Below are 142,908 nucleotides of genomic sequence, written 5' to 3' on the forward strand. Positions count from 1 at the left end.
ACCATGTTGTTTACACTCTGGATTCCTTGGACCAGGTTTTTGGGACTGTGCCCCCCCCCGGCCCCCCACCTCCACAGCCCCCCCCCCCCTCTCCCTTCTTAAAGGGATAGTAGCATATTTTTTTAAAGTGGGGTTGTATGACCTACAAATAGCCCCTAAGTACTTTAATTGCAGTAGAAGACTCTCTGCACTCCTCCCGTTAGCAACGCCAGCCCATAATAGCCCTGCCCAGAGATTTACAACATACAGTGTTGTGAACAGACCCAAAGAAACGGCCTATTTTCGCGGCCTAAAAGAGGTTTTACATGAAAAAAAATACACAGTTCCATTATTCGCTATAATATAATTTTTTCCAGCCCCTCAAAGTGCAGGAAAAACACAGTTTTTATTTGGACCTAACCAACTCACGTATCCCTCCGCCCAGGGTTAGTGCCCACCGATCAGCAGTTGGTTAGGTCCAAATAAAAACTGTGTTTTTCCTGCACTTTGAGGGGCTGGAAAAAATTATATTATAGCGAACAATGGAACTGTGTATTTTTTTTTTTTCAGGTAAAACCTCTTTTAGGCCGCGAAAATAGGCCGTTTCTTTGGGTCCGTTCACAACAATGTATGTTGTAAATCTCTGGGCAGGGCTATTATGGGCTGGCGTTGCTAACGGGAGGAGTGCAGAGAGTCTTCTACTGCAATTAAAGTAATTAGGGGCTATTTGTAGATCATACAACCCCACTTTAAAAAAATGCTACTATCCCTTTAAGGTCCTGCAGTGGAGTCCTTTTGGTGTGTGTGTGTTGTGTGCGTGTGTTGCGTGTGAGTGTGTGTGTGTGTGAAGTGGCTCTCTGTTGCCTGGTGTGTGTGTGTGTGTGTGTGTGTTGGCGTCTCATGGTGCTCGTGATGGAGCTCAAACAGCCAAGGTCTGTGCCACAGGACAACGGAGATGAAGGATTCAGCTCTGAAGACGAAGAACAAGAAGAGGAAGATGAAGATGATGAAGAGTCACCTTGAGCCGTGGGCGGAGTCAGAACAGTGTACAAAGAGAAGGGGGCGGGGTTATGGTCGGGGTGGGCGGAGTCTATTAGCAACTTGTGTTACTCTCTGATGTTGCTGCTAACTGTTTGTGACAACTAGCTCATCTCTAACATGTCAGCACTCATGGATGTTCATTGAGTTCCTAATGTTTTGGTTTGTGTCCCTGATGTGAATGTGTTGGGTCCATAGAGTGAGTAGCTGTTTGAGTTGTTTGGATGTCTGCTACATATAGTGTAAGCATTGTGACTGCAAATAAACCTCATTGATTTTTACCTGCGCCGCCTCCAGCGTCCTCCCTCATCACCGGCTTCACAAGGTTTTAATTAAAATGTTAAAGGTATAATAATGTGTAAAATATAAATAACGTTGCTTCCACCTCTGAGGCGAACTATGGTTGTGTAAATTTAATTAATCCAAGCGTTTGGATATTATTCTTGAAAAAAAGTGTTTCTAATGAAAGAATAAGAAAGATAAGCTGTGATTTATTCGCTGCTACCTCCGAGAAATGTCAGACTATTCCTTTAAATGTGAATTCAAATGGTCAATGTAGTCCTCAAAATTGAATGAACATATTTACATATATTAAAGGTATAATATGTAGGAATTCCCCCCATCTAGCGGTGCAGTTGCATATCTGAACGTATTCTTGATGTTGCATTCAGGTGAAATCAGGCAGACTTCAGACAGACAACAGATGCTGCATGTAACAGGATAAACAAGTGGACGGACCGCCGTGACGATATGTTGTCATGGTGATGTGGTATTGTTTTACCGTCTTTCTCTGGTGGAGTAAAATGACATCCGGTTGGTTTGCCGACGGCCGTCTGCCTGACTGCACCTGAATGCAACACCAGTGCCTCCGTCCTTCCTCACACTACACAGTGGTGACAGTTTTAACAGGCTGAGCCCACAGCTCCGCTCAGTTTCCATGGTTACCTACGGTCACGATGCAACATGGCCGCCTCGGTTCGGTGCGTCGCCCTCTTACGTATTTGTAACGACTTGTAACAACTCATTCTAAGGAACCAGAAAGCTTTCATTTGTATGCAGCTGTGATTCCACTTCAGTGAAATACGGATTTATGAAAGACAGATTTGATTTTTGCTAATAAAAAGCCAAATAAGTTACATACTGGGGCTTTAAAATAATACGTTTTCCAGGTTAATTAATATGAGGAATTAAAAAAACAAGATATGAAAATGTTTCTGTAGAATCTTGATCATAATTATCTGATATTTCAACAACTAATCAGTTAATAATTGATGATCAAACTGGAGCCAAGTCATCAATCAGAAGGAACAGTTGTTTTCTGTCCCTTGAACGTCTTCATGTTTTGACAAAAACTAATCAATCCAACCGATGTTGATAAGCTGTTTTTCATTAGTTTTATACTAAATCTTTTGAATTTAAGGTTTTTACAGTTGAATTTAATCAAGTTTATGTTTAACAAAGCGGAGTTTAATATTTATGATTATTTACATTTTACAATAAGTGAGTAAACTTGCCCTTATTACAGAGGTTTTTGTCCTTCTTGGTACATCAGGACACATTTGACCTGCTTCCTCTAAACAAAAAGGTAAAAACAACAGGACTCTATCATCTAACTGTGTTTTTCAGGTAAAATATATTTCTGTTTGTTTATATTAGTAATATAATAGTATAATTAGTATCATATAAATGATTTTCATTAGAGTTCAGGTCACATTCTTTTTAAAAATCTGGTAAAACTAATTGAAATGTATTGTTTATAATAATTTGTTGATAAGGTGACAGCGGATGGATGCTTTTAGAATGAAAAGGATTCAAGAAAACTTTATGTACACCTGTGTCTGTTCACAAAGGTTCCTGCTGCTATGGAGAAAATCTTAACAACATGAGAAACATTTCTCTGTGATCGACTCTGAGTCACGCCTCAAATGTTTCTGACTCTTTATTTGTCGTTTCCTCGGTTTCAGGCAACAAACACAACAAGTTCAGTGTTTTTAGAAAATAAACAGCTCTGATGAAGAATTGGCACAAAAAAAAAACTTTACAGTAAAAACAGAAGAAGAAAAAAAACATGACGTTTTTTTTTTTTCTTTCTTTCATCAAACTTGAACTCGATGTGTTAAATTAAAAATAATAAACGACGAGTCGACTCATCAGGACACAAAGAGTTTTAACAGTTCATCAGTGTCCTGGACTCGTCAGGTGGTGGTTTATGGGACTGGATCGGTTCTGGTTCTGGTACTGGTTCTGGTTCTGGTTCCTGATTGGTTCCTGTGGACGTTAGCTCCGCCCACTCTTGGCCTTGAACACGGCGTCGTTGAGACCTTCTCTGTTTCGAGCGATCTCCACGGCGAAGAACTGAACTCTGGTGGCTGCAGCCGGGACACAAACACAGCGATCAGCTTCGTCTCACATTTATACATTAATAATATTATTATTAAAAGAATAGTTCACCCAAAATTCAAATTTCACTCATGATCTCCTCCCCCTCATGTGGACTAAGGGCTGGGAGAAGTTTCAGAGTCCTCCGTGGCTTCTCTGAGTTACAGGGGGTCTCGGCGTAGCAGTGCATGTCCATATAACGGTTGCAAATGGATACCAACTGTCTTCGTAACAAAAAGACACACCAAAAAACATCCAAATACCTCCGTATGTAATGTCCAAATCTTGTGCGATTTGCACCGGCGTCAGTAATCGCACTGACGCCGGTGCAAATCTTGCGAGATTTGGACGGACCAGGAAGAGGAGCTTCGAGAAGCTTCCGCTACAAACAAGCTTGAAATATAGACTTATTTAATTTTTTTCGGAACAATTTCTCATGTTGGGGCTTCAATACAAGACGGACATTACATACGAGCAGCATGGAGGTATTTGGATGTTTTTTGGTGTGTCTTTTTGTTACGAAGACAGTTGGTATCCATTTGCAACCGTTATATGGACATGCACTGCTACACTAAGACCCCCTGTAACTCAGAGAAGCCACGGAGGACTCTGAAACTTCTCCCAGCCCTTAGTCCACATGAGGGGGAGGAGATCATGAGTGAAATTTCAATTCTGAGTGAACTATTGTCAAATGGTGTGACGATAACCACCTCATTTTAAACTTAAACAAGAAAAAAGAACTTGTAATTGATTTTAGAAGGAAAAAGACACCAATTACTCCGGTAATTATCAAGGATGTGGCTATTGAGGTTGTCCCCCACTACAAGTACCTTGGCATCCATGTGGATAATAGGCTGGACTGGAAAGAGAACACCTGTGCTTTTTTCACAAAGGCCCAGTCCAGGCTGTTTTTTCTCAGGAAGCTATGATCATTTGATGTTAGCAGGCCACTCTTGAATGTGTTTTTTCATAGTATTTTAGCTAGTGTGCTTTTTTATGCTGTTGTCTGCTGGGGGTGGGGGTTGAAGTCTGAGGACAGACACAGGATTAACAAAGTGATTAAAAAAGCAGGTTCTATCATTGGTTTGCCTCCTGACTCCTTAGAGGTGGTCATGGAGAAGAGGGTGGGGAGGAAACTCTGGTGCATTCTGCACAATAAGGACCACCCACTCTATGTTTTCTTCCATGAACTGAAGAGTTCTTTTAGCAACAGACTGGTGATGCCGAGATGTTCCTCAGAAAGATTCAGGAGGTCTTTTGTACCTGGTGCAGTGAAGTTTTTTAATGAACATTGTTGTTAATTATTGTCGTTTTCTGTTGTGTGCTATGCTGAGTAATGCATTGCATTGCACTTATTGTACTGCCTGAGTTGTCAATGCTTGTCATGTTGTAGTATTGTGTGTTGGATGTTGTGCGTACAGAGTGACAATCAATTTCCCTTCAGAGGGATTAATAAAGTAAACCAACCAACCAACTATCCCTTTAATAATAATCAGGTGTGTGTGTGTGTGTGTGTGTGTGTGTGTGTGTGTGTGTGTGTGACCGACCGAATATCGTGTTCTCCTCGGTGTAATCCTTCTCACAGTCCAGACGCAGCAGAGTGCCGTAGTTAAAATCCTCCACCTGTCCTTCGAACTCGTTACAGAACGGACGCCACGTCTGCACGGAGACAAGGAGACAGTGAACTCACCACCTTCATCATCATCATCATCATCATCATCATCATCATCATCATCATCATCAGAAACACTGAGCTGGAGGAGAAGGAGGAGGAGGAGCAACATCTGGAGGTGAACATCTGTAACCCTCTGTGTATGGGCAAGCGGATTTAACATTTAAAAGCTAAGTTTGACTCTCCGGAATTAACATTGTAGATATCAACAACGTCTTTCTGACTAGTCGTAATTACATTTTGAATAGTTGGATTTTTCATTCACGATCTCTCTAATTCGGTTTTGCCTCGTCAGAAAGAACATTTCAGATATCCGCAACTACATTCTTCCTATGGGACAAATGACGTCACTTTTGCCGTTCATGTGTATGAGGTTTGTCATTACAGATATCTACAGTTCAGTTACAGATATCCGCTATGTGAATTACGGATATCTGTAACTGAATTACGACTAGTACTAATACCAGTTTGAGATATCTACAATGTGATTCTGACTAGTCATAATTCCAGTTACAGATATCTACAACGTAATTTCCCCTAGTCAAAACTTAATTTAAAATATCTGAAAAGGGACATGTAGATATCTTTAATTGAGGTGAATTAAAGATATCTTGAACTGGAATTATGACTAGTCAGAATCAAATTGTAGATATCTCCAACTGGAATTAGTACTAGTCAGTACAGTAATTCAGTTACAGATATCTGTTATTCACATAGTGGATATCTGCAACTGAACTGTAGATATCTGTAATGACAAACCCCATACACATGAATGGCAAAAGTGACGTCATTTGTCCTAGGAAGAAGATATCTGAAATGTTCTTTTCGACTCGGCAAAACTGAATTACAGATATCTGCAACATATACCCACTCTGGCTTTTAAATGTTAAAATGGCTTGTTGTCATATCTGTGTCTCTGACCTCTTTGGCCTGATCAGACTTGAGGTCGTCGGCCTTCAGCACTTTGATGTCGAGCTCCTTGAACGTTTCTCTGAAGCTCGAGTAGATGCTGTCGTCCAGTTTCGTCAGTTTCAGGAACTTTGGATCCACGGACGAGATCAGCTGACGACACGGAGAGACACAGGTTATTTATACTATTATTATTACTTTTATAAGCTGTGGAAAAACTGTCACATGAGACTTTTATTGTGAAGTCATGATTATTTGTGTAGTTTAGAAACAAACTGTGATAAAAAAAACATCAAAATAGTTTAACAGTAGTTGCGTTTCCATCCACCTTTTTTTATTCGCATTTTCAAAAATTGCGAATAAATACTTGGATGGAAACGCCAGAAATTCGGAAAAAGGCAGTAAATGCACATAAAAGTTTTTACGCTTTGGGGGGGGGGTTTATGAAAATGCAACTTTTTGTTATGGAAACAGATTAGGTGAATTGAGCCAGAGTTTGTGGGTGAAGCTGCTGGACTTCACCCAGCGACGTTCAAACAAATGGAGAACGACGCCCCGGTCTCCCAGCTCTCGTCTCTGCACCGCAACACAAACACGCTCCGTAACCCATAATCTTTTGTTTATGACGGTTAAGACTACACAAACACACGCCGTAACATCGTTATGTAACGTTATCCACCGCTCCATTTATTGATTTTTCGCCGGCTTTGTTGTCAACAGATGCACATGGAGGAGAGGAGCGTCACCAGAACAGACTGTCACAGTTCCCTACTGTCTTTCTGTGTAAATATCTCATGTTACAACATGAAAACCTGAGGCTTATATTCAAGTGCGGCCCATATGTACAGTATTTTCTTTTAAAATGTAGCTGGTGCGGATTATACAGGTGCGTCTATAGTCCGGAAAGTAGTAAATTGTCCATGATGTTGAGTGTCAGCTGAGTGTCAACTGTTGGATACATTCACGCTCTCTTATGACGTAATCTCACGGCGCACCACTCCTCCTAATCGCAAAACACTAATGAATGGAAACGGTCATAAATTCGCATTTGCTTTTTTGAGCATTTTCACAAAATCCGCTCTTAAATTCGATACATTTGGATGGAAACCCAGCTACTGAAGTTTAGTTTAGTTTATCTACATAAATAAAGAGTGTGAGTCTCACGTTGAAGTAAACCTCAGCGTGGTTGTACGCCTTCATGGCCCACATCGCCTCCAGCCGCGGCTGAAAGAACAAACGTACAGAAAGAGTAAAGAGAAATAAAAACATGTTATTAGTTACATTTATACAAAATATGAATAAGAACTTCTAAACTGCATTTTGTGTGTATGAGGAAATCAGTGTTTCTAATGTCACATTTAAAATGACATGATCAATGAAAGATCGATTCTCTTCTATTGATTGTTTATTAATATTTTGTATCTTTTGTGGTGTTGGGATGTGAATCAGTTGCTCAATAATAAAACTTCTTCTACATGATGAAACGTCACTCACGTCGTTTCCATAGGCGTCAGCCGGAAGTGACAGCGCGTGAGCGGCCGCCGAGGCCCCCTCCACCCCCTGAAACACACACACACACACACAGTTATCACAACAACAGCTACACACCTGCACGTTGTGTGTCCACACCTGACGTCAGGCTGTAACACACACACACAATAAATATGACGTGACACATGTTCACCTGTGTGACTTGATGACGTCAGTGAAAACACGTGTCACGTCAGTTAAACCTACACGTTAGTTTCACACGTGTTTCTCTCTCTCGGCTAGCGTTAGCATTAGCATTAGCTCACACAGCGTTATAATAATGAACTCCTGCTCCGTTACAGTTTCACTTTATCCCACTTCCGGTCCTCCGGTGTCCTCGCGGACTCTCCGGTGAAGCGGTGAACACGTCACAGACCGGACAGCGGCCGTTAAACGGGAGCAGTTTAGTGTTTTCAGTCTCACCAGAGAAGCTAGTCCGTTATCCGACGCCATTTCTCTCAACCAAAGATCGTCTACGTCAAGATGACTCACTGCTGGTGTTTTGGGCTGTGGGTCTGCGCATGCGCCACAAACGTCCTGTAAGATGAAAGCATAGACACAGGTATGATATAAAAGATTTAAAAAAAATAAAAAAAAAAACCTTTACAAATATCATAAGTGCTGAGATGACATTAGAAAGGGAAATCACACAAATTAACAAAAAGTAGGCTAATAATGATAGGCTAATGATTTTATTGTAGACAAAATACAAATGTATTGAGAATGGCGCAAAACATAAATATAGCCTATATATTAAGTTATAAAGGTTATGAAAATACTTTATATTTGGAGCACATATTTAACGTTTTCACAGCTTCTCTGTTGCAAGAGGTAGATAGTGTTTAAATGTAGGACTCCATCTCCGTTTTAAAGATACAAAAAGAGGGTCTAATTTTTAACACATTATGGATATAAAACTTGGCCAACAATATGATGATGATGTTGTCTAATTTTCTGTCATTGTTTGTAAAACCAAATAATACCTAGGCTACATTGTCCAAACAAAATACAAAAGCATCATAATGTAATAGGATTACAATATAAAACGGCAGATGCTTTGTACATAAACCCCAACATATGTCATTGTGTTTCTGTCATAGTTAACGGGTGGCTAACATTAGCACAGTTAGCCTAGCCTTCAAAACAATTAGCATGAAAAATGTCACATGCATTTGAAAAATAGGCTCTACAAACGAAAAAAAAAGAAAATAAATTTTAGCTAATATAGCCTATCCAAAGATATGTGAGTGTTTTATCACATAAAAATGTCAAAATATGAGCTGATACCCTATTCTTAAAGGTGTACAGAAAAGAAAATTGAATTTGAGCCCACTCTGGGTCATAAAATTAATGTAATAACTCATCTATCAGACGATGTAGCCCAAACTTTTTGCAAAATTCTATTTTTGAGTAAATCCGGGATGAAAATGTGTTGTTTTTTTTCGCATTGGATAATGCAGGCGCACGGATTATACGTCAGCCTGCACACGATTCATCAGCCACTGATATTGGATCCGTCATCCGTCAATCAAACGTCTGAGACACACACACACACACACTCGCCCCAAACATTGAATATCCCGCCCGCTCGATAACGACCAATCAAATTCGTTTTCCTTACTCGGGTAAACTCGTGTGGCAACTCGTGACAACTCGGCGCGACAAACAGGACAAACGGCCATTTCTGTACACCTTTAATGATACAAAAAGAGGGTCTAACACATCATGGATATAAAACTTGGCCAACAATATGATGATGAGATTAGAAAGAAACAAAAATGTTGTCTAATTTTATGTCATAGTTTGTAAAACCAAATAATACATTGTCCAAACAAAGTACAAAAGCATCATAAATATAGACAAATATGAAACAGCGGATGCTTTGTAGGCCTAGCTACATAAACTCCAGGTTTTATAGCCAAATATTTGAAATTTTACACCAACATAGGCTACATCATTGTGTCTCCGTCGTAGTTAACGGGCGGCTAACATTAGCACAGTTAGCCTAGCCTTCAAAACAATTAGCATGAAAAATGTCACAAAATAGGCTCTAAAAACGAAAATAAATTTTAGCTAATATAGCCTATCCAAAGATATGTGAGTATTTTATCACATAAAAATGTCAAAATGTGAGCTGATAGCCTATTATTTAAAAAAAAAACAACCAAAAAACTGATATTAGCGGGTGTTGAGTCATGCTAAGTGCTAAGCTAACACCGCTCTTTAGTTTAGGTGTTTAATTAACGACATTTCTCACTTGTTGTGGTTAATTTTCTCCATAGAAACGTTTCTAACTGTATAAGGCACGGCAGTCTACGGACGACAGACACAGGGAACCATCTTGTTCTTTCTTACTCTCTGTACTCTCCCTTTTTTTGACACCTTGGTGACGTCACGTATTTAAAGGGCCAGTGCCAGATTTAAAACTGGATGTTACAGTAATATCTCTGGTTCTCAGTAGTTGTTGTTTAGTTTGAGTTGATTGAATAATTACTAAGTACAACGAGTGTTATTACTGTTTTATTACCTACATTTCATTTTTATGCCTTTTAATTTAATGACAAAACTGTTTTGTTTTTGTTTTGTGTTGTTTCTTCCTTTGTTCATATTTGTATCATCATCAAACAGTGTTTTCCTCCTTAATTAGTGTTGTTTACTTTTGTTTCCATTCATGTGTTTGTATAGAATAAAAACATTGAGTAATTAGCCTAACTGCACGTCCACGTTTTATAAACATATGAATGCTGCATTTTTCATGTATAAAATCAAATTTAGTTCAAAGTTACATATAGATCGATCAGTTTTATTATGGATTACAGATGTGTCGTGTCAAACAGTGAATATACTAACATTTAGGCTAATATTGGAACCAGTTGCTTGTGGAAACGTCATTTATTTTTCATATCATTAACTGGACACCGTGACGTCACAACGCTGTATTTTTGGTGCAGGAGGAATGTGAGGATTTTGTTTTTTTTTCTTGGTGATTGTTGGAGCAACAGGAAACCAGACCAGACCCCCCCTTCCTCCTCCTCCTCCTCCTCCTCCTCCACCTTCATGAACCTCCTGTCCCAACAGCAGCAGCAGCAGCAGCAGCAGCCCCATCTCATAACACCTCCTCCTCCTCCTCCTCCTCCTCCTCCTCCTCCTCTACCCTTCCTCCTCCTCCTCCTCCCTCCCTCCCTCCCTCCCTCCTCTCCACCGAGGAGCGTCACCGTCTCTCCTGGATGCGTCCGGCCGGACCTCCTCAGCCTTCACAGCCTCACTGATTTCTCCTCACCGCGTCGCCGTTTGGAGGTAAGAAAGAGCCGATTCTTCTTTTTCTTCATCTTCTTCCTCTTCGCTTCTCCTCTTCTTCACATCGGAATCGAACCGGCCGCTGTTTTATTATCCCCCCTCCTCCCCTCCCCTCCCTCCTCTCCCTCCACCTCCTCCTCTGAGCCGCGCGGTGTTTCCAGACGCAGACGCACTTGTCTCCGTCCGCTCCCTCTCCTTCGCTACCCCGAGGCGGAGGACAGTGAAGGCCACACGGTGCGTTAACGAAACGACGACGAAAACCTTCCTCTTCATCTTCATCATCATCATTATCGTCTTCATTTTCATCTCTGATAAAAACACCAACACCACCATCATCATCATCATTCATCATCATGTTTATCTGAGGCCTGAGCTCCCGGGATTTCGTGCGCGCAGCCTTATTATAATTAGATAGAGCGCACATGCAGGTCTCCACTGATCCGAGAGCAGATTAAATATTACCATTGTTGTTATTATTATAACCACCAATCTTATATATTATATAGCCTATATATATATATATAAAATGGTTCTGTTAATTACCCAGAATCCACAGCGAGCTTCTGGTCAACCAGGAGTATCTTTATTTTAATTTTTTTCACCTCACTGTGACAGGAAACAGAAGCAAAATAAAACTATAAATGATCAGAGGAGAGAAAGAAGCAGGAACCAGCTGCTGTTCAACATCTGGAGACGTTTAATGTTATTATAAGAGAGCAGAAGGAAGGCTCATGTGCGTCTGGACAATAGGCCAGAACGAGACATGATATGATATGATATGATATGATATGATATGATATGATGTGATATGTGATACTATATTAGAGGATAAAACACTAAGAAAAACAGAAAATCTTCACATGTTTGAGGCTGAAATTCAAAACCAGTTAATCAATGATCAGAAATAGCATGCAGATTAATTTCCAATCAATAAATCCACGTCCTGTTCCTTTAAGACAGAAGCAAAAAATCTTTTTGTTAGGCTACACAGTATAATGATGAATATTGTGATCATGCGCTGCTTCCTCATCCTGCTGCTCAATAATGTGATGATGATGAGGATCTAAAACTTATAACTAATAATAATAATTGATCAGTTATTGAGGATGTTGATATTTCCAGATTCCTCTGAATGTTTCACAATAAACCAAAAAAAACTAAACAGGGATGTTTAAAGACGTTGAACAAACTGAACTGAACAAATAATCACCAATAATAATTGACTAGAGGCAATAATGAAGATGATTATTGATGATCAGCTGCAGCTTTAAGAAGAAAAACAAATTCTCTGTGACGCTGCAGAGGAAGAAAAATGAGAGTGAGCTGTGTTTAAATCATCTTTGTGTGAGTGTGTGTGTGTGTGTGTGTGTGTGTGTGTGTGTGTGTGTGTGTGTGTGTGTGTGTGTGTGTGTGTGTGTGAGCTAATGGACGACACACACACACACAGGGCTCAGCTCCATTGACAGAGTGGCAGTTAAAAGCTCTGGGTGATAAGACTATCAGACGTGCAGCACTCAGGCAGCTGCCGGTCACATGATCCTCAGAGACTCGGATCATTAACTCGGCTGCTGCTTCACTTTATTCTGCTGCTGCTGCTTCTGGTTTTATCATATAAAATATATATATAAACATATATCATCATCATCATCATCATCATCAATCCTCCTGTGATTGGCAGGTCTGATGATCACTTTAGTGCATTAATATTTCACTGTGATGCATCAAGTAAAAAAAATAATAAAAGGTCTGATGACCTAAAGGGGTCAGTGAATGCAACACACAGGAAGTGAAGTGAGGATAAAAACAATATGGAGGACGTTTGGTTCCAAAAATGTCCACGTTAAAACATCAAATATCGTCTCTGCTCGTTAATCAAACGTTAATTAAACGTTGATCAGGCATCGTGTGCTCCTCGTACCTGTAACGGTTCATGTGAAGAGAAAATACAGATGTTCATACAGATGTTAAAGCCCCAGTATGTAACTTATTTGGCTTTTTATTAGCAAAAATCAAATATTGCTTCAAATCACACCTGCATCCAAAGTAAAGCTTTCTGGTTCCTTAGAATGAGTTGTTACAAGTCGTTACAAATACATAAGTGGCCGACGCACCGAACCGAGGCGGCCATGTTGCATCGTGACCGTAGGTATTTAGGTAACCACGGAAACTGAGCGGAGCTGTGGGCTCGGCCTGTTAAAACTGTCACCACTGTGTAGTGTGAGGAAGGACGGAGGCACTGGTGTTGCATTCAGGCGCAGTCAGGCAGACGGCCGTCGGCAAAACCAACCGGATGTCATTTTACTCCACCAGAGAAAGACGGTAAAACAATACCACATCACCATGACAACATATTGTCACGCCTGTATTGTTTTGCCTCGTGCTGGCGGACCACTTGTTTACATAGACGCTTGTTTATCCTGTTACATGCAGCGTCTGTTGTCTGTCTGACCTCTGCCCCATTTCACGTGAATGCAACATCAAGAATACGTTCAGATATGCAACCGCACCGCTAGATGGGGGGAATTAATCCTACACATTATACCTTTAATGATGTGGCCTTAAATCAATAATGTTCCCTCAGCACAGTTCACACACACACTGACTGCACCTGAGGGTCAGAGGTCAAGAGGTCAGATGGCGACTGACTGGAGAACTGCAACAGCAACAGCTAATGGTTCTGAGTGGTTCACACTTCCTGTTTCCTGAGTGGGCGTGGTCAGTCGATACATGGAAACTGGTTTCAATGAATCAGCATAAGTCTTTTTTATCGTTTTGCCGTTTCGTCCAGACAGAAACAACGTTTTGGTGGAGGCGTGAAAACTGTATTTTTTTGGAAACGGGTCCCAGAGTGGAGAAATCTGAAAACGCCGCCCCAGCGTTTTCATTTAGACGCCCAAAACTGATCTTTTGTGAAACAATGACATCATACGCCCATTGCTCTCACCTGTCATCTCTAGACGTTGTATAGTACATAGTCTATGGACGTAACAACAACAATATTATACACTGCTCGAAAAAAAAAATAAAGGGAACACTTAAACAACACATCTTAGATCTCAATTAATGAAATATTGCAGTTTAAAATCGTTATTCAATATATAGTAGAGTGTGTTGAGAACAAAATAACATAAAAATGATCATCCCAGGTTGATTTCACATGGGTGTGATATACTTGGAGTTACAATGTGTTGTTTAAGTGTTCCCTTTATTTTTTTGAGCAGTGTATATTCCTGGAAACAATGTGAAGTTTATAGAAAACCTATTCAAAAGAAGCCTCTTGGATGAGAGGTGAAATGTCTTCCTAGACAAATAACCAAGTCCAGTTGCTTTCGATTGAAAACTCCTTTGAGATACTATGACCTGGACAAATGAGAATATGCACAGGCTTATTCAAAAGGAAAAGGTTGTTTTAGGAGAAGCTCTTGTTTCCATGTGGACGAGGACTAAATCTGCAGCTTGTTTTTATCCAGTAGCTCGACCCGACACAAGATCATCTCAGTCTAATAATATCCAAAAACTATGGTGGCCCTGAGGGATCAACTGTTGCTCTGTAGCCTGACGCTCTGTAAAAGCCCCCACACACACACGAGCCGGCGGCCAACTGCCTTTATTATTCATTTATTTTAACACAACTTAACACAACTTGTCACTAGTGTGTAGCGGTTTCTCACCAGGCAGATCAACTAATGACAATGTGTGATTCAGGCAGCTACTGTATGAACATAACAACACACCTTGTTATTAATACAATGTAAAGACCAAATCTGATTCAGAGAGAAAAGCCGATCAGTTCTCAGTTCAGATCATTTCTGTGGCCTCCTCTCTGTAGCTTTACCTCCAGCTACTAACAAACTATCAGCCAGGAAACTCAAGAGGACGAATGATAAAGAATGATACACACTAAAAACTCCTGGGCCAAAAATAACCCATAATAGGGTATTTTTAACCCAACACTTGGGTTAAAAAGGGACCAACTACTTTCTGGGTTATTTCAACCGAGACCCAACATGGGTTATTTTTTAATTAAAGATTTGGATGCGATCGGTTTCGCTTTTTACCGCGCACTGCTATCATGCGTGCACGCTTCTCTGTGTGTGTGTGTGTGTGTGTGTGTGTGAGAGAGAGAGAATGCCAATATGGAGCTGCGCTATGTGGAGATGAATGAACGAGATTGCGCTGCCGAAAAAAAAGAAAAATCTATTCGTGGCGGACGTAATTCTTTTGTGGTGGGCCGCCACGAATAAATGAATGTGTGGGAAACACCGTGTATTGAGCAGAGCAGGGTTCGATGCTGACCTCAGGTTACTATTCAGTTTGCCTTATTTCAGTCAATAAATCTTTCATCATACGTATTTATCATCAGATACTGGTGCTGCTCTGTGTCTCCATGGTCTGGACTGATCAGACTCTAGAGGCAAAAGTCCTCCTGTAACACTTTTGAATGAACCTCAGATTCACGAGCAGATGAATGAACCAACAGTTAGCAAAGATAACTCCTTTACTACTGCAGACAAAGTCGTACACAGGTAGGCGGCCAAATCCAGTTAGGGGAAAAACACAAAAAACAACGTCCAAGAATACAGGCAAAGGCAGGCAAACACCAGACATGTCATTGTTTATATTATAAATGTGTTTATAACCCAGAAAATGGGTTACGCTCTGAAAAATAACCCATAATTTTAACCCAACACAAGCAACCCAGAAATTGGGTTAAAGAAATAACCCAGGAGTTTTTAGTGTCTAACCCAGAAAATGGGTTACCCAGGAAATGTATATAACTCAAACAACCCAAGAATTAGGTTAAAATATGAGCTCTATAACCCAGAAAATATGTTACGCTCTGAGAAAATAACCCATAATTTTTAACCCAACACAAAGCAACCCAGAAATTGGGTTAAAGAAATAACCCAGGAGTTTTTAGTGTGTAACCCAGTAAATGGGTTACCCAGGAATTGTATATAACCCAAACAACCCAAGAATTAGGTTAATATATGAGTTTTAGTTTTTATTATGGATCCCCATTAGTCCTCACCTTGGTAAGGACTATTCTTCCTGGGTTCCACAGTATAACCCAGAACATATGTTATGCTCTGAAAAATAACCCATAATTTAACATAACACAACACAACGCAACCTAGAAATTGGGGTAAAGAAATAACCTAGGAGTTATGTCTAACCCAGAAAATGGGTTACCTAGGAATTGTATATAACCCAAACAACCCAAGAATTGGGTTAAAATATCAGCTCTATAACCCAGAAAATATGTTACGCTTCTTGAACCCAGAAATTGGGTTAAAGAAATGACCCAGGAGTTTTTTTGTGTGTTTTTCTCCCTTTATATGTTGAACCAACTATATAAAAACGGGCTTGACCAGTTCACACGATCATGTTTTATTGGCTGGATTTGATTCTTACACCTTTGTTTAGCTGTAGGTCTGTAGCTCTGCTCTATTACCTAACTCTCTTGAGGGGGGGGTGTAACCACAGGAGTCGCTGAGGAGCTGCAGGGCGTTGGTCCGACTGGGTGAGCTGATAAACAGGAGGGGAGGAGGAGGGGGAGGGAGGAAGACTATGGTGATGGAGGAGGAAGAGGGGGAGGGGAGGGGGGTGATGAAAGAGAAGTCACCACATGGGGGGGGGAGAAGGAGGAAGTGTAGCTCTTACATCCTCAGCTCTCATGTTGTTTAGGTACAAGGTGTGTTTCCTGTGCTTCACACACACACACACAGTCTGGTCTGTGTCTTGTTTCTTGTTGTGTCTCCTTGTCCTCATCCAACCCACCCCCCCCCCCCCACACACACACACACACACACACACACACACCCACACACACACACACACACACACACACACACACACACACACACACACACTCCTCCCCCCTCCCCCTCCGGAGTCTGATTCAGGATCATTTGATCTGAGCAAAGATTTTTTTCTCTCTTTGCGACTGAACTGTGTCCGAACTCGACGTCAGCAGTTTGTGTCTCTTTGTGTCTTTGTTGTTGTTTGTGTGTCTGTGTGTGTATATGTGTGTGTGTGTGTGTGTGTGTGTGTGTGTGTGTGTGTGTGTGTGTGTGTGTGTGTGTGTGTGTGTGTGTGTGTGTGTGTGTGTGTGTAACGACCAGACCTTGTAACTCTGATCTCAATGAGTCATTCTCGTTGTCTCGTTCATGAAAAAAATCCTGCTGAAGCTCAGATCAGATCAGATCCCGGGGTTTAATGGCTATTGCATCATCATCTTCATCATCCTCTTCATCTTCATCATCATCCTCTTCATCTTCATCATCATCATCATCATCTTCATCCTCTTCCTTCCTTGTTTCACAATTTATTTTCCACAAACAAACAATTTTATAATTTTTCAACCCGTAAAGCAGTAGCTATCAGCTACAATCGAGAACGGATTTCCTACAGAGGTTCCTTCCAAGATATGGAATTCACTTCCTCCTCACTTTCTTTAAACTCAAACTCAAACTCGAATCAGCTTTTTAAAGGGATAGTTCACCCAAAATTCAAATTTCACCCATTATCTACTCACCCTCATGTGGACTAAGGGCTGGGAGAAGTTTCAGAGTCCTCCGTGGCTTCTCTGAGTTACAGGGGGTCTCCGTGCAGCAGTGCATGTCCATATGACGGTTGCAAATGGATACCAACTGTCTTCGTAACAAACAGACACACCAAAAAACATCCAAATACCTCCATAGTGATCATCTGTAATGTCCCTCTGGTATTGAAGCCCCGACATGAGAAATTGTTCCGAAAAAAATTAAATAAGTCTATATTTTAAGCTTGTTTGTAGCGGAAGCTCCCAGTGTTGTTTTTTTGTGTTTTTCTGACTATTTTTTGTCCCTGTTTTTTTGAGTAATTTTTGCTGTTTTTCGTCTGTTCCTCATTTATATACAGTCTATGGTCTACTCCTTCCCTGCTACATTGAGCAACAGGCTTACAATAGAAGGATAAAGTCTAAAACATAACAGGAGTATCATACCCTGGCTGTGTGTAACTAATCACATGCCTTAATTGACCCGGTACGGTATAGAAAGTTGAAGACGGGGCGTATGTGCGGAGCAGGAGTCACCATAGATGGGAGTCTTGCAGGTTGGATGTTCTCGTGAGATTTCGAAATATCTCAAAGAAAAAAATTTGCATGAAAAACAGAAAAAATTACTCAAAAAAAAACAGGGAAAAAAATAGCCAGAAAAACAGAAAAAAATTACCTCGAAAAACAGAGCAGAAGATAAATTACTCTTTTCAAGTGATTGCAATACGCTTCCGTACTTTTCTTGTTTGTTTTACTTTATTTTATGGATGTTGTAATTGACTATGTGCTAAATAAATCAAATCAAATCTTCATCTTCATCGTCATCATCGTCTGTCTGTTGTTTCTGCAGCAGGTCACAGACAGACAGAGGGAGGAAGGTTTCTCTCCAGCCATGCAGAAGGTGAGCAATCACACACACACATAGAGATGTCACGATTACTTGTTTTCACAATTAATCGTTGTATTAAACGCCACAATTAATTAATCGTAAAGTTTCCCAAATACCGTTACTTCCAAAAAAAACATTATGTCGGAACCATATTGGCAGATATATACAGTATATATTATATAGAATAAAGGTAAATGTTTAGATACTGGTCCATTTAACTAATGTAACATTGAATTGGAAGGAATTTAAATGTTAGTGTGTCATTTGTATTTAAAAAAAAAAAAAAAAAAGATACGTAAACATTTGGTATATGACAATTTATAACCTGAATATTTCAAACACTTCCCCTGGGGATTAATAATTGGTAATATATTAATAGATACTTTAAATATTTTGTGTTAATAAAGTAATGTAATTATTTTTTGACTATATTTGATTTTATACGTTCATAGTGTTGTGCAATTAATTAATGCAGAATAATTGTGATAATCATAACACCGTGATTATTACTCTGACAATAATCGTACCAAGAAAATTTATAATCGTGACATCCTTACTACACACATGCACGCACACACTCATTCATAACTTATATTACAACTCAATAATAATTGTGTGTGTGTGTGTGTGTGTGTGTCAGGTGGAGGGACGGGTCACTCCAGTCAACCTCCCTCCTTCCTCCAGGAACCCCAGCGCTCCGGGGTCTCCGGCTACAGGCATCATGGTACGACTACTACTACACACACAACACACATACACTGACACACACACTGACCTGTCATCTGTCTGTGTGTGTGTGTGTGTGTGTGTGTGTGTGTGTGTGCGTCAGGCCCGGGTCAACGACCAGGTGGTGGGCTACAGGGACTTGGCTGCGCTGCCCAGAGACAAAGCCATCCTGCAGGTGGAGAGACCGGACCTGATGACCTACCAGCCTCACCTCACCTTCTCCCCCCTGGACCCGCCCCGCAGAGAGGTACACACACACACACACACACACACACACACACACACACACACACACACACACGTCACACACACTGATCAATTTTGGGCTATTTAGCTTCCTTAAAGGGATAGTTCAACGTTTTGTCAAATTGGCCCATTGCCATAATCCCTATAGTCATAGCAGTAGGTTCGTTACCTTTAATTGTCGGTGCAAGCTATTTTTAGAACGGCGGAGCAGAGCCGTGAGCTGCTCAGAGCTACGCTTCGGAGGCTCATGGGATTTCTTGGTTTCCCTCATCAAACTCATCAAATACACAATCCAACAACTCCACAACGCTCTGGTGGACAAGTTGTGACCTGCACATTCACCACACTATGAGATAATAACACAACGTTACCACACAGAGTTGTTTTAGAGGTAAATACAGAGACTGCTTGATGAAAAACTGTCCCTGAAGGCAACGCGCATCAGCAGTTTTGCATGAATTTCCCTCTAAAACAACTCTGTCTGGTAACGTTGTGTTATTATCTCATAGCGTGGTGAATGTGCAGGTCACAACTTGTCCACCAGAGCGTTGTGGAGTAGTTGGATTGTGTATTTGATGAGTTTGATGATGAGGGAAACCAAGAAATCCCATAATGAGCCTCCGTAGCGTAGCTCTGAGCAGCTCACGGCTCTGCTCCGCCGTTCTAAAAATAGCTTGCACCGACAATTAAAGGTAACGAACCTACTGCTATGACTATAGGGATTATGGCAATGGGCCGATTTGACAAAATGTTCAACTATCCCTTTAAGATTTGACAAAACTTGTAATACAAAAGATAATTGTCATAATGTAAGTGATAAACTTGGGTAGTTTCATGGTGATACCTATTTTTTACCCTTTTCACCTGTCGTGTCTCACCTTAAAAAAAAAAAAAGAATATTTGATCAACAAACTGAACCTGACGACCATCAACTCTTTCTCTCTGCAGCGCTCTCTCTCTCCCCCCTCCACCTCCCCCACCAGGTCTCCTGAGGTAAGACTCACCTGCTTCACCTCAAATTCACTGTTTAACTTTATGAAACAAAAAAACATGAGAGCAGAGAGTCAGATATAATATAAATATAATAAATAATATTAACTTTATAACATGAATCAGCTCCAGGTCGTCCAAATATTTACTCTACAGCGTTTTTACGTCTCAAACTTTGATTATAGGGATAGTTCACCCAAAATTGAAATTTCACTCATTATCTCCTCCCCCTCATGTGGACTAAGGGCTGGGAGAAGTTTCAGATTCCTCCGTGGCTTCTCTGAGTTACAGGGGGTCTCGGCGTAGCAGTGCATGTTCATATAACGGTTGCAAATGGATACCAACTGTCTCCGTAACAAAGAGACACACCAAAAAACATCCAAATACCTCCATGCTGCTCGTATGTAATGTCCGTCCTGTATTGAAGCCCCGAAATACGAAATTGTCCCGGTTCGTCATAGACTTAGACTATAGACTTATTTAATGTTTTTCGGGACAATTTCGCATTTCGGGGCTTCAATACAAGAGGGACATTACATACGAACAGCATGGGGGATTTGGATGTTTTTTGGTGTGTCTTTTTGTTACGAAGACAGTTGGTATCCATTTGCAACCGTTATATGGACATGCACTGCTACGCCGAGACCCGAGAGAGAAATTTCAATTCTGGGTGAACTATCCCTTTAAATTTTGTGACAAAAAACTAAAACAAACCAAAAAAAAAAAGAGAAAATTCAACCTGATCAACATGAAGACCAGGTTGAGTTTATTTATTACGACTCAACTGTTTCTCCAACCTGAGTGTGAAGGTTCTTGAACGCGTCCTTTCAGCCACAGCTCATGGTCAGCAGAGCCACTCCAGATGTTCGCTGATGTTTGTCACAACTGTCTCCATGACGACAGCTGATGGAGACCAGGAGATGAGCACAGTGTCGTGATCATAATGGAAATATAATAGAAAACAATAGAGCGGGATCTTAGCGTCCGTCCAGCTCCGTGACCTCTGTGACCTCCGTGACCTCTGTGACCTCTGTGTGGGGTCAGGCTGAAGTCAACGCTTTGTCCGTGTGACATTTACTGACCGTGGTATTCTGCGGCGCCGAGGACAGACAGACAGACAGACAGACGGTGTCTCTGTGAGAGGACGACGTGACATCATCGTCTCCGCCGCTCATGAACGAGTCAGAGAGGAAATATGAGACGGTTTTATTTTCCACAGAAAAAGAAGAAGAGGAAGAGGAGGAGGAGGAAGAAAAAGAAAAGTGCTGAGACACAGTTCAGTTCAGTTTCAGTTTCATTCTGAGTCACAGTCACAGCTCCACCTGCTGGACACGAGGAGAACTACACTAACACAGCTGCTTCTCAATAAACTACTGTAGAATATCAATGAAAAGTCCATTTAAACAGCCCCACTAAGTATTGAGTGCATATAGATGGGCAAACTTTTCAGAAAGCCAACATTTAGATATGTAAAATTCAATTTTTTGAGATACTGAATTAATTAAATGTAAGACATAATCACTACAATTAAAAGACATGAAATGTTTCATTCTGTGTAGGGTTAGAGAACTACAACACACACAGCTGCTTCTCAATAAACTAGATAGAATATCAATGAAAAGTCAATTTTTCTTTTATAATATTCCATTTTTTTGAGATACATTTGAAGTCTTCATTAAATTTAAGACAAACTCATTACAATTAAAATAAATTAAATATATAAAGACATGAAATGTTTCATTCTGTGTGTAATGGATCTCTATAGTGTATTAGTTTCACCTTTTGAACTGAATTACATAATGATATAAATAAACTTTTCCATGATATTCTAATTTATTGAGATGCACCTGTATATCTGTTACAAAATAATTGTAACCCGTTACATTACTGGGGGAAAATGTGTAATTAAATTACAGCTGCTTTTGGACATTTCCATAAATACAATTTTAGTTATATTTGAAAAATCGCTGCAAAATCAAAAAAAAAAAGTTCATGTCAACATCCTCCTTCCAAAACTGCGAGCTGGGTACCGACGCTTGTGATTGGCTCAAAGGTCGAAACATCAAAGTGCAGTGCAAAGAAGGGTTCACACACTATCAAGTCTTAAAATGTGAAAAGTAATGAAAATGTAATGTGATGTGTTGATGAGAAGAAGTGATCACCTCTGACACGTCTCTTCTTGTAGTGAAAAAAGAGTTTATTATAAAAAAAAAGAACAATGGGCCTCATTCACCAATATCTTCTTAAGAACCTTCTTAGATTCTTTCTTAAGTTGTTCTTAAGAGGTTCCTTAAGAAAACCCTACGTCAGATTCATCAACGCGTTCGTAAGCCTCAGAATTGTTCGCAGCTGTGTTCCTACTTGATGAATGCCATCTCCTCGTAAATTGAGGGCGTGTGCCAGGTGAGTCTAATTAACATAGGATTAGCATAGGTAACGGCCCCATCAATGCCCGTAAAAGGGCATGAGACTGCAGAGCCGTGTGCAAACAGCACCCACAGGCACTGAGCAGAGAAGGTGAAGTGAGAAAGAAAGTTGAAATGCTCAAATGAAAATCTGGGAGGGAGCACCAGACTCCAAACGTAAAAAGAACTTAAGTAGTGAAGTGGCGCTACTGTGGCAGGAATGAAACTAAGAAACAAACAAAGGCTTATATTTAGTTTATATTTTTATATTTAGGCTATATTTAGTAGCGTCAGCAGTGGATGCAGCTCTTCGGTTGTTATCAGAGAGACCACACTCTCACGTGTGCCATCATAAATATCATCATATTATCACATATGAAAAAAAAAACAGTTGTGTGTAGTGTGAACACTTACAGTAAGTGCACTGTTGCAGCCCGCAATTAGGAAAAAAAAAAATCATATCGGCAGCTGTATGCCCCCCCCCCCCAAAAAAAAAAAAGATATGATATGAATTAAGTGTCTATAAGAGACTGCAATGATTTGTCAATTAATATTATATATGATTATTAAAAACATCATAAAAGATAAGAAAATAATTCTTATTCAAATCATATAATGTCATACAACTGCAGAACAGAAGAAAACGCTATAATCGGTTATTTTTGCAGAAGTCTCAGCACCTAAAAGTGCGTAAGTATACTCCTGACTGTTCTTAGATTTTGTTCTTAGTTAAGAACAAATTCTGGATAAGAAAACATTCATGAATGCCACAATCTTCGTAAAAACTTCGTAAGTAGGACTTAAGAACAAATTTGTTCTTAAGAACGGTTCGTGAATGAGGCCCATTGTCACAAAAATGTCGAATCTTGGAGCATCTCTGGTGCCAATGTGAGATCTCTCTCTTTGGCTCAAAGCCCTAACCTTATACTATATGCTTTCTAACTCCCAAAACTCCACCTTCTCCCAACAGAAAGATGACCAGAATAGTCATGGACAAAAAAAAACAGGAACTAAAGACCGGATCTAACCTATAGAATTTACAATCCTGCATTCAACCACTTGACAAGGCTAACATAAACATACATAAAGTATCCTCAAAAATAGTGCCTCACAGGAAAAGGGTGAATAACAAATAACACTTTTTCCCAGGGTACATTTCACAAGAGTCTCTCATTATCTCATCTATTAGATTACTAAACACCTAATCCAACATCTTTATATATGCTGTAAATACGTATATATGCATCTTTTTCTCTTATAACATCTGCACTCATTTATATTGATTCTATTTGAATATAAACTGTCACTCATCAGTAAATGAAGTTCCTATATCGTCCTTCAGATTTAAATTGGCCTGAACTAACCTAAGTTGAGGATAATATACCACAGTAATCAAATACAATTTAGTTACATTACTGTGTGTGTGTGTGTGTGTGTCAGGTGAAGGCTCGTCGAGCGGAGAGTGAGCGAGCGGAGAGTGAGAGCGGTTCACCTGGAGGATCGACGCTGCAGCTCAACGCAGGACGGAAGATCAGTGCCAGCATGCAGCACTTCCACAGACCAGGTCACACACACACACACACACACATCAACTGTCAAACTCAGCTTCATGTCCGTACTGACCCTCCTGAGCCTCCGTACTCTCATTCCCAGATAATGGAACCAACATCTACAGGAAACCTCCCATCTACCAACAGGGTGAGCTCACACTCCTCCACCTCTCACACTTTCCCAACTCCCCACGGTCAAATGAAAGGTCACTGGGGCCTCATTTTTGGCAAGGAGGTTTATCTTTGGGTAAACTCTGGATGTCCCGAGTTTCAGAATGAAAGTCCATATTTTGGACCCGTAATGAATTTTTACAACATCCATGACCCTTCGTCCACCTCCGCCTATGGGTTTTTCAATGTATTTCAAGGTAAAAAAAATTTTAACTAACAGATATCACCATGAAACTTCCCAAGTTTATCACTCACATTAAGACAAATATTTTTTGTATTACAAGTTTTGTCCAATTTTATGTTTAAATATGTAAATGAGGCAATATCTAATGAAATATGCGCTAATTTGCATACATTTCCAGAACAGAAATCTGAACAATAATAAATAAAGCCCCTTTCAAAATTCTTGTTTTATTTTGTTGACATATTAGAGTCAGAAGTTTTTCCAGAGAAGGATTTTGGATATCTCTTTTTATCACTCTGTAAATGAGAAAATACTGTCACCAGCCCTAAAAAATAAAAATCAAATTTAGCTTTTTTTGTTTTTGTTTTTTTGGAATAAAATGTTGTATGAATGATATATCAACAATCCCCTCTGTGAAAAACCTTCAGAATATAGACAGGAATAAAAAAAAAATTTAAAAAAAGGAGTGATTTTCATGTTTAGTCAAGACCCAGCCTTATTATGTATCACAAATAGTTTGGGGGTAACTGATGTTAAATGTCTCTCAGGGCCGTTGTATAGGGGAGAAAGGTGATGATAATTCTAGGGGCCCAGCGCCCAGTGGGGCCCATAAAAAACCCCAGTAGTCTAATCTTTGTATGACTGATTTATTCTGTGTAAGACCCTGACTAATACTCATAGTACACTGTAAAAACTCAACATCTTTCCAAGAATATTTGTCTTATTTCTTGTCCAAATGTCTCATTTCTAGTCAAAACTAATCTCTTTCCACTTAAAATAAGACTCATTACCTAAAAATTAACTTGTCTTTAGATCATTTTCACTTGTTTCAAACTAATTTTCACTTGAAATAAGTAGAAAAATCTGCCAGTGAAAGTAAGTTTTTTGTGCTTGTAATAAGGAAGAAAAACTTGCTCCACTGTCAGATTTTTTCTACTTATTTCAAGTGAAAATCTGCTTGAAAGAAGTAAAAAGTGTCTAAAAACAAGCTACTTTTAATATGATGTGTCTTATTTTAAGTATAATGATATTTGTTTTGACTAGAAATGACATTTTGACTAGAAATAAGACAAATATTCTTGGTAAGATACTTGGGTTTTTGCAGTGTACTGCTGCATTAGCATCAAAACAAAGAAGGCTAAATAAAAAATGATAATACATACGTAGTCTAAGAAAAAAAAAGGAAAAGTTAGGGGGAGGGGCCCACTTTAGTATTCTTTAAGGGGGCCCAGAATTTCTAGCAACGGCCCTGACTGTAGGTGGACATTTTTGTCCATGGTGGTAAACATTGAGGGGTCATCTGAGGGTTGTTTGTCTGTGTGTTTGTTTGTTTGTTTGTTTGTTTTGTTTGTTTACCTGCCGCGTCACTTCCTGTCCTCTGCGTCTCTGCAGATGTGAAACACCTGGACGGCAGCAGCGCCATCAAGACGGCCAAGTTCCCCGCAGCTCAGCCTCCAGATCCAAACCAGCCGTCCAAGATCGAGACCGAGTACTGGCCCTGCCCCCCCTCGCTGGCCTCCATGGGTAACACACACACACACACACACACACACACACACACACACACACTCACACACACACAGGGTGAGGTTGTGTGTCTGTGGGCGGAGCTAACGCTGCACCTCGACCTCCTGCAGAGATCGAGTGGAACAAGAAGAAGCTGGAGGAGGAAGACGAGTTCGAGGACCTGACGGAAGAAGCCAAGACGCTGCAGGAGCAGGAGCTGGAGAAGGTGAGAGAGACCCCGCCACCTCCGCCTTAAAGGGACAGTTCAACATTTTAGTCAAATTCTCCTCTCACCATAACCCCTATAGTCATAGCAGTAGGTTCATCACCTTTTATTATATTATTATGACCCCTGTCCCTCATCAAACTCATCAAATACACAATCCAACAACTCCACAACGCTCTGGTGGACAAGTTGTGACCTGCACATTCACCACACTATGAGATAATCATATAACATTATGTAACATTACGACTAGGACTGTCACGATTACTTGTTTTCACAATTAATCGCGTTATTAAACGTGACAATTATTTAATCGTAAAGGTTCCTTGATAGCGTCGCTTTGCAAAAAAGATGATGTCGGAACCACGTCGGCAGATCAGCGCAACACACACGGAACAAAAACAAAGTTACACAACAACCGTATGTGTAACTTGGTCCTATATTAACAGCTACTTAGAATATTTAGTGTATATAATAAGTAGTGTAATTATATTTTGACTATATTTGATTTTATACATTCATAGTGTTGTGAAATGATTTAATGCGTAATAATCGTAATACTATGAATAATCGCACCAAGAAAAATCCCTAATTATGACACATGAAACAAATACTCGGAATTACTTGCGCTTTTGAAATCCCTCCGCCCAGCAGCAGCCGTGTCTGGAATGTAGTTCCGGCTGCATTTCCCTCTAAAACAACTCTGTCTCGTAATTTTACATGTTTATTTCATAGTGTGGTGAATGTGCAGGTCACAACCGATAATTAAAGGTATAATAAACCTACTGCTATGACTATAGGGATTATGGAGGATTTGCCAAAATGTCGAACTATCCCTTTAAGTAATGAGGTCATGTGGGTAAAAGTCGTCATGACATCATCACATGTATGTGTGTCTCCTCCAGATCAAGTCCAACCTGGGCCGTCTGATCCTGAAGGAGGAGAAAGAGAAGGAGGAGAAGGCCGTTCAGTACCGGAGGAAGACGCAGTCGCTGCCCGACAGAACACACATGCACACGAGTGAGACACACACACACACACACACACACACACACACACACAGGGCCGTTGCTAGGAATTCTGGACCCCCTTAAAGAATACTAAAGTGGGCCCCTCCCCCTAACTTTTCCTTTTTTTTTTCTTAGACTACGTATGTATTATCGTTTTTTATTTAGCCTTCTTTGTTTTGATGCTAATGCAGCATTACACTGCAAAAACTCAAGTATCTTAGCAAAAATATTTGTCTTATTTCTAGTGAAAATGTCATTTCTAGTCAAAACAAATCTCATTCTACTTAAAATAAGACACATCATATTAAAAGTAGCTTGTTTTTAGACACTTTTTACTTCTTTCAAGCAGATTTTCACTTGGAATAAGTAGAAAAAATCTGATAGTGGAGCAAGTTTTTCTTCCTTATTACAAGCACAAAAAACTTACTTTCACTGGCAGATTTTTCTATTTATTGTGAATTTAAGTGAAAATTATCTAAAAACAAGTAAATTTTTAGGTGATGAGTCTTATTTTAAGTGGAAAGAGATTAGTTTTGACTAGAAATGAGACATTTGGACAAGAAATAAGACAAATATTCTTGGAAAGATGTTGAGTTTTTACAGTGTACTATGAGTATTAGTCAGGGTCTTACGCAGAATAAATCAGTCATACAAAGATTAGGCTACTGGGGTTTTTTATGGGCCCCACTGGGCGCTGGGCCCCTAGAATTATCACCACCTTTCTCCCCTATACAACGGCCCTGCACACACACATGCAAACACACACACACATAAACACAAACTCACACACACACTAACTGCTACCTGTGTGTTTCTACCTGCAGGTTTGTCGGCGAATGCTTCAAAGTCTCCGTCACGTTCAGGTTTGACCAGAGTGAGTCAGGACTAATAATAGTTAAAGGACAATTCCGGGTAAATTCAACTCGGGGCTGCATTTTCCTATAATATTTTAGGTCTAAAAGAAGGAATCTGAAGATTTTCAGTTTAATTGCTCCTTTTTTGCGGTAGTTGTGTCTGTCCCCGCATCGCCACGGCAACAATGAATGGGAGCGGATTGAAGTTCCTCTGCTGCTTAGGCTGTTTCCATCCCTCAAAGCCACAGACAGCGTCAGATGGCGACTCAAACATGCACCAAGAAGTTTTTTTTACATCAAGCAAGCCGACATGTTTGTAAAACTAGATCTAATTCAAAGTCTGGCGGAGTCGAGACCCAAGTTGACGCTCGGTGTGTTCAGGTGCAGTCGGAAGCTCCCGTTTGTGTCATAAACACAGGAATATCAACTCTGGGCTTGCTTGAAGTAAACAAACTTTTGGGTGCATGTTTGAGTCGCCATCTGACGCTGTCTGTGGCTTTGAGGGATGGAAACAGCTCTTGTGAATATGTATGACACTTACAGTGGTCACCAGAGCTCTTCAAACTTTTAATCACACACATTTTTGCACTATTTCCGCCAAAATCATGTACTTTCGTTTGGTCCTGTGACATCAAGGAATGTCAGAGACACAAAACACCAGCACTAGAATACTCACAGGACTCCATGGATTCAGAAAATGTACAATATATTAATATTGCTTCATTTTGAGGGGTGGTTTTTCAGCCTTATATTAAAAGTGTCGTTTTGCTCTGACAGTTAGACCAATTGAATTTGCCCGGAATTGTCCTTTAAATATGAAAAATCAATTGATCGATGATAAATATATGTCTTACACACATACGTATTTACGTTGTGCTGAACCTGTGGTGACGTGTTGTTGTGTCTCCTGTGTAGATGCAGTCAGCTGAATTCTCCACAGAAGCAGATAAAGGACCTTCAGGTAGGAGCGTAGCTTAGCTTAGCGTAGCTTAGCTTAGCGTAGCTTAGCATCAGTCAGGGACTATTTTCTCTTGTGGAGGAACTCACTCTTACTGTTGTGTTTTTCATTTCCTGACGTTTCTACTTCCTGTCGACGTGTCTTCACAGCTGCTCAGGTGAGTGTGTGTGTGTGTGTGTGTTTTAATGTGATGCATTTGTGTTCACCAGGTTTTTAGACACTTTGTTAACACAGTTTGTGTTTGTGTTTGTGTAGAACGGCGAAGCTCGGAGGGAGAGGATGGACAGAGGAAACTCTCTGCCCAGTATCCTGGAGCAGAAGGTGAAGAAGCCTCACTGTGACATCACAAAGTCACACTAGACATGGTGTAATAGAAACATCTACCTTTATTTTGAAGGAGCTTTAATACAAACATCTACCTTTATTCTGAAGGAGCTTTAATACAAACATCTACCTTTATTCTGAAGGAGTTTTATTAGAAATATCCACCTTTATTCTGAAGGAGTTTTATTAGAAATATCCACCTTTATTCTGAAGGAGCTTTAACACAAACATCTACCTTTATTCTGAAGGAGCTTTAATACAAACATCTACCTTTATTCTGAAGGAGCTTTAATAGAAATATCTACCTTTATTTTGAAGGAGCTTTAATACAAACATCTACCTTTATTCTGAAGGAGCTTTAATACAAACATCTACCTTTATTCTGAAGGAGCTTTAATCCAAACATCTACCTTTATTCTGAAGGAGCTTCAATACAAACATCTACCTTTATTCTGAAGGAGCTTTAATAGAAACGTCTACCTTTATTCTGAAGGAGCTTTAATACTAACATCTACCTTTATTCTGAAGCATTAGTACAAACATCTACCTTTATTCTGAAGGAGCTTTAACACAAACATATACCTTTATTCTGAAGGAGCTTTAACACAAACATCTACCTTTATTCTGAAGGAGCTTTAATACAAACATCTACCTTTATTCTGAAGGAGCTTTAACACAAACATCTACCTTTATTCTGAAGGAGCTTTAACACAAACATCTACCTTTATTCTGAAGGAGCTTTAATACAAATATCCACCTTTATTCTGAAGGAGCTTTAACACAAACATCTACCTTTATTCTGAAGGAGCTTTAATAGAAACATCTGCTTTTATTCTGAAGGAGCTTTAATAGAAACATCCACCTTTATTCTGAAGGAGCTATAATACAAACATCTACCTTTATTCTGAAGGAGCTTTAATACAAATATCCACCTTTATTCTGAAGGAGCTTTAACACAAACATCTACCTTTATTCTGAAGGAGCTTTAATAGAAATATCTGCTTTTATTCTGAAGGAGCTTTAATAGAAACATCCACCTTTATTCTGAAGGAGCTATAATACAAACATCTACCTTTATTCTGAAGGAGCTATAATACGAACATCTGCCTTTATTCTGAAGGAGCTTTAATACAAACATCTACCTTTATTCTGAAGGAGCTTTTACACAAACATCTACCTTTATTCTGAAGGAGCTTTAATAGAAACATCTACCTTTATTCTGAAGTAGCTATAATACAAACATCTACCTTTATTCTGAAGGAGCTTTTACACAAACATCTACCTTTATTATGAAGGAGCTTTAATAGAAACATCTACCTTTATTCTGAAGGAGCTTTAATAGAAATATCTACCTTTATTCTGAAGGAGCTTTACTACAAACATCTACCTTCATTCTGAAGGAGCTTTACTACAAACATCTACCTTTATTCTGAAGGAGTTATAATACAAACATCTACCTTTATTCTGAAGGAGCTTTAATACAAACATCTGCCTTTATTCTGAAGGAGCTTTAATAGAAATATCTACCTTTATTCTGAAGGAGCTTTACTACAAACATCTACCTTTATTCTGAAGGAGCTTTAACACAAACATCTACCTTTATTCTGAAGGAGCTTTAATACAAACATCTGCCTTTATTCTGAAGGAGCTTTAATAGAAATATCTACCTTTATTCTGAAGGAGCTTTAATACAAACATCTACCTTTATTCTGAAGGAGCTGTAATGATGTAACTCTGCTGTTCTTCTCTTCAGGTTCATCCCTATGAAGCTCTGGTTGTGACCCACAGAGGGCGCTGTAAGCTGCCGCCGGGAGTCGACCGCACTCGACTGGAGGTGTGTGTGTGTGTGTGTGTGTGTGTGTGTGTGTGTGTGTGTCTGTGTGTGTGTCTGTGTGTGTGTGTGTGTGTGTGTGTGTGTGTGTGTGTGTCTGTGTGTGTGTGTGTGTGTGTGTGTGTGTGTGTGTGTGTGTGTGTGTGTGTGTGTGTGTGTGTGTGTGTTTAATGCTGCTGCTGTCAGAGAGAGTGAAGAGAAGCAGCTCGTCTCACTACTGATTGTAGTTGACACTGATCAAAATGACCTGACTCTTCTCCTCCATCTTTACCTCGCCTTCCTCCTTTGTTCTCTTCTCCTCCTTCTCTCCTCCTCCTCTTTCTTATTCTCTTCCATCTCCTGTCTCCCCCCCTTTCTTCCTCCCCTCCCCCTCCTTTTCCCTTTTCTCCTCCTCTTCCTTCTCCCCTCTCTCCTCCCTCCTCCTGTTTCTTTTCTTACCTTTATTCCTCTCCTCTTCCCCTCCTCCTCCTATTTCTTCCTTTCTACCTCCTCCTCCCTTCCTTATCCCCTCTCCGCTTCCCTCCTCCTCTCTCTCCTCCTCCTCCTCTTTCTTATTCTCTTCCATCTCCTGTCTCCCCTTCTTTTTTTCCTCCTCTCCCCCTTTTCTCCTTCTCTTCCTTCTCCCCTCCCTGCTCCCTCCTCCTGTTTCTTCTCTTACCTCTCGTCCTCTCCTCTTCCACTCCCTATTTCTTCCTCCTTCTCTCCTCCTCTTTCTTCTTCTCTTCCTTCCTCCTCTTCCTTCCTTCTCCTCCTCCTGTTTCTTCTCTTCCTCGTCCCCTGATCCCACCTTTTTCTCTCTCTCCTATCTCCCCTCCTCCTCCTCTTCCCCCCACCATCCTCTCCTCACCTCCTCCTCTCCACTTTTCTTTTTCTCTCCTCCTCCTCCTCCTCCTCTTTCCCCCCACCATCCTCTCATCCTCCTCCTCCTCCTGTTTCTTCTCTTACCTCTTTTCCTCTGCTCTTCCTCTCCTCCTCGTATTTCTTCCTTTCTATCTCCTCCTCCTCTTTCTCCTTCCTCTCCCCTCCTCCTCTTTCTCCTTCTCTTCCTTCCCCCTCCCACCCCTCCCTTCCTCCTCTCCTCCTTTTTTCCTGCTCTCTCTCTCTGCTCCTCCTCCCGTTTCTTCTCATCTCCCTTCTTCCTCTCTTCTTCACCTCCTCCTCCTCTTTTTCTTCTCTTCCTCCTCCTCTCCTCCCGCCTTCTCCCTCTCTCTTCCTTCTTCTCCTTCTCTTTTTCCACTTTTCTCTTCTTCTTCTCCATCTTTCCCTCATCTTCCTCTTTCTTCTTCTCTTCCTTCTCCTCTTTCTTCCTTTCTACCTCCTCCATCTCCTGTCTCCCCCTCTTTCTTCCTCCCCTCCTCCTCCCTTTCTCCTCCTCTTCCTTCTCCCCTCTCTCCTCCCTCCTCCTGTTTCTTCTCTTACCTCTCTTCCTCTGCTCTTCCCCTCCTCCTCCTATTTCTTCCTTTCTATCTCCTGTCTCCTCCTCTGTCTCCTTCCTCTCCCCCTCCTTCTCTCCTCATCTTTCTTCTTCTCTTCCTTCCCCCTCCTACCTCCCCCCTTCCTCCTCTCCTCCTTTCTCCTGCTCTTTCTCTGCTCCTCCTCCTCCCGTTTCTTCTCATCTCCCCTCTTCCACTCTTCTTTACCTCCTCCTCTTCCTCTTTTCTTATCTTCCTCTCCTCCTGCCTTCTCCCTCTCTCTTCCTCCTCCTCTTTCTTCTTCTTTCTCCTCCTCCTCTCCCCCATCCTCTCCTCATCTCCTCCTTTCTTATTCTCTTCCATCTCCTGTCTCCCCCCTTTCTTCCACTCCCTATTTCTTCCTCCTTCTCTCCTCCTCTTTCTTCCCCCTCCTACCCCTTCCTTCCTCCTCATCCCACTTCATCCTCCTCCTCCCCTCTCCTCCTCTCTCCTCCCCTCCCCCTTCTCCTCATCCTCTTCCTTCTTCTCTTCATTTCCCCTCCTATTCCTCCCTTCCTCCTCTTCCTTCCTTCTCCTGTTTCTTCTCTTCCTCCTCCTCTCCTCCCACCTTCTCTCTCTCTCTTCCTCCATCCCCTCCTCCTCTCCTCTCCTCCTCCCCTCCCCCTCTCAGAGACACCTGTCCACGGAGCAGTTCCAGGAGATCTTCAAGATGCCGATCGCCGAGTTCGACCGCCTCTCCCTGTGGAGACGGAACGAGATGAAGAAGAAAGCTTCACTTTTCTAACAGGAAGTGACCTCATCTCTCGTCCCTCGTTCCCTTGACGACGCACCTGGAGGAGGAAGAGGAGGAGGAGGAGGAGGAGGAGGAGGAGGGAGTCAGATATCCAGGCCTTCATCACGTCCGTCCACGCCCTAGCTATGTCCACGTCCACGTCCTCCATCTTAACTAACCAATCACGTCGCAGGATGTGATCCGGCCCCCCGAGGCCCAGACTGGGGGCGGGGCCTGATTAACCCTTTACCGGCTGAACTGACCCGATGCACTGACACTCAGACATGTTACCTGTGCTGCACTTAATAGCTACTCACCACTGCTTGCTAATCTAATCATCCTCCTTTTACCTGTCCCCATCACCTTAACCATCATCTTCATCACTACCACTACCACCGCCACCGCCACCGCCATCATCATCATCATCATCGTCATGGCTACATGTGTCTTGTCTCTCTGAGCTGTGGACCGCGAGGTGACGTTTACCTGGGTTAGCATCTTAGCACGTTAGCAGCAGCTCCCTTTGGGTTTATAACTCAGGTGTTCTGGATTCATGAAGCTGGTTCGCTCTATTCAACGACTACTACTGACCAATCATATTGCAGGAAAAATGCAGGAATCCTGAATTTATTATCGGCTAAAGTCGCATCATGTGACATTTTTAGGAAGCCGCTAACAACTGACTTTTTGTGTAGCCACAGTAAAAACAAGATGCTAATGCTAAAGTAGCATCCATCTGATTGTCCACATCATAGACTCTGACCTCTCTCTGACCTGACAGCTGATATTTACTGGACCAAAACATGTTTTCATGTCGACTCACAGCAAAAAAAAAATAAAAACAGCTGTTTTTAACTGTTAATAGCCTATAGTGGAATCAGAAAACCAATCCTGATCAATCATCAATCCTATCAACAGCTGTTTGTGTTGTATCCTATGTTTTGGTTTTTCCCTGCCACTGGTTAGCTAGTTAGGATGCTAACCTCAGAAAAGACGTGAGTGGTGTGTGTTTGTTTCCACCTCTGGAGACAGATGTTGGTGAATGAAGATATGCTACTGCAAATGCTAACATTAGCGATGTAGAAATAGCAAAAACTTACACATAGCGCCTTTAATAACAAACTAGGCCATAAGTTCTTGGTGCTGATTGGAGGATGTAGTGAGTGAGTGAGTGCTAAGTTAGCATGCTAACTTCACTAAGAATTTGTTTTTGTTTTATCAGGAAACAGATGTTGATGAAGTTTGATGCTAAACTCTCTAACGCTAATGCTAGGCCTACTGTTGCTGGCTATGTAGCGATAGTAAAACTTCCAACAAAATGTAGCTAAAAGCGCAACATTTGAGTGACTTAAACAGCTTCAAAAGAATGTAAAGAAACATAAAACGTAAAAAATTAAAGTGCATTAATAGCTACATGAGTTGTCGTCATTAGGTGATATGTAGAGGCTAGTTGGTTAGCACGCTATCAATAACTTTGATAGAAGGAGTTAGCATTGGTGTTAGTGAGCTAATGCTAACACTGGCAATAACAAAACTTGAAAACAGCTCCTTTAATATCTGAACAAAGGAAACAACAGGTGGCCATGATGTGTTGAGGAACCAAAAGCTAAAAATCTGAATTTATTGGTGGCCTTTCCTGACCTTGTTGTACGGAGGATCAACAGCGTCAGAAAGAATGTAAAAAAAAAAATCTAAATTGAGCTTTAATGTTTGTATATTTATTCCAGGTGTTTCTTACTCTGTGATTATGTTGTTTATATATCTCCAGGCTGTAAATCTGTTTTTTACCAGCTATCTAACCCAGTTTTAAACACCGTACCGGTTCGAACCAGCTTCATGAGACCAGTTCTCAGGGTGAAAAACCAGAAACCCAAACAGAAGCCGACCCAGTTAGCGTCGCCTCGCGGCTCCGCCATCTTGACGTTTTCTGACTTGAACGACAGCTGTCGCATATTAAACATGTAACAGATATTAAATCTATTTATTCTGTGGAGCTTTGTATTTATTTGATGATTGTAAAAATTTTTACTTCCACCACGTGTGACCTGTCGATTCATTTCTGCTGTACAGTTGATTTTCTTTTTTTTTTTTAATTTAACGAGCACCTGCTGACGACTTCAGTCCTTTAACTTTAACTTAACTCACCTCCGCCGCCATCTTCCTGCTAACTTCATCATGCAGACGTTTTAAAGGAGTAGTTCGCACTAACCAACCGACATGGTATAGCGTCTTTACTGGATCGTGTCCTGATGTAGAAAATGTCTCCGTCCGTCGCCGTCGTCTCTGTGCTCGAAGTCTTCATTCATGCTTTTCTCTCTCTGGTCTCACCCTCACATCCAGTCTCTGTTTCTGTTGTACGACGACATGACGGAGTCAAATAAAACTGACAAATATGTTCAAGACCTTCTGCTTGTATTGTCTCTTTGTTTTTAATGTCTATAATATTTATTCTCCTGTAGTTTAAGCCTAAAACAAGCGTCTGGAACTAGTTTGAACTAAAGAAATTGTGTGATCTGGATCATCCTTCAAAACATCATTAATTAACACATTCTTTAATATATATTCATAATAGGTAAACACATTCACAATATATCAGCTTCTATGTGGCAAAAATCATGTTAATTAGTGTATCTTTAAATTTAAAACTTCTTCAGCTTCCTTTAATTCTTTGAGTGATAGGCTAATACTTAATTTTATTATTCATCTTAATTGATTTTTTTAATGTGAAGCCTAAAAATTATTGGTTTATCCAACAGTTATTTGAAAATTATATAAATCAACAAATGTATGTCTTAAATTTGCTTGTATTTTGTATTTGCTTATTTAGATGGGACAGTGCACATTGATGAACATACAGTTAAGTATGTAAATATGCCAGGTTGTAGCAGAAATTTCCATCCGTAGTCCCATTTACATAATATATAATAAAATATTTTGTATAGTCTGACTGATACTGATTTTTTTTAGTCTGGTGTCTTAAGTATTTTTTTATTATTGAGAAACTGGCCCTAAAAACCAGCTGTACGGACTTCCTGTGACTTTGTGATGTCACAACAAAGCAGTCACCCAAAGCCCCGCCCCCTCACCACCTGGACCCACCATCCATCCAACATATTGCAGGATTTGGTTTCTCAGAGTGTTTTATTCTGAAATCTGCTCTATTTTTATTGGATTTAGAAAGCAGTCAGCCAATCAGAAGAGAGGCTCAGAGCCCCCTTCCTCTCTTCTGATTGGCCGACACCGACCTGTTGTTACTAGAGCTCCAGAGAGAAGCTGAGAGAGGAGATGGAAAACTACACCGAGATGGTTTTTAGATTGAAGCTGTTCTGATCAGTTTTTTCTTTTGATATTTATATTTAGAGATTGATTAGGTTCTGATTTGAAACATAAAAAGGAGAATTTGAGTTTTTTGTTAAACGTCGTGATGCAGAGATTCAAAAAACTCAACGACGCTGTTACAAAACCGACACTTTTGTGTTCAGTTCAGTGTCATCGACCCTGAGCTGTGGACACTCGAGCTGCAGGTGGGTGGGTGGGTGGGGGAGGGGGAGGGGTTGCTAAGCGACATGCGGGGGCTGCACAGACAAAAGCCAGGAGCTCATCGCCGCCAACGCAACAAAAGAAACACCACATCCCACGCCGGCGGCCTCTGATTGGCTGCTGCTGCTGCTGCTGCTGCTCGGTGTCCTTGAGCGGCGCCGAGAGTGGCATTCAACACACACACACACTTAAACACTTAAACACACACTTACACAAACACGGGCACAGTTACTTTTCTGTTTTTTATTGAATGGAGTGAAACATCTAGAGAAATGAGGCCTCGCGATACATGAACTCGACAAAAAAGTTTCTCTTCTCAGACTCTGTAAAAGAAAACAAACGTCCAGATTTGACCTGGTCATTCTGTCAGATATGTTCTGAGACCTGACTAGACTGCGCCCACCCACCCACCCACCGCCCCCACACGTTAACATACGACAGATTATCAATTAGCCCCGCCCACATCCTCATCATCATCATCAACATCATCATCATCGCTGAGATACACACCTGAAACACACCTCAACGTCACCACCGCCTACGTTTCCCATGATTCTCTGTGTCTTTTTGTGTCTTTTTTTTAAAGGATTGTTCCGCTTTGGTGCAACTGAGACCTGATCCAGATTATTTAAAAACCTGAGACCTGGTTTGGATTATCTAAACCCGAGATCCGATCCAGATTATTTAAACCTGAGACCTGGTCATGATTATATAAACCTACAACCTGATCCAGATTATCTAAACCCAAGATCTAATCGAGTTTATCTATACCAGACACCTGGTCCAGATTATCTAAACCCGAGATCTGATCCAGATTAATTAAACCTGGGATCTAATCTAGATTATCTAAACCCAAGACCTGTTCCAGATGATCTAAACTCGAGATCTAATCCAGATTATCTATACCAGAAACCTGGTCCAGATTATCTAAACCCAAGATTTGATCCAGATTATTTAAACCTGAGACCTGGTTTGGATTATCTAAACCCGGGATCTAATCCAGATAATCTAAACCAGAGATCTAATCCAGATTATCTATACCGGACACCTGGTCCAGATTATCTAAACCCGAGATCTATTCCAGATTATTTTAACATGAGACCTGGTCCAGATTATCTAAACCCGAGGTCTGATCCAGATTATTTAAACCTGGGACATAATTTAGATTATCTAAACCCAATACCTGATCCAGATTATCTAAACCCGAGATCTAATCCAGATTATCTAAACCCAATACCTGATCCAGATTATCTAAACCCGAGATCTAATCCAGATTATTTAAATTTCCAGGTTTTAACAGAGAAAAAGTAGTAATGAGTGTAAATGATTCAAATTTGAGCTGCAGTGATTGGTCGACCGATCAATTAGCTGATCATCGGAAGATGAATCAGCAGCTTTATTGATAATCATCAAATCCTTTAATAATCATAATTAAATATCAATAGGTGCAGATATTTGTCGCTTTGATGATGTCATGTTTTTCTTTATGAAGTTGAAAATCTCAATTTATCCATTGATCAAACAAAAACTAAAATCATCAGAAGCTGCTACACCACGTCACCATGACGACTGTTCGAACTTCCTGCAGCTCAGACGCCGGCGTCACGTTTATTTGAACCTGGATTTTTTTTACATTTATTTATTTTTTTAAGTCTCAGCTGCTTCTACAAAAAAACACCTCAGCTCCATCATCATCATCATCGGCTGTTCGTCGCTGTGTTACCACAGCAACAGCTCGATAACCGTGCAGACAGGAGCTGGACGGGGGCGGAGCTACAGTTTTTTTATATATATATATATATTTATATTTTTTTTTTTTAGGTGTAAAAGAAGTGGAACAACCCTTTAACTCCTCCCTCTTTATCGTCCCTTTTCCCCCGCTCTGGATAATTAAGCCTAAATCTATGTGTTTGTAAAAAAAAAAAAAAAAAAAAGAAAACAAAAAAAAGAGAAAAAGAAAAAAACGAACAAAAAAAAAACATCACATTGAAAAGAGGGAACAATTAAAATATACATATATAATATAAATGTCAATACTCGCTCCTCAGAGCTCAGTCACACTATCATTGGCATAAGAAAGGATGGATTTATGCAACTGCTTCTGTAGCTTCTGTGTGTGTATATATATAATGTGTGTGTATGTGTGTGTGTGTGTGTGTGTGTGTGTGTGTGTGTGTGGGCACGAACACAGCGTTTTGAATGAGCGTCGTCACTTCCTCCCTCTAAAAGGTAAAAGAAGGGGGCGTGGCCTGAGCACCAGCCTCCTCGATGAGGTCACGGACCCGTTCAGTCTCAAACTATGATATTATTTTTTAATAGATGATGAAATAAATTAAGCGCGGTGCGTCGCCCGGACTGAACGGCCCCGCCTCCTGCTCTGAGAGGGGAGGGGGGAGGAAAGGAGGAGGGGAGGGGGGAGAGAGGGGAGGAAGAGGAGGGGAGATAAAGGTGGGGAAGGAGAGGAAAAGGAGGAAGAGGAGGAGGAAGGAGGAAGAGGAGGAGCTAGGCCTGTGCGTTGGTGCCGTTCTTGTCCGGCGGCGGCGGTTGTGGCGCGGCGGCGGCGGCCGGCAGGTTGTTGAGGGAGGGGCCGGCCTCCTGCTGCTTGCTGTCGCGGCGGGGGGGCATCCTCTCGTTGATGCGGTCCAGACCTCGCGCCTCCTCGAAGCTCTGGATCTTGTGCTGAGGGTTGAAGCCTTGGATGGCTGGAAAAGAAACAGAGAGAGAGAGAGAGAGAGAGAGGGAAGAAGATGAGAGGCCGGTCGCCGATGACAACGAAGAGACAGGACAAAAAGGTGAGACAGCAGGGTCAGCGGACGACTAAAACTGACAAACATCAAAAAAATATAACTTTATCATTAAAAACTAAAACCTGAAATATAAGAATTAAGTTTGAACTTTACAAGGAAAGTTATTTTACAGCTAAAAGTTGGAATTTCAAAATAAAAGCCTTCTTTTCCACCCTGCTTTTTTAAAATTAAACTTTCACAGGTGGAACAATGCAGGTTCATAGTAGGGATGTCACGATTATTATATTCAATAATTTTACAACACTATGAACGAATATAGTCAAAATATAGTCAAAATATAATGGCATTACTAATTATATAAACAAATTATTATAAGTATCTATTAATATATGACCAATTATTAATCCTTCAGAGGAAATATTTCAAGTATTCAAATGTTTTAAATTTTTTTGTTTAATACAAATGAGGCGCTAACATTTAAATTCCTGCCAGTTCAGTGTTACATTAGGTAAATTGACCCTAACCCTATTAACGTAATTTAACCAAGTTATTGTGTATTTATCTTAACTCTAGCGTACAAAGCCAAAACTTTGTTTTCGTTACGTGCGTGTTGCGCTAATCTGCCGACGTGGTTCCGACATAATCTTTTTTGGAAAGTGACGGTATTTAGGAACCTTTACGATTAAATAATTGTGTTTAATACCGCTATTAATTGTGAAAACAAGTAATTGTGATGTCCCTAGTTGCTTATGCTTTTAGTGGTCAGATTTTTTTTTTAGAAATAATACAAATAAAAATAAATAAATAAATACAATTTGCAACTTGAGATATTTCCCTCTCACTGTGTCTGTGGAGGTTGTTTCTATTCATATGACTGAGATCAAACTAAACAACAGACACACCTGTATGATGAAGATCAGCCTAATAAACTACTTGTGCTCAAATTATTTAGTATTTATTTTATCTGTGTCTATTTTTTATTTTTACACTACACTCTGAAGCCTCAGGGCTACTTCCTGTTGACCCGTGACCCTGCTGCTCTCACACACACAGACACACACACACACACACACTGGTTCATGCAGAGCACTGGGAGACAGTGAACTTACTTGAGACCAGCAGAGGGCAGCGTGGAGACAGAGATACACACTGTGGTTAAAGTAGCTCAGAGCTAAACTAGACACACACACACAAATACACACACACACTACTGTACAGTAACACAGGAAGTCACAGGATGTCAAAATAAGAGACGCTGGACGTCACACAACAACGTGTCCTGGTTAACACCATGAATGTGTTTTTAACAGTGTTTGTTCATGGTCACAGGAGGATCGTTACTTCCTGTCCGTGTCCAACGAGTGAATGTGTGTGTGTGTGTGTGTGTGTATGTATGTATGTGTGTGTTGTTGTGTGTCTGTGTGTTGTTGTGTGAGGTCCAGTTCCACAGGCTGTGACCTTAAACCTTTTCTCTACATTAACACAGATAAAGTTTCCTCCTTAAACATCAAATAAAACAGAGACAAACAGACAAATATGGGCGGGGTCATAGACAAACAAATATGGGCGGGGTCAGGACAGACCGACACATGTGGGCGGGGTCCAAGACAGACAAACAAATGTGGGCGGGGTCAAAGACAAAGAAACAAATATGGGCGGGGTCAAGACAAACTGACAAATATGGGCGGGGTCAAAGACAAAGAGACAAATATGGGCGGGGTCAAAGACAAAGAGACAAATATGGGCGGGGTCAAGACAGACAAATATGGGCGGGGTCAAAGACAAACTGACAAATATGGGCGGGGTCAAGACAGAGACAAATATGGGCGGGGTCAAAGACAAACAAATATGGGCGGAGTCAGGACAAATAGATGTGGGCGGGGTCAAGACAGACAAATATGGGTGGGGTCAAGACAGACAGACAGAAGTGGGCGGGGTCAAGACAGAGACAAATATGGGCGGGGTCAAGACAAACAGAAACAGACAAATATGGGCGGGGTCAAGACAAACAAATATGGGCGGGGTCAGGACGAACAAATATGGGCGGAGTAAGGACAGACAAACAGACAAATATGGGCGGGGTCAAGACAAATAGACAGATGTGGGTGGGGTCAGGACAGACAAACAGACAAATATGGGTGGGGTCAGGAAAGACAAACAGAAGTGGGCGGGGTCAAAGACTAAACAAATATGGGTGGGGTCAGGACAGACAAATATGGGCGGGGTCAAGACAAACAGACAGATATGGGCGGGGTCAAGACAAAACAAATATGGGCGGGGTCAGGACAGACAGATGTGGTTGGGGTCAAGACAAACTGAAAAATATGGGCGGGGTCAAGACGAACAAAGAAACAAATATGGGCGGGGTCAAGACGAACAGATGTGGTTGGGGTCAAGACAAACAAACGAATATGGGTGGGGTCAGGACAGACAGATGTGGGCGGGGTCAAAGACAGACAAACAAACAGAAGTGGGCGGGGTCAGGAAAGACAGACAAATATGGGCGGGGTCAAAGACAAACAAATATGGGCGGAGTCAAGACGAACAGAGACAGACATGGATGGGTCAAAGACAGACAAACAGACAGAAGTGGGCGGGGTCAAAGACAGACAAATATGGGCGGGGTCAAGACGAACAAAAGTGGGCGGGGTCAAAGTCAAACAAATATGGGCGGGGTCATAGACAGACAAAGAGACGGACGGTTGGTTGGTTGCGTACCTCGTGCCTCTTCTGCCTCTACGGTGGCTGTGTAAGCGTGAGTAGAAGTGCCATGCCCAAAACCAATGGAGAGAGAGTGCATTCAGTCAGTCCTGTTAACATGTCAATCATCATACAGCCCCGCCCCCCTGCCCCCCCCCAAACCCCAACCCCCCCTCCACCCACCACCCACCAGGTAGTGACCGACCGAACAGACAGGTTAGAGCACAACCACATGATTCAAATCAATCAATCAATCATTATTATTATTCATCATCATAGACATCATCATCATTATCATCAACATCATCATCATCGTTATCATTATCAGGGTGTTAGAGGAAGTGATGACATCATGCTGCCGTACAAAGATCAAACTCATCTGGTTATTGATTTTTTTTACTCATTGGGGAGGTGTCAGGTGATCAATTCAGGACATTTTTTACATTCTTATCATAGAAATTTCAAATTAAAGTTCATGCTAAATTAACTTAAGACATTTGTGATTAGTTGAAGAATTGTCCAATCAACCAATAAGAATAAAACAAAAGTTATTGGTCAGTAGAGGGAAACGGAAGCTGCTGGGAAGTGACTGTGTCTCCTGTACTTTCTTTTATTCTTTTTTGCTTTAAATTGTATGTTTAATGTTTTTTTTTTAAGTGCGTTTTGTCAATTTCCAATTCTTACTGTTAAATGTTTTGTTTTTATATAAAGCACATTGAGTTGCCCCTTATCGAGGACTGAAAGTGCTAAAATTAAATAAATAAATAAATAAATAAATAAATAAATAAATACACCATTAAATAATAATCACTTAAATGTGTCATTAATTGGAATTAAATACATAAATGTACTCCTCCACAGCCCTTTGGTATAAAATGCGCTATATAAATAAAGCTGTACCTTGCCTCTATTATAAATATATTTGTATATACAGTATGTCACAGTATTGGGGAGGCGGGGTCGTCCATGCACTGACTTTTTAAAAAATGTTTTAATCTGATTTTATTTAATTTATTCTATTTGTTCCATTATTTAGTTTCTATCCTGACAGTTTCATCTCACTCTGTAAAGCAAATCAGGTGTTCTATGTTTTTTAATGTTTTGGATGAGTGTTATTTTCTACTTGTTATGTAAATCACTTTGTAAGTGTGTTTCTAAAGCAGCTATACAAATAAAGTTCATTATTTTTTATTATTATTACCCCCTCTCCCCTCTCTGATGGTCTTTATAGGGCAGCATGGTGATTGAACAGAATGGTCCTTTAAAGAAGAAGAGGACACCACTTGACATTAGCATCTCAAATTAGTGTGTATATGTGTGTGTATATACTATATATGTGGGTGTGTGTGTGTTGGGTTGGGGGGGGGCTCGGTTAGTCTCTCGGTGTGAGTGCAGGCACAGGGATGTTAGCGTTAGCTTGGACCACAGTTAGCTAGCTGCTGCTGCTGCTGCTGCTGGTGATTGGTCGATGGGTCGATGGGTCGATGCTCGGCTGCGTTCACACTCACCGCTCTCCAGAGATGGACGACCGCCGGACAAAACTCCCAGAGGCAGCGTCCCTGTCGGGGTCAGGCCCTTCAGCTGCAACACACTCTCATTCTCCTCTCTACACACACACACACACACACACAAATACAGCCTTTGTTAAGAGTAAAGAACAGAAGTGAAAGACATACAGAAGACACATCTCTGTTTTATTTGTTAATACTGACGCATCTATGGGAATTAATGTGGACTTTTATTTTGAAATTGTGATATTTATCAATGAAATCCACATCCTGCACCAGTTTCCTGTGTTGGTCACATGACAGAAACAACACGGCAGGTCTGAGGACGAGATGTTTCCAAACTGATGCTGATGTCCAGATTAGAAATTCAAATTTAACTTTATTTGTTTGTCTCCAAATCAAATCGCAATACATCACACCTAAATATATATATTATTATTAAACATATTTTTAAAGGCTTTAAAATGAAATGATTAGTCATTTTCTTTTTTTCTTTTTTAACAGAATAGAAATGCTTTATTTTCTACCTTTGCATACAAAAACAGAAATTTGTCTTTGTCTTGCATAAAAAGGAAACATTTCATAACATCAGCAGCAACCCATTAAATCATTTATATAAAAAAACTTTACATAATCAGTCACAATAGCAGCCACATGAAAAGGAATCAAGTCAAGTATAAAATCCATTATAAAACGGAAAGGTGAAATCTGGCGATCTGATTGGTTGTTAACCGTGGTATAATGAGCATATACCACGGCTACTATTCTAAAACCTTATCACAGCGTAAGCTATCACTCCGCGTCAGGCACGTATGAACGGAAGTTGTTACAAGACTATTGCAGTCCGTAGCAAAAGACAGTCGGTATTTTTACAATGTTAAAAAATGGACTAAAGTAGTTGAATTCACATGTTTAAGGTGAACTTTCACCTCCAGAGGGTTAACAATGGTAGAGGGGACTGAGCAGTGACTTTCACCTGGAAAAAAAGCGGAGGAAAAGACGAGATGCAGAGCTACTAGGAGCTAACGTCTGGAGAGGTGGGACTATTTTTTTCACAGTGAGGCTATTTTATTGGATAATATGTATTTCTGGTTGAATAAAACTACATAAAAATGATTGCGTATCCCTCTTTCATATTGCCTTTATTGGTAACCGTTTTTATAAAAGCAATATATAACTCCAGTCCGTGGTATAGGCTCATTATACCACGGCCTGTCGTGATATATTGCTTAAGAATAAATATAAAGTGTTGGTTTGATTTAGTTGAATTAGTTAGTTTCTCAAAACCGATGCTGCGTTCATGTGCGCCTCGTGAGGGTGGGACTTTTTCTAGGCCTCTGGATAAGTGGCGAGACGTTGGAGTGAAAGAGAAGATTCATCATCATCATCATCATCATCATCATCATCATCACAGGACGAATGATTGTGACACACTTGAGCGCGTTAAAGGAGGACACGAGTAAATCAAGTAAAGAAGTCATTAACCTCGAATTAAAGTGGAGCAGACTGAAGAATGTTGAGGTCGACATGATGACAACACTGCAGCTTCTGTCTGACGACCTCATTCACCAGGTTACACACACACACACACACACACACAGACACACACACACACACTCTAAGGGCGCATTCACACTGTCCTCCTTTGGTCCGCTTTAAACGGACCAGAGTTCGTTTGCTCGGATAGTCCGGTTCGTTTGGGCAGGTGTGAAAGCTCATACGAACTCTGGTGTGGATCAAACAAAAGAACTCTGGTCCGCTTGAAAACGGGGGTCTCGGTCCGTTTGCAAGTGAACCCTGGTTCGGTTCGTATGCAGTGTGAAAGCTCAGCGGACTAAACACATACGTAATGCATGACGTAGTGACGCAAAACCAAAACAGAAAGAGGAGAAGAAGAAGAAGAAACAAATAAGGTGGCGGTTGTTATTGTCAAAGTTAGAAATTTAACAGCTTCAATCCCCGATTAACTACGTTAGCATTAGTGATGTGTAACAATGTAACGAAGCACAATACAAGTCCTGTTTATATTATTGAGTAGAGAGTAGAGATATACTTTATTTTATTAGGTTATTTTATTGTTACCGTAAAACTTCAAATAATGGCCGAGTCCCAAATTGCCGCCGGTCCCAATTAACCGCCGGGTGTAGCAAAATATTTTTTATATTAAACGCCCATCCCAAATAAACGCCGGGTCAAACATTGTTCTATGCAAATATAGCGGGTGTCTCGAGACATTAAAGTCGGCCGAGGACCGACGAGACGCCTCTGGGCTGGTTGCTCCTGCCCGGTCTGTCCACTCCTCTCATCCGCACTTCAGCACCTGTCCTGGGCTGCACAGTGTCGGCTCGGCTCGGCTCGCTCCTCGTTTTAAATGACTTTACTCCTTTTAAAAGTAGCGTAAACAGCCTACTGTTCTCTGATTACTCATACGCGTATTTAGTTAGGCTATACGTTGCATTATTATTAGTTATAGGCCTACTTCACTCATTCAATCAAAAAAAAAAAAAAAAAAAAAAAGGACGGTGGTGCGAGCCAACAGGTGCTGAAGTGAGGGAGAGGAGTGGAGAGACTGGGCGTCCGCAGGGCTTTTGCAACTTACGGCGGATCAGTAAGGGCGGAGGACCGACATGACTGGGGGTCTCAGTCTCCTGGTACCTGTGCGGTCCAGGACGGCGGAGGTCCATGAGACCGAGAACAAGTCCGCCCTGGCCGTATTTACAGTAATGCCTCGAGAAACGCACGTATCATTCCACCGCCGCCGCCTGCCGCCACAGAGTGAAGCCTCTTTCCCCAGAAGGAGGTCCAGGTTGAACACTATTAATAAACGCAGGTCCCTAATAAACGCCTGTTGATTTGAGCGATTTAAGCAAATAAACGCCCGGGCCCTTATTTGGTGTTTTACGGTAGGTTACATAGGCTACCTTGTCCGCCGTCTGTGTAGCAACAACGCCAACAACTCGACATCTCTCATCAGTCTCCGTCTTTTCCTCTGGTACCGTTTCTCCGTCCTCAGTGCAGTAGTAAGAGCGAAATGCGCTCTGCTTCGCTGCCTTACATGGTGGTCGTACAGCACGGCTTGCTGAGCCAAGTGCAATTGGTACATAAAAAAAAGAAACAACATCCCCCAAACAGCCAACTTCACATGCTGCTCCATGTTTACTGTTACCCAGCAGGTCTGTCAGTCGCGAGCGGAGTGACGTCGACTTTTGACGCTCAGAAAGTTTGGTGCGCTTGGAGCGCAAGTTTGGTGCAGTTCAGAAGTTGCAGTGTGAACGCGGAACCGAACCAAGTGATAATGCAACAATGTTGCAACTTTCAGCCCCCCAAGCGAACTCGAGTCCACTTGGTTAGGTGTGAAAGCAACCTTAAACTTGTTCCGGGTGGAACTGCAGCCGGACTCACCTGAGCACGGAGAAGACACGAGCCATCTTCCCGATCGCCCGGATCTTATTCCTGATCACCTCCTTCCTGACGGCCGGAGTTCCTCCTGGAAAACACAGAGAGGAGAGAAACGTCATGAGGAGGAGAAGAGGAGGAGGAGGAGGAGGAGGAAGGAGGTGGAAGAGGAGGAGGTGAAAGAGAAGGAGGGGAAGAAGTAGAATAAGAAGAAGATGGAGGAGGAAGAGGAAGTACGTAAGTAAGAAGAAGTTGAAGAGAAAGAAGTAGAAAGGGGAAGAAGGAGGAAGAAAGAAGAAAGTGGAGGAAGAGGAAAGAAGAAAGTGGAGGAAGAGGAAGAAATTGGAGGAAGAAGAAAGAAGAAAGTGGAGGAAGAGGAAAGAAGAAAGTGGAGGAAGAGGAAGAAATTGGAGGAAGAAGAAAGAAGAAAGTGGAGGAAGAGGAAAGAAGAAAGTGGAGGAAGAAGAAAGAAGAAAGTGGAGGAAGAAGAGGAAGAAGAAAGTGGAGGAAGAAGAAAGTGGAGGAAGAGGAAGAAATTGGAGGAAGAAGAAAGAAGAAAGTGGAGGAAGAGGAAGAAAGTGGAGGAAGAAGAAAAAAGAAAGTGGAGGAAGAGGAAAGAAGAAAGTGGAGGAAGAAGAAAGAAGAAAGTGGAGGAAGGAGGAAGAAAGTGGAGGAAGAAGAGGAAGAAGAAAGTGGAGGAAGAAGAAAGTGGAGGAAGAGGAAGAAATTGGAGGAAGAAGAAAGAAGAAAGTGGAGGAAGAGGAAAGAAGAAAGTGGAGGAAGAAGAAAGAAGAAAGTGGAGGAAGAAGAAAGCGGAGGAAGAAGAAGGAAGGGGAGGAAGAGGAAGAAAGTGGAGGAAGAAAGAAGAAAGTGGAGGAAGAAGAAAGTGGAGGAAGAAGAGGAAGAAAGTGGAGGAAGAAGAAAGAAGAAAGTGGAGGAAAAGGAAGAAGAAAATGGAGGAAGAAGAAAGAAGAAAGTGGAGGAAGAAGGAGAAGAAAGTGGAGGAAGAGGAAGAAGAAAGTGGAGGAAGAGGAAGAAAGTGGAGGAAGAAGAGGAAGAAAGTGGAAGAAAGTGGAGGGAGATTAAAAAGAAAGTGGAGGAAGAAGAAAGAAGAAAGTGGAGGAAGAGGAAGAAAGTGGAGGAAGAAGAAAGAAGAAAGTGGAGGAAGAAGAAAAAGAAGTTCAACAAAATGAGCTGAATTAAAAAAAAATGGAAAACTTGTAACCCGAGTGACTAAGCCCCTCCCCCTCCCACACCTCTGCTGTGACATCACAGGGGGCGTGGCCTGAGCCCGTCTGTAACCAAACTCACAGCCTCGTAAATTATTCACATTATCTTCAACCTGCTGCTGCACACACACACACGAACAAGGTGTGTGAGTGTGTGTTGTTTTATTATTATTTTACTGTTTTTAAAATGTTGTTTATTTATTATTCCTGTCATTTTAATTTGATGTTTTTATGTCTTTTTGTGCTTCTTGTCTTGTATAAAGCTGCTGTTTTAATAAAGTTTATTCTAATCACAGTGTTGACAATTATCTAACTTTATTTACTGTATTTAAACTGTTTATTTACTGTTGTTGCTTTACTTTCTTCTATAATGATCAGTTGCTGTTACGATGATAATTATTATAATAATAATATAATTATCAGATTTTGTTGCTTCATGGACACAAACTGTTAATTTGTGAGTGTGAATGAGCTCATTTGCATATTCGTCTCATTAATGAGGACGAGGAGCTGATTAACATATTCTACTGTATAAACCACTTCTAACTGTAAAACACACACACACACAGTGACCGATGAGTGTGTGTGTGTGTGTGTGTTTCACCGTCTGCTGCTTCCTCCACACTTTCACTTCCTCCTCGGCCTCATTAATGACATTCAGTGTCGCCGCAGGTCGCCATGGCAACAGGCCAATTTTCACACCAACCTTTTTTTTTTGTCAAGGTTCCTGCGACTCACTCACACACACACTCACTACTATCTGACTGACAAAGAGACACACACACACACACACGGTGCAGATTAATACGCCGCTGAAAATAGTCCCCGATTTAAACACACACACAGAGTCGCCTCTGTTTGTGATCAGCTGATTGATTATGAGATGATAAAAACCAGCAAGAAACAGAACAAAACTCACACACACAGATATTAATTCATCATAAAGTGGAATTAAAGGAATTAAATGAACTAATTTAGGAAATTTAAAACAAGACAAGACGAGACAGAGGAGCTTTTATTTTGAAAAACTTCCTCAAAACATTCAAATGTTCAGATTGTATCGCTCCGTGTGTGTGTGTGTGTGTGTGTGTGTGTTTACAGTGAGTCCATCAGTGTCTAACTTTAACTCACGGCTGAACCAGGTTGTGCCGTCGTCGTTGCCGTGGAAACTAACGAAGCTCACAGAGAGACAGAGAGAGAGCGAATCTGTTTGATGTGTCTGTACTGTACATGTAGTTACAGTGTAAACACTCTGATCTGGTTCATACAGACGATGCAGAGGAGGAAAGACCTGTTTTTATCTGTTAGATTAGTGATATTTATATTATTTTGTAGTTTAATTTGTTGTTTTTGTTGTGGATATTAGTTGTGTCCTGATGTGACGCTGACGACCTCATTAACCAGAGTCTATAAGTCTATAATTAAACATGTAGATGCTCAGACCCGTCCTGCACTTCTATACACATGAACGATATAAATAGATACGTATGAACATGTGCATGTAGCAGGGTTATTATAGTCAACTACAACTAAAACTAAAACTAAGACTAGTAGTGAACAGGTTGTATATACGCACATGTGTATGGATGTTTGTTTTGTTATGTAAATTGACAATTTTTTAAAATCTTTTTATTGTTCTTACTCACCGGCCCAGAGAAAGTAGCTAGTGAGCTAAATCTGGTACAAAGCCTCTTCTCTCATTTTGAGACTAATGTTATTTTGTTACATTGTCCCTGATATAAATAAACTAAAAAATAATAATATAGTAAACTGAAATAAAATAAAAACCTAACTAAATAAAAACTACAATGAATATGAATGTGTAAAACCAACTCAAACTGAAGTTCAGTCAGAAAACATCAGCTTAGTTGTAGTTTTCTTAGAGATAAGAGTGAATGGAACCTGATGGGATCATTATGGGATGCAAACTAAAAGGGAAAAATCCCACAAATGTGGAAGTTCATCTTCTTACAGAGGCTTTCTGCTAAAACCTGAAAAACTATAACTAAATAAAAACTAGTCAATTCTTCAACAATAAAAACTAAACTAAAACTGATTTATCACTTGTTGAACTCACTAACACTGAACTGAAATAAAAAATCAAACTGAAAAACTAAATACAAATAAAAACTAATGAAAAATGTAAAACTATAAAAACCTCGGTGTGGACAGATGTTAATGTTAGAGAAGAAAAGAGAGAATAATGAGGATTTTTTATATTTTTGTTTTTGTCTTCTCTATCGTCTTGTTAGTTCAGATTTTAAAATAAATATTGTAACTTATTTTACTTATTTATTCTTATTTTTTTATGTAGTTACTGTGTGTGCGTGCGTCTGGGTGTGTGTGTGTTGTCACTTCCTGTTCTGATGCAACATGTGACTGATGGACAGATACTAGAGGCTCTGATGTGGTTTCACGTCTCACTGACTTCTTCTTCTTCTGAAACAGAGTCAGAACTGAACCAGAAGAAGAAGAAGAAGAAGAAGAGACCACCAGTCACACTAGTTACCGTTGTCACCGTAGTAACAGTAGCTGTGGTCACAGTTCACACTCGTACGACCTCGAGGTGTCAAACTGACTCTGACTGAACCTGAGAACCAACCGTCTGTATGTAGACAGTGTTACTAATAAAGTTTTATACAAACAGTGGGCGGGGCCAGATGTTCTCACCCTCACACGTGTCGTCTCCCTCCGACATCAGCTCGTCGTCTGAACAGATGTTCAACACGTTCACCAGCATCTCTGTCACTGGAACACACACACACACACACACACACACACAGTTAACATCATTGATCCGTCACTGAAACATTGATTAATTATGTATCAACATGAAACTAACGATCAGTTCCATTATTGATTAACTTCATTTATAAAACAACTGTCTCATTGAACCAACCGAGCTGATCGAGTCTAATACGATCTGTTATATCTTTATATCTATTGATCGACTTATTGATCGGGCTGTCAGATCGAACTTTGTTATTCAAACAGAATTAAAATTATTTTCAAAATAAAAATTAGAAGGTGGAAACTGACATCCAACCTTCTGCAACAACGCAAATTAACACTATGTGTCGTGACGTTCTGGGAGTAAACATGTTGATAAAACAAACTTTTTATTCTTTTATTTTAATGTTTATTTAAAGGGACAACGAGGAGTTTCTATTTGGTTATAAAAAAAGTCTCATATTAATGTGGATGAATCTACGTTACCACTTGTTAATGGGCCCATTTTCGATAAATCTATGGTTTTGTCTCTATGGTTATTTTGTTATTATTAGTGGTGGCGGAAATGCTGGGCGAGCCGACCAGAGTTTCTTTACTTTCGGTTTCGTGGCGAGTCATGAGAATAACGCCGCCGAATCTCCGTTTATGGTCGGGACTACGACGGTATGTGATCGTCTTCCAACCTCTGACTTTAATTCTTGATGAATGAAAACATGAGTCTGTCTTGCACCGGTCAAAGAATTTCACGGTGCGGAGGCTCATAAATGTAGTGTGAAAACACTTCGCTTTTCCAAAACTCCTCGTTGTCCCTTTAACAGGGACGATACATACAACACTGCCACAGAAAATGGGAAAAGTGATGCATATAAGACGTCTAGCTTCAGCTAAATTGCAGTCTTTGTCCCTGGTCAGGCTTTAGAATAGAATAAACTATACTGAATACAACAGAGAGAGAAAAAAGTTTAAAAATGCAATGATACAAATACAGTGGATAATACAATGAATAGGAACCATGAATAAAGTTGTTGTTGTGCAACGTAGAGCTGCTGCGTCAGAGTTTTTTTAACTGCCTGTTTATTCAGCTGCAGCGGTGTGTCTACGTGTTCCCACACTACACACACCTTCTGTTTTTCTTTTTATCGATCGATCTGCAGATCAGCTGTGATCCGTTGCACCACTACTTATAATATTCAGATTTCCCTTCTTGAAGTTTTATATTGAGTTGGTAAAACTTAAAAAGGGACAACGAGGAGTTTTGGAAAGCAAAGTGTTTTCACACTACATTTCCCACGAGCCTCCACGCGCACGGTGAAATTCTTGGACCGACGCACGACGGACGAAATTTGCCAAGAATGTTATCATTGATCAAGAATGGAAGTCGGAGGTTGGAAGACGATCAGATACCGTCGTAGTTCCGACCATAAACGATGCCAGCTAGCGATCCGGCGGCATTATTCCCATGACTCACCGGGCAGCGTCCAAGAAACCAAAACCAGGAAATGCTGGGCGAGCCGACCACTAATTAATAATATCAAAACATCTATAAAGACAAAACAATATATTTATTGAAAATGGACCCATTAACAAGTGGTAACGTAGATTCATCCATATTAATATGAGACTATTTCATAACCAAAAGCAAACTCCTCGGGGTCCGTTTAAGTGTGTTGCAAATGTTACATAACAGATTTTGTTGGAATGCCCTTTAGTGGACGCAGGACGTAATCATAAGCTGGTATACACATTAAAAACACATTAAATATCCAAATATAATTTGAATATTTAAAGCAGAAGTAAGTGATATATTTGTGTTAATATAAGTCTTAAATAGTTCTATCTTCCGACAGCAATCACTTACATAGAGTGTTTGGTCTGAAACACGGGTCTGTCAGTCACTCTGCTCTGCTCTGAGCCGAAGAGAAAACATTTATCGTATCCTACAGTTTTTATCCAATGAGGAGAGAGAACGGCATGCAGGGCTGTGTGTGCAGCCAAGGGACGCCGTGAATGTGGTGACGTAGGGACGAGGACTGTTATGGTGCGTTCAAGGCAACCCGCAACTCGTGTTTTTCCGACCTGTGAAGTCGTACCAGTTCGATCTGGTACGAGTTCACCGGTCAGAAGTTACGAGTGGCCGTTATAGTGACTTTCACCGGTAAAACAGGTCGGAAAAACACGAGTGGGTTGCCTGAAACGCTACAAAGTCGTAAGTTGTGACTTGAAGCTATAATTTACGGTTTCAAAAGCCTGCCTGGAACGCAGCATTAGCCAAAACGACCGGATCGCTTACTTCTGCTTTAAAATAAGAAGCATTAGAAATTTGAATCTGCTTTGGGTGCAGATCGACAGCTCTACTCTACAGGTTACTGATGATGAGCTGATGTTTGATCGTGTGGAGTTTTACCAGACGCCTACACATGTTAACACACACCCACAGCGTTACAAGTGTGTGTGTGTGTGTGTTAGTGTGTGTGTGTGGTCACCTTTCTCTCCGACGAAGGGCAGCGACCAGGTGAAGACGTCCATGAAGTTGGGCAGCCAGTACGGGTGGGGGGAGCAGTTGAACTGCCGGATGTTCATCACATTATTCTCATATTTCAGCACCGCAGCTGAGGACACACACACACACACACACACACACACACACACACACACACACACACACACACACACACAGTCAGTCAGCGTTTCCTCTCCTCTCTCCTCTCCTCTGTTGCCAGGGCTTCAAGGTTTCCCACCTGTTGCCATGGTTACCGCCCCTCATCCCCCGTTACCTTACCTTTGTTGTTGTAGACGTCCAGGTAGTTCGGAGCAGAGAAGATTGTGATTAAAGAAGGGAAACCTGTCGTCTGACTTTTCCTGTACATTCGATACCTGACGACGCAAAACACAACAAAAACAGTGATGAAGAGGAGGAGGAGGAAGATCAATGTTATTGATCAATGTTATTGATCCCTGAAAATAAATATGGAGAATTATAAACTGAAATATTTTTAATGTTATGTTTAAAAATCTGTTTCAGATTCACATCAAACATCAGATCAAACCTGTAACTAATGCAGTTAATGAACACTGGTATGAATAATTATGTCATATATGTGCAGTAAATTACTACATATTATATAAACTATATTGTTTAGTTTTTGTTCAAACATGAAACATTTTGCTTCTTTTCTTTTTTTCCTGACTGAATATTTAAGGAAAAATATGAAACTTTGAGAATAAAGTTGTGCATTTTATGAGAAAAAAGTCAGAATATTGTAAAAAATAAAGTTGTAATCTTAGTTTCTGTGTCGTTTTAGAGCATAAATATAAAAATAAAGGTGTAAAATGTAACATTGTACTTTTATCGTCTGGCTCATCAGACGATGTTTGATGTTTGTTTCTTTAGATCTTTATCCTTCACACACTTTAGATTTATTTTTATATGTATACATTTCTGTGTTTAGTTTTATATTTAACACATCTGTAGCTTTGTCTTGTTCCTGCTGTTTTGTTGCTGTCAAAAACGATCTCTCTGATCTGATCTGTACGACGGAGTATTAGGGCCACAATGAGCAAAACAAAACAAAACACAGACTTCAAGAATAAAGTCATAAATTTACGAGAATAAAGTCGTAAATTTATGAGAATAAAGTTGTACATTTCCTACGAGAAAAAAGTCATAACATTACGAGAATAAAGTCGTAAACTTAAGAGAATAAAGTCGTACATTTCCTACGAGAAAAAAGTCATAACATTACGAGAATAAAGTCATAAATTTACGACTTTATTTTCGAAGTTTGCAATTTTTGGATTTGTCAATGTGGCCCTAATACTCCGTCGTAGATCTGATTATTTCAACTTCATTATTCAAATATCAGGACTTTTATTTTGTAATATTTCACACTTCCTTCCTGTGAAACTCTCTCACAACTTATGAGTTTCTTCTTAACTCATTGAGTGCCGCGCTCCTTTCCAAAGTTTTAGTCAAGTGTACCGGCAAATTAGACCATATTTGACTTTTTATTTTAGAGCCATAGTGTATTCTATATTATTGCCACCAACACATACTGTAGCTCATTTGAAAGGTTTAACTTTATCCTTCAAATGGCCACAAACCGTTTGTTTCTACGTGCCTCCGTTCCTGAGAAAAGTCAAGCTAAACATGGCTGGGTTTCACCAAAATCCCTCCTTTTTTTCTAGAAAAGGAGATAGAGCGTCTTTTATGAAAGGTGCGCTGTTTGTGTCTGTCGCTCTTCAGACACTCGCATTTCTGGATCAAAGGGCTCGTATAAGATAAATATACACAACAATTGTTGTTCTATTCACAAAACCACCATCGGGGGCGGGGGGGGCGCCACTAAACAACAATAACACAGACGCACCGTGCCGTGTCACAGCCTCTCGCCGCGGAACGTGAGGCTCTGCCGGCCACAGCGGCTCGCGAACACCGGCCCCACCGGTGGTCGCGGTCCGTCTGTGGTACGGGTCGGTGGTGCCGGTCTGCTTTGGTCCAGAGACCATCAGATTTTACCGCGGGAGGACTTTGGGGAGGACACGGTGTTGCTCCAGATGAAGACCGGGCGGGACAGTGGGCTGAGAGCTTCCTGGTTCAGCTCCCAGCTGCTGCAGCCTCGCGGGTGAGAGCGGAGCAGCAGCGGAGCAGCTGCACTGCATCTGCATGCAGAACTCCGTTTGCAGAAGCTGAGTTATGATAAAAACTTCCAGATCATGAGCTGTCATGTGACTTTGATCGTCATCTATTTCAGTTCTCCTCGTCGTAGAGTCCCCAAATTTACATATAATGTGTATTAAAGTGTCTATTTTCATAATTTAAAAAAAAAGCAAAAAACGAAAAATTTCGTTTTTGGCACTCAACGCATGGGAACGAAAAACGAGAAATTACGTGGTTGGCACTCAATGAGTTAATCAATAAAACAAATGAATATTTCTGCTCCTGCTGTTGTTTTCTTTCATTTTTGTTCTAAAAGCTCAAAATAAAAATAAATAAAAGCAAAAAATGACTGATTGATTGGTGTTGTGTTGTGTTGTGTGCGACTCACCCTGCGTCCTGGGCTTCATGTGCTCGTATTACAGACAACAGGTTATTGTTCATCAAGAAGTCACATACTGCCGGGTAACTGCACACACACACAGACAAACACACACACACACACACACACACACACACACACACACACACACACACACAGGTGAGTCAGTACAGTACATGATCAGACATGATGACCCCTCCCTCCCATCCCATCTCTGTTGCCGTGACGATTAAGAGGCTGCTTAAACTGGAACATAACAAGAAGCTAAAAGCTGAACTTAGCGATGAATGAAGCACCTGGTCGTCATGACGCTCAGGTGAGAGGAGGAGGAGGGGGCGGAGCTATAAAAACTGACTCAGCCGCTGCTCCCTGAACTCATCATCACTGATCTTTAACCTTCAACCATAAGAAAAAATAAGTGGAACTTTATTTTGAAAATGTTTCCACTTTATCTGCTGGGAAAACAGACTTTTATTTTGGAATTTCTGTCTGTGAGCTACCGTATCCCTCCACACGAGCTGAAAAATATAGTTCCACAGTTAAAGTTTATTCTATTCTGTTTTTAATAAAGTAAAGAAAAGTTGTTATTAGTTATTTTTAAGTGTTTTTAAAAAAAAAACAAGTGTTTCTTCTGACTCCGCCCACTTTAGCTCCTCCCCCTCCTCCTCCTCCTCTAACCTCTTGGTTCAGACTGTTGTTGTCATAGCAACATCACAGGTCTGAGCTCACTCTTATCAATACTTTAAACAAACATCAACCAATCAGGAGCATCGTTACAACCATGGTCTGACATGCTGCGTGCTGATTGGCTCCCTTTACATCCTCATTAAAATCAACAGTCAGAGTCACAGAAACCATGTTTCCATCCACTTGCTGATCGAATTATCTGAAGATCCATTAAAATATTAATGCGAATACGTTTGTTTCTATCTAAGACCTTTAAATCCAATAAAAAGCCATGATCGCAACTCACATTTATCAGTTTAAGAACCGTTTCCATCAGAATTTGTCGCATAAACCTCCGATGAAATCGACCGTCTTAACTTTTTATCAATATTTATGACATTTAATCGAATTTGACTGTTTCCATGAAGCATTTTAATGTGATGTTGCTTAATAATGTGAATAAAAACGTCACAGAGCTGAGAGCTGAGAGCGGCTGGAAATGTGTGACCCGTCGTCAGAGGAACAAAACAAAACAAAACAGACATTCAGGCTAATTTCTTAACGAGCGCTTTGAGCCGAAACAAACTAATGCAGGATAAAGAGGCTTAAAGCTGCAGAGTGTCGACCAGCAGACGGATCAACCTCTGTTGTTTACAGATGTTTAATCAGCTCAGATTAACATCAGGAGCCGCTGCACTTCCTCTCTCTCGCTGCTGAGTCATGATAAAAAAAAATGTCACAGCGAGCGGCTGAATAAAAATCTAATTTTGAAGATTATGAATCGATCCAGAATCGTAGAGGATAAGAATTGTGATTCTTACATGAATCAAATTTTTTTTTTCCCGCCCCTAGTTTACATGCAGTCATTAACCCTTTCATAACCGGAGTATTAGCAATAACCCGGCTGCACACGGCCATATACTGTATGTTAACACCAATAACACTTTTGAAAAACCCGAAAATGAGCCCTGGGTTCCTCCTTTTCTAACCCAAATATTTGGTCATGTTTATGCCTGTTGGGATTTCCCCATCGAAAGGAAGATTCATTTGTGTTCTGTGCATGTAATCTCGGTCTTTTGAGTCCAGGAACTACTTGTTGTAAATGTGGAGAAACACAAGATAACACCAGACTGTTGGAGCGAGGAGGAAACACATCACTTCATAAGAGGTGAAAGACATGAACACATCACGTCTTTGGTAGATGGTAGAAAGTAGCGGGATAGAGAGATCTACAAGAAGGTGAGCAGAAAAGTTACGTTGTTGTTGTTGGATACAGGAAGAGGAAGCAGAAATGAAGCGCACTGCGTCATGACGTTCTCTGTGCATGGAGTCGTTGTCCGTGCGTCGTCGTTTTGATCAGATATCCCAATAGATTACAATGAGCATGTAAACAGGAATAACCCTGTTTGCTCACGCATGTAAACGGGTTATTCCCAATGTTTCAGAAACCGGAATATTGACCTTAATTAAAGGGACAACGAGAAGTTTTGGAAAAGCGAAGTGTTTTCACACTACATTTATGAGCCTCCGCACCGTGAAATTCTTTGACCGGCGCAAGACAGACTCATGTTTTCATTCATCAAGAATTAAAGTCAGAGGTTGGAAGACGATCACATACCGTCGTAGTTCCCACCATAAACGGAGATTCGGCGGCGTTATTCTCATGACTCGCCACGAAACCGAAAGTAAAGAAACGCTGGTCGGCTCGCCCAGCATTTCCACCATTAATTAAAATAACAAAATAACGATAGAGACAAAACCATAGATTTATCGAAAATGGGCCCATTAACAAGTGGTAACGTAGATTCATCCACATTAACGTGAGACTTTTTTATAACCAAATAGAAACTCCTCGTTGTCCCTTTAACCAGAATATTGACTGCATGTAAACGTAGCCACTGGGCCGTTGCCGGGCCGACCTACCTGTAGAAATAAGAGCAGCCTCTGACACTGTTGTGGCAGAAGTGTTCCTGGGTCTTTTCTGAGCCGTAGTCTTCCCCCGGGTCGGACCACAGCAGGTCGCACATCGGCCCGAACGCAGGAGGCTCCTTAAACCGGTCCAGCTGCACACACACACACACACACACACACACACACACACACAAAGAGAGGAAGGAGAACCAATCAGAACCAGGCAGGTGAGATGATCTGATACAGATACAGGTCGGTTTGTTTTGGATTTTAAGGGGGACCTTAAGGGGGACCAGACCAGTAAAATCAATCAATTAAATTTAATCAACTATTTTGATAATCGAATAATCAGTTTGAGTAGTTTTTTATTAAAGAAAAAATGTCCAAATTCTCTGATTTCAGCTTCTTAAATGTGAATATTTCTGGTTTCTTTGTTCCTTTATGACAATAAACTGAGTCTCTCTTTGGTTTGTGGACAAAACAAGACATTTGAGGACGACGTCTGGTGGTTTGGGAAACACTGATTGATATTTTTTAATATTTTATTGACCAAACAACTAATCGTTTAATCGTTTAAATAATCGACAGATTAATGGATAATGAAAATAATCGTTAGTTACAGCTTTTTTCAAAGGAGGTTAAATCGAAAGCAACTGGACTTAGTTATTTGTCTTGTCTCCTAGACAAATAACTGTGTTTGTCTTGTCTCCTAGACAAATAACTAAGTCCAGTTGCTTTCGATTTAACCTCCTTTGAAATACCATGACCTGGGCAAATGAGAATATGCATCGGCGTTAGTTACAGTCCTAATAATAAGAGCACCTATAGAACCTATAAATAAAATACATTATTTAGATGTTTACAGTTAAAAAGAACTTTCCTTCTTTACAAAACATTTTGAACAACCTGACATTTCTTTGATTACATTGATTACAAACATTAAGTTTCTTTCTCTTTCTGTAACAGGAGCAGCAGCTGCTTTCATGTTCAGATCTGGACTCAGTGAATAAAAACCAAAAACCTCCTCATGTTAAAAGTTTATGAATCATAAGAAAAAGTCTGTTTTAATGGAGGATAAAGACGTCTTCTGTTCTTATTTAGCTCCTCCTCCCCCTCCCTCTGTACGAACACATGATTAGCCGACACATCTGGCTGCAGCAGCTGGAGTGATGTGTGGATCAATACTTTCAATACCAAACGTGTCCGTTTTAGTATCGATACTTTCACCAGTCTGCTCTAATCTGGGGTTAACAACTATTTTTATCACAGTACACCGTTACTTAACTATTTACAGGACCTGTTCCCCGCCGGTGGGAAGGAACGACATCTGCTTCCACCTCTGAGGCGAACTATGGTTGTGTAAATTTAATTAATCCACACGTCTCAACTCATCGACCTCATGAGAGCAGGAGGATTAAAGTTCGGATGTTATTCTTGAAAAAAAGTGTCTCTAATGAAAGAATAAGAAAGATAAGCTGTGATTTATTCACTGCTACCTCAGAGAAATTTCAGACTATTCCTTTAAAGCCCCAGTATGTAACTTATTTGGCTTTTTATTAACAAAAATCAAATATGTCTTTCATAAATACGTATTTCACTGAAGGTGAATCACACCTGCATACAAATGAAAGCTTTCTGGTACCTTAGAATGAGTTGTTACAAGTCGTTACAAATACATAAGTGGGCGACGCACCGAACCGAGGCGGCCATGTTGCATCGTGACCAGGGTTCAAAATTAGCGGTCGCCAGTCGCCAGTGGCGACTAACTTTGATGCTTTGGCGAGTAAAGGAAGCCGGCTGACTGGCCACTCTGGCGAGTGAAAAAAAATCCAACTACTTCGTTGTTGTTACTGTTCCTCCCGACCCGGCTGTGACGCTTGGGTTGTGAGCCGGTGTCGTGCAGATCAGCTCATAACATGACAACATGGCCTATAGCAATGATTTGTGACCGATTATAACGCTGGCGGCGCACATGTGTATTTAACATGGATCAATTATAGATGTGCATCACCTGTAATAACGGCGCTGCAATAAAAAAATAAAAAGAGGTGGCAGCTCTCCTGCAGCTCCACAGAGGAGCTGTCAGAGGAGCTGCTGCTCCTCTCTCTTCAGTCTGGTGTTTGGCTGCACTTTCAATAAGAACATGTCCATATGAGCGCGATCAGCTGAGACAGAGCACAATGGATGTGGCATTGATCAGATATCGCAGCGCACATGTTTATTTAACGGCAAAAAAACATCGCTCCGATTTTTTATTTTTTATTTTTTTGCCGTTAAATACACATGTGCGCTGCGATATCTGATCAATGCCACATCCATTGTGCTCTGTCTCAGCTGATCGCGCTCATATGGACATGTTCTTATTGAAAGTGCAGCCAAACACCAGACTGAAGAGAGAGGAACAGCAGCTCCTCTGAAAGCTCCTCTGTGGAGCTGCAGGAGAGCTGCCACCTCTTTTTTTATTGCAGCGCCGTTGTTACAGGTGATGCACATCTATGTCCGTGTAGCTACATTTATTGTCTGATCTTCCTTCATGGTGCACAGTGTCAGTCCTCCTGTGAAACTTTTAGCTACTAAATATGACTGAAGGCAGTGGAAGTTTGCATGTGTCGACACGCCCCCATGAGTTGACGACATAAGGAGCTAATAAAAAAAAATATAAATAACTGATAGTATTATTCGGTCAGGTTCTTGTTATAGGTTAATGGTTCAGAGCTGTTCACTCTAACTTCGCTCAATAAGCCTTAGAAACGACCATGTGCATCCCTAAAATAAAAAAAAAAAAAAAAAGGCAAACTTGACTCCTTTATTCCAAACAAAAATATGCTAATAGCTATGATATGTGTTAAAATGCTTATGAGTGTATTATAACAGTTCAACACAATGAAAAATATACAAAACAGCTATACATCATTTTTGGCCAGTAAAAAATCTTTCTGGCCAGTAGATTTTTAAAGCTCACTAGCCAGTTGGCCAGTGAGCAAAAAAGTTAAGTGTGAACCCTGATCGTGACCGTAGGTAACCATGGAAACTCAGTGGAGCTGTGGGCTCGGCCTGTTAAAACTGTCACCACTGTGTAGTGTGAGGAAGGACGGAGGCACTGGTGTTGCATTCAGGTGCAGTCAGGCAGACGGCCGTCGGCAAACCAACCGGACGTCATTTTACTCCACCAGAGAAAGACGGTAAAACAATACCACATCACCATGACAACATATTGTCACGCCTGTATTGTTTTGCCTCGTGCTGGCGGACCACTTGTTTACATAGACGCTTGTTTATCCTGTTACATGCAGCGTCTGTTGTCTGTCTGACGTCTGCCCGATTTCACGTGAATGCAACATCAAGAATACGTTCAGATATGCAACCGCACCGCTAGATGGGGGGAATTCCTACATGTTATACCTTTAATGTCTATGTTTCTGTGTTTTATTGCCACTGACAATTAAAACTAAACCAAAGCGAGGTAGTCTGAGTTTTAGTGTCACTGCAAAACGATCTGTTTCTTTCATACATGAAGCTTTTGTTAAATGTATCAGTATCGATATCAGTAAAACCACCTTTGGTTTTATTTGGTATCGGATTGGAATGAAAATCAGTGGTATTGCACATCACTAGCAGCTGGACCGGACCGTGCCGTGCCGATCCGTGCCGTGGCGTGGCGCTCCGTGTCTCTCACCTTGCGTATGTCGTCCAGACAGGTGATCTCGGGGCTCAGGCCTCCGTGCACACACAGGAACTGCTGGTTGAGGAGCGCGGCCAGAGGGAGGCAGTCGAAGGCCTCCATGCAGGCGTCATACACACGCTCAGAGTACTTGATTTTACCTGAAGAGGGGACACACACACACACACACACACAGTTTGTCTACAGCAAACACACACACACACACACACACACTAATACAGCAGAGGAATCCGGGGGTGTGTGTGTGTGAGACTCACACTCCTGTTTGAAGGTGAAGTACTCTGTGAGATGTCGGCACTCGTGGTTTCCTCTGAGCAGGAACAGCGTGTTGGGATGGTTGATCTTCAGAGCCCAGAGGAACAGGACGCACTGAGGACACACACACACAAACAGACACACACACAAGTTCAGCTGCTTTTAAATAACTAATAATCTGTTTAATGTCGAAAGAAACGGTAGAAAATCCACATTAAGGTTTTTATTTTACTTCATTTTGCCTCTTTGGTCTGTAGATTTCCCCTAAATTCACCAAAAGTTAGTCTGACTCATTCATGTCAGGTGTCATTGTAAAGCTCTCTCTCTCCTGAACAATTATGTAGGCTCCAAAAATGGTCATTTCCTTTGTATCAGCAACCAATCGTAAAAGTACGATTGACATTAACAATCTATGGAATTTTACAGTACAAGTTTTTAAAGGCCGTTTTCTCAAAATGAGTTTTTCAGACTCAGACTCTGAGCTAGAAATCTCCACTTCAGCAGCACTTACAGACACCAAACCTTCCAGTTTGAACCCTTTCTATATTCTGAAGGTTTTTACAGAGGGGTTTGTTGATATATCATTCACAGTCTGATTAATACAACATTTTATTCCTAAAAACATGGAGAAATGTGAATTATTTTCAGGCTGGTGACAGTATTTTCTCATTTACAGAGTGATAAAAAGAGATATCCAAAATCTCCTCTGTAAAAACTTCTGACTCTAATATGTCAACAAAATAAAACAAGAATTTTGAAAGTAACTTTATGAAAATTAGGTCATATTTAATTAGACACTGCCTCATTTACATATTTAAACATAAAATTTGATAAAACTTGTAATACAAGAAACAATTGTCAGTTATCTGTTAGTTTAATTTTTACCCTATTCACCCGTAGTGTCCCTGAACGCATCATGTGTCCAACAACCACAGAACCAAAATTATTATTATTTTTTCAGCAGGTGCAGCAGCAAACTGGTTGACTATGTATATGATAAATATGTATATGAATTTATACCTAAATTAGAAATATAATTAATATATTTAGTTATTGCATAGTAAAAACACATAATTATATAGAAACCAGAAATTGTAATTGGGGGGTGGGATTAAATAAGTTCATACTTCTTCCCACTCCTTTAGAATATGAAATATATTATATTATTATATTTTGGTTGTTTTTTTTTTGTCATATATTCAAATAAAGAAGAAGAAATGAGGGGCCACAGTCTGAAATTTTACATTAAAATCATAATTTTTCAAGAATAAAATCTTAATTTGAGGGTTAGGGTTACATTTTTAATTTCATATTTCTCTCTCTGAGACTTTTATTTTGGTGAGTTGAGCTCCCAGTGACAGGAAGCAGGTGTGAGGGGCTGAAACACACAGAGAGAGCGACTTTAACTTCCAAACAAACCCACTGTGCTCAGCTGCCACTCGTGTTGTCAGTGTCTGTGTGCCGCATCACACACCACCTGTTTCATTTGAATTTTTATTTTTATTTTCTGGAGGCGTCAACAATGAGGCAGAGCTGACCAGCTGTTCATCCTGACTGAGAGAAGAGGAGAACAACAACTAGAATACGACCGTCCTTCACCACAGAGTCTCTGATATCTCAACTTTACATCTCAATATAGAAACATCTATTATAAATAATAATAATAATATCATTATTATCATAATATTAAATATTAATCATGTGGCTGTCGAGGATAAAGACATAATAAACAGCTGGAACTAACATAAACCATATTTCACACTGTGTTCAGCTGCTTTACTAAAGACAGGACAGCTGCCTCTCTACAACCCTTCACAATAAAAGCACGTGAACAATATAAACGAACTAAACCATAAATTATAAATTAGAAAAAAATTAATGTGACTTTCTGCATCTGTATAACAACTTATTTAAAGATTATTACTTATTTAAAAAAGATAAATAGACATCATGTTACTGTTTACTCAGTCGAAAAACGTCTGAATCGGCTAAGTCACACAAGAGTACCCGTATGCAGGGACATGGGCGCCGCCATTAGCCCAGATCCATACCGGAAGTCACGACCGGAAGTTGCTCTTCTTCATATGTATCATTTCTATGTAGATAAAAAAAATAACTCAGTAACTCAATGGTCCATAATAAAATATTGTTTTCCAGCGGATATATTAGTTACAACATGATTGAGCTATAAAATATTTTTTTGCATGGATCGTTTATTAAGTTATTGAGTTATTTAAAAAACGCTGCTAACGGCTAACGGCTAGCGCCGAACGGCTAGCGGCTAACGGCTAACGGCTAGCGCCGCTCCTGCTGACAGCAGACCAGGAGAGAGAGAGAGAGAGAAAATAAATGAAATGTCGTTGGTGGGTGCTTTGGTTAGGGTTAGGCAATGAAGAAAGGAGTTGGTTAAGTTTAGTAAAAAGAGCAGGTAGAGGCTAGACCATAGAGAGACGAAGAAGAGCAACTTCCGGTCGTGACTTCCGGTATGGATCAGCTGGGCTAATGGCGGCGCCCATGTCCCTGCACACAGGTCCCTCTCAAGTCACATGGACACTGTGTCCCGTTACCGTGGCAACCGCAGACAAGACAGACGGAAAAAACAGCCGAAGCCTGAAAATTGTTATTTAAAAAAGCATTAATTTTTTTTTTTTTTTTAACGTGTGACGACAGTGAAAGCAAAGACAAAGTTCAAATCGATAAAATAAAATGACTAAAATGTGACTGAGACTGAGAAACCACAGAGAGCAGCAGACCGAGGCTCCGCCCCCCCAAGAACCAGGACATCGACCAATCAGCACCAACCAGGAAGTGAGTGAGTGTGTGACAGCAGCCAATGAGAAGGCAGTAACTCACTCGGAGCTTCTCCCAGGGTTTGGAAATGACACATGGAGCCTGAAGGCAACACGCAGGGTGTGTGTGTGTGTGTGTGGGTGTGGCACAGACAAACAGACAGGCGGCCTTTCATTTCCCTCCACTATTTAAAGATGCCCCCCCCCCCTCCTCCTCCTCCCTCTTCCGACTTTTCCTCCTCTCTTTCATCCTCATCCATTTCTTCCTCCTCCTTCCTCCCCTCCTCTCATTCTTCCTCCTTCTCCCCACTTTCCTCTTCTACTCTTTTTCCCTCTCGTCCTTCCTCTTCTTCCACCTCTTTGTCCTTCTCTTCTTCTTCCTCCTCCTCCTTCTCCCCCCCCTTTCCTCTCCCCCCTTCCTCCTCCTCTCATTCCTCATCTTCCTCCTCTGCCCCCTTTCCTCTCCTCCTATCATTCCTCTTCTTCCTCCCTTTCCTTCCTTCCTCTCCTTCCTCCCTCCCTCCCTCTCCTCCTCCATTCATTCCTCCTCTTCCTCTCATTCCCCTTCTTCCTCTCTTCTCATCCTCCTCCTCTCATCTTCTTCCTCCTCTCATTCCTCATCCTCCCTCCTCTTCTCTCTCCACTTCCTCCCTCTCCCCCTTCCTCCTCCTCTCATTCCTCTTCTTCCTCCCTCCTCCTCCTCTCATTCCTCCCTTTCCTCCTTCCTCCGCCCCCTTTCCTCTCCTCCTATCATTCATCTTCCTCCCCTTCCTTCCTCTCTCTCTTCCTCCTCCTCTCATTCCTCTTCTTCTTCCCTCCCTTCCTCTCCTTCCTCCCTCCTCCTCCCATTCCTCTTCTTCCCCACTCTCCTCCGCCTCCTCCTCTTCCTCCCTTTCCTTCCTTCCTCTCCTCTCCCTCCCTCCTTCTCCTCCTTCCTCACCTCGATGCTGAAGTATCCTCGGTCCACGTAGTCTCCCAGGAACAGGTATCGGGTGCTGCTGGGAGACCCTCCGACCTCGAACAGCTTCATCAGGTCGAAGAACTGTCCATGGACGTCTCCGCACACTGGACACACACACACACACACACACACACACACACACATTAGCTCATATGAACTTTATAGAAACAGGCTATATACAGGAATCTTGAAGTTAAAGGGATAGTTCACCCTAGAATGATATTTCGCTCATTATCTACTCACCCTCATGTTGACTAAGGGCTGGAAGAAGTTTCAGAGTCCTCCGTGGCTTCTCTGAGTTACAGGGGGTCTTGACGTAGCAGTGCATGTCCATATAATGGTTGCAAAGGGACACCGGAGCTCTTCGTAAAAAAAACACACAAAAAAACATCCAAATACCTCCATGCTGCTCGTATGTAATGTCCGTCTTGTGCTGAAGCCCCAAATTGCGTAATTGTCCAGAAAAAAATTAAATAAGTCTATATTTTAAGCTTGTTTGTAGCGGAAGCTTCTCGAAGCTCCTCTTCCTGGTCCGTCCAAATCTCGCGTGATTTGCGCCGGCGTCAGCATGCGCCAGGGCGGTTACTGCGAATCACGCGAGATTAGGACGGACCAGGAAGAGGAGCTTCGAGAAGCTTCCGCTACAAACAAGCTTAAAATATAGACTTATTTAATTTTTTTCTGGACAATTACGCAATTTGGGGCTTCAGCACAAGACGGACATTACATACGAGCATCATGGAGGTATTTGGATGTTTTTTTGTGTGTGTTTTTTTTACGAAGAGCTCCGGTGTCCCTTTGCAACCGTTATATGGACATGCACTGCTACGACAAGACCCCCTGTAACTCAGAGAAGGGACGGAGGAATCTGAAACTTCTTCCAGCCCTTAGTCCACATGAGGGTGAGTAGATAATGAGCAAAATATCATTCTAGGGTGAACTATCCCTTTAATTCTAATACCTTTTTAAGACCGTCTCAATATTTTTCAATACCTCATCACCGCCACTTCAAGCTGTAGCCTACCCATTCACATCAGTGACACTTTTAACTTAACAGTTTTAATTTGTGATAAAGACTAGAATAGGTTAGGATAATAAATCAAAGGCAAAGTTTATCCAAAAAAAAAAAAAAAACATTGCTCCACTCTCAAAAAACCAAAACAACAATCTTCTTTTCACATACCAGTTCATCTTTGTTTTTTAATAAAACAAATAAATTCACACACTTCCGCAATGTTTTTTACAACTCAAACTCTTGGACAGTTAATTCAGAAAAAAAACCTTCAAAATTTAAGACTTTATAAAGTCGTGAAAAGACTTTTAAATACTTTTTAAGGGTCTTCATTTTCCCAAAATTGATTTATCACCTTTTAATACTTTTCAAGACCCCGCGGATACCCTGTTATAGAAAATTGTTTTTAAAAAAGCATAAATTTTTTGTTTTTAAACGTGTGACGACAGTGAAAGCAAAGACAAAGTTCAAATCAATAAAATAAAATGACTAAAATGTGACCGAGACTGAGAAACCACAGAGAGCAGACTGAGGCTCCGCCCCCAAGAACCAGGACATCGACCAATCAGCACCAACCAGGAAGTGAGTGTGTGTGTGTGTGTGTGTGACAGCAGCCAATGAGAACGCAGCAACTCACTCGTTATAGAAACTTTGCACTAACAGTTCATTTATTGATTTCTCTCTGTTGTTTTCATCTATTTAATGTCGTTTCATGTTTTATTGTAATTTGTTAAAATCTTTTTAATCGGGTTAATTTTACATTTCCACTTCGTTGTCGTTGTCGTTAATCAGCTGGTCAATCGGTGACGTTCAGACACTTTGAACGCCACTAATCTGCGCTAATGTACCGATGAAGCTGATTGATTGATGAGCCGATCGACCGGCAGCAGAGAGCTGTTTATTGATTTTATCTCCCGTCGTTTTCACACTGGAAGCTCGTTAACCAAGAAACCACTTCCTGTCCAGAGCCAACAGGGTTAATGGACGTTTGATCAGCTGATCGCTGCTGATCGGAGCTGCAGATCAATAACAGACAAACAAGACCGAGAGAGAAAACTCAGAAGAGCAGGAGATCTAGGTTTTTTTTTGTTTTTTTTTACATTTTTGCTTGAAAATTTATTTTATCTCTGATCGGAACAGAAATCAGTTTGTTGATTGATCAACTGATTGATTTTCTCTGCTCTTCATCAGTTTATGGCCTAAACACAGAGACTTAACACACGACTACATGTGAACAGAGAAGAAATGTTAATGATGTGGGGAGGAGGAAGAGGTGAAAGAGGAGGAAGAAGAGGAGGAGAAGAGAAGGAGAAGGAGGGAGAGGAGGAGGATAAAAAGGAGGATGAAGGAGAGGATGGAGAGGAGAAGGAGGAGAGAAAGGAGGATGAAGGAGAGGAGGAGGAAGAGGAGGAGGAGGATAAAAATGAGGATGAAGGAGAGGAGGAGGAGAAGAAGAAAAAGGAGGAGAAAGAAGGGGAGAAGGAAGAGGACGAGGATAAAAAGGAGGATGAGGGAGAGGAGGAAGAAGAGGAGGGGGAAGGAGGAGAAAGAGGAGGAGGAGAAGAGAAGGAGGAGAAAAAAGGAGGAGAAGGAGGAAGAGGACGAGGATAAAGAGGAGGATGAAGGAGAGGAGGAGAAGGTAAGGAGGAGGAAGAGGGGAAGGAGGAGGAAGAGGAGAGAAGGAGGAGAAAGAAGGGGAGAAGGAAGAGGAGGAAGAAGAGGAGGAGGAGGAGGAGGAGAAAGAAGGGGAGAGAGGAGGAGAAAGAGGAAGAGGGGAAGGAGGAGAAGAAGAGGAAAAAGGAGGAGAAAGAAGGGGAGAAGGGGGAGGAGGAGGAGAAGGAAGAGGAGGAGGAGAAGAGAAGGAGGAGGAAGAGGAGGAGGAGGAGGAGGAGAAGAAGAAAGAGGAGGAGAAAGAAGGGGAGAAGGAAGAGGAGGAAGAAGAAGAAGGGGAGAAGAGAAGGAGAGGGGGAGAAGGAGGAGGAAGAGGAGGAGGATAAAAAGGAGGATGAAGGAGAGGAGGAGAAAGAGGAAGACGGGGAGGAGGAGGAAGAGGAGAGAAGGAAGAGAAGAAGAAAAAGGAGGAGAAAGAAGGGGAGAAGGAGGATGATGAAGGGAGAGGAAGAAGAGGAGGATGAAGGAGAAACAGACGATAACATGGAAACAATAAGTCAGAGAGGTCGGAGCAGGAGGAGATAAAAATAGTGAGGAGGTACAAGGAGGAAGAGGAGGAGGAGGAGGAGGTGAAGGGTGGAGCCCTGAGCTGAGCCACATGTAGGGTGTGTGTGTGTGTGTGTGTGTGTGTGTGTGTGTGTGTGTGTGTGTGTGTGTGTGTGTGTCTGTGCCCAGTTTCCACAAACACACACAGGACGCTTTGTCTGAACTCAGAGGGAGAAAAAACCAAAAACCTCTTCTGATTGGACGAGAGCTGAGGAGCATCACAGGGAGGGAGGAGTCAGAGGTGTGTGTGTTGTTGTTGTTGTTGTTGTTGTTGTTGTTAGGTGTGTGTGTGTGTGTGTGTGTGTGTGTGTGTGTGTGTGTGTGTGTGTGTGTGTGTGTGTAGAAAGAAGAGAGAAGGAGGAGGAAGAAAGAGAAAGGAGGATGGAGGAGGAAGAACAGGAGGAAGAGGGAAGAGGAGGAGAAGGAGGAGAGAGAAGGAGGAAGAAGAGGAGAAAGAGGAGGAGAAGAGAGGGAGAGAGGGAGGAGAAGAAGGAAGAGGAGGAGGAAGGAGACGAGGCGGAGGAGATAGGGAGGAGAAAGAGGAAGAGGGGAAGGAGGAGGAGGAAGAAGGAAAAGAAGGAGAAAGAAGGAGAGAAGGGGGAGGAGGAAGGAGAGGAGGAAGAGGAGGGGAGGAGGAGGAGAAGGAAGAAGAGGAGGAGAAGAAGGAGAGAAGGAGGAGGAGGAAGAAGAGGAGGAAGGAGGAGGAGGAAGAGGAGAGAAGGAGGAGAAGAAGGAAAAGGAGGAGAAAGAAGGTGAGAAGGGGGAGGAGGAGGAGAAGGAAGAAGAGGAGGAGAGAAGGAGGAGAAGAAGAAAAAGGGGAGAGGAGGAAGAGAAGGAGAAGGGGGAGAAGAAGGAGAGAAGGAGGAGAAGAGAAGGGGGAGAAGAAGGAGAGGAGGAAGAGGGAAGAGGAGGAGGAGAGAAGAAGGAAAAGGAGGAGAAAGAAGGGAAGAAGGGGGAGGAGGAGAAGGAAGAAGAGGAAGGAGAAGAGGAGAGAAGGAGGAGAAGAAGAAAAAGGGGAGAGGAGGAAGAGAAGAGAAGGAGAAGGGGGAGAAGGAGGAGAGAAGGAGGAGGAGAGAGGAGAGGAGGATGAGGAGGAAGGAGAGGAGAAGAGAAGGAGGAAGAGGAGGAGGAAGAGAAGGAGGAGGAGAGAGGAGAGGAGGATGAGGAGGAAGAAGAGGAGGAGTGTGTGTGTACCTGTGATGGGCGCCTCCACCTCCAACATGCACTTCTCCTGCCTCAGTATGGCCGCTCCCTCGTTGATGATGCGCAGCGCCGCCTCCTCCTCCAGACGGCCCTCCTTCACCAGGTGAGCCTTCAGCAGCTCCACGCTGGGCCGCACGTCCACGTACAGGTCCTTCACCGTCAGCCGCGTGCCGGGGGGGTACGGCACCGCTACGGGGGAGAGAGGGAGGGGGGGGAGAGAGAGGAGAGGAGGGGGGTTAAATACAATACAACTGTTTAAGACCAAAGATACTCAGCTGTATTGATTAGTCGATCGATTGATGGATTTAAATCAACTGGAAACGACAAGCATCTACCTTTATTCTGAAGGAGCTTTAATAGAAACATCTACTTTTATTCTGAAGGAGCTTTAAAGCTATAGACCAGAGCGGCTTTTTTATGCAAATGAGAATGACTGATGCATCCTGGGTAATTTAGGGGCAGCACCCGGCATTTTTAAATTGCATTCAGTGGATTTTTGTGTTTTGATCATAGACTGTACAAAGAATGGACGTAGCATCCGTGACGTCACCCATTGGTTTTGGGGAGTCGTTTTTGTGACTCCAATATGGCGGCCTGAACAGCGCCATGTTGGATTGGCCGGCCGAGAACCCTCCCACTGGCCTCGAAGCAGCTGTCCACGGAGCTGCTCGGACCTGTCACTCAACGTTTCCGCGCCCTAATTGGCCAGAGTTTTAACCTAATAACAGTAAAACTGTAGAGTTAAAAAAAAATTCACCCCCCTCAGAGTGTGTGCGGGGGTAGAAACTATCGATTGAGACAAAAAAACGTTCTGACACCAGGCTTTTAACATGTTTACTGAGGATGTAAAGTCGGCGATTTTAACATGGGGGTCTATGGAGAATGCTCCCTTCTGACACCAGCCCCCAGAGGAAGAAGAGGGGATTGCAGTTTTTTGAACGCGGAAGTGAGCTTCACTTCTCAGACCGACAACTGCCCCCTTGGTTTTGATGGAGCGTAGACTGACTAACAATCAATCTGAATGTTTTATTTTTTGTTTCTTTTGTAGCACTTTTGCATTTACTGTCTTGGAGCGACTTTCCCGCGCTGGCGGACAGGAAACGACCGAAACGACGTGTTTTACTCGGTTTTACCTGACAACGAGAAGGGAGGAGGGAGGAGAGCGCTCCGCTGCTGCTAGAAGCAACAGCTGTTAGCAGCCTGGTGTTAGCCACATCGCTAGCAGTAAGTTACAAGGTGTGTAGCCCGTGTTGCTGTGTGTAAAGTGTGCGGCGAGTCGTGAGTGTTATAGTCCGTGAACCGTGGTCTGTGACCAGCAGCATGTGGTGTGTTGCGAGTGTTACTGTTGTGTGATGTATCATGCAGCTACAGGCAGAGTGCGAATTATACAATGACAATTGGGGGGGTCAACATTTTACACAGCGCACAGTACAGCGCAGGCGTGTGCTTGAGTTAACAGAAGTCTTACAGTATCTTGCTTGTTCAATGAAATGTCTACAGTCTGTAGATGATGATAAACCAAATTTTACACAATTTTACAGTTCATGCGGCACATAATGTACCACACAAACAATTTTTGTAGTCACCAACAAAATATTCTAGATCTAAACTGCCGAAATTCAGACCCATGCACACACACCCTAGCAAAGACAATGAAATGGTTTAGTCCACTAGGGGTGTCTGAAATTTTACTACAAGCATCTTCCTGGCATGACTATGGAAATACTGTATATTGTAGTATTTATGATTACTAATAAGAAAGATACATGTTTCAACCCCCCCCATCTGTTATTTGTACATCTTTTAGGGGGGTTGAAGTCGTAATTAGGGGGGTCAAACCCCCCCAAACCCCCCTGTAATTCGCACTATGGCTACAGGGGTAGCGGTGGGGAGAGGAGGGGAGGGGAGGGTTACACCGGGCCATAGGTGCCGGCCGTATCGTTGTAGTAACGCAGAAATCCTTTAGGGGGCGACAGAAGTTACGCACTATAGCTTTAATACAAACATCTACCTTTATTCTCAGAGTCAGAGTCAGTTTATTTGCCATTTGTGGAAGAAGACCACATTGGAAAAGGGTTTGCGAGAGCTCAAAAAACAACACTTAAGACAATAGAACAATAGACAACCAATAAGCAGATAAATATATAGATAAATAGATACAATAAAAATGGACAATTTGCCCCCATGGATAGGCTGACGGTCACATAGGAAAAGTGCAGTACATATTAAAAAAATGCATACTTTGTAAAGTGCAAAGTGCCTGCCACTGGCGCCTGCAGGAGCATAATACATTTTTTTTAAAAATGTTAAAAAAATTGTGCAACTTGTTTATTCAGGCTGCGCACAGCACTAGGGAAAAAAACTGTTTGCATGCCTAGAGGAAGAGCATTTTATTGCACGATACCGCCTACCCAACGGGCAGGAGCTTTAATACAAACGTCTACCTTTATTCTGAAGGAGCTTTTTTAACACAAACATCTACCTTTATTCTGAAGGAGCTTTTTTAACACAAACATCTACCTTTATTCTGAAGGAGCTTTTTTAACACAAACATCTACCTTTATTCTGAAGGAGCTTTTTTAACACAAACATCTACCTTTATTCTGAAGGAGCTTTTTTAACACAAACATCTACCTTTATTCTGAATGGAGAAACTGAGTGTGTGTTTTTTTTAATTGTGCGATCAGGTAACAACATGAATTCCTGTGCAGACTCAGTAACGTGTCGGGACTGGAGCCCCTCGAGGTGAAATACCACACACACACACACACACAGACACCTTCATCCCTGGAAAACACCTTGATCTAACCCTGAACCAACGGCGTCTTAAAGGGATAGTTCACCCAAATTGGACGAACTATGGAAGAGGAGCTTCGAGAAGCTTCTGCTACAAAACAAGCTTGAAATATAGACTTATTTAATTTTTTTCGGGACAATTTCGCATTCCAGGGCGTCACTACAAGACGGACATTACATACGAGCAGCATGGAGGTATTTGGATGTTTTTTGGTGTGTCTTTTTGTTACGAAGACAGTTGGTATCCATTTGCAACCGTTATATATGGACATGCACTGCTACACCGAGACCCCCTGTAACTCAGAGAAGCCACTGAGGACTCTGAAACTTCTCACAGCCCTTAGTCCACATGAGGGTGAACTATCCCTTTAACAAGCTCCAGCTTCGTCTGCAGAGATACAGTAGTTTATCTCCACGCTGTGCGACGACCTGCTCTTCTACACGAGTATTTCAGTCTCTCTCTTTCTCTCTCTGGCCCACTGGTCTAGTTTAATGAGCAACTCTGAAACCAAACCAGGTCGCCACACATTCAGCCAATCACGTCGCAGCTCCTGAACTGGTTCATCACCACCAGCAGCAGCAGCAGCAGCAGCAGCAACAGCAGCAGCAGCAGCAGCGACGTCCACAACCAACCAGACAGATGTGATGTGAGTGAGTGAGATCAGACCAACGCCACCGCCCAACACCCACCCGGCAGTGACAGGGGAGGCCGAGCGTGTGTGTGTGTGAGTGTGCGTGGGTGTGAGAGAGTGTGTGTGTGTGTGTGAGAGTGTGTGAGTGTTGGGGGGGGTGTCGAGTTTCTGAAGAGAGGAAAAACAAAACCACAGTTGTGAGATGGAGGCGTCACAGACCACTACAGGAAGTGGTATTCAAATAATCAACGACTCACTCAGGCGCTGGTGAACTGCCGGCGGCTGGAGCGACGGACGACGACGACACGACGACGACACGAACACGCAACAACGTTCGACTTCACTTCACCTGCTCAACGTCAAAGAACAGCTAACCCTAGCCCTATAATTATCCTTTTGGTTATGCATCTGGATACATGTATTTTTATTTTTTATTCAGTTATCTATTTATTTATTTATTTATTTTTTAATTCTTTTTTTTCTTTCATTTACTTATTTTTATCAAGCTCTGCTATATGTATTATGCACTCTCTGTACTTCAGTGTTGTTTCATGTTTGTATAATGTCATGTTTGTATATTTCAATTGTGATAATAAAGTTTGTTTAAAAAAACAAAACGTCAAAGAACACCGCAAAAAAAAAACAAAAAAAACAAAAAAAATCCAGACAATTCATTCACAGTTCATTTTATCTGCCCTGTTTTGCTTTTTGTCCCTCCCCAGCCTCCGTATACAGCCTGCGGCCAGCAGCCAGTCAAATATAAGCAAAACATTAAGAGGGGAATCAAACAGGCGCCTGCTTTGTTTCTTTTTCTGCTGCCGTGCACACAAACCGCTGGCGTCCTTTAGATATTCTCTCTCTCTGACTGACACAACGTCAACGATATGAAACAGAAAACCTGTGTTGTGTCATCCAGCTGCTTTCATTAAAATAATATGAAAATGAGTTCTTCACCTGAATTTTAGTTTAGAAAAAAAAACACTGCATGTGTTTCTGTCAGCTCTGTAAAAAAAAACTACAATACCCATGAGCCTCGGCTGCTGTTGCCATGGAGAAAAAAGTCCAAAAGAGACGATAAAGAAATGAAAAATAAATAAAAAACTGCAGGAAACTCAATTTAACTCAGAATTGATTGGATGTTAAAGCTGCAGGTGGCTGCTCTGTGATGATTGGACGTTGTTTGCCAAAATGCATCATGGGAGATGTAGTTGACTTCAGGTGTCGAGAGAAGACGGCGTTGCCTCGTTAGAAAGCTTCTACAATTAAATCTTTAAGTTTTGTGTTTTTTTAATTAGCAGTTGACGACCTGCTGCACACAGAGGGACAGGAAGTGGGAGGAGCCAACGCCCAAACTTTCAAATTAAAACTCGTCCATACAGAATCTCATTAATAAGCGATCAGTTAATATAAACCATATAAACTACATGAAGTAAAGAATAAGTCTGATTGGCTGAAACACAGTTCGTATCAGATCATAACTTCCTGTCAGGATTTTCAGAATAAACCTCAACATGTTCAATTTAGCATCAAATAGACCGAATCGCCTTGTTGTTTACATTCTACTTCCGGGTAGAAAACCAGCACGTAATTTGAATGAGATCAATAGTAACGAACGAGAGTTTAGCTAGCCTATATATCATATTTTTCACGCCCTATGACCGTTTAGACAAATCTGAAATGATTGAAGAAACATTACTATTTCTGTGTGTGTGTTTTGTGTTGCTATGTGTTGTATTTATTCAGTTTGGGGGGAACACGGTGTCTACAAAGCATCAGTGGCTGCAGCTGACAGGGACAGCTAACGGTAGCTAAGCTAACAGCAGTATCTAAGCTAACGGCGGTAGCTAGGCTAACAGCAGCTAAGCTAACTTCAGGACGTCAGCTGTTAAAACCCTCCCGTTGTGGGACACGACATGAAACTACTCCAGTTAGCTCAGTCATGTTGTAACTCAGATATCCGCTGGAGAAAATATTTTTTCATGGACCGTTTGAGTCACTGAGTTACTAAAGTTAAACAGGTAGCTAACCGTTAGCCCAGCTAATCTATGATAACCATGACTAATTACAAAAACGTGCACACGTAAATAATAATGTTTGTCCAATCATTGGTTTTATAGACTTTACAAACATCAGATTAGTCTAAACGGTGATATAGTGACATGAAAAAGTAGATATATATAGCGAAACTCTCGTCCGTCACTATTGTTCGAATGCTGGTTTTCTACCCGGAAGTAGTTGTAAACAACAAGGCAATTCGTCCTATATAAGAAGTAAAAAAAACAAATTAAAAAAAAACAGAAATATCTTGTGTTTTCCATCTCGACTCGACTGAGCTGAACAGCTGCTGATAAACTGATATCAAATCAGTTTATAGATCCACTTCCTGTTGATCAACTCATTGATTGGTTCTCGATTCTCGACTGAGAAAGCAGCAGAACATACTGTATGTAGTATTTAAGAAACAGCTAAAAACATGCTTCAGTTTGTTGTTTCTTTCTTTCTTAATTATTTATTTAACAGTAGGAAATATAATGAAATGAATGAAAATAGCACTTTATGACAGTTAGTGCTGCACTTTAGTGAATCTCAAACAGCACTTTACCACATTTACTGTCGGATAAATGCACTTTAACATCTCACCACTTTTAGTTCCCTCCGACGGATGCAACCATTGTGTGATTCATTGTATTTGTACTTTGCTTATAATTTGGTTTGTTTTTATCTCAATGTAATTTTATCTGTGGGCCATGGGACTGCAGACGGAAATAAGCTCTTGAGCTAAAAATCTGGCGTATTTACAACAAATCATTTTTTGTATGTTCATGAATATGCCTATAGTCTCATTACAAATAAATTAGGGGATGCAAACAACGGTTATTTTCATTATCGATTAACCTGCCAATTATTTAAACGATTAGTTGTTTGGTCAATTTAATGTTAAAAAATGTTGAAAAATATCAATCGTTGTCATAAAGGAACAAAGAAACCAGAAATATTCACATTTAAGAAGCTGAAATAAGAGAATTTTGACTTTTTTTTCTTAAAAAACTACTCAAACTGATTATTAGATTATGAAAATAGTTGAAAATTAATTTAATAATCGATTATTGTTCGAAAAAATGAAGAAAAAAAACATGAAAATGCGAGCAGCAGCAGCTCTGGTGTTGAACTGACTCAGGATCAGTGAAGCAGCAGAGACAGAGAGGAGCTTCGTTAGCGACGACTCTTCACGTCTTTATTATCGACGGGACTCGATCGGAGGAGACGGACAGGGACCTGGGGCCCACGGTGCAGCTGAGCGGTGGGGCCCACGGTGGAGCTGCGCGGTGGGGCCCGTCGGCGCAGGACACTGGACCTGCTCCGTCCTCGGCTCCATCAATCATGCATGAGGACAGAATCATTACACAGGACGGGCGATGCAAACGGAGCAGCTGATTCGATTACCATCAGTAACTAAGCCAAAAGGCCAGCGCGCGCACACACACACACAACTACACACACACTACTACACACACACACACACTACACACAGCCCATTGAGCAGGTTGAACAGGATGCTGCTGCAGTGTCACAGAGCTGCAGCCTCCAGACTCTGTTTACCATCCAATAATTAGCCAATTGATTAAATCAATCAATTATGATCGGCCTGCAGCTCTCACACACACACACAAAAAAACACACACACACACACACACACACAGACACACACTCTCTCATCACAGATTAATCAGCTGATTCATCGTCTGCTTCATAAAGAGCAGGGGAAAAAAATAAAACTTCAAAGTAAAACGTCAGTTCCTCGCCGGGCGTGAAAAGAAGCGAAATAATCAATGATCAAACTCGTTATTGATCGCTCAGCTAACGGTTTAATTAAAAGTTTTCTATTTTAATGTTTCTGTTTGAGGCCGAGAGCGAGAGAGAGAGAGAGACCTTCAAAATAAAAGACCTTACATAAGAGCACGTGCAGACACGAGGCCGAGACTCGCTAACGAATCACTAATTATGACTAATTACTTCAGCTCGCAGTCAAATCACGTTGTGTGTTCTGAAATAACACAACAACACAACACAACGGTTTCTACAGCTGGTGTCAGAAAAAGTCCTAAAAAAAGGGATTCTTAAAGGGATAGTTCAACATTTTGGCAAATTGGCGCATTGCCATAACCCCCTATAGTCATAGCAGTAGGTTCGTTACCTTTAATTGTCGGTGCAAGCTATTTTTAGAATGGCGGAGCAGAGCCGTGAGCTGCTCAGAGCTACACTACGGAGGCTCATTATGGGATTTCTTGGTTTCCCTCATCAAACTGATCAGATACACAATCCAACAACTCCACAACGCTCTGGTGGACAAGTTGTGACCTGCACATTCACCACACTATGAGATAATAACACAACGTTACCACACAGAGTTGTTTTAGAGGCAAAATACAGATGAAAAACTGTCCCTGAAGGCAAAGTGCATCAGCGGTTTTGCATGAATTTCCCTCTAAAACAACTCTGTCTGGTAACATTGTGTTATTATCTCATAGCGTGGTGAATGTGCAGCTCACAACTCCGTAGCGTAGCTCTGAGCAGCTCACGGCTCTGCTCCGCCGTTCTAAAAATAGCTTGCAGCGACAATTAAAGGTAACAAACCTACTGCTAAGACTATAGGGATTATGTGCCAATTTGCCAAAATGTTGACCTATCCCTTTACTAAATTAGTCGATCAGAATATTGATAATCAGTTTCATTATTGATAATTATCTGTTTGCTGCTTCCAGATCCAAACACAAAGATCTGATGTTTGGATTTGGACCAAAAAACAAGACGATTCAGAGGCGTCGGCTTCAACCGAGGAGAATTACAACCAATTAAACACTGAGCTGCGTGTGTGTGTGTCTGTGTGTGTGTGTGTCTGTCTGACTGTCCAGCAGCTTTAAGAACCTGGCAGGTTTAATGATGCGAGCTTTACACTCTCCAGACCACTGAGCCAATCAAACCTGCCTCACTCACACACACACACACACACACACACAGACACACACCTCTCCACCCCGCCCCGAGGCGTCCATCTTTAACTAACCTGCTGGTTAACAGGTGAATTAATCTATAAAACAGTTTTTCTGCTGTAGAAACTGAAAACCTATTGATCAGTTTCAATATCATCTATAAATTCTCATTAATTAACTTTATCATTATTCAACTGCTCTTTTTTTTCTTTTTTTTTTTGTTCACTTTTATTTCTTAACTTCTTGAATCTTGAGATTGAACCTTTACGCACCTCAACTTCTGCTAAATGAAACGTCAGGAAAGTTTTAAAAAAATCCAGATCTCTGATTCCCGGGCGTCTTTAAACGCCTCGACGGAGCAGCAGGTCTGGGACCGGGGGGGAGGGGGAAGTGATTTTCAGCCTCTGAATAATGTGACCGGTTAATTGATAGTGAAAAATACTCAGAGTGTGAGTGTGATTGCAGGGAGAGTAAGACCAAGTGAAGGCATCACACATCTGGCTCTGTGGCCTCATTAACATCATCATCATCATCATTATCTTCTATTTCAGTGCAGCTCATTTCTGATTCCTCCAAACATCCAGATCCAGAATAAACCCGGGGCCTGTGGGGCCTGGGGGGTGGGGGGGGGGGCAGGGGGGGCTGAGGGGCTCCGCGTGGCCCCAGGGCCGTCACCCACTTTCCCTGGTCGGTGACTCAAAGACACAAACAGAAGAGTTGGATAAAGACGACTGAGAATCTAACGTTTGTTTTTATCACTGATCAAATTGATCGTCGATCAATAAGCTGATCTGAACAGACCGGGAGACGTTCAGTTTTGTGTATTTAAAAAAAACAGACTCGTTGGATTCATCAATTACCATGGAAACGCTTTTTTTTTGGTTTGTGATCATTAGGGGCTGGGATGATACGCTTTTCTCCCGATTCGATTCTTCTACAATTTTTTGGATGCCAATTCGATTTAAACGACTACGATATTGCCGATTTTCTCGATTTTTAGTCTGCATTTTTAACACCTTTTCAAAACCTGGACTCACTGTATGTAGAAAAGGCAAACAAATGCACATTGCACAATATTTAAAAACTAAATAAATAAATAAATCTAATTAATCAATTTTTGAAAATTTTGAAAATAAAAATCGATTTAAAAATCGTCAAAAAATGTCGCGATACTTATGTGAATCGATTTTTTCTCCCACCCCTAGTGATCATGTGATGTAAACGTGAACGTTAAAGTTAAAATAACTCCAGAGACTCACTGATCACAGCCGCAAAGATCCTGAAGAACTGATTACCTACCAATCAATAATCAGCAGCTAGTTTGATAATCAATCAATTATTTTGATAAGATTTCAAATATTTTAAACAGTGAATCAATCAGAGACAAATGTTTTATGATTCAAGACTCTGAAATGTAGGATGTCTTTGAACACATCGCCTTAAATCAGGCTCAGTAACAATTATCATCACCAATCAATCTGCATATTACCAATCGATCAATTGTGGATCACAGATTCCACTGTGATGTGTTCACTGACCCCAAACTGTTAACGATACACTAACCCGAGTGTTGGTTTATCAATATTTAATGAATGTTAAAAAAAAAAAAAAAACTTACTGGACCCACTCAGAATTGATTAGGTATCAGTTATAGAGGTTGAACAAGCTGCTGATCGATCGCCAGCTGATTAATCGATTGAATGATGGTTTTCAGCTGTGTTTTTTGGGGAGGGGGAATCTGTTTGGATGTTTCACAGACCAGACGGATCAATAACCCTAAAGACACGGAGAAGATGAGCAGAGACAGCGACATCGTTAACGAAGGAGAGAGAGAGAGAGGAATCTGACCGAATCACGAGGAACCTGAACGCCTCATAAAGAATCACTTGTCTTTAAATGTTATTTTCCAAAAACCAGCTGAAGGAAAAGGAAAAGGGAGGTTGTGTCTCATATCCAAGCCAACACACACACACACACACACACACACACACACACACACACACACACACACACACACACACACACACACACACACCTCCTGCAGTCTGTCACCAACACTGCAGCGCTGCTTTTACATCTTCAACTCGCAAACATTTGATTATTTTCACTCACTTTTGTAGAGAAACGTGAGATGGGATGATTTTTTTTACTGTGCATCAAACATCTGTGTGTGTGTGTGGGTGAATAAAACAAACGCAGCCTGGTCACGCTGCATTCTGGGAAAATATATTAAATGTGCATTTGTTTCAGGTGTTTAAAAGTCTGTTTCCCTCCATCCAGAGAAGCGACACTGCAGCGTTGCCTTGCGTTGCGTTCACTTCACCCGGACATTTGGCGATCCCTTCTCGGCCCTCTTATTTTAAAAAAATCCCACATTATTTAAAAGGGATAGTTCAACATTTAGTCAGATTCTCCTCTCACCATAATCCCTATAGTCATATAGCAGTAGGTTCATTAGCTTTAATTATCGGTGCATGTTGTTTTGAGATCAGTGGGGCAGAGACGTGAGCTGCTCAGTGAACACAATGGAGGTGAACGGTACAGGTCCCCTATCCCTCATCATCAAACTCATCAAATACACAATCCAACAACTCCACAACGCTCTGGTGGACAAGTTGTGACCTGCACATTCACCACGATATAAAATAATCATGTATCGTTACGAGACAGAGTTGTTTTAGAGGTAAATGCAGCCGGAACTACATCTCAGACGCGGCTGCTGCTGGGCGGAGTGATTTCAAAAGCGCAAATAGTTCAGACTATTTGCTTTATGTGTCACAATGTTACCTGATTATTTGATAGCGTGGTGAATGTGCAGGTCACAACTTGTCCACCAGAGCGTCTTGGAGTTGTTGGATTGTGTATTTGATGAGTTTGATGAGGGACGGACAGGGGACCTGTACCATTCACCTCCATTGTGTTCACTGCAGCAGCTCACGTCTCTGCCCCGCCGATCTCAAAACAACATGCACCGATAATTAAAGCTAATGAACCTACTGCTATGATGACTATAATAGGGGTTATAGTGATAGGAGAATTTTGCCAAAAATGTTTAACTATCCGTTTAAACCGATGGATCTTTGGAGACTGACTGTTTGATAATGAATAAATCTTTACTAGCCGCGGTGTGTGTGGAGGTTAGAACAGTGTGTGACTGTTTGGTGTCTAAATGGAGAGTTTCAGGTGTGTTAAAAGCCGGTTTCCTCCTCTATAACAGCTGTCGGTACCGGGGGGCAAACACACACACACCGCAGCGCTGCGTTACCCGGACATTTGATAGATGTTCCCCCTCTCTGGTTAAAAAAATAAAATAAAATAAATAAAAACACATTATTGACACACAGAACTCGGGTTTTATCCGCCTGCAGAAGCGTCGCACTGACCCGGAACCTGAGCTGCATGTGTCGGCTGGTGCAGTTGGATGTCAGCCGCTGACATCTGGCAGCTCCGTCCGGACAGCTAACAGCTACCAGGCAGCTAACTCATTAGCTGCTACTGCTGCTGGTGCCGCCGGATTGATTAACTTGCATAACCCGGCTTCCCCCCACCCCCACCTCCAGCCCTAGCCTCGGTAACAAGCACCGGTGCTCCGCTCACACATCACCCCGAGAAAATGAACTGTTTCTCGGGGCTGAGGAGCTGCGATGTGACGTCAGGCGGCGAGTGAAGCTGCTGCTGCTCACGTTCAGTTTTAGCCGTTAGCCGTTTGTAGCCGTTAGCTAGCCGACTTAGCTCAACGGCTGCTCCGTTAACTTCCTGCCCCCGCCGAGACTGGCCAAGAAACACCAAATTAAATACAAAAAAATAAATAAATAAATGAATAAATAAATAAATGTCACGTACCTTTGATGGGCCGATCGACGGTGGAGAGTTTGTTTTGGTCTTTCGCCGACATCCTCCTCACAAAAAATTCACACACACACACAAGATCCCCGAACTAAAACTTGATAAATTCCTGACTAGCTGCTTTGCTAGCTAGCTAGCTGCTAGCCGCTAGCTGTGGAGCGAGCAGCAGCAGCAGCAGACAGGAGGAGGAGGAGGTGGTGGTGGTGGTGGTGGTGGAGGACAACCGAGCCGAGCCGAGCCGAGCCGGGCTGGACTTGAACCTGGCGTAGGGGGTGGGGGAAGGAGGGAGAAGGAGGGAGAGGAAGGGAAGGAGGGTGGAGGGTGGAGGTGGTGGTGGTGGTGGTGGAGGAGGAGGAGGAGGTGGGGGGGCTGGGTCTGTTCTGTTGGTTTAACCGGCCGGACGGAGTTAAAGCCTTCGCTCGCTGGCTCGCTGTCCCCTCGGCTCTGCTCTGCTCTGCTCCGCGGTGCGCTGGTGAAGCCAAGCCGCCGTCAGAGCGCGTCAAGGCGGACGGATGGGTCCAGGAAGCACCGCTGATGATCACTGGCTGCGGGAGCTCCGAGCGGCAGCAGCAGCAGCAGCAGGGCGGCGGCGGCGGCGGATCATAGCCCAACTTTATAAACCCTTTATTCTCGGACGAGCTGCATCTGTTCCAGGCCGCTGGGCTTTGAGTTGAATTTTTTTTTTTTTTTTTTTTTTTTCTCTCTTCTCTTCTCCCGTCGTGATCCGATGTGTCGTCCAGACCAGACCCGACCCTCTGTCGGATTACAATAATCCGCCGCAAGCGGATTTCCTACAACATGGCTCGCTCGGCTCGACGCGGGGGGGTGTGGGTAGTGTAGTATTAATGTGACGGTAATGCGATGACGCGTTCACGGCACGCCACGAGCACGCAAGACACGACACGACGGCCCCCGGCGCGTTCACGGTCCTCAGCTCCACGCGTTCACGCCGCTTCGCTGAGCCCCGGAAAAACCAGTTTCACTGCAGCGCTGCAACCAAGTAGCCTTACTATGTTTCTTTGTTATTATTGGACTTGGAGTCTGTAAAATAAAGCTATATACCTGATATAGATACAGTATCTCAGTGAAGTACTTCCTACGACAGACTGTAGCTATACTGTGCCACATCAATAGTACTTAATGTATTTACAGTATCTCAATAGTAGAATATACTTCATATAATAGTGAAAATACTTCATATAATCATATTATCACAATAAAGTTACCTCTTGTAGTGACAGTATCACAGTAACAATTCAATTCAATTTTATTTATTAAGCGCATTTCATGCACAGGGCAAAACTCAATGTGCTTTACTATAGTTAAACAATTATAATGCAATACTTCCTGTATTTACAATATCAAAGTAGGATGGTACTTTTACAGTATCAAACTAACAATACTTCCTGTATTTACAGTATTAATAGTTACAGTACAATACCAATAGTTCATTACAATATTAACAGTATCACAGTAGGAATAATTCCTGTAGTTACAGTATTAATAGTTACAGTAACAGTAGCTGCTTCCTGTAGTTACAGTATCACAGCTACAGTATTTTTTTTTTTCAATAAATCTTTATTGACAGAAATATAATCAATACAAAGACAGTTATTATTAATGTATCTTCAAACAAACAATTGAACAACAGCCAGGGGGTAGGCTATAGGCTATTAAGTAAATACAGAGAATAAAGAGCACAAATCATATGTTTTCATAGCTTTCTTATTATTCTTGTCACAGATACTTTGCATGTACTGTTCCGTTTCCCTTTGGGATGCCACAAAACAGGGTTTAGAGTGACTAAATTTAGCTTTGTGTATGTGATATTTCCCTAATATTATTATCAAGTTTATGACACCTACAGTTCTTTCTGTTTCTTACTTTTATCATCACAGCTACAGTAGCCTACTTCCTAGTTACAGTAGTAACAGTAGTAGTCTACTTCCTGTATTTACAGTAGGCTATTTATAGTTACAGTAGCCTACCAAAGTAGCCTAACAGTAGCTACTTCCTGTAGTTACAGTATCAGAGTATCATAGTAACAGTACTTCCTGTAGTTACAGTATCAGAGTATCATAGTAACAGTAGGCTGCTTCCTGTGACAGTAACTGTATTGTGTAGTAACTGTAATCCCTCTCTAACCTCTGTCTAAATCAACTTCCTGTGTTTGAGTCCAGTTTCGTTTCCTGGTTCGGACACATCATCATCATCATCATCATCATCACCACGGTTCACCTCCACTCTGCTGCAGAGTCACGTGAACGCAGCACGAGGAGCTAAACAGAGTGAGTGTGGCGCCGCCGCGTGGCCACACAACAGTAACACACACACACACACACACACACACACACACACACACACACACACACACACACACACACACTGGTTTCATACTGAGGAGTTCAGTTTATTAACATTAAAGCAGAACTGAGAGTGTGAGATGGACTGAAACTGCTTCTGTGACATTTACTGTCCTCAAACGCACCACAAGGCCACTGACTGATGCATCATGGGCAGGGCCGGCCCTGTACATCTGGGGGCCCTAAGCAGGATAAAATTGGGGGCCCTGCCTCACAGTGTATCATCACATATTCATAAAACCAGCTACCGTATGCAACCCTTGCATATTTTATTGTACCTCTATCAACATGATGGCGAGCAGATATTTCATTACTAATTAGAGTCTAAACACTTAAAGCTGTCTAATTGCACTTGTCATTTTTTCTTCTACTTTGTTTTTGTCTGAATGTTAATGTTAATATTGTGAATGGCAATAGGTGGCTCCAAACCGGCAGTACTTTTGATGTAGCAGAAAGATAAAAGATTCTACAAAAGATTACAGTTTGAACAGATTTATTTTCTTTAAATTATCTGTACAGCTAAATTCTAGAACCCTTAAAACAAAACTTCAGTTGAGAAGAAGATAGAGGATGTTGGTTGGTCAGCAGCATCATCAGCAGTAACCATTGGAGCTGTGGAGAAGATTAGTAGAATTTTTTAGCCACTTTACACACAATTTAATTTTCCAACAGAGATAAACATATTGTGGCAACAAACAAGAAACTTACCAACTGTATGACTGGAACCAGCCACAGGGGATGAGGATGTGGCAACATGACAGCCATTAATAAATGGGTGATTGATCCTTTATCCCCTCACAGGAAAACAGCTGTTATCTTTTCACTGTAAACAGACCTTAAAATCAGCCAGGACATGTTAACTGCAGCAGGCTGGTATGTAGCAGCTAGCCAGCTAAGTGAGCTAACACAAGCACCGACATGTTTTTCGGCTAAACGTACATCTAGTAAACATAACATTAATTAGCCTTACCTTGTCCTTGTTTTTTTTTTCATCCTTGACCTTCTTTTTCCTATTTTCCGCACCTGACGGATATATCCTTTTGGACATCGTCGCTGTCCAAAAGCTAATCACCTCCTCGCAAATCGCGATCTCAGTGAGTGAGGGAGGGAGGGGGCCAGGGGGGAGAGAAGGGGAAGGGGTGGTGTGCGCTCGTTACCGGACAACGGCCACCGTCTGCGTTACGTTTACGTATGCGTGTCACGGTCATTGTTGCCAGTTGGGTCAAGGGTTACACTTTGTCAGAGACGGTTAGACAAATGATTGAGCAAAGTTTGGGGGCCCCCTAGTGGCTGCGGGGCCCTAAGCAGCTGCTTAGTTCGCTTATAGGGAGGGCCGGCTCTGATCATGGGAAGTGGGTTTTCTTCTTCACATGCAGGCTGATGCTTTTTCTTCATGGTTTATTTATTTATTTATTATTAAGAAGCGACAAAACAGATGAGGAACAAAGAAACAAAGATTGTTGTCACACTAAAAAAAAATCATGGGGAAAACCTCAGCAGGTTGGTCACTGATAAGATTTTTATTTTACTCTGGGAGAATGTCTCTGGTTTCCATAATTATTATAAGAAATGTTTAAAAAAAGACTTACTTTTTGATGAATTTGTTTTTATTTTTTGGCAAAACTCTTTATTTATAAGAATAATATTGTTTTGCAAAAAGTAATGGAACTTTGACTCAACAAATCAAAAGGCTGTATATTAAAACATTAAATTTCTGTACCATTTACTTCCTTTTTGTTTAATGTAGATTTCCCCTGGCTCATCTGTTATTTTCTGTACTTTCTGTACTGTTTGTATTTCTGCTTTTTTCAATAAAAGAAAAACAGAAGAACGAAGACACCATGATGGTCCTAAACCACCAAACCAGAGATTAAACAAACATGAAGAAACTAACGATCAACAAAAAAGAGTGTTATAAAAAATTATATATATATAACAAACAAATAAATAAATGATTAAAGTAACACAAACTAATAACTAGATTATGAAGAAAACAACAAACTCACTGGTAAACAGCTAGTTTAGCTTCTTTAGTAAACTTGTTAACTTGCCATTGTGAGTCGAGACAAAATCAGTAATTTAAAAACATTAGTTTGTTCAATTTGCAACTTTAAGTTCAAAAGCTGCCTCAAAAACAAGAGTTAAAGTCACTTAAAATGCAATATAGTAAGTAGTTTGAACTAAAATCATCAAGTTTAAATAGTACAAAATCATGAGTTAAATAACTAGTATAACTGAACTTTATGAGTTGAAACAACATATAATCATGAGTTCAGTTAACAAGAGAAAGTAAGTTTTATTCAATATACAATGTAACATTGTAAGTAATTTCAACTCAGAGTATCAAGTTCAAACAATAAATGGTCATTAATTAAGCGATTTATATAACTTACCTTCCTTAGTTGAAATAAAGCTTTTGTCAAAGTTGAGTTAGCTCATGTTTTTGAGGCAGCTTTTGAACTTAAATATAAGTTAAACCACCCTGAAATGTATTACAGTGTACATTCACATGCACATTGTGTTTGTTTTTGTCACTTTTTTAGATGAAGATCAGTTCATATTTACGAGGTGTTCTTGAACGTCACATTTGTATAGAGCAAAATAAAATAGAAAATGAAACTGTGGACTGATCATGATTAAAATATAAAATAAGAGGAATGTAACATCAGAGTCTCTAATGTCTCTAATGAGTCTGTAATGTGTCTAATGTCTCTAATGTCTCTACTGTCTCCACTGTGTCTCTGTAAATAGAAACTCTTTAAAAGGTTGTGTTCAGGAGCAGCAGTTGTTGTTCGGCCTCCGGAGAACCAGAGTTTTACCAAACAGCTTCACCATGTAAGGAGCTGGAGGGGGGGTCCCTGAAGGCATCATCACCATAATCATCATCATCCAGACCATTAACACACACACACACACACACACACACACACACACACACACACACACAGCTGCTGTATTTAAACCCCGAGCTGCCAGACGACCAGGCGGCGGCTGCAGCAGCATCAGTGAGGAGGACGACGATGGTTCGTATCACAGCTTCTTATTATTTATCACATTATTGATCAGTTATTTTATATTTACATAAAAAATCTGAAACTTTATAACTAACAACATGTTTAAGATTTAAACTGTTTGAAACTTAAAGGGATAGTTCACCCAAAATTGAAATTTCACTCATTATCTCCTCCCCCTCATGTGGACTAAGAGCTGGGAGAAGTTTCAGAGTTTCCGAAAAAAATTAAATAAGTCTATGTTTTAAGCTTGTTTGTAGCAGAAGCTCCCAGTGTCTCAGTTCACTGCTCTTCCTGTGTCAGTGCAAATCTCGCGTGATTTGCACTGACCGGCGGAACAATTTCTCATGTCGGGGCTTCAATACAAGAGGGACATTACAGACGAGCAGCATGGAGGTATTTTGATGTTTTTTGGTGTGTCTTTTTGGACAAAGAAAAGTGAGCACCATTCACAACCATTATATGGACATGCACTGCTACGCCGAGACCCCCTGTAGCTCAGAGAAGCCAAGGAGGACTCTGAAACTTCTCCCAGCCCTTATAGTCGACATGAGGGGGAGGAGATAATGAGTGAAATTTCAATTTTGGGTGAACTATCCCTTTAAAACTCATTATTTGATCAGAACATGTTGAAAATGTCTCAATTAGACATGATGTCATCAGGTTATGACTGACAAACATGTGATATATAGGTCTTTATTTGTTAAAAACTGCTGCAGACATAAACAGAGCACAGTAAAAACACATAAATAAATTAACATATAAACATGTTTGTTGTTTTGCAGGCGAGCAGGAAGACGAAGAAGAAGGAGGGTGGAGCTAAACGAGCTCAGAGAGCGTCGTCCAACGTCTTCTCCATGTTTGAACAAACTCAGATCCAAGAGTTCAAAGAGGTAAACTCACCTGTCACCTGTCAGGAGGCTGTAGCTACTGCAATTATATATCTCTGTTTCATCAGGAGACCATAGTGCGTTAAACAGCCTTTTTTCCTGTCTTACAAATATTAACACTATGAGATAATAACACAACGTTACCAGACAGAGTTGTTTTAGAGGGAAATACAGAGACTGTTGATGAAAAACTGTCCCTGAAGGCAACGCGCATCAGCGGTTTTGCATGAATTTCCCTCTAAAACAACTCTGTGTGGTAACGTTGTGTTATTATCTCATAGCGTGGTGAATGTGCAGGTCACAACTTGTCCACCAGAGCGTTGTGGAGTTGTTGGATTGTGTACTTGATGAGTTTGATGAGGGAAACCAAGAAATCCCATAATGAGCCTCCGTAGCGTAGCTCTGAGCAGCTCGCGGCTCTGCTCTGCCGTTCTAAAAACAGCTTGCACCGACAATTAAAGGTAACGAACCTACTGCTATGACTATAGGGATTATGGCAATGGGCCAATTTGCCAAAATGTTGAACTATCCCTTTAAGTCAGGATGACGCTGAAACACTTGTACATGCTTTTATCATTAGTCGTTTAATTCTCTTTTTACTGGTCTCCCTAAAGTCACTAAAGAAACTACAAGTTATTCAGAACGCTGCAGCCAGGGATTTCAACTAATACAAAAAAAACAAGAGATCACATTAGTCTTCATCTTGCATCTTTGCAGTCGTTACCTCTTTCTTTTAGGATCGATTTGAAAGCTCTTTTACTCACTTATAAAGCCTTAAATAACTTAACACCTGACATGTCTCACAACAACAGAACACATAGTGACACAATAAAAACATTTCAAGGATAGAAAAATATATAAAATAGCCTATAGACCAGAGCAGCATCTGAGAATGACTGATGCATCCTGGGTAATTTAGGGGCAGCGCCCGGCATCCCTCCATTGAAAAGTTCAGCCTAACTGGCTTGACAAACTAACTAACAAAGAGTTGTCTATTAACAGGCTATTTACAGACAACACTTAGCCAAAACCTCCCCGGTGATTCCACCAAATACGTGTAGATGTCTGGGTCAGACATTTCTGGCCACTGTGTGGAGTCATTGATCACTGTGGGAGGCTAAAGGAGCATACCGGTAGATTAATTAATTGTAATTTTTCATGATAGCGTGAACGGTGGGTTTCAAAGAGGCTGTCAAAATAATAATGAGACATAGTGCTACAAAAGAAACAAAAAATAAAACATTCAAATTGATTGTTAGTTAGTCTACGCTCCATCAAAACACAAAAAGCTACTGAGTGCAATTTAAAAATGCCGGGCGCTGCCCCTAAATTACCCAGGATGCATCAGTCATTCTCAGATGCCGCTCTGGTCTATGACAGTAACTGTACTTCACTGCTTGTTTTAAATTGATGTGTTGTTTTTAACAGTTTGGGCTTTGGGCTACATTTGTTCATGAAAGGTGCTCTATAAATAAAGTTTATTATTATTATTATAATTATTATTATTACTCACCCCCTCCTCTCTGTGACGAAGGCCTTCACACTGATCGATCAGAACCGGGACGGATTCATCGATAAGGAGGACCTAAAGGACACGTACGCCTCCTTAGGGAAACTGAATGTGAAGGACGTGGAGCTGGACCAGATGCTGAAGGAGGCGACGGGGCCGATAAACTTCACCATGTTCCTCAACCTGTTTGGAGCGAAGCTGCACGGTCAGTTACTGATGATTACCAGAGGTCAGAGGTCAGAGGTCAAAGGTCAGAGAGGTGACGATACTAACGAAGCTCTGGTTTCCCATTCTAGGCACAGACCCTGAAGACACCATCTTAAACGCCTTCAAACTGTTCGACCCCGACGCCAAAGGATTCGTCCAGAAAGACGAGTGAGTTTCACCGAGGAGAGGACGGTTCTGTTAAAAGTTCTGTTTAAAGGGATAGTTCAACATTTTTTGTCAAATCCTCCTCTCACCATAATCCCTATTAGTCATAGCAGTAGGTTCATCACCTTTAATTGTCGGTGCATGTTGTTTTGAGATCGGCGGGGCAGAGACGTGAGTTGCAGAATGAATGAATGAATTTATTTATTTAAAACAGGGACAATGCACAAAAAAACATTAATCTTGTAAAACAAGAAGAGATGCTTTGACCCAGGTTATAGCAACAATTGCTATATTCCACCTGTAGTCCCTGGGCAGGTAAAGTGGGAGCAGATACAGTATTAAAATAATTGAAATAGGACTCAAGTTACATAATGACCATAATATTTAAAAAAAAATTGACAGAATGCACTAATAAAAGCAGGGAACAGCTTTGCTCAGTGACCTAAACTCCACAACGCTCTGGTGGAAAAGTTGTGACCTGCACATTCACCACGCTATGAGATAATCATGTATAATTATGTAACATTACGACACATGAAGCAAATACTCTGAACTACTTGCGCTTTTGAAATCCCTCCGCCCAGCAGCCGTGTCTGGAAAGTAGTTCCGGCTGAATTTGCCTCTAAAACAACTCTAATGTCTCTAATGTTACATGATTATCTCATAGCGTGGTGGATGTACAGGTCACAACTTGTCCACCAGAGCGTTTTGGAGTTGTTGGCTTGTGTATTTGATGAGTTTGACCTGTACCGTTCACCTCCATTGTGTTCACTGAGCAGCTCACGTCTCTGCCCCGCCGATCTCAAAACAACATGCACCGATAATTAAAGGTGATGAACCTACTGCTATGACTCGGGATTATGGTGAGAGGAGAATTTGCTAAAAAAATGTTGAACTATACCTTTAAAGTTCTGTCCAAACGTCACCTGCTGTGTTTCATGTCCACAGGTTACAGAAGTTACTGATGACTCAGGCTGATAAGTTCTCTTCAGAGGAGGTAAAAACAGCTTCACATCTTATTTCCTCCTCCTCCTCTTCCTCCTCTCTGACCTTTGACCTCTGACCTTTGACCTCTGACCTCTGTTTCCAGGTGAAACAGATGTTCCAGTCATCCAACATCGACGCTGCAGGAAACCTGGACTACAAGTCTCTGTGTTACATCATCACACACGGAGAAGAGAAGGAGGAGTGAACCAGTTTCTGCTGCAGGTTGTTGTTGTCGTGATGCGTTCAAGTACCGAATAAAAAAAATGTTTTTAAAGAAAGTAAAAACTGATTTATTTATTGATTCTGGTCACATACACATGCCTTTGTGATCAACATCTCCTGAACCGGAAAGTCAAAGGTGGTTTTTCAAAGTAAAAGCCCCTTTTATTTTCCCCCATAGCATCTTGATGTTGCTCCACATTTCGTGTTGGTGTCTAAAAGCAGAAAAAAAAACACTAAAATCATCCTTACTTTATCAAATATCAAGTTTTCTGGTAAAAAAAAAAAAAAAAGTCAAAACTACAGAGGCCCCTGAGGGTCAAATGAAGATCTGAGCTCCTTTTCCTTCCTCATCTGACCCTTGTGGGCCTCCGTAGGACAGGTTCAACACACCTGCAGATATAAAAACCTGGGGGGGAGAGGTTGCCTACATTTCCCATGGTGCATTTCAGCTTCAAATCACACGAGTCCGAGTCCGTGAACAGGCGTAGAAAAACTTTATTAGAAACCAAACGGTTGACAAAACTCTCTGTACATGAGGAACCGGCAGCAGCAGCAGCAGCAGCGTCGTCAGTGTTTCTGATCCAGTGATGAACAGCTTCCCTCCTCCACCTCCACCTCCACCTCCACCAGCTCGTCATCGCAGGTCTCCATGGCGACAGCAGGCTGCGGCCCGGGCGTCCGGGAACACGAAGAAGGCGAGAGAGAGGCCGGGGAGCTGCAGGTGCTCGGCCGGGGGCAGCGGAGCGCCGGACAGGTCGGGGAGGGTGTGGTCGTCGAGCATCGCCAGCAGACGGCCGTTCAGCCTCACTGACCTGAGACACAGACAGACAGACAGACAGACAGACAGAGCGACAGACAGACAGACAGACAGAGAGAGATAGACAAAGTTACAGCAGAAGTATCTGGAAATACCTGCAGCCTCAAGACGATTTGTGTTGAGATGGTGCGTTCACTGTCACGTTTATGTTTACGTTCATGTTCACTATCCATAACCTGATTGGTTCAGTTCAGCTTCACAGGAAATAAGAACGTGTTCATTTATTATTCTTTAACTTCTTTCTTCTGCAAATGGTAGATGAGCTGACAAATTCATTTTCCTTTGGGGTTTAATAAAGTCACTACCTTATCTTGTCTTATCTTATCTGATAATCAATCTATCAATCAATCGATCCCTGGACAGTTTCCACTTTATAATTCACAAACTGTGAAAGCTGTAAATTGCAGGTGAATATCATCTACATATACACAACTCAAATGTTTCTTAAAAAGCATCTCTACATGTACGACACTCATTTTAAATACCAACACAAACACAACTCATTCTACTGAATGAGACACTGATGAGGTGATCGATACCTGAACCTGAATAGGAAGATTATAAAAACCACTGCTGGGATTAAACATTGACATTATCCCACAAAAACTGATTTATAAACTTTTCCTAAGTTAAAGCAGTAGTAAGGTGAATATTTGTGTTAATATAAGTCTTAAATAGTTCTATCTTCTGACAGCAATCACTTCTATAGAGTGTTTGGTCTGAAACACGGGTCTGTCAGTCACTCTGCTCTGCTCTGAGCCCAGGAGAAAACTTTCCTTGTATCCTACAACCTTTATCCAATGAGAAGAGAGAACGGCATAAAGGGGCGGTCCTCTCTGTGTGTGCAGCCAAGGGATGCGCGTGAATGTGGTGACGTAGGGACGAGGGCGGGGACTGCTAACTCCATCGGCTGACAAGAAGTTAGCCAAAACCACCGGATCGCTTACTTCTGCTTTAAATATTCCTGTTGTGTTGTTCAGGAATAAATACAATATGAACATGTTTTCTTTGCATTATTATTATTCAAGGTCTGTAAAGACTTAATAATATTTTTTTGTTATTTTGACCCATTTTCTGCTAATAAAAGCTCTAAATGACAATATTTTTATTTCAGTTTTAGGAGAAATGTTGTCAGTAGTTTACAGATTAAAACAAACACCTATAAATAGTAAAACCAGAGAAACTCAGAATTTTGAAGTGGTCTCCATTTTTCCGAGGTATCAGGTTTGTGTGTATATTTACGTTTTTTCTCTGTTCAATTATTTTTTTTAAATGTATATTTTGATCATGGGGGGGTTATTATTGTCATATATCTAGAGCTGCAACAAATGATTACTTTCATTATCGATTAATCTGTCGATTATTTAAACGATTAATCGATTAGTTGTTTGGTCAATAAAATGTTAAAAAACGTTGAAAAACATCAATCAGTGTTTCTCAAACCACCAGACATCGTCCTCAAATGTCTTGTTTTGTCCACAAACCAAAGAGAGACTCAGTTTATTGTCATAAAGGAACAAAGAAACCAGAAATATTCACATTTAAGAAGCTGAAATCAGAGAATGTTGACTTTTTTTTGTTAAAAAACGACTCAAACTGATTATTAGATTATCAAAATAGTTGACGATTAATTTAATAATCGATTCATTGTTGCAGCTCTACATACTGTATATCTATGTGAAATACAGAGTTGTTCCCATGCAGGATCAATAAAGTATTTATGATTCTGATCCATTTAATGATCAGAAATCCAGTCGAACTGAACAGACTGAACTTGATGGTTCTCTACTTCCTGTGAATCTGATCCTGAGTCAGTGATTCAGTTAGTGAGTGAGAGCGCGTGACGTTCGTGTGACCGGGAGAGAATCGGTTCATTGAGACGCTGTGGACACCTGGAGTACAGCCCCTCGTCCCCCGGCGTCTCGGCCTGCAGGACAAAGGCCTCCACTGTGCTGCTGGACGACACCAGGGAGGGGGACGAGACCCTGGACGTCCTCCGGCCCAGGTTCATGGTCACCAGGGTGACGGCGCCCGGTCGGTAGCTGCACACACAGAGAAAGAGACAGGGACAGAGTCAGGTTTAGAGTCAGAGACAGAGACAGAGATAGAGTTAAAGAGACAGAGACAAAAACACAGTGTCAGAGACAAAGAGCCTGAGGGACTCACTTTAACATCTTAACTTGCACCATTATTTATACCTGATTGTATTAAATTCTATTGTAATGTACTTCATATGTAATTATTTGTTAGATTGAAATATGTAATATTGTATATATATATTTCTAATATTTCTAATATTGAAATGACTAATATTGTATATATGTGTATATGTTGAAATGTTTCATATTGTATATTTGTTATATAGAAATATCTTTGTGAATAGTTTGTAAAATGCTTTGGCAACAGCAAATTTCTGTTCATGCCAATAAAGCTGTTTGAATTGAATTGACAAAGAGACAGAGTCAAAGAGTCAGAGACAAAGAGACAGAGAGTCAGAGACAAAGAGACTGAGTCAAAGAGACAGAGACAAAGAGTCAAAGAGTCAGAGACAAAGAGACAGAGTCAAAGAGACAGAGAGTCAAAGACAAAAGGACAAAGTTAAAGAGACAGAGACAAAGAGTCAAAGACAAAAAGACAGAGTCAAAGAGACAGAGAGTCAAAGACAAAAGAGACAGAGTCAAAGAGACAGAGAGACCGAGACAAAAAGACTGAGTCAAAGAGACATTGACAAAAAGACAGAGTCAAAGAGAAAGAGAGTCAAAGACAAAAGAGACAGAGTCAAAGAGACAGAGAGACCGAGACAAAAAGACTGAGTCAAAGAGACATTGACAAAAAGACAGAGTCAAAGAGAAAGAGAGTCAAAGACAAAAAGACAGAGTCAAAGAGACCGAGACAAAAAGACAGAGTCAAAGAGAAAGAGAGTCAAAGACAAAAAGACAGAGTCAAAGAGAAAGAGAGTCAAAGACAAAAAGACAGAGTCAAAGAGACCGAGACAAAAAGACAGAGTCAAAGAGACCGAGACAAAAAGACAGAGTCAAAGAGACCGAGACAAAAAGACAGAGTCAAAGAGACAAAGAGTCAGAAGTCAAAGAGTCAGAGACAAAGAGACAGACAGGAGGACAGGACCGTGTGGACAACATCAGAACCTGTTGCTGTTGCTGCAGTGCAGATAAACTCTGACTCGTTTGCTGCTGCGTTCACTGTCCCTGGAAACTTTCAGCACCTCGGGTCCAACCAGACGCTTGTAGAGGACGGACAGCCAGAAGTCCTAAACACACACACACACACACACACACACACACACACACACGTCACTGTCTGAGCCTGTGTGTGTGTGTGTGTGTGTGTGTGTGTGTGTGTGTCTCACAGGCAGAGGGTTCAGGTCGTCGTCCACCAGGTGATAGAAACCAGAACCAACCAGCACCTGACGCATCACCACGTCCAGACGCAGCCGAGCCGCCAGACCCAGTTTATCCAGCCACCTGCACACACACACACACACACACACACACACACACACACACACACACACACACACACAGAGAAACACACACACACACACACACATACAGAGAAACACACATACAGCGTATAAGTGGTTGAGGTCTGTCATGGGACCGGGGGCTGATGGGTAATGGGTTAACCAGATCATGTTAATTAGATCTTCACCTCGTTCTCACAGTGAAACTAAAACCTCCTCCGGTCGCCCTGGTGATACGTCCTCTCATCATGAAAATAAAAACTAAAATAAAAACTACAAAAAATAAAATAAAATAAATAAATAAAATAAAAACTAAACTAAAATGAGTGAGTGAATGAATCAGTCAGATGAGTCGGTCCGTCACCACTTCCTGTTTCCAGTGTCGTGTGAATTTAAAAACAGGAAGTGTGAACATGTTTGATCATCATCAATAATAAAACCCTCCGACCTTTGACCCCACATGACCTCTGTTCTGACACGAGAATCAAACCCGTTCATTTTAAAAACACACCGGCGACCACTGATCTGAGCTGAGACTGTTGTCGTTCTTTCATGTGAGTTAAAGGGACAATGAGGAGTTTCTATTCGGTTATAAAAAAGTCTCACGTTAATGTGGATGAATCTCCGCTACCCACACTTGTTAATGGGTCCATTTTCGATAAATATATCGTTTTGTCTCTATGGTTATTTGTTATTATTAGTGGTGGCGGAAATGCTGGTCGAGCCAACCAGCGTTTCCTTAATGAGAATAACGCAGCTGAATGGCCGTTTATGGTCGGAACTACGACGGTAACTGAACGTCTTTGAACCTCTGACTTTAATTATTGATTAATGAAAACATGAGTCCGTCTTGCGCCGGTCAAAGAATTTTACGGTGCGTGGAGGCTCATAAATGTAGTGTGAAAACGCTCCGCTTTTCCAAAACTCCTCGTTGTCCCTTTAAAGGAATGGTTCACCAAAAAATGAAATTCATTGGTCAGTCATTATTGACTCACCCTCATGCTGATGAATACTCCAGAGTAGTTATTTATTCCTCAAAGTGCATCTGGAGACCCGGGAGGCCTCCGGAGTATTCTTCAGCATGATGAGGGTGAGTCAATATTGAATTTCATTTTTTGGGGAACTATACCTTTAACAACAGTTTGAGAAACAAAGTTAAAGCAGAAGTAAGCGATATTTTTGTGTTAATATAAGTCTTAAATAGTTCTATCTTCCGACAGCAATCACTTACATAGAGTGTTTGGTCTGAAACACGGGTCTGTCAGTCCCTCTGCTCTGCTCTGAGCCGAAGAGAAAACATTTCTCGTATCCTACAAGTTTTATCCAATGAGGAGAGAGAACGGCATACAGGGCTGTGTGTGCAGCCAAGGAATGCGCCTGAATGTGGTGACGTAGGGACGAGGACCAATAGATCCATGACGAGAGTGGGGGCTGCTAACTCCATCGGCTGACAAGAAGTTATGGTGCGTTCAAGGCAACTTGTAACTCGTGTTTTTCCGACATGTGAAGTCGTACCAGTTCGATCTGGTACGAGTTCACGGGTCGGAAGTTACGAGTGGCCGTTATAGTGACTTTCACAGGTAAAACAGGTCGGAAAAACACGAGTGGGTTGCCTGGAACGCTACAAAGTCGTAAGTTGTGACTTGAAGCTGTAATTTACGGTTTCAAAAGCCTGCCTGGAACGCAGCATTAGCCAAAACGACCGGATCACTTACTTCTGCTTTAAGTCACAAAGAAATAGGGGCCGGGGATCGTCAAACCACTGAGACTATTAATTAATTTAATAATTAAAATCATTTACTATAACTAGGCGAGAACAGCCGTGGGTTATTCTGACTAAAATAAACTAAAATGCAACAAATGAGTTTTAGTCGACTGAAACTTGACCAGACAGAAAAAAAGAACAAGAATGTGACTAAAACTAATAAAAACTTAAATGACAGTTCGACACAAAGACCAGACTAAACCTAAAATTAAAACAAGTGTTTTGATTTTGACAAGTGTTTTGATTAGGACACGATAAAGTGACTTGTTTTATTGTGGTTCTGGACTCTGGTGGACTCACATGAACCCGGCGGCGAACGTGTCCGACAGACCTGGAGCTCCTCCTCCGTACGCCGAGCTGGTCTCACCGAGCCAGACGGCCTTCCCCGGAGAGACCTGGTCCACCCTCTGGACCGGGACAGACACACACAGAGACACACCTCAACATCTGGACACACACACACTCCTCAACATCTGGACAGACACACACACACCTCAACATCTGGACACAGTGGTGTAGTCTATGTGATACTCAGCTATACTCAGTAGACCCACTTTAAAGGCATAAATATTTCTGTAAACCCATAAATATTTCAGTAAACCCAGTACAACAAAACTATCTAACTAAGGGCGTATTCACACCAGGCTCGTTTGGTCCGCTTGAAACGGACTTTTCCTCTGGTGTGGACCTTTTGGGGAGGTGTGAATACAAACCAGCGGACTCTGGTGCGGATCAAACCAGTGAACCGAGACCACCTCTGCAGCTGGGACTCGGTTCACTTGTTTGGTCGAATCGCACCAGAGTCCCAAACGAACCCTGGTGCGTTTCGTGTACGGTGTGAATGCCAAACCGAACCTTTCCCAAACCAAATGCAAAATCCAAGCGCCTTTTTGGATTCAACAGGCTTCCGTTGTTGTCAGAAAATGTGGAAATTATCAACAATGAGCCGTGGGTCAACATGGAGCACAGATAGACACGCTGCCTCCTTGATATCTGGTCAGTGGAAAACATTTATCAGATGCTGGAGAGGAGTCGGACGCACCCGTCGCCGTTAAGGATGCACATTCTTAATATTTTTTTTAACTGATAACAGAAAGTCGTTATCCGATTAATAACCGTTAACAGAAATAAATGTGACTAGGCTTTAATGCCGATCGGCAACGCGGCATCCTGAGAGAATGATTATTGTTTTTTTGTTTTGTTTTTTGCTGTGCCGTCCTTTTTTTCTTTTCTTTTTTTCTTAGCGCACCATCCTTCAGACGCACATGCAGACGTCTGTGTGTTTGTTGTCTGACCATCCTTCACGGGGGCTGCTACCACAAAGCCTCCAAGTGATGAATAAGCACAGGACAGGTGCAACTGGAAATACTAGGCTACCAAATTGAAAGGGCAAGAAACGCATTCATGACCTCTTTTCGTGGAAGATCCCGCTGATAATTTTTATCCAATGACTGAGCGACTGTGGGACACACGTGCTGTTGTTTACAAAGTTGATCCGCTTGTGAAAAAATGCAATGTGAATACAAGCTGCACCAAGTAAAAAAAAATTTAGTCTGCACCAAAGCAAGTGAACTATCGGACTTGGACCTGGTGTGAATACGCCCTTAGTGTCAATGGTTCTCAAAGTGGGAGGGTTGACAGGGTTCAAGGGGGTCCCCAACTTTATCTTGAAATTTTACCACTTTTTCCTAGAATTTTTTTTTTTTTACTTTTTTCGGCTAATTATTGTTTTAATTTTTTTTATTTCATTTAGAATTTTTACCACTTTTCCTAGAATTTCTTTGTGAAATTTTACTAGTTTCTTCTAAAAATTTTTAAGAAATGTTACCACTTTTTCTGAGAAATTTTACCAGATTTTTCTAAAAAGAAAAAATTTAAACTTTTTTGTTTATTTTTTTGTGAGAATTTTTACCACTTTTTTCTAGAAATGTTTCAACTTTTTTGGAGGAATTGTACCACTTTTTTTCCAGAAATTTCTCTATAATCTTTCAAAAATGTTCGTCTAATTCAAACGTACATTGATTGTTTGTGTATTTCTGGTGTGTGTGTGTGTGTGTGTGTGTGTGTGTGTGTGTGGTTACCTCCAGGACTTCGTTGGTCTTCAGGATCAGCGTGTCCAGAACCTCCGGGTCCAGGAAGTCCTCCAGAGACGTGTCCCTGCCGTTCACATAGTAACTATGGAGACGAGACGGAGGAGAGGGAGAGGGGGCGGGGCTTAGGGGTCACGACCTCAGGTCAACACACACACACACACACACACACACACACACACACAGTGAACTCACTGGTGCCAGGTGACGGCGTCGACGGCCTCAGCTCCGGTCTGAAGGAACCTGCAGGAGACAGACAGAGAGTCAACTGTCTCTTATGTGTCTCTATTGTCTCTAATGTGTCTACTGTTTCTATTGTGTCTCTACTTTATCTCAACTGTGTTTCTACTGTCTCGATTGTGTCTCTTTTGTGTCTATTATGTCTCTACTGTGTCTCTACTATCTCTATTACATCTTTACTGTGTCTTTACTGTCTCTTTTATGTCTCTACTCTGCCGCTGTCTCTACTCCAGTGTTGCTTCTGTCTCTACAGTTTCTACTGTGTCTCTACTGTCTCTATTACATCTTAACTGTGTCTGAACTGTCTCTTTTGTGTCTCTTTTATGTCTCTACTCTGCTTCGCTAAACTGTAAACTGTTTTCTTGTCTGTAACAACATCTATGTCACGTCTGTCCGTCCTGGGTGAGGGATCCCTCCTCTGTTGCTCACCCTGAGGTTTCTCCTGGTTTTCCCTCTTAAAAGGGTTTTCCATGGAGTTTTTCCTCAGTGGATGTGAGGGTCTAAGGACAGAGGATGTTGTTATGATGCCATGTAAAGCCCTTTGAGACAAACTGTAAAAACGGGCTATACAAATAAAATTGCCTTGCCTTGCCTTCTGTCTCTACTCCACTGTGTTGCTTCTGTCTCTATTATGTCTCTAATGTGTCTCAACTGTCTCAATTGTGTATCTATTACATCTTTGCTGTGTCTCTACTGTCTCTCTACTGTGTCTCTACTGTCTCTATTGTGTCTCTATTGTCTCTACTGTCTCTCTACTGTGTCTATTGTGTCTCTACTGTCTCTATTACATCTTTGCTGTGTCTCTACTGTGTCTCTACTGTGTCTCTACTGTGTCTCAACTGTCTCTACTGTCTCTCTCAGGTTGGACACTTGGAGTTAATGAAGTTGTGCGTCACTTGTCTCAGTGATTTTACTTCAGTTTCTACTTGACTCTTATGATCCAAGCAGCTCCACAGGTTTGAGTGTGTGTGACCTCTGACCCCGGTGACCTCTGACCTCTGCCCCCCTGCCCCCCCTGTGACCCCTCACCCCTCCAGGATGTCCACGCGGTGGTCTCTGGGTTGTCCCACGTCCGGTCCAAACAGCCCGGCGCCGCGGTACAGCGCCGACTGTGACATCATCTCTCTGAGACGAGCGAAGTCCAGACCGAGCTGGACGCCGTCCACGCGCACGCCGGCCTTCTTCTCAAAGCTGTTCGGCTCTGACCACACACACACACACACACACACACACACACACACACACACACACACACACACACACACACACACACACACACACACACACACACACACACACACACACACACACACACACACACACACACACACACACACACACACACACACACACACACACACACACACACACACACACACATATGAGTCAGCCGCCCGTCGCCTAGCAACAGAAACATCAAACAACTTCCTGTGTGGCATTTTTATGAGACGACGGACGCCTCAGGACGGAAGTGAAACAACAACACACAGAATCTGTCACGTTACAAGAGTTTATGAAGAAGAGGAAGCAGAAGAAAGACGAAGAAAAAGAAGAAACGGGTTTATTATTATTATTATTATATTATTAACAGGAGATTTAAACTGATTCTGTCACTTTGACCCAGTTTGGTTCTCGTTTGTCATGTGAGTCACTGATTAACATTAAAACCAGTTAATCAATGACTCAATAAGTGCTGACAGATTCATTATTGTTGTTGCTGAGAACAATCGTGTGGTTTCATTTTCAATCTGATGAACTGAAGAGACGTCGACTTCTGTTTCTGAGACGCTGAACTGAACTAACCAATAAAACCAGAGCTGCAGGTATTGATTATTGATCATCTTTATGTGTCTTTAAGTATCTTTATGTAAATGTGATGCTGTTATGTGTTGGGGCGTTCTGTATCTGTGGACAAACGTGTGGAAGTGAATTTCCCGAGAGGGGACGGAGTAAACCGACTTATCAGTTAAGTCAATATTTATATTTAAGGCCAAATCAAACAGGAACTTGAAATGTCAGTGGTTCTCAAAGTGGGAGGGTTGAGGGTTGAGGGTTCAAGGGGGTCCCCAACTTTATCTTGAAATTTTACCACTTTTTCCTAGAATTTTTTTTACTTTTTTTGGCTAATTATTGTTTTAATTTTTTTTATTTGATTTTGAAATTTTACCACTTTTCCTAGAATTTCTTTGTGAAATTTTACTAGTTTGTTCTAAAATTTTTAGAAATTTCAGCACTTTTTCTGAGAAATTTTACCGGATTTTTCTAAAAAGAAAAAATTGCAAAATTTTACCACTTTTTTCTAAAAAAAAATTGAAACTTTTTTGTTTATTTTTTGGTGAGAATTTTTACCACTTTTTTCGAGATGTTTCAACTTTTTTGGAGAAATTGTACCACTTTTTTTCTTCAGAAATGTCTCTATAATCTTTCAAAAATGTTCGTCTAATTCAAACGTACATTGATTGATTGTGTATTTCTGGTGTTTGCTTCAATGGGGGTCCGTGGTCTAATTTGTGTCAATTTTTTGGGGAAAAAAGAATCACAACAAATCGAGGCAAGGTTAGAAAAACAAAACAATAAATGGGAAAAATTAAAGTTTGATGAAGTAGTACCCTAACTGTTAATTTAATGTTTGTATGTTTACATCCTCATTTTGTTTTAAACCTTTTTCTGTTTTGTTTAGTTTATTTGTTCTTGTCGGTGGCGTCACATTGTTATTACATTTATATGTTCATGTCTGTTTCATAAAATAAAATTTAAAAACAACTTATCAATTGCAACTGATTGTTTGCTTCATAAAATATGAGGAAGTTGTTCTCTACTGGTTCTACTGGCTCTTTCAACTATCTATACTGTCTCTTCTATGTCTCTATTGTCTCTACTCTGTCTTTACTGTCTCTACTCTGTCTTTACTGTCTCTACTCTGTCTCTTCTGTCTCTACTCTGTCTCTTCTGTGTCTCTATTGTCTCTACTCTGTCTTTACTGTCTCTTCTATGTCTCTATTGTCTCTACTCTGTCTTTACTGTCTCTTCTATGTCTCTATTGTCTCTACTCTGTCTTTACTGTCTCTACTCTGTCTCTTCTATGTCTCTATTGTCTCTACTCTGTCTTTACTGTCTCTATTCTGTCTCTTCTATGTCTCTATTGTCTCTACTCTGTCTTTACTGTCTCTACTCTGTCTCTTCTATGTCTCTATTGTCTCTACTCTGTCTTTACTGTCTCTATTCTGTCTCTTCTATGTCTCTATTGTCTCTACTCTGTCTTTACTGTCTCTACTCTGTCTCTTCTATGTCTCTATTGTCTCTACTCTGTCTCTTCTATGTCTCTATTGTCTCTACTCTGTCTTTACTGTCTCTACTCTGTCTCTTCTATGTCTCTATTGTCTCTACTCTGTCTTTACTGTCTCTACTCTGTCTCTTCTATGTCTCTATTGTCTCTACTCTGTCTTTACTGTCTCTACTCTGTCTCTTCTATGTCTCTATTGTCTCTACTCTGTCTCTTCTATGTCTCTATTGTCTCTACTCTGTCTCTTCTGTGTCTCTATTGTCTCTACTCTGTCTTTACTGTCTCTACTCTGTCTCTTCTATGTCTCTATTGTCTCTACTCTGTCTTTACTGTCTCTATTCTGTCTCTTCTATGTCTCTATTGTCTCTACTCTGTCTTTACTGTCTCTACTCTGTCTCTTCTATGTCTCTATTGTCTCTACTCTGTCTCTTCTATGTCTCTATTGTCTCTACTCTGTCTTTACTGTCTCTACTCTGTCTCTTCTGTGTCTCTATTGTCTCTACTCTGTCTTTACTGTCTCTACTCTGTCTCTTCTGTGTCTCTATTGTCTCTACTCTGTCTTTACTGTCTCTTCTGTGTCTCTACTGTCTCTACTGTGTCTCTATTGTCTCTACTCTGTCTTTACTGTCTCTTCTGTGTCTCTATTGTCTCTACTCTGTCTTTACTGTCTCTACTCTGTCTCTTCTATGTCTCTATTGTCTCTACTCTGTCTTTACTGTCTCTACTCTGTCTCTTCTGTGTCTCTATTGTCTCTACTCTGTCTTTACTGTCTCTACTCTGTCTCTTCTATGTCTCTATTGTCTCTACTCTGTCCCTTCTCTCTCTACTCTGTCTCTCTATTGTCTCTACTCTGTCTTTACTGTCTCTACTCTGTCTCTTCTATGTCTCTATTGTCTCTACTCTGTCCCTTCTCTCTCTACTCTCTCTCCTCTGTGTCTCTACACTGTCTATTGTGTCTCTACTGTCTCTATTATGTCTCTTCTGTATCTCTACAAATTTCTTACAAAAAAAAAGAAAGAATCACACAAATCGAGAAGGTAGAAAAACAAAACAATAAATGGAAGAAATTAAAGTTCGATGAAGCAGTGTCCTAACTGTCAATTTAATGTGTGTACGTTTACATCCTTCTTGTTTCCTGTCCTGTTTTGTTTTCATCAATTAACTGATTATTTGTTCATAAAACATGAGGAAGTTGTTCTCAGACTCTGTATTAACCTCCTGATCAGTGACGTCAGGGCAGCGTGTGTGTGTGTGTGTGTGTGTGTGTGTGTGTGTGTGTGTGTGTGTGTGTGTTGCCTCCGTACCGTTGCCTAGCTCCCAGTGCATCCTGTATCCTCTGGACTCGGCGTACTGCAGCAGCGTCCGGGCGTTGGAGCCGTTCCACACGTTGGCCGGCGTCCGCAGCAGCGCGTTGAGGCCGAAGATCAGCTGCAGCCCCGAGCAGTTGGCGAAGTCGTGCAGCAGGTCCACCGTGGTCTCTGGGGGGGAAACAACGGAGAGGCTGCTGCTGTTACCGCGGCAACAGAGGAGGAGGAGGAGACAGGTGACAGGTGTGTGTGTGTGTGTGGACTCGTACCTGTGAACTTGACCCTCCTGTATTTCCTCTGCAGCTCCTCCTTCAGCAGCGCCTCCTGCTGCTGAGTCCACGCCTCCGTCAGACGCCGCTCCAGCCAATGGGGAAGCAGCAGCTGGTCGCAGGTGGGCGGAGCCAAGGGGGCTGGGGGAAGAAGAAAGGAAAGGGGGCGGGGCCTTTTGTACTATATCACTTTAAATTAATGTTTGTTTTTTTTTAATTTATATCTAGGTTGCTCCTTTGTCGTGTATATTTGTTGTCTAGACCAGGGGTTCTCAGCTGGTCTCATTCTGGGCTCCACATTTTCCCACTTTTATAGAATTCAAACCAAGAATTTTTTTTTAAAGCCTTTAAAAACTCATTTTGCTCTTTATTGAGCAAAGTGCATTTCAGAGCACATGAATGAAACTGAGGAGTTACCATGACGACTGCATGTATGGAAGTGAATGAAAAAATATCAAACTGCACAAAATGGAGACCAACAAAACGATATATTTGACTTCTAATGCATCTCTGCATTCAGAGCATATTCACAAAAGTGAATAAATATCAAATTGCACAAAATAAAGACCCACAAAACAAAACAAGATTCACTGCATTCAGGCCACATTAATAAGAAACTGATATCTTTGCATTCAGAGCAAATAATAAGAAAGTGAGGAGGAGCATTACAACTGCATGTGTTCACGTGTCTCGTGCCTTTCAACATAAGTTATTTTTCAAAATAAAAGACATGTCCAACATCAGATGTGCATTAAAGCAGAAGTAAGCGGAATGTTTGTGTTAATATAAGTCTTAAATAGTTATATCTTCCGACAGCAATCACTTACATAGAGTGTTTGGTCTGAAACACGGGTCTGTCAGTCACTCTGCTCTGCTCTGAGCCGAGGAGAAAACTTCTTGTATCCTACAACCTTTATCCAATGAGGAGAGAGAACGGCATAAAGGGGCGGTCCTCTCTGTGTGTGCAGCCAAGGGATGCGCGTGAATGTGGTGACGTAGGGACGAGGGCGGGGGCTGCTAACTCCATCGGCTGACAGAAAGTTAGCCAAAACGACCGGATCGCTTACTTCTGCTTTAAATATTATTTACTTTTTTGACCAGCTGTCCGCGACCCATCCAGAACGGGTCCGCGACCCACTTTTGGGTCCCGACCCACCAGTTGAGAACCACTGATCTAGACATTGCAGGATATATTTTATCATATATTTTCCTCTTTGTATTCTATTTTATTTTCCTTAACTAATTATCTTCCTCTGGAGCGGCCTGGCCGAATAACTTCCTTCGGGATGAATAAAGTTCTATCTATCTATCTATCTATCTATCTATCTATCTATCTATCTATCTATCTATCTATCTATCTATCTATCTATCTATCTATCTATCTATCTATCTATCTATCTAGCTATCTATCTATCTAGTCACAACACCTGAGCCCCATAAACACGAGTCAAATACATAAAAGTTGTGTTTGGAGGAGCTTTCTTTTAAAAATCTGATCACACAATAACAATAACTTTTCAATATTATTGATCGTGACGATCGATGGGCTGCTGGTTACCTGAGTGAACACCTGAGCTGCGTCTCTGGGGGCTGAACACCATGAAGTCCTGTCTGGTTCCTCCGAACCGGACGAAACCTGGAGCCAGAGCTCGAGCCATCGTCCTCAACTTAGGAGACCTGGAGACCACGAAACCATGACGACGATGATGAGTTAAAGAACAAACTTAAAAAGTGGGATTTATCATCATCATCATTATTATTATTATCAATATGAGATGACGACCTTTGTTTTGTTTTTTAAAGACAAAGACTTTCACTCTGAATGTTTTCACTCTGACTGGACATGTGACTTTAAATGTGACTTCATTTCCACATTAAGGGAGAATCAAATCACTGTGACGTTAAATTTAGATTTTTAAAACTCAATAAAGTGGAAAAACATCAAATGCATCACAGTCTCTTTGGTTTAAAGTTGTTGTTTTTTTCTTTCTAACCTTTGTTTCACTTCACATCTGACTCATCAAACATGAAACTATGACAGAAAATCAATAATCTGTGTAATGATGAGTTCAATTATTGATTAAAAAAGGAGCTAAAACAGTTTTTTGGTTGTTGTTTTTTTGTCATTTGAACGCATCACTTCTGATCCAGCTGATGAGAACAAACACCAACCCACAGACTGATCGATACATGAATGAACTGAGCTCCACTGGTTGGTTGATCGATCGATCGGTGTCATCATCATCATCCCGGTTGTCCCCATTATGTCTCTACTCGTGTCTACTGTTTCTATTGTGTCTCTACTCCCTCTGTTGTGTCTCTACAGTATCTCAACTGTGTTTCTACTGTCTCTTTTGTGTCTATTATGTCTCTACTGTCTCTATTAAATCTTTACTGTGTCTCAACTGTCTTTTATGTCTCTACTCTAGTGTTGCTTCTGCCTCTACTCTGTCTCTACTGTTTCTATTGTGTCTCAACCCCCTCTACTGTGTCTCTACTGTCTCTATTACATCTTAACTGTGTCTCAATTGTCTCTTTTATGTCTCTACTCTGCCGCTGTCTCTACTACTGTCTCTACTTTACTCTGTCTCTACTCTACTGTTTCTATTATGTTTCTACTGTCTCTATTACATCTTTACCGTGTCTCTACTGTCTCTTTTATGTCTCTACTCTGCCGCTGTCTCTACTCTAGTGTTGCTTCCGTCTCTACTGTCTCTACTCTACTCCGTCTCTACTGTTTCTATTGTCTCTACCCCCTCTACTGTGTACTGTCTCTTAACTGTGTCTCAATTGTCTCTTTTATGTCTCTACTCTGCCTCTGTCTCTACTCTACTGTTTCTATTATGTCTCTATTACATCTTAACTGTGTCTCAACTGTCTTTTATGTCTCTACTCTAGTGTTGCTTCTGTCTCTACCCCCTCTACTGTGTCTCAACTGTCTCTTTTGTGTCTGTGTATCATCATCATCCCGGTTCCCGGAGCGGAGCCCCGGGGATGAGTCGGACCAGTGGCCGCGCCCTGAGCGTTGATCTGCGGACAGAGTCGCTGGATTTAAGTCGCTTTGACCCGGAGGATCAACGGAGCTCCGGTTACAGGATAAAAGCTGCTTCATTAACACACACACACACACACACACACACACACACACACACACACACACACACACACACACACACACACACACACACACACACACACACACACACACACACACACACACACACACACACACACACACCGACCCCAGCAGGTACATGAACTTCTCCTCCGTGGCCAGACTCGCATCGATGGTGACGGACAGAAAGCGCGGATCCACGCGGTGCGTCACGGAGGACAGGTCCACGGTCACGGTCACGGTCACGGTGCTGTTATAGTCCAGTGGTTCTGGTCCTCCACCGGTCCCGGTCCGGGTCCGAATCCCGTGGGTCCGGACCGTCACGAGCCAGACCAGAAGAAGAAGCAGCTGCAGCGGCGCGAGGGGAATCATGTCTGACTGCTGCTGCTGCTCCAGCTGCACGTGAGCAACTTCCTGTAACGTTACTAGGTCTGTTTACCGTCGGGCACGCGCTTCTCCTTTTGGGATCACACAGGAGCGGCATCACATGCACACGCATAGACATACACACAAAGACACAAAGACACAATGGAGCGGAATGTTTCTGTTTTTGTAACTTTAACCCTCTTGTTGTCAGACTGACCCGATCTGTTTTACTGGTTCTTCTTTCCTCTCTCTCTCTCTCCTTTCCTCCCTTCCTTCTGTTCCTCCACCCCTTCTTCCTTCCTCTTCTCTCTCTCCTTTAATCCCTTTCTTCCTCCATCCTTCCTTTCTCCCTTCTTTCTGTCCCTCCACCCTTCCTTCCTCCCTCCTTCCCCTGTCTCTCTCCTTTCCCTTCCTTCTGTTCCTCCTCCACCCCTTCTTCCTTCCTCCCTCCTCTCTCTCCCTTCCTTCTGTCTCTTCATCCCTCCCCTCTCTCTCCTTTCCTCCCTTCCTTCTGTTCCTCCACCCCTTCTTCCTTCCTTCCCCTCTCTCTCCCTTCCTTCTGTCTCTCCATCCCTCCTTCCTTCCTCTCTCTCTTATCTCTCTCCTTTAATCCCTTTCTTCCTCCATCCTTCCTTCTTTCTGTCCCTCCATCCCTCCTCCTTCCCCTCTCTCCTTTCCTCCCTTCCTTCTGTTCCTCCACCCCTTCTTCCTTCCTCCTCTCTCTCCCTTCCTTCTGTGCCTCCACCCTTCCCCTGTCTCTCTCCTTTCCTCCCTTCCTTCTGTTCCTCCACCCCTTCTTCCTCCCTCCCTTCCTCCACCCCTTCTTCCTCCCTCCCTTCCGTTCCTCCACCCCTTCTTCCTTCCCTTTTCCCTACTCTCTCTCTCCTTTCCTCCCTTTCTTCCCCCATCCTTCCTTCCTCCCTCTCCTTTCCTTTCCCCTCTTCTCACCTTTCCCCACTCCTTCCTTTCTCCATCTCTTTTCCCTTCTTCCTTTCTTCTTCCTTCCTTGACCCAATCTGCTCCCTTCCTCCTCCTCCCTCCCTTCTTTCCCTCCATCCTTCCTTGACAACAGTAGGGTTAAAGCGAGACACAACATTGTTTATTTGTTTCTTCATGCACTGATCAGTTTTGAGATTTTGTGCTATTTTGTTTCCTTAACATGTTTTCTTTCAGAATAGTGAAAAGAAACGGTAGAAAATGTTTGTTTTTGTTTTTTTTACTTCATTTTGTCTCTTTCATATGTAAATTTCTCCTAAATTCACCAAAAGTTAGTCTGACACATGTCCTGTCTGGTGTCATTGTAAAGTTCTCTAAAATTGTCATCAGCAACAAATTATAAAACTAGGATTGACAATAACAATCTATGGAAGTTGTTTTCTCAGAAAGAGTTTTTCAGACTCAGTCTCTGAGCTAGAAATCTCCACTTCAGCAGCACTTACAGACACCAAACCTTCCAGTTTAGTACAACATTTTATTCCTAAAAACAATCCTCCTCTGTAAAAACTTCTGACTCTAATGTGTCAACAAAATAAAACAAGAATTTTGAAAGTGGCTTGATCCATTGTTCAGATTTCTGTTCTGGAAATGGAAACTAGGTCATATTTCATTAGACATTGCCTCATTTAACATAAAATTTGACAAAACTTGTAATAGCCTACAAAAAACAATTCTCTTAATGTGCAATAATTCTTACAGTGCTCTTACTATGGTGAATTTATGAGGTGTATATGTGTTATGTTATGGGATATGTGTGTGCAATGCTGTTATGTCTTGTGTTTGCTGGGTTGGTACGGCGGAGGTGTGTTGTTTTTTGTCATTGTGGCCATCAAGGCATTTATGGCTCAGCTACAGAGTCCAAGACAAATTTCCCTGAACGGGACAATAAAGTTTATCGTATCGTATCGTATAATGTAAGAGATAAACTTGGGAAGTGTCACAGTGATATCTGTTAGTTTAAATAAACTTTGACCCTATTCACCTGTGGTGTCTCACTTTAAAAAAAAGCAGCTGATTTAAGGAACCAGGTGGAGAAAACCTGAAATATATTTATTGATCTTGAAGCAGATGGATTATATCTCTATAAAACATGAGTTGAATTAATTTTTCATCAGATCTTTATTACATCATTTTATAAAACTGCTCTGATCACCTGTTCATGTGAGAAGTTCAAGTACTGGACAAAATGTTGGGAAGATTAAACTGTAAAACTGTGACACTAATGAGGATTAATGTGTTTATATAAAGTAAATGTTCTGGTTTAATCACATCAGTCACTGTAATACACTGCTTTTTCTGATGATTGATCCATCTGCCCTTATGTTTGTATCGTTATAAAACTCAACATAATTCAAATTATATTAATATTTTAAATACATCCGAGTCTGAACAGTTTTTTTTCACAATTTCATTGATCAGTTTGTGTTTTAAGATTTCATTTGTCTTTTTAAATAGAAAATCAATTATCAATATTTTACTAATACAAGTTATTTAACTGAAAACATAATAAAATAAAAAAAATTCCACATAATGATTCCTGATGCATCTGATTTTCGATATTATTTTCTTTTATTTTACCAACTTTCTTGTAGAAATGTTTAAATTCTTTGTTTCTCCATCCGACCTGAACTCACCTGCAGATGAAGAACTATAGTTGTTGTTTTTTTGTGTCTTTATTTTAAAAACCGCAGCTGACAGAGCTCCAGATGTGTGAACTGAACGACAGCGACTCATCCAGATGTTTTTATTTATTTACAGGTGGTTGATGAACAGAATAAATAATTGACCTCTGTGACCTTTGACCTCGTTCTCCATGATCGTCAAGAGTCCGGTCACGGGAGTCTCCATTATAGCAGGAAATGAAACCATAAAACCAGAAACCAGCTGACTGACGATGATATCATCCGTGTGGCCCCGCCCCCTCGGCCGTGGGCAGGTCGGTGGGCGGAGCCAGCAGCTCGTCCACTTCCTCCTGCAGCGCCGACGCCTTCTCACTGAGCAGCATCTGCAGCACAAACACACGTCATCTGTTCACCAGTTAAAGGATAATTACCGGTTTTTCTTTTACAATCTGGACCTTATTTCTAGCATAAAATCCGATCATTTCCTCACCCAGATAACTTTGTCATTGTGATGAAATTATCTCCAGTCGAGAGCCGCGTATATCCATATAATGTGAGTCTACAGGGCAGCAGAATGCAGCCTCTAAATAACACATTATCTGCAGAGAAACTCCTTCATTTCACAATATTTAGTTATGATTAGGGCTGGGCCGATACGCTTTTGTGCCGATTCGATTCTCTAATGATTTTTGGGTCCCGATTCGATTTAAATTGCAATTCTGATTAAACAAGTATTGCAATTCGATTTTACCAAGTATTGCAATTTTATATTCCAATTATTGTGATTTTCTTTCCTTAAACAAGAGCAGGTTGAACCAAACACTTGACAATACATCATAAGTCATATTTACAAAAAACAATACACACATCACATCAGTTTGTCTGTTGTGTTCGTTTGTTCACATAGATATCTGTGAACAAACGAACACAACAGGCCGGTTTGACTTTGTCGAGTGTAATGGCACAGAATACATGATCGTACAATAAAGATTGGTCGTCCCCCCCCCAAAAAAAAGAAAAATAAATAAATAAATAAAAAATCGATTGATATAAAAATCGATTTTTTGGCCCAGTCCTAGTTCTGATAGGCTAGTGCTATTCCCCTCTGAGTCCGGGGTTAGCTGTTATCAACATCTGGGGTCTGTAGGTTGACATACTGACCTCTGACCTGGATGATGTCATCTCTAAGCGCCGCGCGGCTTGTTGCTACCGCTAATGCTACCGTTCGTTGTTGCGTGTTTCCGACTTGTCAGAACAAAATGAGCAGCTGGATGAAGTTCAGCTTCCACAGGCTTCCTCTCCTCAACCTGGACTCACTAAAGCTCCGGCTAGTTGAGATAAATATGGACCCGAATGCCGAAGCAGAATGATTATTATCAGAATGAGCCAGGCGGCGCTCAGAGATGACATCATCCAGGTCAGAGGTCAGTAGGTCAACCTACAGACCCCGGATGTTGATAACAGCTAGAGCACTGGAAAAGAGAGTAACGACAGCATTGGTCCAATGGAAGCGCCTCCTGATGGAGGAATATGGGTTTTGCAAAAGCGCCCAAGAACTGACAACTCTGCATTGTTGGTGAATGAGCAAGTGTGGTATTTTCAATCATTTAAGGACATTTATAGATCACCCACGTCAATAGCATAATCGTGGACCCCTTACAGATAAACCTTAACACATAGGCGAGTAAAAAAAACAAACAAAAAAAACAGTTGTCTACATTAATGTTTCAATCTACATTTTGTAATAAACAAATTATAAGTATAATTTGATTTGACCAAGACACCTAAAAACAAAAACACGGCCGTTTTCATCAATTTACAAGCAAGTGGGCAACACACATACATTGGAGTGAATGAGTTTTCTGGGCGCTTTTGCAATACCCACATCCTGCCACTCGGGGCGCAAAACCCTTAAACCCTTACCACGGGAGTCAGTGGTGGTGTCGTTACTCTCTTTTCCAGTGCTCTAATAACAGCTAACCCCGGACTCAGAGGGGAATTGCACTAGCCTATCAGAACTAAATATTGGTGAAATGAAGGAGTTTCTCTGCAGATAATGTGTTATTTAGAGGCTGTCGACTCCATTATACGGATATACGCGGCTCTCGGCTGGAGCTCATTTCATCACAACCACTTGTAATGACACCAAAGTTATCTGGGGGAGGAAATGATCGGATTTTATGTTAGAAATAAGGTCCAGATTGTAAAAAAACACGTTTATTATCCTTTAATGACATCACAGCCGCTGCCATGATGATGATGATGATGATGATGGAGGGGGAGGAGCCTCACCTTCGCCGACGCTACGATCTGATTGGCCTGTTTCCTGTAGAGGTTTTCTATGGAGCGGGACAGCAGGGCCGGGTCGGCGTTGGCCAGGTGAGTCAGAGTCTTGTAGCCGGCGTCGTACAGCTGCTTCGCCCGACACTGGAACACACAGGTAATCAGTGACGTCACACAGGGTAAATCAACATCCGGTCCGGTCAGCTGCGGCTAGAGCGATTGACAGAGTGGCGACACTTTTCATTCAAACAAACTAATACGACCGCCACAAAAGATTTCATCAGTGAGACTAACATTAATCTCCTGAAAAAAGTCTAACCAGTCAGCGGTAAACCTCTAAAAACCTGTGGATAAAGTTACCTGGATGTAGCTACGAGCATCTGCCTACTAGCCCCCGGTCGCTGCTCCCTTTGCATTTCTCCCAAAACAAGCACATTTCCTAAACAGGCAATATCTGGATAAACTGACAACAGGCTGCGGATTTAACGGCGATATTCTCGCATTAAAGGATATTAAAACTTTTAGCAGCTTTACTGCTACTGCTGCTGAACGGCGATAGCGATGCTAATTTGTTAGCCCGTCGTTAGCATTAAGCTAGCGGACTTTATGCTTAGTAGTGGTACTGGCTGTGTGTGGTTTGAAGGTTGTTTCAAATAATGTGGGTTTGAGTGAACATCTTTGATGATTAAATACATATTGCTGCTTAATATGTTTTATGTATGGCATTATTACAGTAGGCTAATGATTAGCCGCTAATCTTCCATTTGGACAGTGACAAATAAAACCTTGAAGCAAGAAGATTTTGTTGGAGAACTGACATTGATATACAGTAATTCAGTAACGGTTGTAAACCAGTGTACGGTTTAGTTTTAATATTTTGCCATTCAAAAGCAAGCTAAACAAAGTCTTTTCCATCATCTCTTAGCCTACCCTGCTAGAAAAACCAGCATGGAAATGAGGCTGGTCTGTGCTGTTTTAGCAGTAGCCAAAACCCACTTCTTTCTCAGGTCTTTCTTTCGGAAATTCATGGAAATGGAAGTACGGCTGTTTTTGTCTAGAATTTGTATAAGGTACGCACATGGATGTATTATATTACGCAGCAGAAGCTTTTATTTTTGGATTCAGCCATTGCGCTTCCGCGACCGGAAGTAGTTTTTACCCTGTAACGGAAACCGGAAGTATCTAAACCCGGAAGTCGTGAAATAGGCCTATTAAATCATGAAAATGTTGGTGATTGATTGATTGATTGATCAATTGATGTCTCCAAACGTCTTTCAGCTCAATAAAAAACACTGGAGAGGAATTCACAGATTCCAGTTTAAGATGTTTTGTCTAATTCGTTAAGAAAGAAAGAAATAAAATTGATTGACTGATTATTGGAACAGCTGCAGATTAACAACTAATATCTAATCTGTTAGATTTCAATCAGATTCATTGATCATGAGACTGTTTTTGTTTAATTAGCAGCAGGTTTGTTTCCATCTCTCTGTCAGAGCTGAAACTGATCAGTATTTATTGATTATTGAGTCAGATGTTTGTTCTGGTTTCTCATTCACTCGAAAAAAAAAAGAGCAGCAGTGTATAACTTCAAATGATCGATCGATTATCAATCGCTAGATCCAAATATTTGTGATTGATCGATTGATCAACTGATGTCTCAGAACGTCTTTCAGCTCAATAAAGGTCATAGAAAAAACTGAAGAATTCACAGATTCCAGTTTTGTCTTATTTGTTAAAAAAAATAAAAAATATAACTGATTGATTATTGGAACAGCTGCATCTTAACAACTAATATCTAATCTGTCAGATTTCAATCAGATTAATTGATCATGAGACTTTTTCTGTTTAATTAGAACCAACTGGAGAAGAATTCACAGATTCCAGTTTAAAAAGTTTTGTCTTATTTGTTAAAAAATAAATAAATGATAAATAAAATTGATTGATTGATTGATTATTGGAACAGCTGCAGATGAACAACTAATATCTAATCTGTCAAATTTCAATCAGATTCATTGATCGTGAAACTTTTCTGTTTAATTAGAACCAGGTTTGTTTCTTCTCTCTCCTGTCTGATTGATCAACATCAAATCAGACCCCCGGGGGGTGTGACTGACCTCCATGACCCCGGTGACCTCCATGAGGGGGACGAGCTCGGCCTTCACACAGTAGCTCAGCCGGCGGGTCAGCTCGGTCAGCAGCGCTCGGAACGGCCACAGCTCCTCCAGCTCCTAAAACACACACACACACACACACACACACACACACACACACACACACACACACACACACACGCACACACACACACACACACACACACACACACGCACACACACACACACACACCTGTCAGTCACAGACGCAGAGTGGGCGGGGCCTGTCTGGGAGGGGGCGGGGCCTGTCACGGCCTGGTCGCAATGGACGCGGAACCGAAGCGCAGCGCCCTGGAGCGGAGGCAGTTTCAGATAGGCGCTAGGGGTGGGTATTGCCAAGGACCTCACGATACGATACGCATCACGATTCTTGAGTCACGATACGATACGATATTGCGTTATCAAAAATTTGCGATATATTGCGATATTCTACATAGTTCACTGAAAAATGTAAAAGGCATTATTATGCATCTTAAAATCCGAGTTGTATGTACATCAGATGTGATAATAGTGATAATTTATGGGACAAACTGAGTCAAAACAATGTAATTCAAATTATTCATGCCATTTTATACAAGTGCAAGTTACAACAACATATTTGCATGAACAACACACTGTCTGAGGCAGCAGCACAGTGACACCTCGCGGAGCAGAGGTGCGGAAGTCATACTGGATTTACGTCTGAAACATGATTTATTATTTGAAAAAAAAAATGTTTTTGAATTTTTCTGTCAAGCTGGATAGACCAGATCGTACCAGACAGGAAGTCGGCCACAGAAAAGGCGAGAGAATCCGGTCAATTTTCAAAATAAAATAAATAAAATGATGATTAATTAAGTTGTTGCTTGTCCGTCTATAAATATTTGACCATTGCGTCTGCTCAGCTTCCGCGTGCAGTGCGTCCAGGGTCTTACCTGGGTGAAGTGCAGCACGCAGGAGCAGAAGGCGGAGGAGGAGCTGAGCAGCGTCTGGACAAAGCCTCGGCTCAGCTGGAAGCGACTGGACACCAACCACAGGTCCGTTTCCTTCAGCAGAGAGAACAGGACCAGCGCCAGGTACATCCTGCCCACCACCGCCGCGTCCGCGCTCTGACCACCGCCATCGCCACGGAGACACAGAGACACACAGAGGGTTAATACCAACCTAACACATCTAATCTGAAGGTGCGGCAGGCGGGCAGCTATAAACTTTGCTTCAGCCGCAACCCTTTTCGACCAGCTACAGTATATAGTACGGTACTTGTTACTACCTTGAATTTGTTTTTTGGTTTTTTGGTTTGTTTTGTAGAAATGTGTAGAAATGTGTGTTTTGTGTTTTGTATGGGACAGCGGATGGAAATTAGCCTGTGGCTACAATCCGGCTTGTTTACGATTTTGTTTCGTTCATGAACTTGCATTGTCCCACTTTAAATAAATTGAATTGAATTGAAATTTTGATGCTGTGATCGAAATAAACATACATACATTCATTCATTCATTCATTCATTCATTCATTCATTCATTCATTCATTCAATCCAGCCAATAAAACTGGACACAACAGAATGAAAAGAGCCACAAGGCCAATAACCGATCTGTTGGAGCTGTTTAATAATTGTTAGTATTTAGTATTTAGTGCTGTTTAGTTCAGTATTTCATGTAGTGAGTATTTAGTTTTGATTATTCTGAATCAATTTATTTGATTTCATTATTAGATTAGATTTCTGTTTATTTATTTGGTTTAGGTGTTCTATTATTTATTATTTGTGTTTTGGTTCATTCACCTGAGATGATATACAGTATATACACCGTAGGCTCACGGTAAGGGACCAGCATGCACCTGGGTGGGCTAATGGCTTTTTACCACAGGATTTTTCTTTGTTCTTTGTTCGCTGCTTTTCTGGTTAAATGAAACACGTTTTTTGTTGCAGTGGCCCTTTGATTTTTATGATCTAAAGTTTGATTTGAAACTTGTATTTGTTTTGACAAACGGCTTAATACACCATCTAAATATAAAAACTCCTAGAATGAGCCGTGGGTGGAGTCACATGACTCTGGAGTCAGTGGAGAAGTCACAGTGTTGTCGTGAACATCCTGTTGTGGAAACTAAATAAAGTCAACGCTTTGGGAACAAATAAGTTGCGTCGGCCAGCGCTTGACTCATGTCCTGTCAGGTGTCACTGTAAAGTTCTCTAAAATTGTCATTTTCTCTGTATCAGCAACAAATCATAAAAGTACGACTGACAATAACACCAAACGACCAAAGTTTGATCCCTGTCTATATCCTGAAGGTTTTTACAGAGGGGTTTGTTGATCTATCATTCACAGCCTGATTTATACAACATTTACAGAGTGATAAAAAGAGATATCCAAAACCCTCCTCTGTAAAAACTTCTGACTCTTAATATGTCAACAAAATAAAACAAGAATTTTGAAAGTGGCTTTATCCATTGTTCAGATTTCTGTTCTGGAAATATATGCAAATTGGTGCATATTTAATTTTAGCATAAAAAGTGTCACAGTGATATCTGTTAGTTGAAAACAGAGAAAAACTCCAAGGCACTGTCTTCTCTTTAAATCAATAAAATAACTTTATCTGGCATCGTCACAATTATTAAAAAATAACTCTAACATAAAGAGTCTTTTTTCTTTTTGACTCCCTATTGAAGTCTTGATGAGTTTTTTTTAATGTCATTGTGACGATGCCAGACAAATGCATTTTATTGATTTAAAGTAATACTAAAGAACTTTTATTTGTGGTTGAGTTTGGGCGGTGCCAGTGGACCAAAGCGGTAGCGTTCTGCCTGAAGGAAGACTCCATTTCCCATGAGCACCAGCGCGTAGCGACGTAAACATCCTGATCTCTCAGTCGCGTGCAGCTGGATTAGAAATTAACAGAAGACGGGTCCAAACTACTTTTCTGTTTCCAGCGGCTGTTTGAGGGATGAGATAATATCTAACTGTGGCTAAACACAATATCATATGACGATGTTGACAATAACAAATGTTTAACTTTGTTTCAGTACTGTACGTAGTGTTGGTCTAAAGACAGTTTCTCTCTGTTTTTACTCCTACATCTCTCTCCAAAGAGCCTCTCTAATTGAGAGACGAGTCCAGGAAGCTCTTCCTTGTTTGAACAGTTTTTTAAACTATTTAAATAGTTGGTTCATCATATAAAAGTGAGAAAACCAACCGTCCAAAGGAGGAAACAGTCACATTATTGAGTTTCCTGGTTGATAGTTTGTTAGTAGCTGGAGGTAAAGCTATGGAGGACATCAGAGTAAATCTGCTGCTAGGATTTTCTCTAAATCAAATTTGGTTCTTGGTAAGAAATACCTACACAATGACAAGTTGTGGGATGAAAAATTAATAATTAGCATTAATCCTGTCAGAATAAACGTGTTGATCACCACAAATGATTAACATCAAAATAAAAGCCGTAAGAATAATGTTGGTAAATGATTAAAACACATTTTACTACTGTAACGAATATGGGAATGACTAAATAAAGAGGTAAATTAGACTTCTAATTTTAGACTCTTCCTCACATTAGGACACATACACACCGACGACTTTTTTTGGTTTTAAAAAATCCTTATATGGGCGCAGAGACCTCAACCCCCCGCCCCCACCAAATATTTAACCTAAAGTTAAAGAGCTCATCATCATCATCATCATCATTGTTGTGTCCTCACGTTTTTCACCGTCTGTCCTGCAGCTTTTCTGGCCACGAAGCTTTCAGCCACGCCGACGGCCGCAGACATCTTCTGTTCAGCCACCGACAGCAGAGTGAACTGGAGACAGAGAGACACAAAGAGACACAGCGTCACACAGAGACAGAGACAAATCTATCCCTCCACTGTCTTCATGCAACGGTTTAAAAGAACACATCAGCGACCTCTGCTGCTTCTGTAAACCAGAGCAGCTTCGTCCTCACCTGCAGACTTTTACTTTTCTCTGTTAACACATCGATAGAAACTTTGTTCTGGATAATAAAATGTATCGTTCTGTTTCTTTTCAGTCCCATCGCCCCAATTACATCGATATCTCTTAGAGAGTCACTAGACGACAGGTCAGCAACCTTCATAAATGCTCTGGACTAATGCAGGGCAAGATAATATTTTTATTGTTGCTTTATCTCTTTTCTTTTCTTGTCATGTTTCTTTTTAAATGTTTTTATTAATTCTTTCGCTGTAATGTTACTTCTTTTATTGTGAAGCACTTTGAGCTACAATAATTGTATGAAATGTGTTATATACTATTAATATTATATAATTAACTTAATGGTTATGAATAAGCTTATATTCATAACCATAAATTCACTAAACCCAACTTCATATTTTTGCCGCTTCGAAAAGGAAATCACACAACACATCAACGCAATCAGTCTGGAGATCTGAAAACAAGAAAGACGTAAAGACTCTGGAGTTACGTTCTTTGTTTCAATGTCCCTGAAATTACTTTGTTTGTGTTTTAATACTTTCAGTATTATTATAGTTATTGCACTCTCCGCACTTTCTCTTTTTTTTCTCTCTTGGATATGTGTGCCAGGGTTGCTACTGTAATGTATGGATTGTGTATGTATGTTTTACAAGTACAAGGCAGCTGTATTATGCCCAAGATGAATTTCCCTCCCGGGACAAATAAAGTTTATTTAGATTTTTTGATTTTGATTTTTAATATATTTACTTTCTTCTCCTGCATATTATGATACTAGATCGCCTGTTTGATCTCCTGGCATCACTCTACTCTGAACCGTGACCTCCTCACTCAAACTGTAAATGACAATAAAAAAAATAAAAGACAGAGAGAGAGAGAGACAGCGTCCTGCAGAGAGAGTCCTGTACCTGTCTGAAGTAAACCATCCAGTCAGGTTTGACCTGAGCCACCAGGTCGTAGGGCGTCACCAGGTAGACCAGGTGCAGGTAGCTGTTGAGCATCAGAGCCTCCAGGCCGCGGGACAGGTCTCTGTAGAGGACGTCGCTGTAGGACAAGTCCACCGAGCCTGAGGGACACAGGACGGCTGGTTGGTTCATTTTTACAGAGGTTCCCTGAACGCCTCACAGGTTAAAGAGATAGTTCAACATTTTGGCAAATTGGCCCATTGCCATATTCCCTATAGTCATAGCAGTAGGTTCGTTACCTTTAATTGTTGGGGCAAGCTATTTTTAGAACGGCGGAGCAGAGCGGCGAGCTGCTCAGAGCTACGCTACGGAGGCTCATGGGATTTCTTGGTTTCCCTCATCATAATACAAAATCCCAAAACTCCAAAACGCTCTGGTGGACAAGCTGTGACCTGCACATTCACCACGCTATGAGATAATAACACAACGTTACCAGACAGAGTTGTTTTAGAGGGAAATTCATGCAAAACCACTGATGCGCGTTGCCTTCAGGGACAGTTTTTCATCAACAGTCTCTGTATTTCCCTCTAAAACAACTCTGTCTGGTAACGTTGTGTTATTATCTCATAGTGTGGTGAATGTGCAGGTCACAGCTTGTCCACCAGAGCGTTTTGGAGTTTTGGGATTTTGTATTATGATGAGGGAAACCAAGAAATCCCATGAGCCTCCGTAGCGTAGCTCTGAGCAGCTCACGGCTCTGCTCCGCTGTTCTAAAAATAGCTTGCACCGACAATTAAAGGTAACGAACCTACTGCTATGACTATAGGGATTATGGCAATGGGCCAATTTGCCAAAATGTTGAACTATCCCTTTAAACTAGTCAGTAGAAGCTACAGTGACGTCACAGCGACATCACCACCGTCACCTTTGTACGTGGCCCGTCCGAGCTTGGTGACCTCCAGGGTTTGATGGCCCTCCGTCGTCACGGTAACGAGCTCCTTCTCCTTCAGCCGGTCCACACACTGCGCCACCGCGTCGCTCAGGCAACGGTCCGCACACAGCTCGGCCTGCTGCACCCACAGCAGCGTCCCCATCAGGAACTCCCACAGCTGCTCCACCGACGTGCACATCTGACACACACACACACACACACACACAGTTAAAGGGATAGTTCACCCTAGAATGATATTTCACTCATTATCTACTCACCCTCATGTGGACTAAGGGCTGGAAGAAGTGTCAGAGTCCACCGTCCCTTCTCTGAGTTACAGGGGGTCTCGGCGTAGCAGTGCATGTCCATATAACGGTTGTAAAGGGACACCAGAGCTCTTCGTAAAAAAACACACACAAAAAAACATCCAAATACCTCCGTGCTGCTCGTATGTAATGTCCGTCTTGTGCTGAAGCCCCAAATTGCGTAATTGTCCCGAAAAAAATTAAATAAGTCTATATTTTAAGCTTGTTTGTAGCGGAAGCTTCTCAAAGCTCCTCTTCCTGGTCCGTCCAAATCTCGCGTGATTTGCGCCGGCGTCAGTGCGGTTACTGCGAATCACGAAGAGCTCTGGTGTCCCTTTGCAACCGTTATATGGACACGCACTGCTACGCCAAGACCCCCTGTAACTCAGAGAAGGGACGGTGGACTCTGAGAATTCTTCCAGCCCTTAGTCAACATGAGGGTGAGTAGATAATGAGCGAAATATCATTCTAGGGTGAACTATCCCTTTAATATAGTTTTAAAATTAAAATAGTTTTTATCTTCATTTAGTTTCTCGGTTTGCTTTTTTATTTCAGTTTAGTTTTATTTAGTTCAACAAGTGATGAAGCAGTTTTTATTTAGTTTGTATTTCAGGTTTTAAGCCTCTGTCAGATGAACTTCCACATTTGTGGGATTTGTCTAAAGCTGCAACTAACGATTATTTTCATTATAAATTAATCTGTCGATTATTAAAACGATTAATCGATTACTTGTTTGGTCAATAAAATGTTAAAAAAATGTTGTAAAATATCACTCAGTGTTTCTCAAACCACCAGATGACGTCCTCAAATGTCTTGTTTTGTCCACAAACCAAAGAGAGACTCAGTTTATTGTCATAAAAGAACAAAGAAACCAGAAATATTCACATTTAAAAAGCTGAAACCAGAGAATTCTGACTTTTTTCTATCAAAATAGTTGTCTAGTGTAGTTAAATAATCAATTATTGTTCGATTAATCGAGGAATTGTTGCAGCTTTTCCCTTTTAGTTGCATCCCATAATGTTCCCATCAGTCCTCATTAGGTTCCATTCACTCTCATCTACCTGTGGGTTGAACTCCAAGTCGTCCCATATTGAGCTTTAGACATCTCTAAGAAAACTACAACTAAGCTGATGTTATCTAACTCTACTTTAGTTTCAGTTAGTTTTACATTGTTCGTTGTAGTTTGTTTTTTTAAGTATATTTGGGGCTTTTTTGGCTTTTATTTGACAGTCTAGTTGAGAGAGACAGGAAATGTGGAGGCAGAGAGAGGGAGGACACAGGAGGTGACGGACACAGGGACTCACGTTGAGGCCGATGAGAGACAGAATGAGGCTGAGGAGACCCTTCCCTCCGTCCTGCAGCAGGTTGCTGTAACAGTTCTCCATCGGGGCGCAGACCAGAGTCTTCGCCTGCAACACATGTCACAGGTCACAGGTCACAGGTCAGAGGTCACAGGTCAGAGGTCAGAGGTCAGAGCTGCAGCATCATTACACAGAACCTTTGTTTTCTGTTCTCCTTCAAAACAGCTTTTGCGGCAGTGAAAGAGATTTTACAGCGTTGGATTGATCAGCTGAATGAATCAGATTTACAGTGTCATCATGCAAATGTTTGTGTGTCTGATGTCTGAAGCAATATCAGTGTTTTTTTTTTTTTTTTACAGTTTTAAGGCCTTTCACACCGGGGACGTATTTTTCATGCAAATAATTTACTATTATTTACACACTGTGATAGTTTCCAAAGGGGGGGCTACTAGCTATTAACGATGCAGGGGGCCCAGACCTTTGCTGAGGGACCTTTTCATTTTGTGTCTGTTTGAAAATGTAGGAAAGAAAAAGAAAAAAAAATACATATATTGTTTAAAAGGTAAAGGGAATTTTTATATGTCAATATCTATAGAAGAAGATCAATTCCTCTGATCAAGCCTCCATTAGTCTGTTCTCAAAGTGATTCATTAAGTCAAAGACTGAGATAAAGAGAAAGCTGAAACTTTAAGGAGAAGATTTAAGGTGGTTTATATTAAAGAGCCCTTAAGGTGGACTGGTAACTGGAGGTGTTGTTGTCCTTTCGTCCATGTCCATACTCACCATGTCTCTGTCCTTGCTCTGCAGGATGAGGACGCTCTCTCCCACGGAGTCGATCCCGGCCCGTCCCGCTCGTCCCACCATCTGTTTGTACTGACTCCTCTTCAGGAAGTCGGACGCCACGTACGGAGACCGGAGGATGACTCTGTGGAGAGGACGGGACAGACGGGTCAGTCGGTCCTGACCCAGTATCAGACTTTGACATTCACTCTGCAGCAGGTAACTGGAATTATGTTTAATATGTGGATACGGGATTGACAACTGGGGCTTTTATTTTGAAAAGTCACTTAAAAATGGCCGGCATACCTGATAAAGCAGCGTTTTATTCATCCACTGGGTCATATCAAACATTTTAACAGTGAAAAAGATGATTTTTTTTTTTTCAAATTATCAAAATACAAAGAAATTTCAGTAAAAATGTTAAAGGGATAGTTCAACATTTTGGCAAATTGGCCCATTGTCATAATCGCTATAGTCATAGCAGTAGGTTCGTTACCTTTAATTGTTGGTGCAAGCTATTTTTAGAACGGCGGAGCAGAACCGTGAGCTGCTCAGAGCTACGCTACGGAGGCTCATGGGATTTCTTGGTTTCCCTCATCAAACTCATCAAATACACAATCCAACAACTCCACAACGCTCTGGTGGACAAGTTGTGACCTGCACATTCACCACGCTATGAGATAATAACACCATGTTACCAGACAGAGTTGTTTTAGAGGGAAATTCATGCAAAACTGCTGATGTGCGTTGCCTTCAGGGACAGTTTTTCATCAAGCAGTCTCTGTATTTCCCTCTAAAACAACTCTGTCTGGTAACATGGTGTTATTATCTCATAGTGTGGTGAATGTGCAGGTCACAACTTGTCCACCAGAGCGTTGTGGAGTTGTTGGATTGTGTATTTTATGAGTTTGATGAGGGAAACCAAGAAATCCCATGAGCCTCCGTAGCGTAGCTCTGAGCAGCTCACGGCTCTGCTCCGCCATTCTAAAAACAGCTTGCACCGACAATTAAAGGTAACGAACCTACTGCTATGACTATAGGGATAATTTCCCAAAATGTTGAACTATCCCTTTAAATAAGTTTACATCAGACAGAATGATGTCGTTCATATTGTTTTCTATGTCCCTAACTCAACTCTAATGAAGTTTGTCCAAGTGGAGCTGTCAAAGTCAAAGATGGTGCTGTGACGGTAATCGGGAAATCATTCAGCTAGCCTGGTAGCTATGGTAACGTGTTGAGCCGTGTTGTGGGCGGAGCCTCACCTGCGGGCCGGTAGGTTGATGCCTGCGGCCAGCGTGGAGGTGCAGGTGAGCAGACACAGAACGCCGGCGGCGTACGCCTCCTCCACCAGCCGCCGCTCCTCCGTGGTCAGGCCGCTGTGGTGATAGGCCAGGCCGAACGGCACCGTGCGCCTCAGCACCGGACACAGAGAGCCGCCGCCGCCGGCACGCAGCTCCGCCAGCAGCACCGCCTTCTCCGCCTCGCGGTGCCGCAGGAAGTCCCTGCACCAGAAACACAGAGCGTCACTGCTGTGGACCGGGACCAGAACCAGGACCAGTTCAATAGAGAGCCTGAGCGGAAGCAGGAAGTAACGTCGCCATGGGACCTCAACTCTGAAAAAGTCTCCATGCAAGTGAACGGGACTGAAAGTTTTATTTCGTGATCCGATTGAATTGTGCCATGAGAAAAAAATATGTCCTCTACCTGTTTAAAACATCACGTTTCATGAAGAGAAATCAGCAGTTTATCGTAAAACTATTGTAGAATAAAATTCGGAATAATCTGTAACCAGAAAGACTCCAGGTGGCGTAGGTGACGTCACCAAATGCCGCCCTTTCCTTTGTGGGACACCAGATCTGTAGTCCGTAGAGCGTCTTCACACAAAATACATTCTTCCGTTGCCTTTTTACGATAAACTGCTTTTTTTTCCCGGATGAAACGTGATGTAGAGGTCATATTTTTGGAGAGTTTAGAGAGTTTTTCAGAGTTGAGGTCCCATGGCGACGTTACTTCCTGCTTCCGCTTAGGCTCTCTATAAGACTGTCAATGAATATTTGAAATTCAAATGTATATTCGAATTATAGTGATAAAAATGAAATCTGAATATTAAAATATAATATTCGAATATTAATAATCAGGGATGCAAACGGGTCAGGGCCAAAAAAGAGAGGAACTGTCTGGCGAGGGCGGGGGGGGTGGGGCTCACCATTAACAAATAATTACATTACAATATCACGGAAAAGTCCATTTCCAGTGGTTCAACCCCAACCAAGTATTGAGTGCATATAGATGGACATAGTTTTCAGAAGGCCAACATTTATATATTAAAAATGCTTTAAAAAAAAAAATCCTTTGCAATATTTCAATTTTGGAGATACTGAATTTTAGGTCTTCACTGAATGTTAGTCATAATTATTACCATAAAAATAAACTGAATAATGGGATGTTTCATTCAGTGTGTAATGGACATATAGGCCTATATAATGTGTTAGTTTCACTTTTTGAATTGGGCTTCCTTCACCTCTGAAACGGGGCAGAGCTCCGTGGAAACACCTGCCCGACACAGCAACGTATGTAGGGAACCGTGCATGTCCGCGGTGCACAGCTCCACGGACGTCGTTGCACTGAATCCACGCAGCTACGCGCCGCTTTGGGTAACGAGCGCGCATGTCGCGTCTACATTGGAGGTCGGCTGTTGCCAGTATAATCAGAGGCAACCATGAAAGAGTTCGCCTCAGTTTCACGTGATTGTCACTGTCAGCCTGTTAGAAAAACATTTTACTGACCCCAGCTGAGACGCTGAGACGCTGAGACGCTGAGACCCCCCCCGCAAAACAAAAACTCTTCTGATCTGAACGATTCACACAAGTCACCTAATTGGTCATGAAAAAAGCGAGTTGCGCACTGTTTGCATCCCTGAGAAGAACCAGGACCGTCAGTCAGACTCACTCTTTGAGGTACTTGCAGATCATCGCTGCCACGTTCTCACAGTTCTTCTTGGTGGGACAGAAGACCAGACAGGAGTGGGCAGGAATCACCTCGGTAACCAGGGCGATGATGTGGTCCGGGTCCAACTTCTGCATCGCGCTCGAGTACTGGACCCACAGAGACCAGAGAGACCGGACCCATCAGAACCACAGCTCTACCACATCTACGTCATTTATCCCGTATCTCTGACGTGTCAGTGAACGCATCGTCACCTTGTAGTTGAGGAGCCGTGAGAACCGGAAGCCGTCCTCCTCCTTCGGGTCGACCTCGTAGATGGTGTCGCTCAGTTTGACGAATTCCTTCAGCTCCACCTGAGGACAGAACCACAGAGGAGACCTGGCTGCTTTAAACTGGTCTGAACTGGTCAGAACCTGATTCTAAATGGTCTAACTAGTTAACTGGTAACTAAACTGCTTCAATTGATCTAAAGTGGTCTGATCTGGCTTAAACTGGTCTAAACTGGCTTGAAATGGTCGAAACCTGGTCTGAAGCCAGTATGAAACCGGTCTGAACTAGTCTGAACTGGTCTAAAAACTGGTCTGAAGCCGGTTTGAACTAGTCTGAACTGGTCTAAACCTGGTCTGAAGTCGGTCTGAACTGGTCTGAAGTCGGTATTAACTGGTCTGAACTGGTAACTGGTCTGAACTAGTCTGAACTGGTCTGAACTGGTGTAAACTGGTCTAAAACTGGATCTGAACTGGTCAGAACCAGATTTCAAATGGTCTGAACCGGTCTTACACTGGTTTAAACTGGTGTGAATGGGTTTAAACTGGTCTGAACTGGTCTGGACCGGTCTTAAACTGGTCTGAACAGGTCAGAACCTGATTTCAAATGGTCTGAACTGGTCTTACACTGGATTAAACTGGATTAAACTGGTCTGAACTGGTCAGAACCTGATTTCAATTGTCTGAACTAGTCTTTAACTACTGTAAACTGGCTTGAACTGGTCTAAACCTGGTCTGAACTGGTCTTAAGATGGTCCGACGCTGTTATGAACTTGTCTAAACCTGGTCTGAACTGGTCTAAACCTGGTCTGAACTGGTCTAAACCGGGTCTGGACTGGTCTTAAACTGGTCTAAACTGGTCTGAACTGGTCTAAACTGGTCTGAGCCAGGACTTACGGGTCTGAAGTCGTTGGTGAAGTTCTCCGCCTGCAGGAACGTCTGCAGGTCTCTGATGTTCCCCAGCGTGGCGCTCATCCCGATGATCTGAGTCTTTTCTGGAAACAAAAACATCGTCAGAGTCAGAGTTCATCGATCAGTTTAATTGATCGTCCTGATCGGTAGAAGATCAGAGCGACTCACTGCTCATGAACAGGACTTTAGCCAACGCCATCTCGATCACGGCTCCTCTGCTGCCGTCTCCCAGCATGTGAAGCTGCAGCAGAAGAAGGAGAAGAACTCATCATCACTTTGTCATCAAACCTTTAAACCGTTTAAGGGATAGTTCACCCAAAATTGAAATTGCACTCATTATCTACTCCCCCTCATGTGGACTAAGGGCTGGGAGAAGTTTCAGAGTCCTCCGTGGCTTCTCTGAGTTACAGGGGGTCTCGGCGTAGCAGTGCATGTCCATATGACGGTTGCAAATGGATACCAACTGTCTTCGTAACAAAAAGACACACCAAAAAACATCCAAATACCTCCATGCTGCTCGTATGTAATGTCCGTCTTGTATTGAAGCCCCGAAATGCGAAATTGTCTCGAAAAAACTTTAATAAGTCTATATTTCAAGCTTGTCTTGTAGCGGAAGCTTCTCGAAGCTCCTCTTCCCGGTTCGTCAAATTTGGACGAACTGGGAAGAGAAGCTTCTGCTACAAACAAGCTTGAAATATAGACTTATTTAATTTTTTTGGGGGACAATTCCGCATTCCGGGGCTTCAATACAAGACGGACATTACATACGACGCCTGACTGAGGTCGCTGTACCTCGTCGACCACCAGCAGCCCCAGGTTCTCCAGCCGCCCGGCCTCGATCAGCGAGTTCACCAGGCTGTGGCCTTTCTCGATGGTCGCCACGTACAGCGAGCTCTTGTTCTTCCTCTTCACCGGCGGGAACTTGCCCTTGCTGCCGGCGTACTCCTCCACCATGAAGTCCAGCTCCAGGCCGAAGCTCGCCAGCCCCCGCACCTGGAAAATAAAACATCATCAACCAATCACACACACACACACACAGTACTGAACAAATCCATATCCTCTATGTAAAATCTAATTGAAAAAGCCTAGAAATATATACTCTCTCCATAGGCCTGGTGGTTACTAGGTACATGGCGCCATCTGGTGATAAAGTAAAATTTTACCTCCACTGAGATTGCAATTTTTTTTTTTTTTTTTACTTTTACAGCCCTGCAATCAAAAAATGTGGTTTCAATGTTAGTCTTTGGCCTCTAACCGTGCGTTCACACCAAACGCGATGGAAGCGATGCCATCGCCCGTACCGCGAGCATCGCGCCGCTTGACATATTTGTCACATTTTTCACCATCGCTTCATCGCTTCATCGCGCTATGATGCAACCCACCTCCCGCTATTTTCTTTCTCTCCTCAACCATGGCTGAGAAATAATAATAAATATAAATGCATATGAAATATTCACAAGGAGGAAGCTGTAGGTCCTCTGACCCTCTGCAGGCATTATCTTTTTTTATTACGACCGCGGTAAAAGTACGACGTCGTGTCATAAAGCTCCGGGAAACGGCCATGGATGTATATTATTGATCTGAGGAAAACACACACAGCCCCTGGGTTGTTTTTTTTTTTTTTTACACAGCCACAGGTTCTCTGGAGGAGGGTCTGGTGAGCGAGACTACAGCCACAGTGATCCTCTCCACCATGTTTTGAAATGTGTGTCTGCAGCTGTGTCGGTGACGTGGTTGAATATCAACACTGATTGGATGTCGCGGCACAGCGTCACGCGATGTCGCTTGAAAAGTTCAAATTTTTCAACTTCAAGCGATGGACGCGATGATGCGATGGCCGCGATGGACGCGTCATCGCTTCATCGCGTGTCATCGCGCCATTTACATTGACTTTTAATGGAAAGTTGTGGCGTTCATCGCGTCCATCGCGTTTGGTGTGAACGCACCGTAAGGGGTGCAATTTTGGAAAAACTGAACCTACAAAAAAACTAATAATGCATCAAAATCAGTTTTGTTACTAATCTTTGACATATCCAAGGGTCTGATACCATGTAAAAAATCTCTCGCCTCCGATCATTTTTTATATTGAAAATCAGCCATTTTCGGTAATTTTTTTCAAAAATCCAGCGCACCCTTTATTAAATTGCCAATAAAAATATTAAAATCCTAAGAAAAAATATAATATTTGGTATTTTTTGAAAAGAACAGAAGTAGATTGAAAGAGCTGTGCAAAAAAAGTTTGAAAAAAATATTTATCTGATACATTTTTACAGCCGTTGTTTTAAGTAGCTGTTTTCATCCCTAAGGTAACGAAAGGGAGTTTTAAGTGTGTGTTGCTTAGTTTAGAATATATCATTGTGTCTTTAGCATTTATTAGTTTTTAGCTTTTTGTTTCAGTCAGGTTAATGTTGCAGCACATCATTTCACTACAATGATCTTGTATTATTGTATATGACAAATAAACTCTCTTGGATCTTGAATGTATATCGATAACATCATTTCTCATATAGAAAGTAGCGTCATCTGCATAAAGACAAACGTCACAGCTTCACACAGGTCTTACATTTTATCTGAATCTCACATTAAGACCCAGGTGGAGTTCATTAGTGACAGAGGGAAACTACTGGTTTATTAAAGTAAGAGTTAAAGCAGATATCAGTGGAATGTTTTTGTTAATGTAAGTCCTAAATAGTCCTATTTTCCGTCAGCAATCACTTACATGAAGTATTTCAGCCTAAACACGAGTCTCTCCGTCACTCTGCTCTGCTGTAACCCGAGGAGAAAATTTTCCTTGTGGGATACAAGTGTTATCCAATGAGGGGAGAGAACGGCATGAAGGGCTGTGTGTGCAGCCAAGGGATGCGCGTGAATGTGGTGACGTAGCACGAGGACCAATTGATGCCTGACAAGGGCGGGGGCTGCTAACTCATGGTGCGTTCAAGGAAACTCGTACTTTGTGTTTTTCCTTCCTGTGAAGTCATACCAGTTCGATCTGGTACGAGTTCACGGGTCGGAAGTTACGAGTGGCCGTTATAGGGAACTTTCACAGACAACAGGACGGTAAAAACACGAGCTACGGGTTACCTGGAACGCTACCAAGTCGTAGTTGTGACTTGAAGCTGTAACTTACGGTTTCAAAAGCCTGCCTTGAACACAGCATTAGCCGAAACGGCCGTGCCACTGATATCTGCTTTAAGAGTGCTTGCTTTCCTTGACGTAAACACAGCGCTGAGATCAGTAGCAAATAAAAACTAGGAATTATCCTCTGCTAATTGGACCTTTGTTCAGTTTTTCTTCATCCACCTAAAATCCTCCTGACTCCATCTGTCGCTGTGAACTGAGCCAATCGCTGTTAATTCTCTTTAATGAGCAGAGAAGAGTTTTAAATATTCATTAAGCATCTTCATCTCGAGGTTAGAAAACACTGAGCTCTTTGGAAAACAAATTAAAATGTTACACAACCAGTGTAAACTGAGAGACCAACACATCACAGTGTGTCATCTATTTACCTTCTCCTGCACCAGTGAGATGTACGGCAGGATGAACAGACAGTCCTTCTTCCTGCACAGCAGCTCTCTGAGGATCAGGATTTCAGCCACCAGAGTTTTTCCTCCGCTGGTGGGAAGAGAGTAGATCAGGTTCCTCCTCTGCCGGACACAGTCCAGGTTCAGACACGTCTCCTGCCAATCTGACACACACACACACACAAAATCAAATGTAACACTCACTGATGTTTTACGTCCCGTTTGTTTCATTCAAACTAAAACTGAAGAGTTAAAATGATTCATCTCAGTTTTATACGTTGGAAAATAGTGAAAAACTTTCATCTCGACACAACGTGACGTCTTCAAATGTCTTTTTTTGAAACTGATCAATAAACTTAAAGGGATAGTTCAACATTTTGGCAAATTGGCCCATTGCCATAATCCCTATAGTTTTAGGAGTAGGTTCGTTACCTTTAATTGTCGGTGCAAGCTATTTTTAGAACGGCGGAGCAGAGCCGTGAGCTGCTCAGAGCTACGCTAACGGAAGCTAATGGGATTTCTTGTTTTACCTCATCAAACTCATCAAATACACAATCCAACAACTCCACAACGCTCTGGTGGACAAGTTGTGACCTGCACATTCACCACGCTATGAGATAATAACACAACGTTACCACACAGAGTTGTTTTAGAGGGAAATTCATGCAAAACCGCTGATGCGCGTTGCCTTCAGGGACAGTTTTTCATCAAGCAGTCTCTGTATTTACCTCTAAAATAGCTTGCACCGACAATTAAAGGTAACGAACCTACTGCTATGACTATAGGGATTATGGCAATGGGCCAATTTGCCAAAATGTTGAACTGTCCCTTTAAAGAAGAGGAGAAAAAAGCTGGGAATACTTTTGATAATCGAGTAAGTTTGAGTTATAAAAATTTGAGGTCGTCACTTTGTGTCTCTGGAAGTTCTGATTGATTGATTGATTGATTGATTGATTGATTGATTGATTGATTGATTGATTGATTGAAACAGTGCATCACCATATAAACTGCTGATCCCTCTCAGTTTGTGCATCAGGTCTTTTACTTTGGAGGGGAGTCCGTAGAAGGGCCCCAGGTCGGGCGTCTCCGCGGACACCGTCTCCATGGCCCGCACGGCGACGCTGATCTCCTCGGAGACCACCGCCTCCTTCAGCACCGCCATCCTGGAGAGGTTGGCGGTGGCGGTGGGAGAGGCGGCGTTCCCGAGCATCGTCCTCTTCAGCTGATCCGTCACGCTCCTCCTCGCTCTGCTTCGTCTCGTCTTCTCCTCCTTCCTCCTCCCTCCTCCCTCCTCCGCCGTCCCGTCACCGTCTTTAAAGGTGTACAGAAAAGAAAATTGAATTTAAACCCACTCTGGGTCATAAAATTAATGTAATAATAACTCATATTTCAGACGATGTAGGCCAAACTTTGTGCAAAAATCTATTTTTGAGTAAATCCGGGATGAAAGTGTGTTTGTTTTTTTTTCGCATTGGATAATCAGGGTTCCTACAGCTTAAGCCAAGTTAAATTTAAGACTTTTTAAGACATTTTTAATGCCACTTGAAATGAAATTTAAGACAGACTTCACAATAAACACAAATGCAAAAAAAAAAGAAAACCACATACATAGGGTTAGGGACAATTTTACCCACTTTCCTATGTGGTCCAAGGTAAAGCGACTGCTACATGAAAAACTGGGGGAGAGTGACATAATTTAACAGCTGTATAGTTGTGGAGAGGAGATGATAAACTAAAAAGGACACGTTTGCTCGTTCGTATGTTTCCATTCAAAGTGATTAAAATAACTGGGGAATGCGCATTAAAAGAAATTTGAGTTCTGTGTGTTTCCATTAAAAGTACGGACTTTGGTGAAAACTACAAACTCGCACGAGTTTTCCGCAGCTGTCTTTCAAAATAAATGCATAAAAAGTCAGAAAAAAAAAAAAAAACTGACTCGGGAGCTGGTGGCAGTGAGACATTTAGCGTTGACGGCCGCCACTAACTTCTCTATGTCGAAATGTTACCAATTATTTTGAGATTTGAGACTAATTACAATCATAAAATCCCACTTACCATGTGTTAACATTTTTAAGACCTTTGAAACATTGATTTAAGACATTTTAATGCCAATTAAGGCCTTGTTTTTAGATTAATGAATTCAATGCCTTTTAAGACTTTTTAAGGATCCGTAAGAACCCTGATTATGATAACACAGGTGCACGGATTATACGTCAGCCTGTACACGATTCACCAGCCACTGATATTGGATCTGTAATCCGTCATTCAAACGTCTGAGACACGCACACACACACACACGGAGCTCGGTCTCGCCCCAAGCTTTGAATATCCCGCCCGCTGGATAACGACCAATCAAATTAGTTTTCCTTCCTGTTGCAGCTCGTGCCAACTCGGCGCGACAAACAGGACAAACGGCCATTTCTATACACCTTTAAACGGCGTCGAGGTCTGACCGCCGTCCTGCAGCCGACTCCTCTTCGCGTGGTCGTCCACCTGCTCCTGGAACTGGACCTGGCTGGACGGCAGGTTGTCGAAGGGCTCGTCGTCTCCCAGGGCGACCAAGATGGAGTCCGTGAGGTCGTCCTGCTGCCGGTCCACAGCCGCCGCCACCTGGACGTCTCTCTGTCTCTCCGTCTGCTCTGCATCGTCCAGCCTGGCCAGCAGGGAGCTGTCCCCCAGGAGGCTGTCATAGTCCCCGAACAGGTCCTCGGCGTCACTGCAGTACTGTCGACACAACACAGGGACCCGAGTCACACATCTAAAATATTATTCTCCAAAATTTAAAAAAAATGCTGCTTCTTTTGGTCTAATGTGATAAAACACTGAATATACATGACAAAAATCTGAATATCTGTTTGTATGATTGAGTATTAGGGCCACATTGAGAAAAAAAGCAAAAAGCACAGACTTCGAGAATAAAGTCGTAAATTTATGAGAATAAAGTCGTAAATTTATGAGAATAAAGTCGTACATTTCATTTCCTACGAGAAAAAAGTCATAACATTACGAGAATAAAGTTGTAAATTTACGAGAATAAAGTCGTACATTTACGAGAATAAAGTCGTACATTTCATACGAGAAAAAAGTCATAACATTACGAGAATAAAGTCGTAAATTTACGGGAATAAAGTCGTAAATTTAGGACTTTATTCTCGAAGTTTGTGATTTTTTGATTTGTCAATGTGGCCCTAATACTCCGTCGTAGTTTGATAATAAACTGAATATATTTGGGTTTTGGGCAGTTTGTGATCATTTTTATCTTTTATCTATATTTATGATGTCAAATTTATATTTATTTATAAATATTTATTTTTATAGGTTTCTATTTAGGCTACTAATTGTATGACTGTTTTTGATGTTTCTGTGTTCTTTTGTGTGTGTTCTTTGACGATGATGTCCTTTTTAACACTAAAATAGACGTAACACGGCACATTTCGTTGCATTTTGTTGTTTTACAATGACAATAAAGGCTATACTATACTAAATTACTCAGTTTAATATAACAGAGGATTAAGAAAATCAACAAATATTCACATTGGAGAGAGTGGAACCTGAAATATTTGGTGTTTGGCCTTAAAAAAGACCTTTTGGTTGTAGTTGAATCATTTTGACACAAAAAAAGACAAAGAAAAATCAAAACAACTCCTCACATTAAAGAGGTTTAGATGTGTGTTAGATGCATTTCTGCTTGAAAATGTCTGAAACTCTCTGTGATCATGTTTCTGCACACTGACTAATCAATCGATCGGCTCAGGATCAATATAATACATCCATGCTCAGGATCAATAACTAGATGAAGATGATGGTACCAAGCACACCTCAGCAGGTTGTTGTGTCTGGGCCATGATGCTGATCATCCAGTCTGTGGGACATCCTCCTCTTCCTCCTCCTCCTCCTCTTTTCTTCCGGGCAGGTGTCAGGTGAGTGTGCAGGCTGCTGCTGCCTCGCGACCTCTTCCTTGATGACGACACTCTCCTTATTTGGATTTCCTGCTTCCCAGCGGCGTTCATCAGTACTGTCCAGGTGCAGCCAGGTGCTACATGTTTGAACCGTTGAACTGTCCACACGGGAGAGGAGAGGAGCTGAGAACAACTAAACCTCTGTATTAATGGCGTCAACGCTCATTAACAACACAGTTTAACGTCATAACGTTCAGATAAAAGAAAAGAAAAACGCCTTGACAACGTTAACGTTACCTAAGTTACTGTGGCAGCTAGCCCACTGCTGCTGTTGACAGTTTAACTCCACAGTTCGCGTCCCAAGCGTCGTAATTATTCAGTATAAACTCATCAGCTTCGTCATAAATGTCCGTTTAGATGTAAAAGTAAAAATTAAAAAAAACTGTCGCTGAATTAATTCAACAAAAATCCTTCACCTGAAAGCAGCAACAACACTTCAGCATCAGCGAGCATCACATTTAAATCTCTGAACACAGCCGTTAGAGCGAGAGAGAAATCCCACCGGTACTTCCGGTTCCGGTTTGCCGGCTAGCTCGCTAACAACGCTAAGGCTTCCAGTTACTTAGTTTATTCATCACTTTTGCTGCAGTAAACTAACAATACGCGATGCAGAATAACGAGTAATATAAATAGAAAACACATTTGGCTAAAATTGCGCCGTTTTGGGGCTCAGTTTGTCCGTTTCTTGCTCGTTTTGTGTCCATAAAGTGCTAACAGTGAGCTACAGACTGTGTCAATCACAGATATCCTGGTGATCAGTCATATACGATATTAAATAATATCAATACGACGCTGTAATCACAAATTATATCACTGATTTGTTTTTTTAAGTAATGAATTCGTCGGTTAGATGTGCAACTACGTTTCCCGTGCCGGGAGGATTACTCTCTTGTTCCGTTATATCTTTGGTGGTAACGGTTAACTTCGCCGAAGAGAAAACAGTCAACTCGGAACTGTAAAGAAACATAATAACACAGAAAATAGAAACATAAAACTGCTTTAAAAAAGTGTGAATCATATGTTTTTAATTATTCAATTGATTTAATGCTCTTTGGTAGCCTACGACAAAGCCGATTTAGAAGTAGTGGGAACTTACTATTAGAAAAGTGACGAGGCACCGGCGGACCCTTATAGGTGACGGACAGTTTCCGGCCCTGTGTCAGGTCAAAATGCTGCTTCTGTCTCTGAGGCTGCTGCTGCGGATAAAACCTGTTTTACCTCCACATGGAAACACAGGTGAGATTAAACACACACTTTAAATCCTTTGTGAACATGTAACAGAGTTTATTTAGTCATAAAATTAACTGTCGCTGTTTGTTTTCAATGTAATTCTGACCCAATGTCAGCTAATGATGCTAATGCTAATGTGAACGAGCTGCTCTGATAACAACATGTATTTCTCTAAAACAGCTTCTTTCCAACAGCTGTGGATTCTCCATTCTCATTAAATACACATAAATAGACTCACCTGATGGACAGTACAAATGCAATATATCTGTGCATTATTTATTTATCACTGTGCAATATACTTTGTATTGTTATTTTAAACAGTATTTCTTGCCTTTTTATGCTGCTTTTTGATGTGCAAACGAAATTTCGTTGTGTTTTTATCTATCTATCTATCTATCTATTTATCTATCTATCTATCTATCTATCTATCTATCTATCTATAGGTGTAAGAAGTGTAACGTCTCATGTGGTCCAAAAGAGAGATGAAGTGGTGGGTAATTAGTTATATATTAATACTAATTATAATAATATGGTGTCACAGTAATACATCAGTGATAATAACTGTGTTAATTTAATAACATATGGTTGTTGTTTCATCTTCACGTTGCAGCTGGTAAAGATGGAGAACCCGTACAAAGAGCCACAGAAAGGCTGCATGCTCTGCAACGTCCAGGTGGACTACAAAAACATCCAGGTGAGTTTATACCCAAAACAAAGAAACAAAATATAACCAAAAAAAAACAAATAAAATAATATACATACAACATACATACATACATCTCTTGTGAATAAAGGAGTCAAACTAAGCATGTGTTGGAGGCATAAGGGTGCTAGAGCCAGATCTGTCTTATTTCTGGACATAATTTCCCTTCTTACCTTCTCCCTGTCTTCGTGCTGTATAGATGCCGTGTACAGTTATATAAATATCTATTATTCTTTTATAAAGAAGCATTTTATGGAGGTAATTTATTCGACGTTCTGGTGTGGGCGGAGTTGTTTTGTTTAGTCCTCATACAATGGAATTGAAAATAGTGGTTATCTTTTCAATTAATCATACATAGGTTTTTAGTGATTTATAAAAGTCTAGTGTTTTTATAGCTTTTCTGTATTTCATAACGTTGAATGTAGAATGTAAAAAAGAAAAGAAAAAAGCAGAGGTCAAATAGAAACACAGATTCGATTTGATCAGATTTGAGCCCATCCAGGTGTGTGTGTGTTTTGGTCACAGCTGGTTACAGGTGAATCTTCATCACAACATTGAGGCGTGTCACCACTAAGTGTGTTTACCTGTGTGTGTGTTTTCCAGCTGCTGTCCCAGTTCATCTCCCCTCACACAGGTAGAATCTACGGCCGACACATCACAGGTGAGCAGCCGATCTCAGTGTGATATCACAGCAGCAGCAGGTGTGTGTGTGTGTGTTGACTCACGTTGTGTATGTGTGTGTGTGTGTTTCAGGTCTGTGTGGGAGGAAACAGAAGGAAGTGTCCAAAGCCATAAAGAAATCTCACGCCATGGGTAAAAACGAGACACAATAAAACTAAACATGAATAAAAAACTAATACTGAAGATGTTATCGATCATGTTATTGATTGTTTCAGTGTTTGTGACTCTGCTGAACTCTCTCTCCTACTGCAGGTTTCATGTCTGTGACGCACAAACACCCACAGTTCATGAGGGACCCCAACGTGTGTGGAGTCAAACATCTGGATTAAAGGCTCAGTGTCGCTGTTGGTGTTGTTGTTGTTTAATCTGTGATTGTGTGTAAATTAAATCTGTCAGTTTATGAAGTTCATCTCCTCGTGTGTTTGTTAATGATGAAACAAACTGTTCAAACTCGTCTCTTATGCTTTAACAGACGTTTAGAGTCAAACAGGTAAAATCTCTGATGTGTTAAAGGGGTAGTTGAACATTTTGGCAAATTGGCCCATTGTCATAATCCCTATAGTCATCGCAGTAGGTTCGTTACCTTTAATTGTCGGTGCAAGATATTTTTAGAACAGCGGAGCAGAGCCATGAGCTGCATGAATTTCCCTCTAAAACAACTCTTGTCTGGTAACGTTGTGTTATTATCTCATAGCGTGGTGAATGTGCAGGTCACAACTTGTCCACCAGAGCGTTGTGGAGTTGTTGGATTGTGTATTTGATGAGTTTGATGAGGGAAACCAAGAAATCCTCTGAGCAGCTCGCCGCTCTGCTCTGCCGTTCTAAAAATAGCTTGCACCAACAATTAAAGGTAACAAACCTACTGCTATGACTATAGGGATTTGCCAAAATGTTGAACTATTTCTTTAAAATGTGAGGGTTCAATTTCGACTTTCTTTTCAACCAAGACAAAAAAACTTTAACACAAATGTCTGGACGTGTAAAACCAACAGTTAAAAACTCAGAAATTCAGTTTTTATTTTACAAAAAAAGCCTCTGAATATTTTTACATTTCCACAATTTGTACTCAAAAATAACGTAAAGAAACCGGACACAGACGCAGCTGGTTCTGTTTCTGACTTGTTTTCTTCAAAAACACGTCTGTGACTGAACTATTCATTTCTCATAAGAACTGGAAGGTAAAAAAATAATTTAAAAAAAAACCCATCCACGGTTAAAAAACAAACCAGTGGATTAGGTTGTAAAAGTTTTTACCTGAATGTTTTTACAGTGAAATCTGAACCTGAACCGTTGAAGGTGAATTATTCTGCAACACGTTCTTCTTTTATAACCGAACGAACATTTTTATCTGTTTATTAACAGATTTTGATCAGTTCCTCAGAACAAATAAACATTTACAGGATCAATAACCGATCAACATGGCTGGTTCCTCCTGCGTTTCTTCTCCCTCTGCTCCGTCGCCTCCAACAGTCTCTTCCTGAAGTTCATCCTGCTCAGTCTCTCCTGAGGTTTCACCGCGTCCAACACCGAGACGTCTTCTTCATCATCATTATCGTCCTCGTTTTCTTCGCCTTCTTCGTCTTTGTCCTCGTGTCTCTCGGCGCGGCAGCAGACGGCGGGGACGGGGAAGGCGTCGAGGGTTAAAGTCTGCGAGTGGAAGAGCGAGGAGCAGGAGAACAGAGCTCTGACGGCCTCGTGCAGCAGCTGGTTCTTCCTCTTCAGACCCTCGTCATCATCCTCCTGCTGAACACCTGAGACGAGACACACACGTATCAACACACACACATCTGGAGCTTCAGGTTCAAGTCCAACACAGAGTTTCCTTCGACTACAAACACCTTTCTCTTCTCTGTTGCTTTTATATATGACTGTATATCACCTAGTTCACGTTTTAATATGTTGACATTTCATTATTTATTGACACCTTGCACTTAAATGTTCTTTGCTGCTACCGGAGAGAGACTGCCATACGACATTTCGTTGTATGTCTATGCAATGACAAAAAACATAAACTTAACTTTATCTCAGTTTTCTACTTAAAGGGATAGTTCAACATTTTGGCAAATTGGCCCATTGCCATAACCCCCTATAGTTATAGCAGTAGGTTCGTTACCTTTAATTGTCGGTGCAATAAAAGCTATTTTTAGAACGGCGGAGCAGAGCCGCGAGCTGCTCAGAGCTACGCTCTTGGTTTCCCTCATCAAACTCATCAAATACACAATCCAACAACTCCACAACGCTCTGGTGGACAAGTTGTGACCTGCACATTCACCACGCTATGAGATAATAACACAACGTTACCAGACGGAGTTGTTTTAGAGGGAAATTCATGCAAAAATACTGATGCACGTTGCCTTCAGGGACAGTTTTTATTTACCTCTAAAACAACTCTGCCTGGTAACGAGTTTGATGTCGGGGGCAGTAGATTTACTTAGCGTAGCTCTGAGCAGCTCACGGCTCTGCTCCGCCGTTCTAAAAATAGCTTGCACCGACAATTAAAGGTAACGAACCTACTGCTATGACTATAGGGATTATGGCAATGGGCCAATTTGCCAAAAATGTTAAACTATCCCTTTAAAGTCCACTCAGACCTTAGAGAACAAAACTTCAACACTGATAGATCAGAGGAACTGATTTGTCTCTATTGGTCTGATCAGGTTGTGATTGGCTGATCACACTTCTCCTCTGAGGTTTGATGCTTCAACTGATTATTGTTGAAATATTCAGGTCAGGTAACTTTATTGATAGCAGCAGGAGGACATGAACATTTTAATACACACACACACACCTTTCTGGCTCCGCCTCTTCTCTCTGACTCGTCTCCTCAGAGCGGCCACCTCCACCTGCAGCGCCTCCACCTCCCGCTCACTCTCCTCCACGTCTCTGCACGACTTCTATCAGCACAAACACAGACAGCGTGTGAGTGTGTGTGTGTGTGAGTGAAGCTGCAGGAAGTTAACACACACGACTCCAGCCCCTCCTCCTCCCTCCCCCTCCTCACCTGTAGCTCCACCTGCAGAGACTCGTTCATCTTATTCACTTCGTTCACTTCCCTCAGGAGCCCGTTGGACGAGAAGAACCTGGGCCTGAAGCAGCAGGAAGTCACAGTTACACACAAGGAAGAGGAGGAGGAAGAGGAGGAGGAGGAGGAAAAAGAAGGAGGGGGAGGAGGAGGAAAAAGAAGGAGGGGGAGGGGGAGGAAAAAGGAAAAGGAAGAGGAGGAGAAAGAAGGGGGAGGAGGAAGAAGCAGGAGGAGGAGGAGGAAAAAGAGGAGAAAGGAGGAGGAAGAGGGAGGGGGAGGAGGAGGAGGAAGGAGAAGAAGAAGGAGGAGAAAGAAGAAGGAGGAAGAGGAGGAGGAGGAGGAAGAAGAAGGAGGAGAAAGAAAAAGGAGGAAGAGAAGGAGGAGGAAGAAGAAGGAGGAGGAGGAAGAAGGAGGAGGAGGAAGAGGAAGGGGAGGAGAAGGAGAAGAGGAGGAGGAGGTCACATGTGACAGAGGTGTGTGTGTGTGTGTGTGTGTGTGTGTGTGTGTGTGTGTGTGTGTGTGTGTGTGTGTTGTACCCGTGTTTCTTCATGGTGAGGTCGTAACCGGCCGACGAACACGGAGCCGACACCTTCCAGTACGACAGCTGCTCCAGTAAACCCAGATTAGTGACCAGGACGGGAACGTTGAGGAACGTCCTGAGGAAGAGGAGGAGGAGGAGGAGGAGGAGGAGGAGTAGGAGGAGGAGGAGGAGGAGGTAAAGAAGAAAGAGAGAGTCAGGATGTTACAGGATGATGAGGTTGGTTCAGCTGTTAGCTCTGAAGCTTCACCAATTGACCTATGGCTAAGCCACGCCCCCAAACACGATGAGCCAATCACAGTGCGCATAGCTAGCCCATACACTCGGACATTCTCTGCTTCCACGTCCATTGAAATGCATTGCAGTTAGTCAGTTTTCATTCGTTTTTATATGTTTTTTCTTGATGTTTTAAGTTTAAATGGTCAAACGGTGTGCATGGGGTACATGCAACTCCGACACTAGGTATCCCGAGAGGCTGGGCCACGGGGTGGATTTTTTTAACCCTTTCCCAAGCCACATCTCAACCGAGAGAAGTGTCTGCTCTGGATAAAGTTATGCAGTAGACCACAACACCAACTAAACGTGGATAAAATGAACAAGGATGT

The 142,908-nt window shown here is 41.6% G+C and overlaps 8 protein-coding genes across 21 annotated transcripts in view; 3 read left to right on the forward strand and 5 right to left on the reverse strand.

Moving 5' to 3' along the window:
• Positions 1–2,938: 2,938 nt before the first annotated feature.
• Positions 2,939–8,011, reverse strand: pbdc1 (polysaccharide biosynthesis domain containing 1). The gene is made up of 6 exons (XM_085792649.1): positions 7,931–8,011; positions 7,472–7,537; positions 7,142–7,201; positions 5,990–6,130; positions 4,944–5,055; positions 2,939–3,386 (listed from the first exon to the last, which is right to left on the reverse strand). The coding sequence occupies exons 1-6, from the start codon at positions 7,958–7,960 to the stop codon at positions 3,295–3,297; spliced, it is 501 nt and encodes a 166-aa protein (XP_085648775.1). The 5' UTR covers positions 7,961–8,011; the 3' UTR covers positions 2,939–3,294.
• Positions 8,012–10,781: 2,770 nt separating this feature from the next.
• dmtn (dematin actin binding protein) lies at positions 10,782–34,235 on the forward strand. 2 transcript variants are annotated; one of them, XM_085792651.1, is made up of 15 exons: positions 10,782–10,804; positions 18,196–18,246; positions 18,875–18,958; positions 19,064–19,207; positions 20,155–20,199; positions 24,042–24,165; positions 24,255–24,299; positions 25,899–26,030; positions 26,144–26,238; positions 27,144–27,258; positions 28,073–28,122; positions 29,018–29,071; positions 29,316–29,381; positions 31,138–31,218; positions 33,298–34,235. In XM_085792651.1, exons 2-15 carry the CDS (start codon positions 18,238–18,240, stop codon positions 33,409–33,411), a joined length of 1,158 nt encoding a protein of 385 aa, XP_085648777.1. In that variant the 5' UTR covers positions 10,782–10,804; positions 18,196–18,237; the 3' UTR covers positions 33,412–34,235. The 2 variants fall into 2 exon arrangements, with proteins under 2 accessions (XP_085648777.1, XP_085648776.1); XM_085792650.1 differs by lacking the exon at positions 10,782–10,804 and adding an exon at positions 11,017–11,038.
• Positions 34,236–37,167: 2,932 nt separating this feature from the next.
• On the reverse strand, positions 37,168–83,544 carry ppp3ccb (protein phosphatase 3, catalytic subunit, gamma isozyme, b). 11 transcript variants are annotated; one of them, XR_015037237.1, is made up of 15 exons: positions 83,244–83,541; positions 70,973–71,170; positions 66,529–66,653; positions 62,802–62,913; positions 62,539–62,684; positions 58,875–59,014; positions 56,295–56,372; positions 54,029–54,123; positions 53,733–53,858; positions 51,190–51,267; positions 47,297–47,381; positions 43,895–43,992; positions 42,405–42,431; positions 38,123–39,641; positions 37,168–37,553 (listed from the first exon to the last, which is right to left on the reverse strand). XR_015037237.1 is itself a non-coding variant. In XM_085792654.1 (14 exons), the coding sequence occupies exons 1-14, from the start codon at positions 83,293–83,295 to the stop codon at positions 39,442–39,444; spliced, it is 1,551 nt and encodes a 516-aa protein (XP_085648780.1). In that variant the 5' UTR covers positions 83,296–83,544; the 3' UTR covers positions 37,168–39,441. The 11 variants fall into 11 exon arrangements, 3 of the variants coding, with proteins under 3 accessions (XP_085648780.1, XP_085648779.1, XP_085648781.1); XR_015037235.1 differs by having other exon boundaries at positions 37,168–37,690; positions 38,096–39,641; XR_015037234.1 differs by having other exon boundaries at positions 37,168–37,690; positions 37,907–39,641.
• Positions 83,545–88,612: 5,068 nt separating this feature from the next.
• On the forward strand, positions 88,613–92,647 carry LOC146976887 (myosin light chain 5-like). The gene is made up of 6 exons (XM_085792656.1): positions 88,613–88,632; positions 89,406–89,513; positions 91,045–91,225; positions 91,317–91,395; positions 92,341–92,389; positions 92,483–92,647. Exons 1-6 carry the CDS (start codon positions 88,630–88,632, stop codon positions 92,582–92,584), a joined length of 522 nt encoding a protein of 173 aa, XP_085648782.1. The 5' UTR covers positions 88,613–88,629; the 3' UTR covers positions 92,585–92,647.
• A 431-nt stretch (positions 92,648–93,078) lies between these two features.
• Positions 93,079–109,448, reverse strand: hpse (heparanase). Its single transcript, XM_085792664.1, has 12 exons — positions 109,096–109,448; positions 107,412–107,530; positions 105,854–105,994; positions 105,582–105,755; positions 102,024–102,195; positions 100,950–100,997; positions 100,746–100,839; positions 98,965–99,071; positions 96,786–96,900; positions 96,565–96,686; positions 95,311–95,460; positions 93,079–93,413 (listed from the first exon to the last, which is right to left on the reverse strand). Exons 1-12 carry the CDS (start codon positions 109,338–109,340, stop codon positions 93,236–93,238), a joined length of 1,665 nt encoding a protein of 554 aa, XP_085648790.1. The 5' UTR covers positions 109,341–109,448; the 3' UTR covers positions 93,079–93,235.
• Positions 109,449–112,059: 2,611 nt separating this feature from the next.
• helq (helicase, POLQ like) lies at positions 112,060–136,598 on the reverse strand. 2 transcript variants are annotated; one of them, XM_085792657.1, is made up of 19 exons: positions 135,989–136,598; positions 134,600–134,894; positions 133,170–133,481; positions 132,156–132,334; positions 129,439–129,639; positions 128,815–128,887; positions 128,632–128,729; positions 127,723–127,821; positions 127,472–127,617; positions 125,785–126,024; positions 124,526–124,667; positions 123,746–123,850; positions 122,131–122,335; positions 121,209–121,366; positions 120,057–120,155; positions 117,300–117,473; positions 116,350–116,463; positions 114,245–114,379; positions 112,060–112,335 (listed from the first exon to the last, which is right to left on the reverse strand). In XM_085792657.1, exons 1-19 carry the CDS (start codon positions 136,178–136,180, stop codon positions 112,231–112,233), a joined length of 3,072 nt encoding a protein of 1,023 aa, XP_085648783.1. In that variant the 5' UTR covers positions 136,181–136,598; the 3' UTR covers positions 112,060–112,230. The 2 variants fall into 2 exon arrangements, with proteins under 2 accessions (XP_085648783.1, XP_085648784.1); XM_085792658.1 differs by having other exon boundaries at positions 112,060–112,357; positions 135,989–136,597.
• Positions 136,599–137,263: 665 nt separating this feature from the next.
• On the forward strand, positions 137,264–139,147 carry mrps18c (mitochondrial ribosomal protein S18C). Its single transcript, XM_085792376.1, has 6 exons — positions 137,264–137,365; positions 137,803–137,849; positions 137,970–138,053; positions 138,666–138,723; positions 138,816–138,875; positions 138,996–139,147. Exons 1-6 carry the CDS (start codon positions 137,299–137,301, stop codon positions 139,070–139,072), a joined length of 393 nt encoding a protein of 130 aa, XP_085648502.1. The 5' UTR covers positions 137,264–137,298; the 3' UTR covers positions 139,073–139,147.
• An 869-nt stretch (positions 139,148–140,016) lies between these two features.
• The window catches only part of abraxas1 (abraxas 1, BRCA1 A complex subunit), a 10,754-nt gene continuing 7,862 nt past the window's right edge, over positions 140,017–142,908 (reverse strand). Inside the window, exons 6-9 of one of the 2 annotated variants that reach the window (XM_085792378.1) lie at positions 142,302–142,421; positions 141,745–141,829; positions 141,524–141,637; positions 140,017–140,483 (exon numbers count right to left, since the gene is read on the reverse strand). In XM_085792378.1, coding sequence (XP_085648504.1) covers positions 140,157–140,483; positions 141,524–141,637; positions 141,745–141,829; positions 142,302–142,421 — 646 coding nt within the window. In that variant the 3' untranslated portion in view covers positions 140,017–140,156. Of the gene's footprint in view, positions 140,495–141,523; positions 141,638–141,744; positions 141,830–142,301; positions 142,422–142,908 lie in introns of both variants that reach the window. The other variant, XM_085792377.1, reaches the window with a different exon arrangement.

The sequence above is a fragment of the Trachurus japonicus genome, chromosome 12 (genome assembly GCF_045865225.1).
Source record: "Trachurus japonicus isolate A0001 chromosome 12, Traja_1.0".
NCBI lineage: Eukaryota > Metazoa > Chordata > Actinopteri > Carangiformes > Carangidae > Trachurus > Trachurus japonicus.

Excerpts from the sequence above, each read along its gene's own strand:
- pbdc1 (XM_085792649.1), bottom strand. The coding sequence starts at position 7,960 with ATGGCGTCGGATAACGGACTAGCTTCTCTG. Across the intron at positions 6,131-7,141 it reads ACGCTGAGGTTTACTTCAAC|CTGATCTCGTCCGTGGATCC; the intron begins GTGAGACTCACA and ends CCGTGTCGTCAG. Across the intron at positions 3,387-4,943 it reads CGAGGAGAACACGATATTCG|CCACCAGAGTTCAGTTCTTC; the intron begins GTCGGTCACACA and ends TCCCGGCTGCAG.
- dmtn (XM_085792651.1), top strand. Across the intron at positions 24,166-24,254 it reads GCAGCACTTCCACAGACCAG|ATAATGGAACCAACATCTAC; the intron begins GTCACACACACA and ends TCTCATTCCCAG. Across the intron at positions 29,382-31,137 it reads CCAGTATCCTGGAGCAGAAG|GTTCATCCCTATGAAGCTCT; the intron begins GTGAAGAAGCCT and ends TCTTCTCTTCAG.
- ppp3ccb (XM_085792653.1), bottom strand. The coding sequence starts at position 83,295 with ATGTCGGCGAAAGACCAAAACAAACTCTCCACCGTCGATCGGCCCATC. Across the intron at positions 71,171-83,243 it reads CGTCGATCGGCCCATCAAAG|CGGTGCCGTACCCCCCCGGC; the intron begins GTACGTGACATT and ends TCTCCCCCGTAG. Across the intron at positions 62,685-62,801 it reads CTTCACCTTCAAACAGGAGT|GTAAAATCAAGTACTCTGAG; the intron begins GTGAGTCTCACA and ends TCCCCTCTTCAG.
- LOC146976887 (XM_085792656.1), top strand. Across the intron at positions 89,514-91,044 it reads AGATCCAAGAGTTCAAAGAG|GCCTTCACACTGATCGATCA; the intron begins GTAAACTCACCT and ends TCTGTGACGAAG. Across the intron at positions 91,226-91,316 it reads GTTTGGAGCGAAGCTGCACG|GCACAGACCCTGAAGACACC; the intron begins GTCAGTTACTGA and ends TTCCCATTCTAG.
- hpse (XM_085792664.1), bottom strand. The coding sequence starts at position 109,340 with ATGATTCCCCTCGCGCCGCTGCAGCTGCTTCTTCTTCTGGTCTGGCTC. Across the intron at positions 96,687-96,785 it reads ACGACCTGAACCCTCTGCCT|GACTTCTGGCTGTCCGTCCT; the intron begins GTGAGACACACA and ends GTGTGTGTTTAG. Across the intron at positions 93,414-95,310 it reads GACGAGGGGCTGTACTCCAG|GTCAGTGAGGCTGAACGGCC; the intron begins GTGTCCACAGCG and ends TCTGTGTCTCAG.
- helq (XM_085792657.1), bottom strand. The coding sequence starts at position 136,180 with ATGAACGCCGCTGGGAAGCAGGAAATCCAAATAAGGAGAGTGTCGTCA. Across the intron at positions 128,730-128,814 it reads TAAAGTCCTGTTCATGAGCA|AAAAGACTCAGATCATCGGG; the intron begins GTGAGTCGCTCT and ends TTTTGTTTCCAG. Across the intron at positions 127,822-128,631 it reads TCACCAACGACTTCAGACCC|GTGGAGCTGAAGGAATTCGT; the intron begins GTAAGTCCTGGC and ends TTCTGTCCTCAG.
- mrps18c (XM_085792376.1), top strand. The coding sequence starts at position 137,299 with ATGCTGCTTCTGTCTCTGAGGCTGCTGCTGCGGATAAAACCTGTTTTA. Across the intron at positions 137,850-137,969 it reads TCCAAAAGAGAGATGAAGTG|CTGGTAAAGATGGAGAACCC; the intron begins GTGGGTAATTAG and ends TTCACGTTGCAG. Across the intron at positions 138,724-138,815 it reads CTACGGCCGACACATCACAG|GTCTGTGTGGGAGGAAACAG; the intron begins GTGAGCAGCCGA and ends TGTGTGTTTCAG.